At 41.6% G+C, this 144,179-nt stretch overlaps 4 protein-coding genes across 15 annotated transcripts in view; 2 read left to right on the top strand and 2 right to left on the bottom strand.

Moving 5' to 3' along the window:
* ENTPD3 (ectonucleoside triphosphate diphosphohydrolase 3) overlaps positions 1 to 8,594 on the bottom strand; it is an 18,127-nt gene extending 9,533 nt beyond the window's left edge. The window contains exons 1-5 of one of the 3 annotated variants that reach the window (XM_088055634.1): positions 8,485 to 8,594; positions 7,959 to 8,007; positions 7,397 to 7,560; positions 4,886 to 5,006; positions 1 to 52 (exon numbers count right to left, since the gene is read on the bottom strand). The exon at positions 1 to 52 is cut by the window's left edge and continues 66 nt beyond it. In XM_088055634.1, the coding sequence (XP_087911760.1) occupies positions 1 to 52; positions 4,886 to 5,005 (172 nt within the window). In that variant the 5' untranslated portion in view covers position 5,006; positions 7,397 to 7,560; positions 7,959 to 8,007; positions 8,485 to 8,594. Of the gene's footprint in view, positions 53 to 4,885; positions 5,007 to 7,396; positions 7,561 to 7,958; positions 8,106 to 8,484 lie in introns of those variants that run through there. The other 2 variants (XM_088055636.1, XM_014248449.2) reach the window with 2 other exon arrangements.
* A 26,426-nt stretch (positions 8,595 to 35,020) lies between these two features.
* On the top strand, positions 35,021 to 45,316 carry GGCT (gamma-glutamylcyclotransferase). Of its 2 annotated transcripts, XM_005518990.3 has the most exons (4): positions 35,030 to 35,271; positions 38,479 to 38,624; positions 41,747 to 41,882; positions 43,820 to 45,316. In XM_005518990.3, the coding sequence occupies exons 1-4, from the start codon at positions 35,149 to 35,151 to the stop codon at positions 43,967 to 43,969; spliced, it is 555 nt and encodes a 184-aa protein (XP_005519047.1). In that variant the 5' UTR covers positions 35,030 to 35,148; the 3' UTR covers positions 43,970 to 45,316. The 2 variants fall into 2 exon arrangements, with proteins under 2 accessions (XP_087922658.1, XP_005519047.1); XM_088066532.1 differs by lacking the exon at positions 41,747 to 41,882 and having other exon boundaries at positions 35,021 to 35,271.
* A 592-nt stretch (positions 45,317 to 45,908) lies between these two features.
* NOD1 (nucleotide binding oligomerization domain containing 1) lies at positions 45,909 to 74,369 on the top strand. 8 transcript variants are annotated; one of them, XM_014248745.2, is made up of 13 exons: positions 46,006 to 46,076; positions 48,707 to 48,820; positions 52,423 to 52,761; positions 54,600 to 54,774; positions 55,963 to 57,766; positions 59,820 to 59,903; positions 60,924 to 61,007; positions 62,533 to 62,616; positions 64,236 to 64,319; positions 66,391 to 66,474; positions 66,607 to 66,690; positions 68,784 to 68,867; positions 70,298 to 74,369. In XM_014248745.2, the coding sequence occupies exons 3-13, from the start codon at positions 52,546 to 52,548 to the stop codon at positions 70,368 to 70,370; spliced, it is 2,856 nt and encodes a 951-aa protein (XP_014104220.2). In that variant the 5' UTR covers positions 46,006 to 46,076; positions 48,707 to 48,820; positions 52,423 to 52,545; the 3' UTR covers positions 70,371 to 74,369. The 8 variants fall into 8 exon arrangements, with proteins under 8 accessions (XP_014104221.2, XP_014104220.2, XP_087917027.1 ...); XM_014248746.2 differs by lacking the exons at positions 46,006 to 46,076; positions 48,707 to 48,820 and adding an exon at positions 45,909 to 45,952; XM_088060901.1 differs by lacking the exon at positions 64,236 to 64,319.
* A 3,965-nt stretch (positions 74,370 to 78,334) lies between these two features.
* On the bottom strand, positions 78,335 to 135,898 carry ZNRF2 (zinc and ring finger 2). Of its 2 annotated transcripts, XR_015773883.1 has the most exons (6): positions 135,213 to 135,898; positions 105,658 to 105,753; positions 86,118 to 86,223; positions 85,331 to 85,408; positions 83,576 to 84,204; positions 78,335 to 79,138 (listed from the first exon to the last, which is right to left on the bottom strand). XR_015773883.1 is itself a non-coding variant. In XM_005518992.3 (5 exons), exons 1-4 carry the CDS (start codon positions 135,694 to 135,696, stop codon positions 85,351 to 85,353), a joined length of 744 nt encoding a protein of 247 aa, XP_005519049.2. In that variant the 5' UTR covers positions 135,697 to 135,898; the 3' UTR covers positions 78,335 to 84,204; positions 85,331 to 85,350. The 2 variants fall into 2 exon arrangements, 1 of the variants encoding a protein (XP_005519049.2); XM_005518992.3 differs by having other exon boundaries at positions 78,335 to 84,204.
* Between the last annotated feature and the right edge of the window lie 8,281 nt (positions 135,899 to 144,179).

The following is a 144,179-nucleotide window of genomic DNA, read 5'->3' as shown; positions in this document are numbered from 1 at the left end:
CATAGACATAGACTGTAGTCCGAGAGGATCCAGCATCAAGGACTATTCCATACTGGGGATTAAGAAAGAATACATTAGATGAAGAAACAAACAATGACAGCTTAAATGCCCATATGCAGCTGCACTTCACTGCACCACCAGACATTTAGAAAATGCATGCACAGTGTATTATTTAAAAGAGAGATTAATTTGAGTGTTAGGCGCTTAGGCATGAATCCAACAGCCAAGCACAGAATTAATCTGGCTGCAAACCAAGGAACATGCTACACATCTTCAATAATTAATTCAGTGGGGATGGAGAATGCTCATCTCCTTTCAGCATCAGGTTCAAAATCCACACTGACAAATAGATAACACTGTGTTAGGACCTGATTTTGGAGCAAGTTCATTTCCCTTTATCCCAGTCCATTCCCTGAACACTGAAGGGTTTGATATCTAAGCACAGGCTTTAGATTCAAGGATGCACAAGGGATCCATAAAGCTATAAGCAGAGAGGTAAAGTACCTAACAGTCGACAGTAAGAATGATGTAACAAGTCTGGTTCTTTCCTAATTGCCCCATAAACCTCTCCCTTTGAGTGTTTAGTCCACCTGAGAGTTTGCCTCTGAGAACAGGTTGTGCCAGAGTATGAGAAAACACAGAGGGAAAGAGAACCAATATTACCCCATGATTATTTATAAAATAAATGGGAAATATTTAAATTACTTGTCCCAGGTCCCTTGGACTCTGGGATTAAAGCACGGGTTTCTCCATCCCACCCCACTGCTCACCAGACAAGTCTTTCCCCCTTTCCCATATTTTATAGCAGAAGAAAACTGTAGTAACTGGGAAGACAATCTCATAAAGGGAAGCAAAATGCAATTTTGGTATCCTCTTTATGATCCTGAAAGTATGTTTAGCTCTTCCAAAGTCACCTAATTGATAGCAATCACACAGTGTAAGGCTCATTTTTCAGTCAGCTTTTTTCTTTTGAAACAGACAGATGCCCAGGAGCCTGAAAATACTGAAAAATGAGAGCCTCCATCTGTCTGCAAAGCAGTAAGAGCCCCTGTAGCAGGCTGATAAATTTCATCCCACTGCCTCCCTTGGGGACCAACAAGTCCGACTGGGAAGGATCACTGCTTCAGGTGGCAAATCATTCAGCTTCCACACCTGATTATTCCTGGCTTCTACTGGAACCCTAAAAACCCCTGGCCCCCAAAGAAAACCAGCAATGCCAGTCTAGTCTGTTTCATAGAGGACTGTTAGATAATGAAAATTTCATTTATATTTATACAGACAATATTTACCATCATCCACTAAAAGATTAAAGGCTCCACAGATACCATCAAACCACTACATCATCAGGTTCTGTTTCAGTAACTACTTTTAGCAAAGATAATTTGAGTGTATTTCCTCTCCTTGGAAGAGATGAGCACCCTGGAGGTACATAACATAGTAATGGTCAATCTGCTTAAGGACTACTAATGAAATATAGTCTCAGTCAGCTTAAAGTGCCAAATATAAGCTTTTAACTTGGCTACTTTTAGAGCTAACTACCAGGCCCAAGGAGAGCTGGAAGATAATGGAAGTATTTTTACCTCAGTTAACTATGGACTTTTTTGAGCTACTTCCTCCTCCCCCTGCATTTCCCAGCCTCCTTCTGTAAGTAAGAGATTTCCATCCCAAAAGAGCAGTCTTTCAGATTCTTATCTGAATCAACGCATGACTGACAAGTTGTTTTTTTTCCTTTCTCCCCCTCCTCCTCCTCTATGTTTCCTATACAGCCTCTTCCTACCTTAAAATAGATGCTCGTTTTTTGAAAAGGTCTCTTGGGCCCATTTCAGGGTGACTCATGAAGGTGCTCAGGACTTGTGTGAGTTCACTGTGTGCAAACTAGCCCATGCAGCCTCAAAAAACGGTGATCAGTGACAACTGTGTCACATGCTAGGACCAAGATTAATCTTAAAAAACTAAAAAGCCAGAAATGACACAGGATGCTGCATCTTAAGAAGGTGAAAAAATTCTACAAGCCTTGTCTTGCCAAAGACAAACTGGCTGGATTAAAATTTTTGGGGAATGTTAGATTTCTGTCCAAGTTGCATATTGGATCAACTTTGGCTGCCCTTTAAAGATAAGCAATGCCTTCCTGCTTTGAAATGCACTGTGGGAGCACAGGCAAACCCTTATCCCAGGCTAGCAGCCATTAAAGACCAGAACTACTTTTTCTCCCCTCTTTCCTTTCTACTTCAGCTGACTCACTGAGTATTTCAATCAGCTCAAAGGCCTGGTCAATCCCTAATATCCAAGAGCTGCACCACCTACTCAATGGACTAGATGATTAGTCAGACAAGACAGGGAGACAACATTGACCCAGAAAAGCTTCAGGGTTCTGTTTTCTAGTCCAGAAGGAAAAAAAAAAAAAAAAAAAAAAGAAAAGGGCGGGGGGGAAACAAAGTGACTCAAAAGAAAATGCTTATTATGGGAATATGGCTTTGTAGGCACATCCTGAAGAGTAGTAATCCCAAGAGATAAGCAAGCACAAGCCCCAGGATCAATCACCTTTTCAGCCTGAGTATCATTCCGATAGGAGGATGTAGAGATACACAAACCCTTAAAGCAGGCACATTTATGATGGGCCACCTGCCTTCCAATCACTTGGGAAACTGCCAAGAGAAGCTAACAAGCTAAACCAGTTACAGGGAAGATGGAGGTCACAAAAGTGGATCTGTGCTAGATGCAGGCTTCAATTCAGCTACATAGGTTTGAACAAGTTTTAATCAAGTACAACATCCACAAACAATGCAGAACACTTCCTAAGAGCCAAAAGAGACATGAAAAATTTAGGTATTGAAAACTGTAGCACCTCAAGGAACAAATTAAAGAAATACAATAATGAAGTGGGTTTTTTTTCTCTAGGGCTCACAAAATAGCAATAGACAAACAGTTTGTTTTTTTTTTTTGACTGCTACAAAGGCTTACTACATTCAGTGCTGTTATCATTTATAATTGCAGACTTCTCCACTGAGGATGTTTGTGTTTTCTTCATCACTCTTCTCACTTCATGGTGTGTAGAGCCAGTGAGTCATGTGTTCTTTCAGTGCCATAGCCTCATGCAATGGGCAGGTCCTTCCTTCATGAATCACTGGCTCAGTCTTCAGATAATCCAACCATCAAGGATCCAAAATACTCAACTTTGCAACAACAGTTTAAAACACCAAGGGCATAGCATATAATTTATCTCTTGTGCCACAATGGATGCTCTCAACATGCATCTTGGGAAACAGCTTTTATGCCACAGGTAACACAAACAGTAATAACAGAAGAACAAGGCCATTTGCAAAAAATAAATCTCCTTTCATCATGTTGTTGCCATAATCAATTTTAATCAACCATTGAGTTCAGGACTCTGTCATTTCCAGGCTCCATCATATCAGCCAGGTACTGGAGGTTTTCACTGGCATACCAAGGTCCTCCTTTTCTACCTGTGAATTTCTTGTGAATGTAAATTACTCACTGAGAACGACTCGGTGTCTCAGGAATCAAACTCAGGGTCCTCCATATCGCTAGCATGAGCAGGCTTACAGCCCAAATTCAAATCCAAAGCTAAAGCACACCCAGTAGAGGAAACACCAGCCATCCTAGAGAAGAAGCTGTGAAGCTGCTGTGGTTCAGTAAGCGAACCTCACAACTTAAACCAGCTCCAGATAGTCCAGGTGGTTCCAATGCTTCTTCAAAGAGTAAGGTGAACAGTTTTATCATTCTGAATGTGAAACTGAATTAATGACAGACACCAGAGGTGTGTAGGCTGTCTTTTAGATAGTGAGTTCAGCCTTCTCCTGGCTTCAGCTGGGATGCATGTCAGTCCAGGCTTGCCTTGCATGAAAACTGGTGGGATATGAGGCTGCTGAAAGCAACCATTTGGGGCTCAACAGATCACATACTTGAGGCACTGTGGCCCCATGAATGATCCCAGCACACACCCCCTACCACACCACACAAATACATAAAACACATGTATCAGAATTACAGGTTTATCCCATTGTCTGGCTCACACAACAGCAAATGATTCAGACAAAGCTGAAGGTGTTTATAATCCCATGAAGTGCAACAAGGCAATAGCCTATCGTTACCAGTATGTGAACTATCCAGTTAAACACACATGCAGATGGAAAGGTACAAGGGACTTCAAAGAAAAATCTGACAAGAGGACCATGGGAAGAAGAACAGAATTCTACATGCCAGGCTGCACAGCTTCTTAGGAGGGTATTTTCTACAGCTTTTCCTCAGTTGTGTACATCTCTCATTGAAGAACCTGCACACATGTTCCACAGCAGAAGGCAAAGCCTGATCTTCAGAGTATTTCAGTTTGTCTTTTGCAGCTTGCTCTGCCCCCCTTAATGAAGTTTGTTTGCTTCTGTTAATATCCAGCAAGTCCCAACACGTTGTAAAGGATCAAGTGCATACTTAGAGCTCAAATGCTTTTGATGCACGGGAGCAATTTGCAAACATGTCAGCATAAACTCCCCAGCTGTGCTTGGGGGTAGAATTTAAACTCTGGGTATTTCCCACTTCAAAATCATTTTAAAATTACTTCCAATCTCTGGCAAAACTAAAGGGGAATAAAAAAAAGAAAAAGGAGTGAGATATTCTCCAGCTTTGGCCTTTCAGTCCTGAAGACATTGCGCGATAGCCACCACAGAGAGGGGATCAAGAAATGTTTTTCCTGCTTTGCCACTGACTCTTGACCAATTCTCTTTTTCTCTCAGCTTCAGTGTTCCCACGATGATATGATTAAACATTAATTTATGGCTGTAAGCTCATTTGAATCACCCCATAAAAATGACTTATTATTAAACATCAGTTCAAAACACCGTTCTCCTTCCTGAGGTATCCTATGACTTACCTTAAGCCCTGGGGAGAGGACCTGTTGCTGATTTATCTGAATCACTGCAATAGCAATAACAAGAACTATGCTTAGAAGAAGGAACACTTGGGCAACAACACTCGGGGTTCTGGTGAGCATCCTGAAACGACAAAACAGGAAACACTTAGGGAATCTGAGAGGATTTGGCGATTCTGTCTTAAAGCCTGAAGCCCTGAATCAGTTGAAACTCATAAAATCTAATTTAATCAACTGGATTACTTAGTGGAAATTCCATCTTCTCCTGAAGAACTGCCTGTTGTTTTGCAACCACTAACTTTTCATTGTCTGGAAGGGCTGTGTCTGTGTTGTCACGCTAACGATGCCAGATTTCACCTTCAGCCTGCCCATTTTCCACATGCAGGTGCCTGCTCCCCACCTCCCATGCCTGAGGAAAGCGGCTGTGGGCAGGCAGGTCGGGGCTGGTGCTCACCCAGCGCTCCCCTGTGCTCCTGCAACACAGACCCAGACACCTGAGGGAGGCTGCTCCACTGAATGCAGCTGAATCTTTCTGCCAGACATGCAAGCTCGGTGTCTACAAGAGATACAGGCTTCTTCAGCAAGAAAAAAAAAATAAAAGAGGAGGTTTTAGGAATATTAAAGTAGGCGTCTTTCCACTAACTGCTGATGAAATATGTGTGTGTGTATTCCTATTATTACCACTCTGTACTGCACATAAAAATAAACACTTTAACTCAGTCATTTTGCAATGAAAAGTTACTAAATCTAAGTAAATCTAACATGGTTATATTTGACAAACCCCAAGGTGGCATGAAACACGCATACTAACAATAAGGCTACTTATATGTTCATATCCTCTAGAAAAGTTTCCTAGAATTCAAATGTGGTTTAGGTTTCCTGGAGCTTCTGCTCATCCTTTTCCATGTCCCTGACCAGACACCTCTTAACCCCAAGGGACCATTTAGTACCTCTGAATACTGACAATCCACATATCAAAAATCCTTATGCTCCCCAGCGGTTGAGGAGGAAAGAGGCAGCTGGAGGGATATGGCAAGCTTAGAAGTATCAGAGGAATGCAACAAGGACAATTTGCCTGCCTTTTATATTTCAGGAACCATTTGTTTTGGCAAAGAAAAATCAATGCAGCCTGGCGTGATCTATCCTGAGTCACATCTCCTAATTCTTCCATACTGATTGTTGAACACACCAGTGGCTGCTCAGGACTGTCCTGCTATTTCAGCAAACGCCAGTGCCAACCTCAGCTGAGGACAGGAGCTTAAAGGTGGTCTCCAGTCCATGGCCAGAGCACACTGGGTCAGCCCCACTGTACCTGCAACACTGGTCATGTCCTTAGCTCCAACCAGAGCCCGAGGGCTGAGGGAGAAAGCAGAATAAATGCTTCTCACACAACTTCCCTTTTCTACACCCCATGGGCTCTTCAGCCTGGGTACCCATGGTCCAACATCTATGTTCACATTCAAAAGAGAAGAAAAAATTTTGTTTTGTTCTGGAATTAGCTTCACACTGAGCTTTGCCTACAGCTACTACTTTCCTTCTTTGTCTTGCTATTTCTGTTGTGAAAACTATCTCAGATTGACTCTTGGAAACTCTTTTGACACATTTTCTACACTTCCAAAACATAATTTTTTCTATTCATTAACTCTCTTTTCTAAATCCATATGGGCTCCTTGCTTACTGCCTATCTACTCTTCCAATACTTACTTTATTGGTTTGGTAATAGCTTTATCATCTTAATAATCGGTCAGTTTAAAGAGAAAATTACCAGCCACTTCATCTTCTTTTCATTGCTTTACTATCCTGAGGCACTGAAACATCATGTACATAGTGCACAAATGATAAAATGAAATTTTTATTTTACTATTAAAAAATATGTTAACACCTATACTGTAGCCTGCAGATAATGTCAGGACATAGTAATTAGAAGTATTTGTACAGATCAATTCAGCAGATTCTTAACTACACATCTATGAATAACCATCTGCATAAAATACTTTAGGGGGACAAAGAGTAATTTTCTTTAGCTTTAAATTGTACATGGACATATCTATATAATGTTATAAAGTGACTGAAAGAGAACTATCTGCTCACAACCTAATATATACCAGTCACTCCTGGATCAAAGCACTGATGTTCAGTGCTGGAAAAAAAACAAGTCAACATCAAAGAAAAAACATGCAGGACAAATGACTCTGAAAAAACAAAGCATTATTAAAAAACATATTAGACTCTTAACACTTAAGGTTTGAACGGTTAAATATTTTCTGCTCCCATTTCTGGAAAATTGAAATCTTGGTTTGTTGAATTTCCTGTGTCCCTGATGCTGGGATTTGTCTTCATCAGAGGTGATTTTTGTCTTTTCAAAAGTCTTTTTGGAGAGGGAGCATGTAAAACAAGGGCAGATCTCTTAAGACATTCCTCATACAATCTTGTCCCATCAGCAATTAGGACAATTTCATCAGAGATAATCTGCAAATCCTGATTTACACAATAGCCTCTGTATCAAAGGGGTACCTTACACTCTGTGACCCCTTGAAGCCATCACACAGCTGCCACCTTTGCTGTCTTGCCACATAACTGGATCAGAAGCACAGGGCTGTGTTCACCTATGGCTACACTCAGATACACTCAGTCTCACACACCAGGCAATACAGTCACATTTGCCCATTCAGTGGAATCTGTAGAGATATCAGAGAGGAGTTCATTTATTCCACAGTTTAAACAGAGTTGTAAGGTAAGGAACTCTTGCTATCATTGTGCACTTGTTGGCAAAAAGACAAATAAAAGGTGTTAACTGAGTATCAAAACCCAGCTGCATTGCAAGAAACAGCATAAATACATATCTTTGCACACCCAGTTAATTACACTGGGCCACATGCAAGCACACTGGAAGGATTACTTTCTTCATCTTAACTGCAAGCAAAAAGAATTCTTGCCTGCAAAGGAAAACAGTCTCAACTTCTTTATGCCACCAACATTTTAACTAAGTTAAGTGCACACCAGTACAAATGACTGTGCTGAAATTCCTTTTCCCAAGAAACCTGAAACACCAAACCCACTTCTTTTAGGTACTGACCTGTTTGTTCATAGGGTGGGTAAGCATGCACCTTTCTTTACACTGTAACCTGAGAGATACAAACACCATTGCCATTTATTTCACACGAGGTCGACAGGTGAATGTTTTAAGTGCTGTGGGAAAAACAAACAAACAAAAACCCAAACAGACAAACAAACAAAAAACCCCACAAAACAAATCCCATAGCACTAAAACGCCAACATCCACAACACTTTAAACCCCATGATGAAAACCTGCAAGGAGCTTTCACACGCCTCCATCGGAGGAGAAATTAAGTAAAAACAAGCACATGCACACCAAATTGCGGGTGAAGCTTTCCCTCAGTTCACCGCCGTCCCGGATAAGAAAGCTTCACACCATGATTATGATTTGCGAGAAAACACCAAATTATCCAACCAAAATAATTCTTTTCGTCGGAGAGACAGAGCGACAGCCCCACCGCGTAGGCCGGGGCAGCAGCCTCCCACCTCCGCACCTCAGCCGGCCCCGGCCCGGGGATCCCGGCTCCCACCACATCCCAAGGTACCTCCACAGCCGGGCTTGTCCGCCCGCTCCCGGGATGAGGAGAGGCTCAGCCGGGAGCCGGCTGCACCCTCGGAGCGGCTGCGAGCGCCTCTCCCCCGGGGGGATGTGTGGAGAGTCACCGGGTTGGTGCCCGCCCTCTGCGCCTGTATTTCCGAATAGACGGAAAACAAGCGAACGAAAAAAAAAAAAATCAAAACAAAAAATAAACCCCAACGTGCAGGTCAAAAAGAAAAAAAAAATAAAATTAATAAATAAATAAATCCAGATGAACTGAATGATGTGGAGGGAAGAGATCTGCGGCGAGTGCGAGCACCCGAGGCGCCACGGCAGCGGGGGATGCTGTGCCCGGACGGGGATGCTGTGCCCGGACGGGGATGCTGTGCCCGGAGGGGGATGCTGTGCCCGGACGGGGATGCTGTGCCCGGACGGGGATGCTGTGCCTGGAGGGGGATGCTCCGGGGAGCGGGGCTGGGAGGACAGCGGGTTTCTGCCGCAGAACCCCCGCGGCACGGCCGTGCCTCCCTCCCTGCCCCTCCTCCGGCGGCTCCCCGCTTTCCGGAAACTCCGCTCGGGATTTGACAGCAGCTGGTGCGGCAGGGTGTTGCTGGCCGCCCCTAAATCACGTTCCTCTGTTCCCTCCCAAAGCGAGGGCAGGAGGGGGTTTGTCTAGAGGTGGGTGAAAGAATCCTTGCGTCTTCTAAAAGGAACAGGTGCTTTCTCAGGGAGGCATTTCTCAGACCCCAGAAATCAGCAGTCCCTCCACTCTTGGGGCTACCTTTCCATCCAGGTTTTTGCGTACAGGCACCACTTACTTTGTAATTTTACTGGAGTTATTGCCAAACATAGGCTGCGCAGTGGACCTAGCATATTCCCAGAAGCAGCGTGACAGATCCTGCCCTGTCCAACCTGTGTGATCAACTACAGCCAGGGATTATCCTACAGTCTGAAGGATGGGTTTGCCAGGGACACGAGCTCTGGAACCACAGTGAGACACTTCAGATTCTTTGCCACCATTTGCTCATTGTTCTTGGATTCAGAGTGGCATAATGTAAAAACCCAAATGCACCTCCTTGATTCTTTTTCTCACAAAGATCTTGAAGAGTTACAGCATTTTTGATTTTTGAATGAAGGAGAACAAGAAACCAGCTGCAGCCTTGTGAACCATCTGTAAGCATCTTTTCATAATCTACTCATTTTGGGAGTGGAGGCAATTTTCTCTTTTTGATGACAACACATTATTAAAATTGATTTAATGATGATCTTGGGAGATCAGTTCAGTTATTTCTAGCACATGAAGACAAAGCCTCCCATCCCTCCTGATTGCCTGTCTGTTGCATGTAATTAATTTCTTTTGTATTATTTCCATTCACATGGCACATTTTTCTTCTCCCATCCAAATGTATTTAAGGCCCTTGGTCCAAATGACTGCATTGCTCAGTCACCTGAATCTGCTCAGGTGTCCATTTAAAATGACAAGTGAGCTGCATTGCTAACCCCACAGAAAAGCTTATTATTTTTTATATAATCAAACATGAACATTTTGAAATAGAAGGTAAAATGTCAACCAGTCCTACACGAGTGACTAAAATTTAATGCTTGCAAAGACAGCAAACCCTCCCTCCTATATCATCTACTTCTGTAAAAACAGATTGCTTCTATAAAATAACTACAAGATTGTTTTCTTTCTGCACCATTGCCAAGAGCTGAGCTGTTGCACAAGCTGCTCTTCTGGTGACTATTATTGCCACGCTAAAATCATGATAGCAGCATGAGTGATATGGGCTATAAAATCACTTAGCTGGTTCAAAGTCCAGGACACTGCTCCAAAATCAAATGGACTAGAAACAAAATTCCTCTCCAGGCATGCCCAGTAGCTTTGTTCCATTGGCTCTTCTGCTTCAACCCAGGGGACCCACCTTAGATCCACCACTTTATCTTTTTGTTTTCCTAAAGCTTCTTTGGCTTTTCTTCAGTTTCTTCCTCAGCCTGGTCCACCCTTTTATAGTTCTCTTCTCCTGATCCTCCATCCCTTCCTCCCTCCCAAGGCATAGATTAAGCTGGGTGCCATTTTCCCAGCCTGCAGCACACACACCTCTCCTCTCCATCATGCTGCAGCACCTTTTCCTTCTCCCCTTCAAATATCCTTGTTCAAATGCACTTAGTGTAACTAACTGTATTGATTTGTTTTTCTTGGACAGAATCTACCCCAGGTGTCCATTTAAAAATGACAAATGAACTCTTGCATTGCCAAGAGTCTCAAGGAAAAAATTACTGCTTTTGCTGCCATTGACCATGAATATGTGGAGTAAAAATACAATGACTGATATTGGCAGATTCTTACATGAATACCAGTGTCTCTGATCAATAGCAAGTCTCTAGAAACTAAAATACTATGGATATGAATAAATATTTGTAACAGACACATTTCTGCAATGCATTTATGGTATCAAATTTACACAGGACCCACAGCAGATACTGCCCCTTTTCCCTATGCAGTGACAGGAGCAGTATCAGGAGAGGGGATGGATGATTATACATCCCAAGACACCATGGAACCACATCTGTTCCTTGTGTAGGAGGCCTCAAAATATCCTCTGACAAGACAGAAAAGGGTGAAATGGGGAGAAATCTTAATGTAAAAAAATGGAGGTAAGAAGCTACTGGTGGCTGCAGCAAGTGCTTTCTTGCATGGTACTTTGCCAGTTCATAGGAATAAGATCCATCCCTCATTACTGTGCATTCTTTGCAAGGTCCAGTAAATAGAAGGCTTCTTGTCTTCGTCCTAAGCTTTTTGCACCATTTGTGTTGCTTTTTGCACAGCCTTTTCCACCATTTGTGTTGTCAGCAGGCTGGTGTGATGCTCCTCAGCTCATCACTTCTGTGGATCTTCCTGGATACTTTCCTCCTGGGACTTTTCCTTGGTGTTGAGCCTTCATTCACAATTTCTGCTCTCAAAGACCTCCTACCTTCATGTTCACCTCTTCACCTCAGGATCAACTGTGACAAATGGCAATGCAGGCAGAGCTGTCTAAAGAATTTGGAGCCCTCTGGGCCAGCATGAGTCAGGACATTAAAATTAGGCCTTTTTTGTGACTAACATGTTATTCCAAGGCAAAAAGCACTTCTTCTATTTGTTTCAGACAAACATTCTATGTATTATGCATCCAAAGCATTGCAAGAAAGCTGGTGAAGGGTCTGGAGCACAAGTCCTGTGAGGAGCAGCTGAGGCAGCTGGGGTTGTTTAGCCTGGAGAAAAGGAGGGTGAGACCTCATCCCTCTCTAGAACTACCTGAAAGGAAGGTGTAGCCAGGCAGGGGTTGGTCTCTTCTCTCAAGGAACAAATGATAGGACAAGAGGAAATGATCTCAAGTTGTGACAGAGGAGGTTTAGACTGGATAACAGGAAAAATTTCTTAACTGAAAGGGCTGTCAAGCACTGGAACAGGCTGCACAGGGAAGTAGTTGAGTCACCACCCCTGGAGGTATTTAAAAATCATGTAGATGTGGTGCTTAGGGACATGATTTAGTGGTGGATGTGGCAGTGCTGGGTTAACAGCAGGACTCAATGATATTAAAGGCATTTCCAGCCTGAGTGATTTTGTGATTATTGCAGCGTATTGTGTGAATTGTCAAATTTGGGGAGATAGCTCTCCAGGCTTTCAAGCAAGGAAGTCACAAACCACATGTGGACTCTACATTTAGAAGAATGTTAGATGCAATTCTTTTCAGAGATCATGAATGCAGTTTTTTTGTCTTACACCATTGCAAAACTGATTTTTAATAGTCTTAAAGCATCTGCTGCCCTATAGTTTTTTATTATTACTGACAAACACCACCACCACACCCCCATAAAGACCCTATAAAGTAAATTCATAGCTATGGCATGAGAAATTCAGTTTGTGTAGTTCTCATACATTCTCAAACATTGCTCATGAGATATTGTCATTGTTTTGAGTAATGGCTGGATACAGAAATTGCCTTGTTTCTTTCAGCATTTCACTGATGGCTTCTTTGAAATACCTTATACAGCTATTTGTTGGTTTATGCTTTTATTCCCATACTGAGCACTAAAGCTAATGATGTGTCTTAGATTTAGTTTCTGAACCTTCTGCCTCATAGATATGACTGTACTGTAGTAACAGTTTTCTGGTCCACAACATCCTGGGAGGACTTGAAACAAATAAAAATTTCATTCTAAGGCTGAAGCAAAATATTTTCTCATTTATTTATTTCCCTTCCTGAGGCTTAGAGCTTTTTTATACCTTGCCTCTCTTGTAGTGAGAATCAAGAGCTGCTTCAATCAATTAAAAACCCTGAGGAAAAGCCTTCATCACATGGTTATGAGCCAGCACAAGTTGTAGGCATGTAATTAGGGCAGCAGATTGCTGGGGCAGCAGAAAAAGACAGCCCCTTTGTCTATTTTGCTATGCCCGAGTTCTAGCAAGCCAAACGAGCTGCTGCAGCAGGAGAGGGTGTGTGCCAGCCATGCTGTGCTGCTGAAAGGAGTGCTGCTTTCCAGGAGTGACAGTGGCAGCTCCCATTCCTTTCTTCCCTGCCCTTCAGCTGCAAGCCAAGCTCATGCAGCTTTTCAGCAAACTCATCCCGTTTTGGGTTTTTTTTTTTTGGCCATGCCTGTGAATTTATATGCTAAGTCCCGACTTATATACCCCATTGTCATAAAACCAGACACAGGAATCTGGCAAAGAAATACCATTCTCTTACAAGAAATTTACTTTTGGACTTGAAGACATGTACCACCTCCAGTGAACAGGGATAAATTTACAGCAACTACTCCTTAGGATTTAATCCTTTAAAAATTGCTGCGTGAAAAACTGCTCAACATGGAAGATTTCTGTGCAGTTGACAACTCTAAATGGATGTTTCACTTTCCATGGCTCAGAAGTAATTGCTGACAAATTGCTGGTTCAGGAGGTGAGATTCACCCAGTATGTTTTCAAAAAGTATGAAGCAGTCCTTGTAGCAACATTTCTGTCACGTTTTTGTGCTCTTCCAGGAATGGATCCAATCAACTGAATAATTCTAAAATTCCTACATAAAATCCTTTCCATTGCAACTCCATACAGGTCAGGATATTTCTTTGAGCAGATCTGTAGATGAAAAAAGTTCATTACAGCTCCTGCCAAGTTCACCTGCCAGTACTGTTACTCAATTCTTGCTTTGTTTCCTTACCTCTGAGCTAATACAAGAAGTTATTTTTTCACTTTCCATTCACAAACATTAAACTGCAGTTGTTTAGGTCATTTCACAGGCTCAGAAATGCAACTGTAGCCATTAAAGTCAGTTGTACAGAACAAGAAGCCTGTGGAAGAAAACAGGCAGCACACAGAAGAGTAGAATGATCCCTATAATTGTGATTCTAACAACCATCTCTAATTTGCAGTCTCGCCCTTATGTAGTTCCTGCTCGAAAATAGCCTGCACTAAACAGCTTGTTTTCTCACTAACTGAACAAATACAGAGAGACTTAATTAAATGCCTGGTTTGATTCCAACAGTTTGAAAAGCTGTTTCTTATCCAGTATGGGGGAAGAGAATTTCTTGCTAAATGGAGTACAAGGCTGGGTTTGGTGGAGGGCATGAAGTGCACATTGATTGGGCTGTTCCTACAACCTTGACTGTGTTTCATTATCTTCATTCACTTTTGCAGCCACAAGTACAGTATCATCTCTCAAGTTCATGGCAGTAATAGTAAATAGTGCACCTGATGTGACAAATGCATCCAGTTTTTGGTATATCTGCGAATTTTTCTTTTTTTTTTTTCATCCCTTTTGTCTCCATTCTGGTGCCCTGAATATTTATGACCTGCAGAAGGGCATATCACATACACCATTTTAGCATTGACTGATGGCTTTGTGAACCTTCCAGGCAGCATCTCAGGTGGGCTTTTGCCTTGACTCAGCCCTGGGTGAAAGTGAGCACCAGAAACAATCTAAGATCTAAACAGAGGTCCTGCATGCATCTCAAGTCTGTTACGATGGTCCTGAGCAGTCAGCCCTGCCAGCCACAGGATGTGTTGTGCACACACAGTAAAGCCAGACACAATAAAGGCAGCTGCTGCTGCATTGACCAGACCCTCATGAGAATCCTGTGTCTGTCAAACACTGAAGTCACTTGCTTGGCCATATCAGACCTATAAGCACAAAATAAGAAGGATGATAATTTCATATGGATGCTCTGAAGGTTGGTGTCAGTTTGTCCAGGTGTTTGTTTTTTTGCCTCCTCCAGTCAAGTTTCTTAATGGTATCCTGTCCCACCATTCTTCCTCCAAAGCCAAATCCACTGTTTGGCCCCTCAGCAAGGCAGTCATCCTGCACCATCTTACCTGTCTTGCTTCGCTCCTCACTCAGGCTTCTTTAGCTCTTCCCACTGGATTTCTGGTTTTCCTCCTCAAATGACTCACACATTTAAGACCACTCTCCAAAGTGCTCATATCTACCAGTGGTAGGAGATTCCTTTAATAAATTCAGGACCAAAAAAATTCTCTCCTTAAAAAAGCATATACATACACTGAATGATCACTGAACAATCTGTGCCAACAGACAGGGCACTCTTCTCTGATCTTCCCCCAGACATGGTCTGTCCAGAGAGCTCCCTGAGTAAGGGATTATCTCTGGAGTGGCAGAGGCATGGTGCCAAGAACAGTGGAGCCCTCATTTGGCCAGAGTACAGGCTAGAACTGTGACAAAATACATTAATCATCATAAAACTGAAACGGGGCTCCATGAAACCACACATGCTTTCAGTCCAGCTGACTTCGATTAAGATCCATGAGGACAAAAGCTGATCTCCCTGGGGTCACTTCACATCAGTGCAAACAATTATCACCCACAGGAAACCAAATCACTTCTCTGTGGTTTCCAATCTATTTTCTTTGCCAAGAACAGATTAGCTTCATTTTACACTCTATATATCCAGCTTTTTACATAAACCTGTATATGCAAGGTTTTACATGTGAGAGGCTGCCAGACAGGCATTTTCATTTTGACTTCTGTCTGCTGAGCAAGGTTAGCTGTATTTTAGGTGTGTGCCTCTGCCTACTTTAATGCTGTATTTTTCAGTTTGCTTCTCTTTCTTCAACACAGTAATTTACCCCCACTTTCCAAGACTAATACAAAAGAGCTAACAGATATACAAGATCAGACAGCAGGTGGATGTGCCTTCTTTTTAAGCATCAGTAGAAGCAGATGTCGATGAGAAGGCTGTTGGGACAGGGCTACCACATGTGGATAATTCCTCTGAAATACCCTCTCAATGCTGCCATCTCAGGCTTCAGAGACTCCTTGAGCCAGATGTTATATCTGGTCTAATAGCACCTCACGGACCTCTCTGCCCCTGAATGTATTTGATGGCTTTTTGAGCAAATGCTTGTGCAGCAGGCAAATCCACAAGGTGCCTATCTGTTTCTTAAAGGTTCAAATGGAGTTTCTATGCCAGAAGGGATCTGGATTTTAATCAGCCTGGCTCTCTCAGCAAGCTCCAGACTTGCACAGAGAAATGTCAAAAATTTTTTTTTTTTTAAATTATCTGAGACATGCTTAATTCTTTCATAAATTTATATGCTCATCCAGTTTTATAACTGTTGGGGCTTTTTTTAGGGTATATTTATGTTTGCCTACTGCTTATGAGAGGGTTATTAGTTTTAGTGTCAAGATAAAAAATGAAAGCATGCATTGCTCTAATGTCACTGTTTTAAATTCTTAAGTCTGTTTGTGAAAGCCCAAGTAAGACTGGAAAAATCTGTACATTAATAATTTGATATTGAACTTTAACCCCACCCCATGGATTATCTGAAGGAGCCTGGTCAGCGAACCCTGGACTCCCAACAGCATCACAGATGAAATCTCAGTGTGTGTACGTGGTCTGTGCTGTGTGTGAAATGTCTTTTCAGGGGGTGTATACAGCAGCAAAAAGAGCTTAATTGGAGTGTGATGGGGTACAGAGGCTTTTTGTTGGCTCCCTGCACAAGCTGGATTTCATCAGTACTAAACTGTCTCATAATCCACTTAATTACATGGATCACTTTTACAGCCATACCTGGGCAGAGCTTTCTGACCCAAATGTGAATTTCAAAGTTCACATCTTTTTAGGAGTCTGACAGACAGCACTTGCCCTGGGCCTGATCTGTGACCCACATGCCACCTCCTGTAGGTACCTCTGACCACTCCTTCATGTTTCTAGCAGACTTTAATTCACACAAGGCATAACTTTGCGAGACTTTTGGACAATAAAACATACGAGAAAACTGTGTGGATTGTGGGCTCCCAGGGTTAGAATTTAATAACCAACAAGAGATAAAGTCTATACACTCTGAGAATGATAAGATTCACTTATGCATTAAATTATATACATTTGCATGACTGTGCACAGACTTATAGAACAACCTGACCTTATGAGGAAATTGCATCCGTTCCTGAATCCAGTTACAAGAAAACCTGGCAGGAGAACTGGACTGTTAGTGCCACCTCATCCTAGTAACAAACAAAAAAAAATAGAGAAAGAAAGTTCAAACATTCAAGCAAATCCACAATGTTTCCATTCTGGTCTCCTTCAGAAAAGGGGCTTGCTGCTGCCACCTGGAAAGGGTCAAATATGAAGAAACATGACACCTACTGCTGTCATGTGTGCCCACAGCGATCATCCACATTTATGCCACTATTCACCAAAGGTGACAGACTGGAAACTAAGGGACTGCTCAAATGAGAAGTGCTCTCCTGAATCACCAGGTTCCCAGTGAAATACATGGAGTCAGACTCAGAGAGAGCTTGCAGAAATGAGGCCAGTGGCAGCTCTCCATTGCTGACACAATACGCGTGTTTATTGAAGAAGCAAGTGGGAATGGAAGTAGTATGGCATGCCCAGGGCAATGAAAAGCATGTTTGTGCTCAGCACATCAGACAGATCACCAAATAATTGTTCTGTGAAGGTATGACCCCTGTACTGCTGCCAAGGGCATGGGAACATGGTATTATGAGAAGCAGTTCTCATTAAGCACCTCATATTTCTATAAGACAAAAATGACAGGAAATGCATGGCAAATTTGTTGCTCCCAGTTATTGAAGCTGTTTTCACTCCACTTTTTACCAATACCTGTCTCATCCCTTTCACCTGGAGACATCCCAATACACTTTCCAAGTCAGTAGCAATTTTGCCCCATTTAGATCTGGGTATATGAAACAGAAAACCCAGACATGAAAGAATGTAATATTTTCTAAAGCTTCTGTTAGAGTTGTGTACAGTTATCCCTGTTTTCCAGAGCAAATGCAGTTGATTTCTAGGAACTGACAGCCCACTGACAAACTGGTCTGTTGAGACCATGGGATATTCATTCTTTTGAAGTTGAATTCTCTATTGATTCAACTCTACTGATTTTATTGAATTCTGTAGTCATAATTTTACAAAGCTAAACTTCACAGACAAAATTCTCCCATTCTTTGCAGATTTTTTTCATACACAGAAGGTAATAGTGTGAACTAATTAGTTTATGCAACAAAATCATATAACTCTTTTTCTTTACTGATAGTTAAAGTTCCTTCTGGATACATTCTCTCCCTAAGGCTGAAAATGAGACACAAAAGAAGAGTCTCATGTAGTCTTCCTTTCACTTGTAATAAAAATGACATTGAGGTCTCTTCATAAAATGAAAATTTCATTACTGACTACTGACTCTGCTTTCTGCAGAGACTTTTAAAAACCTCTTCACTTAGAAGTGTTTTTAAAAATCAGTCTGCTGCTAGGAGGTGAAAATTTGTCAATATGATTGGCATTTTTGATCAAAATTTTAATTTCAAACAAAAAATATCCTTTTCAGCAAAAATGACATTAAATCAGTCCACAGACACAATGGTGAAAATGCAAGAATGGGCTGAGTTCAACAGAACTGAAAGTGTTTCCCCAGCCCTCCTCTCACAATAGTTAATTGCCTGTTGTTCCCAACATTGCTGTGGGAAATGGAATGTGTCTATGTCAATCCTCACTGAAGGAGACAACAACTGGATCTGGGTCTCTCATGCCATGGAAGAGAGCTTTTAACAGACATTATTTTTGGCAAAAAGGATAAAACATCTGCCATCTGCTTAGCTTCAAAGGGTGATTTTCCTTTGCAAGTTCCCAAAAAAGGCCTTGATACCCATTTGGAGGAAAAGAGGACAAGCTACCCATCCTGAATGGAACAAGGCTGTTCTCTGTGACACAGTTAGGCTCTTCCTTCCAGGTGACAAACAGGAACTAAGACTCACTCCTCTGTCTTTTCCTCTCTGTTTTCTGTGGCTGTCATTTCTGAGGAGGATGTCATGGAGCTGCCTGTTTGGAGGTGCTTCTCTGTCTCCATTCACAATCTAGAGAGCCACAAGGACTAGGGGATGGCTGTGCTCTTCATCAGGAGATAAATGTGTGGGAGATACCTATTTTCTCTGCTAGGTCTGGACTGCTACCCTTAACCACTGACTAAGTAAGGATAGTAAAGGTTTCACCACAGTATCTTGTCCTTGGATACAGGTAGCAAGGAAATAGCTATGGCAAAACCTCATTTCCTTCTCAGGGTTTGTGGTCAAGGCTCTTGGGTTAGACTGGTTTTGCCAGCTAATCCCACCCTGAAAGGCAATATAACATGGTCTGAGCAAAAAGGAAAAAACACCTATTTTTAAAAAAAAAAAGTGAACAAGATTTTGTCTCTCAAAAAATACAAGCATTACTTACCAGGGTCTTCTTATGAATGCATTTGCTTTATATCTAGACCTTCAGTATGAGACTATGTGCAGCCAGGACAGAGCTGTGCCTCTGTGAATACCTGGGGGACCAGTTATTTCCTAGTCTTTGTGAATCAGAGGAAGAGTTTTAAAATGGTAGCTCCAGCTTGCTTAGAATACAGCCAAGCTATCCACAACACTGCCTGCATTGTGCCAGGCTGAGGATGGAAATGAGGGGAGAAAAAAGATTAATGCATTTAAGGAGGGAAGAACAGGTAGATGGTGAGCCAAGCTAAGAAACACAAAGATTTTGCTTCTTTCCTTGCTGTTGTGTTCCTTGCCTGTAGTTTCCTTGCTGGTTTTAGAATGTTGTTTATACTGAGATGTTGGGGTCAGTTTGAAAACAAAAATTCCTTCCTATGTTCCCAGCAGGTGAAAGATCTGCCACATCTTGCATTGAACTGGTGGGCTCTAATTCACCTGGTGAAACCTGCTCTCAGATGCACAAATACTGAGAAACTCATGAGACCATATTCAGATACAAAAAGGACCCAGAACATTTTCCCACAGCTCTTGGAAGCTTCTGTTAACTTCATTCCAGTGGCACTTTAAGATATAAAACCTACCCCTTCCAGGAAGAAAGAGATTTAAATCAGAACAGGGCCTGTTATGCAATACAACATTGCATTAGCACAAAGACAATTATTTAAGGTTTGGCTGCTTGTGATTAATAACAAGCTTAATCCACCTCCCAAGAAAGATATTTTCCAATTGGTTTCTATGGGTTGTGGCTAAGGCCCACACTGCACATGCTGTGGATTGTTCCTCTCATCCTAGGCTTTAGAAGTAGTAAACAAATAGAAATGAACTTAGAAGGGGAAGAAGGGTCCCCATTTTTCCCTAATTTTGCATGGACCCATTCTATGGGACTAGGTAATTCCCTGATGTCCTTTAATTTGATGTCTTTTTTACAGTTTTGAGAGTAGCACAGTGACACATTTGAAACATCCATTCTCTCATGCCTGACTGGCTTACTAACCATAAGTAATAACCTTGTTCCATTGAGGTGGAGTGAAAAGATACAAAAGCTGCAATTTCTCTGATTACACACCCCTACTGTTTAAATAGTGAAAAGACCAAAGTCTTCTGTAGAAAAAAAAAAAAATAATAAAGCAGCTACATTTTAAATTTTCTGTATTGCTGCTGCTCACTGAAATTTCCTTCTGACAGCAGTTCAATGGTAACAGAATTGAGCAATATGCTCCACAGGAAAAGATAACAAAGAATCGATGTCTAAACAATTTCAGGATCATCTCTGAATTTGATGTCCAGCAGATTAGTTTATATCATAATGGTTCCTCAGTCCTATTTTAAGCATCTTAGAGAAGAACACTTTGTAACCCAGTTAAAATGCTTCCTTATCAGACAGAAGTCAGTATCAAACAAGGCAGCAATGACCTCTCCCAAATTTTGTTCACTATGGGAGCACTTAAAATATTAATTCCAGGGAACCCACTGCAAAATTGAGCAAGCTTTAAATAATCCAGCATGGTAAAAGGAGTTCTAACAATTCCTTGAGAGAAAATAGGATTACCTTTTCCTGGGAAGAGCCTGGGAAAATGAGATTGCTTGTTCTTCCGTCCTCCACACAGACTGACTGGTTCTGTTTGACTTGGTCTTAAGACAAGGCAACTCTCAGCACCACTTGGAAATTTAATAGTTAATATATCTCATATATATCACATATATATCATATATATCTCATACACACACATATATATACATATATACGTGTATATATATATATTTATTTATTCTTCACAGACATACATATATACATATATTCCTGTGTGCATCAGGTATCCTCACCTGTGTTTTTGAAGGAGGACTCCTAGGACAGTGTTGTGCTTGATTCCATGCATGGCACATAAATCTTCACTGTAGTGGCTGGACACACTAACACATTGACAGTACAGCTAGAGACACCTTAAACGATGGCCAGTACTGAGAAGCAGACTCTGACAAGCTGAGTATTGCACACAGCTCTCTTGGACTGAATCGTCTGTGACTTGGTTTCATCCTTCATTATACTCATTCTTCTTAACATTTTGCTAAAGTCTACTTTGCTTCTACTTGCAGTTTTCTGATCCTTACATTAATGAACCTCATCAGCTGGTGTTTTTTTTAAATTCAGAGCAGCTCCAGCTACCTCTGTTACACTCTGCAGATCTGCATTCTAACTTGCCTGTATTCTCATGTCCCTGGGGTTCATTCAATGCACTCCTCTTGCCTAGCTATCCATAAGGGTAGCTACAACACCTTAGTGCAGTTGTGTTCCTACCTTTCAGGACCTTGTATCCAATACAGCAAAACACAATGTCTTTAGCTATTTGGAAAAATCCTCCCTCTCTTTTCCTACTGCACCTGAGTGAGGCACCAGCTGACTATCAGAGAGGTTCCCAGTCTCAACAAAAGCCAATGTAGGAAAGAAAAATGAAGGCAAACTGGACGAGAGGGATCTGGTCTGAGTCAAGCATAAAGAAGCTCACAACAGCTTGAAGAAGAATGGAAGAAATTATCTGTTTTGTTGATGTAACAGACCAAAAGCTATTCATCTTGCATGGCCTTTGCACAGCAAAGTGCTCACAAGGGGAATGCTTCTCATCCCTCTCCCTCTCTAAACCAGAATGGATGGGGCATTCTCCTGCAAATATTGCAGGAATAAAAATGGGATTCTCCTGTCCTGATCAGCCAAGTACTTCTTTATCTGTGGCAGCAATAAAAATTAAGTGCTGGAAAAAGTATTGCACAAACTGCAGCTTAGGGGGCTTCACAATCACTCTTGTTTATTATGGATTGTTTTAAATGATCCAGTGGATCACTGCAATCACTGATTTGGAATAAATGGAATGGGGAATAAAAGCGATGATTGTGTCACATGCTTGAGAGATAAAAGGTACATAGATTTACCTACTTGATGTTCCAGGACTGGCACTGAGAAATTTTGTACTGCCTAATTTAGAAAGAGACAGACTCTGGTCTTTTTTTTCTCAGTTGGAAGGGTGATTAAATTCTGAGCTAATTAAACTGCATAGTAATTACCTTGCTTATTTTAATGTGTCCTCTAAAAATTGTACCGCTGTATTTGTCATACTGATGAGTGCTTATAAAATGCATCTCTTTTTTGCTGCTGCTGTTCAGAGGGAACTCCTGGGGGTTCCAACACTCACTTCCTCTGCTGCTCAGACCCATTTCTTCTGGGAGCCAGATGATCCTGGGCAGCAGAGAAGCTGCAAGCACCAGTCAGCAATGTAGATATTCCCAGAAAACCTGAAGAAAAGGAAGTTAGTGACCAAATAAAATTCTTCTGTTCAGTTGGTGAATCCGGAAACAACAAGAGAAGAAAACTGTCTCCATGAGGAGGCAGCCATGCATGTCCTGGTGGAAGGTCAGCTTGTGGCTTCGGCTGCCTGGCCCATGCAGCTGCAGGGCTCATGTGGGATTGTTTGGATGGCTCCACTGGCTGTCATACCCTGTGTCTGGAGCAGGGTGTCTGAGCAAGGACAACCATGGCTTGTCCCTCCTTGCCATCTTTGGTCCAGCAGATGACCACAGGGCTGGGAGGGCAGAGGGGAGAACACCAGCCACTTCCAGTGTGTCACCCCACCTCTTCTCTCACAGGGAAGTGAGTAGGAGTGTTTTCACACTCTCCCCTGCTTAAATCTTTGCTTGCATTTCCTCTGCGAGTCATCCCACACAAAACCAGCTCTTCCTCGGACAACATCACCCTGCCTTCAGTGGGAGTTTGAGTGGAAATGGAGTAACAATCCACATTTGGGTTATAGCTGTGGGAAAACAATTTCATCCTCATAAGAGTTTGGTTATAACCACATTTTCATATTGGCAAGCTATTTAAAGCGTGAAAGAAAATGTCTCTCTTCTGCTCAGCTGTGGTATCTTAGGCTGTATTCCAGACAAGGAGTGCCTGATAAAGACTCTGTATTTTTCCATTAATTAAGACGCTTTAATTAATTGGGACAGCTAATTTGAGTTAGCTCTAGGAATAGGTCTAGCCCTCAAGAGAGCAAAGAACAATGGCTGCAGTTAATTCAGAATAGATGAAGGAAAGCTCTGATTTAGGAGAGGCATTCAACCCTATAGACCAAGGCATCACTGGATGCACAGCCGGTCATTTAAATGCACCAGGTTTGGGGGATTTTGTTTTGTTTTTTTACAGGCAGTGCTTGTTTGTCCTTTAGGAGTTCCACTCACTGGAGTTTTTTTTCCCCCATGATGTGATCACAGCTAGGTTTTTGCCTGGACAAAAAAGACATTTTTGACAACTCTGCATTGCCTTCATATGACACAAGAACTTGAAAGAACACCTGGGCTGTGTCTTTCCGGTGCTGGCACACTGCATTTCCCCCAGCCCTGAGGCATGAGCAGTTCTTTCCATTACTGCCTTTCTTGCACCACACTGAGGGACCCTGTGTGAAAAACCAACACTCTGATGGCACATACTGGGCTCACCCAGCTTGTTAAAGCAGGGAGCAGGGGTGGAAGATGAGATCAGAAGCCTCTGAAGGAGCAGGAGATCCAGGGCTAGTTCCATAGATGATTCCTGATTCAGAAGGGGCCAAGAGCCTTTCCAAAGAGGCAAGTTGGACTAGGCATGCAGAAAACAATCAGAGGTATTTGCTTTCTCGTTTGCATAAGCACACGTCTCAGGAACAAGATGAGAGGGGAAAACAAAGTGCAAATTTTGATCTGCCATTGTGATTATTCAAGCAATAGCTGTACATTTTAAACTCCCTGGTGTGTTTTATTGCTGCAGGAAGAACTTGTTCTGCAGAACAGGTAGATCTGTCTGCTGGTGCAGACAAATCTATAGATGATTATCCTCTACACTGAAACACACCAGTAGGCTGGCCTGTAGGAGGATTTTGATGCTAGATACTAAAAAGAAAGTGTTCACTCTAGAGTGAAATGTTCTAGGTAACCAAAAACTAACATCCAAGATAGAGTCCTTATCGCTGGCACAAGTGTGCAGATAGCAGCCTCTAAGCTGAACAAAATACCACTATTTTAGAAGTAGCAGCAACTTCTCCTCCTTGTACAAACATCTGGAATTGGACATTGTTGAAAAGGTCACAGCATACTTGCTTTTTTTCACACCCTGACATGAATCCTTCATATCAGATATGAAGCAGGATCCCAAGCCAATGACTTGGATTTCTTGAGATTATGATTCTTTTTTTTCCTTAAGAAATACCACTTTAAGCTCAAAGTCCTAACAGAAGTACAGGTTCTGCAGGACACCCATATAAAACACAAGACAGCAGATTAAAATATTTTTTAAGGTTTCTGCAGATCACCTGATCCAGTTTTCTTCAGGGAGCACATCAGAACAAGAAAATATGCCTGTAAAAGTCTCCATGGGAATAACCACCCTAGATTCAAATAAAGGCATTGCATTCCCTACTTTTCACCCTGTAAAGGAGGTATCTCACTCACTACCTGAAGGACCCCAAAGGGCTGGCCAGCATCAACATGAGGCTGACAGTTTTCAACAGATTTTTCAGTTCATCATTTTTCCAAAAAACCTGGACGTGATTGGGTGCTTCTTTGCTGATGGGGGGGGGGGGGGGTGTAGCATTTTTAGCTCTTTTGTTTAAAAATAGTAATCTATTTAAAAACCTGATTGCTACTAAATACACCAGGAAGGCTCCTTCAAGTAAACAATTAAACAATTACAATGGAAGATATTAAAATAAGGTTTCTGCGACATGATGAGATTGATTTAAGAGGGTTACAGGAAGCTGGAGCCTGCTGTTCTGTGACAAATGATTTCCCTGAGAAAACTCAGTAAAGGAAACATAATCACATAATGGAATTGATCTTGAAATATGACTAGCTCCTGGGTTTGGAAATCAGCAGTCCCCAGTGACCTTGTATTTAACATCTTTATTCATGAACTAGGAAGAGAAAAGGTAAACACATAAAGAATAAACCAGTAGACAAGAAGGGCAATGTCAGGCTTGTTTAGTCCATGGGGAACTCAAATGGAAAGAGATCTGATTAGAGAAGTGAATTGGGATGTTACAGGCTACCTCAGAAAACAAGTCTAATGAGTCATTTAAGGGCAGGACAGAATGGAGACCTGCAGAAAGATAGAAGCAAGACAAGCAGAAGGCAAAACAGAACTTATGTGAATTGAGGTTACATCAGAAGTACACTTGGTGCCCATCTGACCCTAAGAGCTCTAGAAGCCCTTTGCTTCACAAGCACTGCTGCACACAAACATCAGCCCAGATTCCAAAAACAAAAAAATCAAGAGTGGAAGTGCAAACTGTACTTTCCCACTCCCCCCTCATCTTGAAAATGTTGTTGCTTACGGCACACCATCACAGGCTGTTCCCTGGAGCCACTGGTAACACCAGTTAGCCTTTGGGACAGCTCTCATGGTGGCAAGCAGGTAGGAAAATTTGCTTCTCTCCATGAAAACCAGTGTACTTGGGGCCCAAGAGACTGGCAATGGCTGTGGCTCCAGGAGGGATTGATTTCATTCAGGAGTGAACATGAGGACCAGGAAATGCCAGGACCCTGCTCCCTAGGACACAGAAAACTGTGCTCATAAGATGAGCAAAACCAGGAAGGCTATGTGGTGGAAACCTCAGGCTTGAATTCCATGGCCAAAACAGAAGGGGCAACTCTTGCACTTAAAATGACTATAAAATCTTTGTTCAGTGCTAAATAACACCACAGGGTGTTCATCAGGATGTGGGCTGGAGGAAGCACCAACTTCTCCCATGGTAAGGCAAAATGAGGAGATAGTCAAAGAGGCTGCAGCCTTCTCAAGCAGCAGCTTTTCAGCTTTATATCTACATCCCTGCCTCCCTGTGCAAAAATGCTGCTGGCAAACAAATGTAGACGAGGGTGAGTGGTACTCACGGTTTTCCAGCATCCTGCTTACTGGAGGATAGCAAAGCTGTTGTCCCAGCTACGTACAGCTGGTAGGAAAATCCAGAGCCGGACACAACGAGTGATGGCTGCCCGATTTGGTGCCCAGCCTTACAAGCTCCTCGTATTCCCCGTGGAGCGAGAGTGGCACCTGGTGGTCACATCGCCCTCGCACTAGCCAGACGGATTTTTTTACTATTTTTTTTTTTGAATGCTAGGTAGAGTGAAAATGACGGAGGAGCACTTGGTACAAAGCAGTCTTGATTAACTAGATGAGTGACAACCGCTGGCTGCAATTAGTCCTGTAACTCATTCTTTTCCAACGCCCCTTGTCATTCAAGTAGTGCCAATTCACAACTGTTTTTGAAACACACCCACTGCCGAGCCTCCCTGCTCACTCATTATGCTCCTGTGAGTGGAAAGGAAGGAATGAAGACCTGTACTAGCTTGCTGAAAACATGTTTGATTTGTGTTTGGTTTTTGTTGGTTTTTTTTGTTGTTGTTGTTGTTTATTTGTTTGGGGTTTTTTTTTTGGGTTTTGTTTTTTGGCTTTTTTTGTGGTTTCTTAAGAAAAAAAAAAACCAACATATTCAGGGCTTTCTCTGCAGGCAGAAATAAAATAAGTCTGTTTCCAATCAGCTACCAAATGTGCATCCCTAGAGATGCTCAAGGCCACATGTGCCTTAGAAGAAAATATTGTTATTCTCCTTCTGTCTGTCATTGAGACATTCTCTGCCTCAGCAGGACACGACTTCTGTATATCCCTGCACTCTACAAACCCTGTGAATAATACATGTGCTCTGAGGCAGAACTTCTGCCAAGGCTGCTCCTGACATCGTTAACTTGTCTGGCAAGCTGAATTTTTGGTGCAGAAGGGCTCTTTCTGAGAGATGAACAGAAAAACAAGCCCATACAAAGCACTGAACCTAAGACAACCTGTTTCCATTGAATTCAGATCTTGTGGCTGAGTGAGTTTTTTATGACTTAAGGGTGAGTACTTCATTAGAAATCAGATTCTGATGGGTTGGCTGTCTCTTTACTTCTGAAAAACCAACTCCCATTGGAAGCTTTTATGTAGCTGGTCCCTTCTCTCTCTCTCCTGGGCAGTGTCTTTGCTGTCTAAGAGCACCTTACTCAAACTGCTGCCTTTCCCTGCCTGAGACTTTTTTTTCCCCAGCTGCACCTTTCCTAGAATTCACAGGAACACACAGTCTCATGGATCAGTACCTGTCTGCAGGCTTGGTGGGAGTTGCCCAATGTGGTCAGCAGTCATCAGGATGGGCAGTGAAGGATGCACACACTGGTGTGGACACACGATGTGACAGCATGAGCTGCACTTCTTTAGGAAAACAGGCTACAAGGCCTGGGACTGCACAAAGCAAAATCCATCTCTCCATTGCTGTTGTTCTGCAAAGAAATTATAACAGCAAAGAAAAGGCAATAATACAGCAACTGCCACTGAGTGGAAGCTGCCAGGGCTGGCTTTCCTATGTGCCAGGGTCATCCTCTCAAGCACCATAACTGCACTCAGATGGGGATGTCCATCTGTCTGGCACTGCTCCAGCACAGGCAGCAACTGGAGAAAAGGTGACTTTATGTGAACCTGCTAACCATTTTAATTAAGAGTGGGATCTGCAGGTACAGCCTGAGGATGGTTTTTTTAATATGAAAGACCCTCATGATAACAGGAATGGTACATGATGTATCTTGGATGTATCCCAGAAGGTTCTTCTGGTGAAGAAAACAACAAAGTGCCAGCACCCTTCCCACCAGCAAGTTTTTTCTCCAGTTCTACTCCAGAGGTTGCATCCCTAGTGCAAGGGCAGAGGTGGAAGAAAGAGCAAAATTAGGGGAGAGAGGCAGTGGGCAAAGTGCTCCATCACTGGGAACAAGTGCTAAGAATACAGTCATTAAAAGGCAACAGTGTAGAAGTGCAAGAAGAGAAGAGAAACAGCTTTGAGAGACAAAGGATTTACTCTTTCTTGCTTCTCCTTGAGATGTGCCCATAGATGGCAGAGGAGCATTAATATTCTTGCTCCAATGTCTCCAGAGATATAGAGCTTGCTGCTGTCTTCCCCACTTGGTTTTGCATCGTATCATCATCATCATCAAATCATAGAATGATTTGATGGGTTTGGGTTGGACCTAAAAGATCCTCTAGTTCCAATCCTCTGCCACGAGCAGGGACACCTTTCTCTATAACAGGTTCCTCCAAGCTGTCTCGTTATGGACTTCGTGGTTAGGTTCTTTGTCTCTTTGAACTGAAGACTGACGAGAGGGAGGAAGTTTTCTCTTATTCGGTCTTGGTTGTTTATTCTTTTCTTATCAGCATTACAAGGTACAAGGAGTTATGTGCACTATGATAGAAAGGTGTAAAATGGCTAACAAATATCCTTTTCAAGGTCTTTTATATGTCCATTTACCCAATTAACAGATGCCAACTAAATTATTTTTCTTACTGACCCAATGACCCAACACCTGTGTACTGCACTGCGGCATTCTTTATCCAATCACTTACTACTGCCCAAAAACCTCTAGGAGAAGAACATGAAGAAGAAAGAAGAAGGGGCAAGAGACAACACCCTAAATCCTCCATCTTGTCTTTTGCTCTCTCAACTACTTTTTCACCCAGTGATTTAAGAAACTTTCTAATCTACACACTTACATTTTCAGTTTTTTCTCATTTGTTCTCATGTATCACCATGAAAACATGCTCATTAATTTCATGTTATATGAAATTCAGTGTTTCTTTGGATCCTAGAACTAAGTATTAGAAACAAGGGCACACACTCTATATCTCAGACTCCAACACCATCCCCCCTGGCACTGAACAGTCCCAGGGATGGGGCATCCACAACTTCTCTAAGCAACATATTGCAGTGTCTCACGACCCAAACAGTAAAGAATTTCTTACTAATTTCCAATCTAAACCTGACTCTAACCCAAATCTCCCTTGTCTTGTCACATGGTATAAAGTTTGTCTCCATTGTTCTTGTCAGCTCTCTTCAGGTACTGGAAGAATAAGGTCACCCCAGACTATTCTCATCTCCAGGCTGAACAATCCCAATTCCTTTAGCATTTTCTCATACAAGAGGTGCTCTGTTCCTCTAATCATGTTAGTGGTCCTTCTCTGGACTTGCTCCAACAAGTGAGGAAGGGAGGAAAACGCTGCCAACCCCCTAACCCCAGTCAAGTTCTGTGCAGCTGAGCTGGACCAGGTCTTGTTACCAGTTCAATGATCTGCTTACACAGAGGAGCAGAGCAATGGCAAGCCACAGCTCAAACTGCTGTTGTCCCACCAGTGCTATGCTCAGGGTCAACCTCTTTTTCTGACACGCAGGGATTTTTCTGGTTTAGCTTATGTCATGCTAAAATAAGTTTAAAACAAATGAAAAAACAGTGCCGCCTTTATTCCACAACAAAAGCATCCACACAGGCCACCAGCCCAATGGAAGGACTGAATTGGATTTACCAGTAATTGTTACATTTCTGCCCAGAATCACTCGGTGAGGATCTGTACTGTGTTTTGTGAGGTCTGTGCAGAACTAGGAAGAACAGTACAACCAGGGCCTGTTTTGACATCCATGTCACATGCTCCTGCAACTGTTCTCGCACTGCTCTCACAAAAAGGGAAATACTACTGCCTTTCTCCATCCCAACATCTCATAGTTGCCCTCAGAGTTCAAGAAGTTCAGTGATGTTGCTTCTGGGAAAGGATGTGGCTATGAAACATATTCCTGCATTGTGGCTGGAGCCATGTGATGTCTTCTGCAGGCTGAAGGTTTGCAGCACAGAAACGTTTACAGACATGGCAGTACAAAAAGAGAAGTATCAATTTTGTGTGAAATACACTGCAAGGTTCAACTGTAAAGCCATAGGGTTAATACAGGACTAGAAAACACCATATGGAACAGACTTTATTTTTTCTGCGTTGGAAGAAAATAAAAGGAGAAATAAACAAGAGTGCCCTCAACCTACAGAAGGTAAAAGGATGGGAATAAAGCAAATGAACATTAACCTGTAAATAATACTAAGTATTAAAGATAATTTAAAAAACCAAAACCAGAAGCACATTGTAAAAATAACACAAAATAGCAAAGCTGCCAAAAGACAGCAGGATATAGCCTTTTCATCTGCTGGTCTGCATTTGATAGTCTTAACTTTCATGGGAAAAGAAGGCTCAAGTACTTGACAGACTTGAGAGAAAACCTGTTTGGTATTTGGTGAGACACAAGTCCCTGCCAGAGGCAGATGGCAATGTGAACTGCTGGAAGGAGCAATCACTTCTGTGGTGGGAGAAGATAATGCACCCTGAGACAACAGGACACAGAAACATCACACTGACAAATCCTCTTGACACAGCAAACTAAGAGATTTCATTAACAAGGCACTGAGAAAATCTCCTGTAACCATTTGTGTTGTATCAATAGAGAACTGCTATCATTCAGAAGAGCTTTACAATGAGGGAAGTTAAACACTAGGTCCAAGGAAAAAAAGACAGATTTGGAATATACTTCCACAAAAGATGATCAGGGTCAACCTCTTTTTCTGACACACAGGGGTTTTTCTTGTTCCCACTATTAATTTGTTATCACTGTACATGCACACACAAGATAAAATCACTGGGTACCAGGTACAGTCTCTGCAGTTCAGCACAGCATTTTTCCTTTGAAACAACATGAATTTGGCAAGATTTATTAACCAGTTGCTGAAGTCACACATGCAAGTACCTGTAGACCTCAGATGGCACCAGCCACACAGTGACATCTCAGAACCGTACAGAGTGTGCAGCAACCAGGGAGAGCTCAGGGCTGTTCCAGGATGGGCCCAAAACACACACTGGCATGGAGCAGAACCAAAAAAGGCAGGTGGATACATGCGCAGACCCAGCCATTTTAATAGTTCCTCTCCTAAATGACTGCACTATTTGTGGAAACATGTAAGAACAGAATTGCAAAATGAAGGATGGATATTTCTCCTGGTTGTCGGTGGGGCCAAGCCACAAAATGCTTGGGTTAGTGGCTACTCTGTCAAGCAGGGCAGGGAAAGAGGCTGAATTTCTGCAGGACAGCATGGTCCCTGTATTGTAGGGAAGGAACAAGCACAGCAACATCATGACACCTTGTAAAATCATTTGCATTCATTTGCATGAACACGAAATCTCTGCAGACCCCCAGACCTTGCACACTGTTTTAAGAAGCTACCACCAGCTGTAACCATCTTGTAGCAAAAAAGGTATAATTTCAATGAAATACTAATTGCAGAGCACATCCTACTAGGGCTCCTCAGGGAGGAGTGAAAAGCTGTGGGGAGGACTGCACATGCAGTTCATTTGCATCAGTTGTCCTTATTATTCCTCCAGGTTCTCCTTTCTTTCTTCAATATCAATTATGGCTCATGCTGTGACAGCCATGGGGTGTAAAGGGAATGATGGGGAGGCACGTTGAGTGACTGGAAGACATTACAGGAGGTTTAACTTACCCCACTGCATCTCATTTTTTCCCCTAATTCCTTATTTTTCCTTATTTTTCCTTATTTTTCCCTAATTTCCTTTTTCTCCCCGCTAAAAACCTACATAGGATATGCTCAGGAATATATTGCATCTAGGCAAAAAAAAACTGATGGAAACAAATTCATGCTTTCTTTGCATAAATAACCCTGTTGATCTCCTCCACAGACAATGTACAAATAGCTGTGGATATCCAGAGCTTTCGCCCATGTTTGGGAATGTCCCAAACGGGAGGCATACTCCTGACTGCTTACTCTGCGCAGGTTTTGTAGCAACATGCATGGGGAAACAATGCTTCCAAACTGTTTGGGGCTTCAAACAGGTTAACACAGGTCTCATGTCAGCTGCTCTGGAGATCACCTAGAACTGACTGAACTAAAAAAAGCAACAAACAGGATATCATTTAACACACTCCTCTCTCAGAGTGTTAATTTTCACCTGAAAGGTCAAGAAACAGCAGAAGTGTGAAATCTGGTAGCACCACCAAAGCCTGGCAGGTTTCTACTCAAATTCCTACAGGAAAAGTCCTACTCCCTGGTTTTGCTGCTGTAAACTTCTTTTCCAAGCAAGGTCTGCCCACAGTGCCCAAGTATTTCCCTATGCACATACAGCCATTTGGTCATTATTTGGACATACATCAACAGAAAGACCTGCAAAGTTTTCACTCCAGAGCATATTCACTTCCCTCCCATGCTGCCTTGCCATCAGACTGGCCAGCTGGGAAGAAATGGATTTCAGATGTGAAAACTGATTGAGTGAGTTTCAGAAAAATAATCACCATAGATCTAAGGTTTTACCTAGGTAGTTCAAACAGCACCTGAGTTAGCATCACATCATGTCTAGACACCATGCATACCAAAACCACGCTCCTGGAAGTATTGGCTCATGTTTCTTGATAAGAGAATAGGCTTGGTATTCAGTACAGACTGAAGAAAATGGAAACCTCAAAAGATTTGAATTTGAAAAGGTGGCCTTTTTGAAGAATGAAATACTTGGAATTTCAAGTGGCAGTGTTTTAAACTGATTCTCTTTCTATAAGTTTGATGGTAATTTTTCTAGCTGCCTTTGCTAACAGATGTTTTCCAGTGTACAAACCCAGACATGAGATCAGGGGCTCTGTCTACTCATTTGTCAATCATCTGACTTAGCTCATAACATTCTTGATTTGAACAGCATGGAAAAGAACAAAAGTTTTAGGAGAAAAGTTTCACCTTTTTCAAAATACACATGCTTTTTGGATGAAAAATCATCACAATTGTTGTTGAAACTCTGAGTGTTGATTAAAAAAATAGCTTTTTTTGAGCAAAATGTCAAAAATTTCCATAACTGAAAAAGTGTTATGAAAGGCTGGTTGGCTTTCTTTAAGAAAGTAATTTTGATCTTAAAGAGTAACAATTGTTACATGCTTCAGTGCAATTCCTATGTAAGTTTTTTTCTGTTTAGAAAGAAATATCTACCTCAGCTTACAATGGACAGCTTATATAAAGCTCAAATATGTAGTGCAGCAAGCACCTAGGCTGGAAAACCTGTTCACCAGCAGGTTTAGTCCCTTGGGCTTTACAGGCCCATCTGGAAGCTTCCCTCGTGGGATCTCTGCTGTCTCACAGCCATCCTCTTGACTCTTTCCTTGAGATCAGCAGAAACTTAGATATCTTTGAACCCCCTTGTTTTCTGGTTGAAATTAGGCAACAGTCCAGAAGCTGATGGAAGATATGAGAGAGAGACACTTCTCATGGAGTTTGCATGTCCTTAGGGAAAAGGGACTAAAAGCATATAGCAGATTTTCAAAAGACAGGCTCACCTACTGGTTATTGTAAGGCGTGAGAGTGAGGGAGTTTTTGAGGGAGTATATTCCTATGACCTATGTAATCCTTTTCACTTTACAATACTTGGTTCCTACATAAGAAAAATAATCCCTTAAAAAAGAAAGCTACTAGTCAGGAAGGATCAGAATCACTTTTATCACTTTATGTGCTTCATGATGAATCTGTCTTTCCCAATCTGTGTTGGGAAAACTAAAGCAGGGACTCAAATGGAGTACTGAACACATCATTGAAGGAAGGAGCTGATTTCCTTTCTATGTTGCAGGATGTGCCCAGAGAGGCTGGGCACTGTGCTGCCAGGGATCCTGTGCTAAATCCTGCAGCAGCTGCCTCTGCTCAGGAAGCCAGCTTGCACTGGGAGCTACTTTAACTGCATTAATGAGTGGTATCTCACCATTAACGATTATGGCTATTTTAATTACAGCCATAACATAACACATAACGTGTGTTATATTTATGTATATTCAATAAGGGCTCCTTCTGTCCCATCCCAGCATTGCTTATGTCAGGGAAGGAGAGGAAGTGCCTTTGTGCATGGATGTGCAGCTCTGCCTGCCCACACACCAGCATCTTCTCACCTTTTACCTTTGCACATTCCCATCTTACTCTGCTCTGAGCACTCCCAGCTGTGAAATGCTGCACTGCTTTGCTTCTCATGGAATGTACTTACAAATCGTCACTGTTTATCTCAGAGGTGGCCAGGGTGCTCTTTTTGGTACCAGGGACTGCAGCCCCTTCTCACTGACAGCCTATTCCTCCCCACAGAGGATGGAAGCAGCTGAGATGCTGGAAAAGGCAGGTTTTCCAGGCATCACTGTGTGCTGTGCTGCCTGGTCAGGCTTTCTCTGAGCTGCTCCTTGAGAGCTGAGGTGGAGGGGAAAATAATCTTACGTAGGGATTATAATGAAGTACATAGCAATTGCTACTCTTTTGCATCAAAATTACATTCTTCTAAAAGAAAGTCAAGTAACTTTTCATAATGCTTTTAAAATTATTGGAACTTTCGATATTCTACACACAAAAACAAACAAACAAACAAACAAAAAACAAACCAAACAAAAAACCACAAAACCCCACAAAAACCCCCAAAGCAAAACCAAACCAAAACAAAAAACCCAACAAAACACCACAAACCAAAAAGCCCTTGATTTTTCTCAACACTCAAGAGTTTTAACAATTGTGATGATTTTTCAAAAAGCATGTAGATTTTGAGGTGCAAGGTGAAAGTTTTCTCCTAAAACTTGGGTTCTTTTCCATGCTGTTCAAACCGAGACTTCAGTGTTATGAGTTAAGCCAGCTGAATGAGGAGACTGAGCCCCCGAGCTCACGGCTGGGTTTGTGCCCCGCAGCCCTGACAGCCGCGGGGGTTCGTGCCCGGCGCCGTTCCCCGCTCCCGCCTGGATGGATGGACGGATGGACGGACGGACGGACGGACGGACGGATGGATGGATGGATGGAGAGGCGGAGCGCTCCTCCCACGTCACTGCTCCACTGCCGGGAGCCCGCCTACCGCCTTCCACTGGCGCTGCTGCTGCTGCTGCTCCTGCTCCGCCTCACGGCCCCGCTCCGCGCCGGCTCCTGGGCGGCGGCGGAAGCAGCGTGGAAGGAGGAGCGGGAGGGCGGTGTTAAAGCGGCGGCGGATTCACGCCGTACCGGGCCGCGCCGGGCCGATGGAGCCGGGCGGCGAGGTTGGCTGCTGGTTCCTGTACTACGCGTACGGCAGCAACCTGCTGCGGGAGCGGCTGCTGCTGCGCAACCCCTCGGCCGCGCTCTGCGCCCTGGCGCGCCTGCAGGTGCGTGAGGGGGCGGCTGGCGGGGCCGCGGGGGGGGCTGAGGGAGCCCGACGTGCCTGCGGGGAGCCCGACACACCTGCGGGGAGCCCGAGTGTCGCCGAGGAGCCGCATGGCCCCGCGGCTGCCTGCGGGCCGGTGCTGCAGCCCGTCCGTCCCTCGCACGGCGGAGGCCCCAGCATGGATCAGGCCGGGGGTCCTCGTCAGGACGATGGTGCCAGGTTCTGTACCATGTTGCCTAGGGACAGGACAAGGAGCCATGGACGTAAACTAAAACGGAGGAAGTTTCAGCTCAGCATGAGGAGTAACTATTTTACGTTGAGGGAGGCGGAGCACTGAACAGGCTGCCTGGGGAGGTTGTGGAGTATCCCTCTCCAGAGAGATTCCAAACCCACCTGGAGGCGTTCCTGTGTCATCTGCTTGAGGTGACCCTGTCTTGGCAGGAGGGATTGGACAGGTGATCTCGGGAGGTCCCTTCCAACCCTGGCTGTCCTGTGCTTTTTGACCCAGGGCCGGGGCTGCCCACAGCAGAAGGAATGTTTGTGGTAGTCCCACTGCTGCGGGGTTATCTGACAGGGCTTAACCTTCCAGGCTGCCAGCCATGACCCATGTCCCAGTGTGTAAAGCACTACGGACTTTGAAATGTAACGTAGCGGGAAGAAATTCTTTTCAGTAAGGGCGGTGAGGCACTGGAACAGGTTGCCCAAAGAAGCTGTGGATGCCCCATCCCTGGTAATGTTCAAGACCAGCTTGGATGGGGCTTAGAGCAAACCAGTGCAGTGGGAGGTGTCCCGGGTCCAGGTGAGGAGCTCTCCCTGCACTGTGTGATCGGTAGATGGGAGCTGTCACCCAGCTCTGCACATCTGCAGCTGACACCTTCATACACCCTACAGGGCAATTCTCTCCCTGCCAGGGTTATTAAATATTGTTGTATCAGCTTGGCTTTGGTGTAGGCTTGGAAACACAAGCTTGTGGTCATTAAAGCTGTTGATGTACAGATCTGTGCAACTGGAAGGATGCTTGGAGGAGCAGAGCATCAATTGATACCACTTAATGACTTGAAGGTTCTTTTGCGGTAACTGGCAGGAAATGATCTGTTAGAGTGTATGAAGAAATTACAAAAACTTGTCATTAATGAACTCACCATAGTCAGATACTTGGCGTCTCTTAGGACTGCCAACCTGACAGCTGAGGCCTGCTTGTGTAAAGTGTGAGGAACTTATAGCTACCCCTCCACTGAACATGCTGAGAGCCCAGAACCTTGCAGGATCAGACCTTGAAGGCAGGGAGAAAGGCTCTAGTAGTGTGTGCTTATGTTTGAATAAAAGCAATCTTCTTCAGCTCTCCCAGCTCTCAGGTTGATTTCCAGGTTAGCCAGTAAGCACATCTGGACCCACTGCAGGTTGGCTGCCTTCTCTAGCTGGCCTTTGACCGATTGCTATGTTCCCTGCCGACACCGGGTGGCTTCACTCCCTTGCTTCCAGCTGGAAAATCACTGATGCTGGGGAGTGAGGGACTGCAGGAAGGTTGGAGCTGATTCCTATTAATTGCCCTGTGATAGTGCCACTTGGGCTTAAAAAAAGGAGAAACAGCCCGTAACCAGAGTGCTTTGGATCCTAAACTAAAGTAAAAACTTTAGTTTAACTTTTGCTAAACTTCCCTCTAATTTTATTTTTTAAAGCTTTGTTAGTCTTCAGCCAAAAGCTGTTAATAAATGGGATGTTAATAACAAGCACAGACAGGGTGCTACACTGGTACTTAGAAGGACCAGAGACCGATCTCTTGACCCAAAAAAGTATCTACTGTGTTTTTTCCCATCTTTGCAGCAGTGCTTGAAGCAGTTGCACACATGGTGTAACTTCGTTTCCTGCTTCCAGAACCAGAGTGAACTGCTGTTTCTGTGCGATCTCTGCTGCTGGTTTTTGGGTGGTGCCTGATGATTTTGTACAGCTCCTTGCAGCTATTCAGTGGAGGTCAGGTCCAAGAAAATATAACTGGAGGAATAAAGTAAAAATTGGTGGGGTTTTTCCCCCCCCCTTTTTTTTTTTAAGACTGCGGTGAGAGTACTTGATTCTATGAAGGTATTTCTTTGGCACTGCCCTGCAATCAGTTGTCCTCATCTGTAACTTCAGTCTGTGACTTGACTGGACTTTTGTGCAAATAACTTGGTGCATCTAAGTAAACCTTTTTTCTAGTGAAATTGGTTAAATAGGGGACATTTTATGGGGCAGGAAGATGACTGTTGATGGAATAAAAAGTGTGGCTTTGCCAGGCTGCTGTCACTTATGCACACACACAAAAATTGATTTGTGTTCTGATGTGAGCACTCTTTTTCTGTGTGTAAGCCTCCAACTGTTTCATTTGTTTTCCAACTTTTTTCCTATATCTATTAGGATATTACAAGAGAGTGATGTGTCTCAGAGGGAGTATTAATGTGTACATATGTATGTTTCAAAGCAAAATCATATCTTCAAGAGGATGTTTCTAAGAAATATGCAAATCTGTGGGGCTGCTTGGGTTTGAGTTTTATTTTATTGATGTTAAGGAGGTAGTCTTCCTTAAAGCTTGATGGTTTGGACTGGGGGGGAGGGGAGTGTTTCCTTCTGTACTTCTAGGGAAGGATCCACAAATTGGCTAATAAGTAGGAGAGGATAATGAGTGTATTGAGTCAGGTGAGAAATTACATTGATAGCATTCAATAGCCCATTATTCTCTTTTTCATATATACTAATATTTGATGTTGCTTGTAAGAAAAAGTGATACTTGTTTTCTAAAAGAATATTTCTACTTGCAAAAACCTGAATAAGCTCACTGAAGGAGATACATGCCTTGACTTAAAAATACCCAAGAATGTTCCAGATGAGTGATGAGATGGCACAAAACATTGTAAAAATGAAAAGGATGGTATTTTACAATTGGGTGGTCTTGATAGGACCCAAAGGCTATTGGCATGAAGATAGGACCCAAAGCTCACCATCTTGTAGATTTCTTTACCTTTACTATTTTCCAGGATTCTGCATAGTGGCATTTAAGTCTTATCACAAAATCCTGAAAAAGGTTTGGCACCAGGTAGCACCTGTCTGTTCTTCCTTCCGTGTCTCCAACTGGCCACATGTACTACTGTCCTTTGGCTGCTCCTTTCATGTCAAGAATAGTCAATAACCCTTATTTTAAGTGGAAATTGATTCTCTGCATTGCTTTCATTTGCAGGATTTTAAGCTTGAGTTTGGCCATCATCAAGGCAGGACAAGTTCTGTCTGGCATGGAGGTACAGCTACCATTGCTCAGAGCCCTGGAGACGAAGTGTGGGGAATAGTGTGGAAAATGAACACTTGCAATTTAAGTTCACTGGATAAGTAGGTGACTTCACTTCTGCTGTCTTCTACTACTTTAGAGAGAAATTGAGAATGAGTCGATTTTTGGTAAAGAGCTGTGTGGAAGCTATGGTGTTGAAATCAAGAAGATGCTTTTGATTTTAATGTGTGAATTCTATTTCATAGTATGTGTACTGACTTCTGACACTTCTTTCTGATTCTGACATTTTCTGATTCTGAAAGAAAGCTTTGTTTTCAAGCTAAAAAAACCCCTACTTTTAGGGTTTTTTTTAAACAATCTGTGGACCTTGATTTGAAGTTGATAAGTCATGATCTTTTTTTTTAACCTGTCTCTTACAAGATTCTAAAATCTGTATTTGTCCTATGGTGTTTTTCCCATTACTTTAGGGAGAATTTCCTTTGAGACTGACATCAATGTCTGTCCGTATACATCTGTAGACTCGAGTTGTAGCAGAAAAGGAAGGGATAAGGACAAGACTGCAGAAGAGAGATCTTTTAATACAGGCAAAGGGACCTTTTCAGGAAGTTATTTAACGTGTCTCCTCCTCTAAGGATGTAAACTTTTGTGAGCTTGAGGAACATCCAAGCAGGGAGCTGGAGTGTTACCGTTTCCACCCTTGAATGGGAGAGCCTGACTACGCTTTTACAGTGCATGGTGGAGAATGTTCTACATGTACCTGTAATTAAGAGATATTCAAGGAACCCTGAGCAAATTGCTCCCAGGCTGAAGTCAAAAAGACCAGGCTGACCAGGCTGGTTGAACAAAGCAAAGAATAGCATGACTTCTTGCAGGGTCTAAGACAGGACTTAGCATGTAATCTCCAAAACTTTGCCTGCTGTCATGTGCTTGTTGCAGCTTTTGAGATGTGCTTGCACAGCATGGTGCTTCTGGTACACAAGGATTGTTTGTTCAGAGCAAGTTCATCACTGACAATTCCAGTGGAAATCTGGGCTAGGGAGCAGGATATAGCAAACCCAGTGAAAACACTACCTCAATACTGTTCTCCTGCCTCTGGTACTTTAGCACTTTCACTGTGTAAACAGTTCCTTAAAACCCTGATGGTGAAACTTGGTTGCAATGTGCTTTTTGTTGCCTATGGTGAACCTGAAATACAACAGAAACCAGGTTCTGTTAGTACCATTATGGTAATGGCCATTCTGAGCACTCTTGTCCTGGCTGGGAGTGTTAGCCTCAAGCAAGAGGGCATGAGCATCTAGTCGGCATGCTTGTGCTTGGGGACAGCTTCACATGTCCCTGTTTTATGATCTCTTGAGTTCCTCTGCTCTTGCTTACAGTAGCACTTAAACATCCTGAGCTTTCTGCTGACCTTTACTTAAAACTCCTGATTTACCATGCTTTCCTGAAGCATAAACTTCCTAAGTATGATGATCATGTCTGACAGCATGTGCTTTTGTGTTTCCTCTCCTTGGAGACGGTATTTTGCACTTTGGTTTCTGTAAGTGTTTTCACATTGTTTACAGTTGACGTAGCGTAGGATTGCAGATCCCTGGTATTTGTTTGACTGGATAAATTTCAATGCTTGCTAAGGTACTAGAGACTTGAGTACTGTAATACCACCAAAATATGCAGCCTGGACATTAGCACTACAGATTACTTTTTTCCAGTTGTCTCGTTAATGCCATGGAGGTGAACTGGAAATGGGATGTGTTCTTGGCTTTTATAATCATAGTCAACAGAGCTCTTCTAAGAATCGTTCCTAACCTGCTCAAATGAGCTTGCAGGTGCTCCTGCTGAAGGTCTTGGGATCCTACAAATATATCAGCTGCATACAAGCTGATATATTTGTAGGTTCTCCAGCACATTATTTCCTGAAATTACTATGTATCAAAAAAAAAAATGCCCACTTTTTTTTTTTTAACCCCTCCTAATCTGGGTAAAGTAGTCTGTGCTTTGTTACCCAGAAGCAGAGGAGAGAATGCGTAATTGAAGGCTGCATGTAATTAGCTGAAATACAAAACAATGCAATATATAGAAAACAAATATGAGAGGGGAACCTTTTGCTTGGATGGCAGAACTCTTTGACTTCAAATTCATTTTTTTCCTTGTCTCACAGTCACTTCTGTGGGGTTTTTTGTCCTCTGTACTTGACAAATCTGTAAGTTACAGATTAAATCATGACTTTGCCTCAGAGTCGAGCAATGGATGTTACTGAACAGTTTTCTTGTTCTCACACAACCACACGACTTATTTTGTAGTCTGTTGGCCTTGAATCTGCAGTTAGCTTCCAGTCTGTACTTGCACTTAACCTAGTTACTCACCTAACATGGCCCACATTATGTACATTTAATAACTTGAAATGGTAGCAAGTCTTTGAAAAAAAAGATGATTTGTCAAATTTATATTGAACAAGCAGGGTTAAAACCATGTTATAACTTGTAGCTAAAGTACATCTAAAGTTAATTGTGCTATGAAGTCCCTTGTATTGCTTAAGCTTCTCATTTACTTCTTACTGTTTCCTCAGATTTTTGTTGATAGCTAAATGCCAGTGGGTTGAGGACAATAAGTAGCCGAGGTTTTGAGGTTTTGTTTTTTGAAGCATGGTTTTGCTAATTAAAAAAAACCCAAAATGTTTTTTTTGCCCCGACTTAGCTCATTACTGATGTGCATGCCTTGTGAAAGGTAAAAGGTGCCTTGGATTATTCTTTGGAAAGTGCATTGCACAAGTTGTGCAAGTTTCCCCCTTATTAAAATGCAACACAATGGGCAAGATAAAACTTTGCAATTGTTTCTTTATCTGAGTGCCAGTTAAGAAACACATATCTGGCTCATTAATTCTGGTAATCTTGCTTGTGTTTCTCTTTCAGACTACCTGTCTTCCACAGTAATTAGTTTAGGTGTATTCTCATTCTGACTTTACAGGTTAATCAGAAGTCAACATTTCTTACAGAGCTGAAATGATAAAAGTAAATGCTGCTGCTTCTCTAGAAATGTATTTTTTGTATGAAACAAGTTTGCACAAAAAACACTGAAATATGTTTTGCTTTATTTGTTTAAGTATGTTAAAGCACAGACTAGTGTCCTGCCTTGAATTCTGTTATAGTAAGTCCACATGTTTAATTGCATGGTTGGTTTGAAAGATGGATTGTTTTATTGACATGAAAGGAATATATGTCTTCTACAGGCAAGAGGGAGTTGAGGATGGCATTTATGTTCCAATAGAAGTTAATGTCCACACTCAATCAGGAAAGGTACTGACCTGTCGAAGCTACCAGATGAAGGACTATGTCTCCGGTCCCCCTTCTCCACAGTATAAAAAGGTAGGTGTTACATCACTTTGATTTTGGAAGAGTGTACAGAAGTTTATAATGCAGTACTTCTGTGGTATTTAATAAGTACTTTAATTAGAGTGGATGGAAGGCATGACTACTGTAAAGGTATAACACTTCTTGTGCAATTTACTGCTGTAATGCTGCTCACAGGAGATTGCTAGCTCTTACAGGCCTATTAAATCAGTTTGGGGTTTTTGGTTTAGTCGTACATTAAAAGAAGCTCCTATTTAACTAGTGAATTAGCTATGATTGGCACAAGGATTTCTAGAGGGTGTTGCCCACATATATGTGGCAATTCTGTTTGAAAAATTAATGTACTGCACTGAAAGGACAGAGGGAAGCTTCTGTGGGGAAAATACAACACCTGGCTTGTAGTTTCCAGAACATGGATTATCCTTACTATCTTGGGAAGTACTTGCTATCACTTAATAGAGGAGTGCACCTGTATCCTTTTAGTAGACACATCACCTGCACATCACAAGACTCCAGCAGCATTGCAGAGCACTGCAGGGTTCCCCCTTGATGGCTGGTGAGGCAGAAGTGTTTCAACACTGCTCTGCAATGCTGACTCTGTAGAGTCATCATCCACTCACACGACAGGCCTGACCTGCTTAGCCTGTGAGATCTGTGCAGGCCCAGGCTGGGGTGGTTTGGCTGTGTGTCTTGAGTGGTGCAGCTTTAGTGCATCTACACAGACATCACTGCAGGTAGGCTTTTCCTACCTGAAGTAAAGAAGCCTGGAGTGAGTCTGTGAAATCCCAGGTGTGCCACCTTCTCCAAACTGAGGAACTTACTCCTGTGAATTGACTTCCAGGAAGACAGCTAAGGCCAGCTGCTGTGGGACTGCTGAAGAGAGGGCTTGCTGAGAAAGCAGACTCTGCTTTTCCACAAACCTCTTCCCTGCCAACCCACCTCGTGGCAAGGCAGATCTTTAGGGCTTTTCAGGGAGTCAGTACATAGTCTGCTGCTGTGTGTCAGCTCTCATTGGTATGCTGTAAGTGCAGACCTCTACTACTGGCAGCTTTATCATTCCTTCCTGGTCCTGTCAGGAGCAGTTGTTAGTTCTGTTCTTCTCCTCTGCCCCCAACTTTTTTGTTGTTGTTGTTTATTTGGGTTGTTTGTTTGTTTGTTTGTCTAAGTTAACCAGGCAGGAGAGCTAAAAACTTAAAAGATGACTGCATCTGCACACAGTGATTGAACTACATCCATCTACTGTTACGTACTTTTTGTGGCAAAATTCATTCTTTCTAAACACCCCATCCTTGAAATGCATGCTGTTAAATGCATGAAAGCATATTTGGAATGTTCATTTCTATATCCAGGCTTGCTGGTGTCTCCTTCAAGCTGTGTTCCTGCAACTTCCTCTTTTCCTCTCACTCTTGCATCTTTTCTTCTGCACCAATACTTCAGTTTATTTTATATATGGAAGGAAATCTGCAGTAACAAACTAAGGAATCTGTGTTTTTTCACTGAGTTAAGTGTCTGCTTCTGTTATTCCTGTACCCTATCTATGCACTCATTGTTCTTTGGACAGCTTAGTTTTAAAAATAACTACCCTTTAAATCTTTAGCCAACTTTAGTGTCACACCTGAGTGAGAAGCTGCATACATTATTGAAGTTAGCATCCTGTCTGAAAGAAAGAACAGAATAACTGAATAACAGCTTAATTAGAGAGTCTTGTGCACTTCAGTAACACATCAGAATCTCAGGGGTAGTTAAAAGCCTTTTCAGAGTAATTTTGTTCACACTGTTCTGGTCTTCAGTGGTCTCCCAGAAGCCTTTGGCTATCCTTAGGTACAAATAGCACTATTGGAGATAATTTCTCTGGGTAGCTTAAATGGTTCTTCCTACTCAAGTGATTGTTTGGAGGAGTCTGTCCTTTCTATTACTGAAAGCTTTATTTTTTTTTTTCCTTTTAATTATAGGTTATCTGCATGGGTGCAAAACAGAATGGCTTGCCAACTGATTATCAGGAGAAATTAGAAGCTATTGAAACTAATAACTATGCAGGCCCGGTGCCAATCATGGAAGAGATTGAAGCTGCTATTAAAGCAGAGAAAATAAATTCTGCGTAGACTACCTCTGCATTTGCTTGGCCATTCACCTTGATTTAGATACCTCTCCTCACTGTGCTGATCAGCAGTTTCTTTATTTATCAAGAAAAGATGAGTTTGCTGTGCATCTACAGTAAACCATTAGACATAAGTTCCAGTCTGAAGACACACTGACATTGGTAACTTCTTTTTGTATGTATAGCTTGAGTACATGCAAGTACATGCTGCAAGTACATTGCAGATTTAGAAATTATCTTTCAGTAATTGTCACACAGTGCTGCATGCAGATTTGTGCTTTGTGTCCAGTTTACTGACTTTTTTAAAAGAAAAAGGCCATCTTCATGAGTTTTGGCACCTGTTGCCTTCTGAGAAGTAAAGGCTGCAGGATCAGGACATCTGTTTGTAAAAGTTTTATGTATACATGACTACATTTGTTAGATGCAAAGTAAACTCAAAACTCTTATGGCTAAACCTTTTTCTCTGCTACTTCCCTTAATGGTTTAAAGCCCAACCTATCTGAATGCTATGGTGTTTCTGTTTTATAGTTAACAAAAAAAGAAAAGTGGCATTTTTTTAACTCCTTCCATGTTTTAAAGCGTAAGTCCAAAAGCCTAGGCCTGAAGACAACATTCAGCAAAGCATCTCATTCAAACCATCATAGCTTCCTTCTTTCAATGTCTAGTGGTTGTTATAGGTGAACTGGTTAGCTACAACCAAGAGATTTTTAAAGAATTCATTTTAGTTTGATATTTCCAAGGGTTTTTTGTTAATTGCCTTTTTGGCTGGCTTGTTTGCCTGCCTTGGCATTGGTCCAGTGAAATCAGAGTCTCCTTTGAACCTTAGCACATTTATTCTGTAGTTTTGTTTGTCTGTTAATTAAGAGACTAAATTAAGAGACTTGGCCTCTTGTAATTTTTTTGAGTTTTTTCTTCTCACAGCTTTGACAATCCAATGCAAAACTGGAAGCTTTTATAACATACAGAGTATTTATTTTCATGGTACTTTGCAACCTCTGCAGTTAGTTTGTGGGGGATGAGAAAAGTTGACAACCTGGAAGATGTCAAATCACTGAGATTTGGCTTATTTTCTCTACAGTGTATTTTTTTTTTCTCTTGATGTACAGAGAGTTGTAAGATATAATTGATGTCACTGTGTGACAGCTTAGATAAACAAATGATAAAATAACAGACTGACCATGTCTTCTCTGTATACAATATTTTCTATAAACTTCTGCCAGGTATGTGTAGCTGCTGTGCTGATGTAATATGCCCGTTTCCAGAGCTGGGTATGGTGACTGCTGTAAAACATGGTATTTTCTGTATTAGCACTGTCTAGTTTGAGTAAATAAAATTGTGATTACCAAACCTCTGCCATGCCTGTTCAGTGTGCACCCCTCAAGAATATCACAGATTGTTAAGGTTGGAAGGGACCTCTGGAGATCATCCAGTCCAACACCCTGCCAAGGCCGGCTCACCTCGAGCCGGTGGCACAGGGAACACGTCCAGGTGGGTTTGGAATGTCTCTGGAGAGGAAGACTCCACGACTTCCCTGTGCAGACTGCGTTGCTTATGTACATGAAAACTGGTGGTGTGGGAATGCAGCTGAAGCCTCCACTAGCTGTCTGCGTTTGTTAACGTAGGGAGCGCAGAACTATGCATGAAACATTCCTCTGCATCAGCACCACTTCTTTTGCCTTACCCTTACCTTGCGCCTTTGGGCTTTTCAACCTTTAAATGGGTGAAGAAAACAGCACCAGTGTCTCGGCAGTGTCCTTGCTGGCGAGCTTGACTGAGGGAAATAGTCGCTACCGAGGGACCCCCGGCAGCTGTCGGGGGAGGAGGGGTGGGTGCGGAGGGGGATGCGATGCTGATGGAGAAGCCTTCGGCCATTCCTGCGCGGGGAGGAGCCGCTTCCCGCTGGGGAGGAGAGGCCGTGTGTGGGGCGGGAGGGGTGAGGGAAGCTCCCGGGGGCTCCTCCCCTCGCCTCCGTCCCTTCGCCGCCGCGGTGAGTGCCGGGGAAGGGCCGGGGCGCAGGCAGGCTGCCAGGGGAGAGGGCTGGCGGCTGTGAGCTCGAGTGTCTGCTTTCCGTAAAGCAAAGTTTCTGTGGTACCGCCTGAAAGGCTCGCAAGGTGGGAGGGGAAGGGCTGCGCCGCTCCTGAGCTGGAAACTTGAGGGCTCCTTCATGTTCCCTCAGGAGGCTCCCTCCCGCCCGGGGGAGGCGGCGGCTGGCGCTGTCTGACGGGGAGCGGGGACGGGCGTGGGGACAGCGCCTTCGCACGGAACGCAGCAGCGCTGCCCGGCGTAAGCGGTGTTCCAGGTGCTGGCGAGGATGTGCTGTTCCTGAGGGCTGTTGAGGAAGGGTGGCGAGCTCCCAGGGACGGAGGAGGAGGAAGGCACCGCTCCCCCGCTGCCCTGGCGCCCGCCGCGGGGTGTACAGTGAGCCATTTGCTTTCCCGAAAGCCGGAGATCCGAATCTATGCGCCGACTCAGGCGGCGCTCGCTTAGGCCCCGCTGCTTGGCTCACCGAAGGCGAAAGAAGCTGGAAGAGAAGGGGGCGGGAGCGGTTCGTAGGGCAGGATGGTGCCCCGTGACCGTGATTCCATCAGCTGCAACTTTCCGTGTAGGATTCACTGCTGGTTGAATGTGAAGATAGGAAATGACAGTAGAAAAGCAGTTCCGTGTTTATAGGCAGCAGTAAATTGCCCGCTCCTCCTCTGCCTTTAAAAAAAAAAAAAATCCCCAAGATTTCTCTGCTTGGAGAAAGTTTCATTGCTTTCTAGTAGTGGCTCCTTATTATTTCTTGATCTTTTCCCCCTGGGAAGGAGTTACAAGGAAGCCATATCAAGTCTTCCTGACAGAGGCTTCTTAATGCATTCAAGCACTATATATAAGGTTCTCTTTCTATACAAAAGAATCTGTTAAGATATGTAAGAACAAAACCTGTGAGGGATGTGAATATTTCTATCAAAGCCTGTGCCTTTTAAAGAAAAACTTGTCATTTTACCAGATGGAGGCAGAAATAATTTCTTCTGTGTTCTTTTACATCTGTTGCTCTTCAAATAACTAGGGATGCTTACAAAAGCTTATGATGGAGTCATAAGATGAGTGAGGGGGGGGGAGGGAAGAAGAACCACTGAAAGATGTTGATCTCTGTGACCCCAGAGCTATGCAAGAGCACATGAGTTGTAATGGATGTACAGGAACGTGATGTTAACATGGCTCCCTGGGCATTTATTGACATATGTAGCATCAGTTATGATAGTTAGAGATTGTGAAGTGGGGTGTGATGAGCATGCTTTGATTCACACAAACAGAATAATTTAAGAGCTGCACAGGGGCTCTGTACAAGCTCTAGCAATGCACCATTTTTGCTATAATAATAAAAGGCTGTTTTTTAATCCTTTGGGAATACATTGCATTGCTTCTCATCAAACATGCAGACTTTTTCTGTAGCATATGTGCCCATTTGCCTCTGATCTCCGCATGTTTTTACTGTTCTTAATCTAAGTAAAATAGCTGAAGTTCTTTTAAATGTGAGAGCTGTTGTGTGGAAATGGGTGTTTTATTCACTAATTATAGTCAAAGACTGACTGCTGTTGCATGCATGACATAAGATGTGGAAAATCAGTCCCTTTTCTCTCTCCCAATGACAGCAAAAAAGCTGAATTTATGCTGGCCTGACAGAGTCCAGATTACCAAGCATAGCAAAGTTTCCAGTTCTCCTCTTGCTGTAATGACTCTGTAGTGAGTAACTGGCACTGTAAAATACCTTTTCCCAGGAAACAAATCTGACTTGGAGACATAAAGGTCATAGGGCTCCATTTCATGTGAAACGGAGCATTACTTTCATACAGCCACCTCTGGAAGATTGATTGTGTTTTGAATGCTACAAGACAAAAGGCTGTACTAGTGGGGACTCCACTAGCCCTGGGTTGGCACTCAGGTTTGTGTGCTTCACTGTTTTCCTGCCAGAGCTGGATACTAGGTGCTGTGTGAATCCTGAACATATTCCAGCTACTTGCTGCAGGTAACTGGGTAAGTAGCACAGGACTTGATTTCACAGGCAATTTAAAGGAACAGTTTTTGTCAGAAGAACTTATGCAAGACTGCAGAAGAAGTAGTATTGACTGAAGTTTCAGCTCTTCAAAAATATTCTAGATTGGTCTCAAATCAGTTGCTTTGAGGGACAGCTGTTAATTAAGTTGCTCCTTATATTGCCTTTATTGTATCATCCTACACAGTCCCCTTGGGAGCAGTCAGCTCAATAAGGGACTCAACTCCCTAGCTGACCCAAAAGTTGAGATGCTTTTTTTGGCTTTTCTGTAAGATTCTTTAGCCCCTTTATATACAGCATTTACCTTTGACAAGACTTTGTTGCAATAAACCAGCACATTCTTTGCTGCCAGGGGTTTTGCAGCACTGGGAGTGGAACAGACAGTTTTGCTATAAGAAAGAGCTAGGAGATTTTAGTAAAAAGAGGATGTGAGGATGGCAAGGCCAGGAAAAGCAGAAATGTATATATGCTTGCACAATGCTGAGAGTAGAGGGAGCTCAGAGGAAACACAAGGTAAAAGTGCCAGTGCCTTCATGCAGAAGACATTGGCGCCACTGCAGCTTATTGACATGGATTGTACAAAACCTTGCTGGAAGTAGTGGTGCTTTTACTGTACCTCTTACTATGACAAATTTCATTTCCCTTTTTCATTTCCCTCCTTATTCCTGGCCTGATCCCCATCTTGCTTCCTCTTTTTATTCTCAGTTGCACAGGTTTATGATTGCCACACTTGCTGCTGCTTCTCATATCGCTTCAATCCCCATCAACATTTCATTTGGCCAAGACCCTGTCTTACCTTTCTTCTTGGTGGGTAAGTGGGTAAGTATTCTGCTCTCAGGTTCTTTTCAATTCCTTCTAGTCTGTTTCTTGCCTTCTTCACCTGATGGACTTTGCTGTCCTGAAAATGGCTAATTGCATTTCCTCTCTATCACTGGCAGCTTCTTCAGTAAGTAATTGTTTTGGGTTTTTTTTATTTTTCCTCTTAGGAACTATAAGTCCATTCTGTTCCCAGATAGAAAGCTTTTCCCCACGAGTGTTTCTCCTGTTTGTCTCCCCGTACCAGACTCCTGCTTCACTCAGGTATCATCTGTCTTGTCTGTCTCCATTCCTCCTCAGGTCAGCTACTCTGTCAAGCTTGCAGATTTTTCCCTTTTTCTTGCTCATTTCTCCAAATAGATGTGTTCACAAGCTGTTGCTGTAAGAACAGGTGATCTGTTTTGACCGTAACTTGTAAGAGCCTTAAGGCGTCCTTCAGAAAAATGATTTTATTCATTTTAGCCCTTTCAGAAATGGAAGGCAGTACACTGAGGTGTCTCACATCAGTGTATGTCTCAGTCTTTTCTAACAGCATCCTCGTGGCTGATGCAACATCAGTCACACGAATTGCACTGGAATTGAATCCAGCATCTGCAGGGCTCCAGATAAGGCAGAGAACACTGTATGCACTCTAGAAAGGAAGTGCTTTCAATGCCTGTTTATAAGATGCATAAGTATTTACCTTTAAACATACCAGATGTGTAACCTAGCATTGTAAAACTGACAGATCCGTCCACAAGAGACATAGTAACCTTGTGTTCCCTCACTGAAAAAATTATTGGAGCACTGTGGAAGCTGGGACTCTTTCCAGAAAGAGAGGTGATGGGTTTGCAGATAAGCTGGAAACCTCATGTTGTCACACACTGGCCTCATGTTTTTAAAAACATCCCCCCCCCAAAAAAAAAAAAAAAACCAACAGAAAAAAAATCCCCAACAACACAAAGAAAAGCTTGAGTGAAACAGAATCGTGTTTCAATATATGTCAAATTTCTTCATACAGCTGATACACTTTGCTATGAATACAGGTAGCAGGTAGTCTTTCTGTTCCAGCACCATTTAAAGTGTTCAGCTCTTCGTCTGGCATGGATTTTCTTAGTCTGTGGATGGTGGAAATTTACATTTTTTTCTTACTTAAAAGGACTGATGAAAAGTACTAAGTACCTCCAGTACTGGCTGGTGTGGGGTTTTGCATGAAATTTAATATTTCATTGAAAATTTCACTGAGTACATCATCATGCACAGAATTCACATTGCCAGTCCTGATTTTCCCTGCTTGGTATTTTTGTTCTTTCTCCTTTTCTCCCCGATGTTTAGCCTCACTTTATATTCCTTTTTGCTTGGTTTCTTGTTTCTCCATTCTCCTGCAGATCACCCTGTGTGAAAAAGAACGTGCTCTGTCCTGCAGCATTTGTGTGCACACCCCTTCCAGTAGCAACCATGATTTGTACTGATTTGGATGTAGTCTGCAGGGCAGACATTTTTGAAACCTCCTGGTCATTCCATATTTTTCACGTTCTGTCTTGCTGCTGTATTTCTTCTTTTTTTTCTTCTGCTCTTTGTAGATAGAACTGAAATAGTGAAGAAAATACTTCTATATGGTATGTACACTTGGCAGCATGTTGGTTCCTTCTTATGGTTTTCTGAGTATTTGTCTCAGTTCTTTTTACAAAGTACGAAGAAAGAAAATCCATTAGAAAAATGTGGTCCTAGAATAGCCAAAGCGAACAGAGAATGTTTGGTGGATGCAGTAGCTTGAAAGAATAGGGTTAATATTTTTATTGCATGTTTTAAGATTATGCTATCTATTTAACTAAAGCCTACAAAAGAGTAAGTTATATTTTCAACACACTTGGTCTTCATTTATGGAATGAGCTTTCTTGAACAAAGAGATGTGCCAGTGTGTCTTCTGGGAAGCTGAGTGACTCAGAAATCAGCCACTTCCTCGGGTGGGTCATCTGAATTGGGTAATGAAAAGTTGATTTGTCTGAGTAGATGCAGTCATTTACTGGTGTGGTAAGAAAGATCACTTGGTTACATTCCGGTTGTTTGAAACAGTTTTGCCATTTTGGGAGTTGGCAGTGACCCAGAATAGTTATGCTGGGGATTTGCCAGATCTCAGCCCTTGGAGAGCCCAACTCTTAATGCAGTTATCTGCATCCATGCAGGCCAGCAACCGTAAATTTGGACCTATTGGGAAATCCGAGGAGCTAAGCTGGTTTGCCCTGCTGGTTTGAGTGTAGATAGTTAGTATCACTAAAATGCAGTAGCATAAAACTGTCTTTCTCCAGCATCCAGCAGGAGAAGCTTCACTGATGCAGATAGCAGCTTCTGATAAAGAAAACCCATAGAAGTGTGATTGTTCCAGTAGCAGGTCACTCAGAATAATCTGTGAGCTGTCAGGGCTCAGTTATAGCTTGACAGGGGAGTGCTGGGGAGCATTTGAAAAAGTTCCCCTTCACTGCAAATGTCTTGGGAAATTGTGAGAATTTTGTAGTGGCAGAGTTGGCACATTTACAGAATTGTTGAGGGGTTTTGACTTTTGGTTTTGTTAATATGACTGTAATCAGAATCTGAGAACATTCTTCCAGATACCCCTTGATCTGCTGAAACAACAGTATGTTTTAACTGTTACTGGGGGCTGTCAGTCGTTTGTGTTGATCATGCAGGTTCTCATTGTTTGTGTGGAGGTGATTCAGTTGTGATCTTGGCAAAAAATTAGCTTCCTGCACGGGAAATCGTATGCGCAAATTTGTACCTAAATAGTACCTAAATGAACTTACCTTTGAATTGTAATTACCATATAACTTCAGGCCTACTATATGGTAGGCACATTAACTACAATTACAATAAGCCCTGCAGTAGAGAGCAGTCTGATCCTGACTCCTCTTGCTTTATGCCTTGTGGAGAAAAATAGGAATAAATGGACATCTAAAAAGAGCTCCCAAGAGGTGGTCTAGAGAACAAGGGCATACACTGTGTATATAATTTGCAGACAAGGAGAGAGCATTCATGCTAAAGAGTATGGTTTCAACATAACATACCTCCTGGTGTTGGTGAACCTTGTGTCCTGAAGCTAAACTATTTTCCTTAGTTTAGCTAAAAATGCCTGAGAGTTCGGGAGCTTTCAGGAACAGGTATTTGCAGCACTTACACAGTCTCTTGTTTTAACAATGAAACAGTAGAGTGAATTGCTACTATAAATTAATTCCCCCTACAAAATTAATTGCTGTGAGGTATAATTTTATTCCGTTTATTTTGTTGTCCAGATTATGTTTGGACAGATGCCCTGCTTTTTCTGCTGAAACATGAAAAGCTAATAAAAAATATTAAATTATGCACTAAGAATAGGCAGTTAATAAAGCAGATGCCAGTGGTGGTGTTTGAGGCAAGCTAGAGTAAAATACTGGTACAGGAGGGAGACTGTTGAATATATTTTATTTTTCAAAACCTGAACAAATAAATGGAAGTACCTGAGGAAGAAATGTTATTAAAAAGTTGGCCATGACACTACACAGAGCTTGTGAGTATTCTGTGATATCTGATTGAAGGATGTATCTGCATAGAATAAAGTTTAAACTGAGATTCTATACAATTACTTTTTGCAGGCTTGGTGATATGAAGGACAGATTTCTTGTTTGCCTGAAGTTAAATCCAAGCTGACCTGTCACTACAAATGGACAGTTTTTCAAAGATGAGGCTTGGTGGAACAGCTTCTTGGTATCTCAACTATGGAAGGCCAACTTCGTGCTAATGTGGACATTTCTGTGAAAAAACCTCCAGGAGCAAGCCCTCAGTCTTTCATTGCTTTGCTGAAGGTTCACCGAGAGCTTCTGGTCAGCAGGATCCGAAACACGCAGTGTTTGATTGATAACTTGATTAAGAATGACTACTTCTCCACTGAAGATGCAGAGATTGTTGTCCAGTTTCCCACTCAAGCAGATAAGGTATAATTTTTTTTTTCTCTGGCCAGTGAAGCTTTTGGTGACTTTCAGTTTATCACCAGATTTTAAGGGTTTATCTGACAGTTTTACATTTTCTAATACATTTTCTAATCTTTGTTATTTTGGAGTTTTCCCACCCCAGTCTTCCTGGATGAGTGTCTCCAGCACGTCCCTTTCCAGCAGGGCTGGCACTGCTGGTTATGCTCATTGGCAGCTGTGACAACTTAGCAGGGTGGTAATTGCTGTTCTGTCCCTCCCAGCTGCAGCTTTGTCCTCTGCTAAAGAGATGGCCAAATGGTTGTTAGAGGATAGCAAGGAAAATCTGCTTTAGGATGCTGTGGGACAGATCATCCTGCTTTAGGAGAGACAGAAATGAAATGTTTTAGAAGTTAATGATTGTTTGCTGTCTGTATGAACACCTTCCTTTCTCTTTAAAGACCTATGTAGGCTGTAAATGTTTCTAGGGAAAATTGATGTATCCTGGCATATTTGGGGTTTTAATTCATCTTTGGATGTCAGTAGCAAAAATTATTCCCTTTCGTTAGGAGAAAATTACTGTGTACATAGTTGATCTTTGCATCATAAGTTGAAACAGCTGAGGAGATTGGTTGATGTAGGAAACAATCAGGCATCTTCAGAACCCTGTCACAGTTAGGGGCAGGCAAACCATAAAAAATTCAAGGACCTTGGACTTCGCCAACAGTGCAGATTTTCATAAAATAATCATTCTTGCTGGCATATTGAAATGGTAACACAGTGCTCACACTGTGTGTAGGGTCAAAGCTGAATAAACGCACACTGTATGATTATCTCAATTTCTTATTGTTCAGCATAATATGCATGGTTGTACCAAAGCTGAGGGGGAGGCCATGCATCAGGAGTCTAGGCAGAGACAGACAGCAGGCCACAGTAGCCTAAGTGAAGTGGACTCTGTGGGAGCTTCTCTGGAAGGCATAAAATTGCTTTTCAGAGCATACAAATTGTCAGAAAAAGCTCCATGTGTTTGCTGTGCTGCATGTACATCACCCTGGTTTAAGCTCACAAGAGACCATAGTCTCTGGAAACCCTTTGTCTGGTTTAGAACTGCATTCTTCATTCATTTTTAGCAAGGGGATCCTGACATTCAAAACGTGCCACCAGATGACTGCTCTGTCTTGCAGAGGGTTTTGTCCTAGGACTGCCTTGTACTGGTGCACAGAGATCACCCTCTGCCTGGCCCATGGAGGTGACACTTTGTGCTGAACTGCTCCAGCCACTGCCTGGTAGCCATTAGTTTTGGTAGTAACTGCAGGCAGTGGGGCCATTGTACAGGGAGAGCCTGGAGAATTGAGTTGTAGTGTTGGAAGGAAAAGTTATAGGGTTTTGGCTCAGTGTCAAGATCCAGGGAGGGATTCAGCCTACCCTGCTCTAGACCTGGCTGGATCCTGAGGTAAATCCAAATGTGACTGGAGAGAGGGTGAATTTAGGGCACTGAGGAACCACCTCTATTTTAATTTTAAACAGCACAGGATTTAAAATACACTATCTAGCCAAGCTGAGTAAATCTTCTGGGTTCCCTCTTGAGGAGTGGTATTTATCCATTTTGTTTCTGATTAGTGTGATTGAGCTACAAGTTCAGACCTTAACTTGCAGAACCAACTGTCTCACAGCATTCAAACACAAACGGCAGTTTAGTTTTGTGGTGGTTCCAATTCAGAGCTAGATTTTGATTTCACCTTTCTGAAGCACCAGTATTGATTTTGGACCCCTGCTCCAGCCCAGAAAAGATCCTAAAGCAGTTGACAAGTATTACTGTGATAAAATGCTGTGTATCAATGATCTTTCCTGTGGTGTTTCTTCAGGTTCGCAAAATTCTAGACTTGGTTCAAAGCAAGGGAGAAGAAGTTTCGGAATATTTCGTCTTTGTCCTGCAGAAAGTCACCGATGCTTACTATGAACTTCAGCCTTGGCTGGAGGAAATAGGTTACGAGCCTTCAGAGAGTATTTGTAGTAAACCTGTGGTAAATACAGATCCAGGTAAGGTCATGCATCTCTCTCCCTTCCCTTAGAACTGCCCTGCTATGTAGGCAGCTCCAGACAGGTGACAGGACAATAAGAGTTGAGGCAGGCACAGACAGGAAAAATAACTGTGTGCTTGCTAGCAGTGGTAGCCAAATTAAAAGGCATACTGTGTAACACAAGGGTGATGTTGATAAATTACATCCTGTTCTGTTAAACTCAGGCTCTTTCTGCATTTGTGGGTATGTAACATATTGGCAGAACCACCTTGTGCCAGCTGTAGTATTTTGTAGACCTCTGCTACAATTTATTAGCAACACTGTGATGTTTTGGCCATGGACTAGCCAGGATTTCATGAGAACAGTCAAGAAGTGAGGCAGGTTGCCCAGGGAGGCTGTGCAGTCTCCATGCCTGGGGGTTTTCAGGATCCAACTAGACAAAGCCCTGAGTAACCTCATCTAATGTCAGAAAAGATCCCATTCTCAGCAGGAGGTAGGACTAGACCTTCTGAAGCCCCTTCCAACCGGAATTATTCTGTCATCCTAAATGATGATTTTTAGCAACACTAAAAATCAGAGTTTAAGTATTGCAGAAATTATTTCCTCTGGAGTGTTTTTTTCATACTACATAAATATAAAAATTACTTTGTCCCCATCTGAAATTAAGTTTCTGTTGAAAAACACAAGCCAATGTTGCACAACTGAGATTCTCTTTCTTTTTGTCATCTTAAACAAGTCTTTTCAGGTGCCTGGAATTTGCTTTCTAAAATGCATGGCTTCTATTTCAAATAATATAAACGACTAAAGAAGTTAGGAAAGAATAACCACCTACCTGATACAACTGCAGGTAGAATATAAGTACAGTGACATCAGTGACCAACAACTCCAACAAGCCTTTGCAGAGAGTTAAACAGCCTTTAACAAAGGGTCAGGAGCTTGGCTTTGAGTCTCATCTGAAGGATAGCAGCCCCTTAAACCAATGCAGCATCAGTACTGGCTTTCAGGAAGTGGTGGCTCGCTTTCTTTAGCACCTGAATTTCCCAAGTGAGTGATGATGGCAGCACAAATAGAATTAATCTGCCAAAGAACCCTTTTCACATTAGAATTACTTTTGTTTATTACCCCATGAGTTCCCAAAGAGGTGGGTCATTGTATACATAGGTTATTAAATAATAGTCTCTTTAACAATAATTCACTGTCTCTTTAGTTAGCAGGTATTGCCAGAAACTCAGACATGAGCTGGGACGGGACTCCAAGTTTGTTATGTTGTATGCTCAGAAGGAGGAGATGGTCCTTGAAGAAATCTACTCCAACAGTATTATGGAGCTGGTCAGTTTTACCAATGAGAGTCTTGGCCAGGTGGGTCAATTAGAAGCCCTTTTTGATGATGCAACTGGGCTAATTAATGAAGATGGAGAGACTATTTATGTCTATGGTGATGCAGGAATTGGAAAATCCATCTTGCTGCAAAAGATACAAAGCCTTTGGGCCAGAAAGGAATTGGACATAGGGGCCAAGTTTTTCTTCCGTTTTCGGTGTAGGATGTTTAGCTGCTTCAAGGAAGATGAAGTCATATGTTTGAAAGATCTGCTCTTCAAGTATAATTGCTACCCAGACCAGGACCCCACAGAAGTGTTCCATTACATCTTGCAGTTCCCTCATACAGTTCTTTTCACTTTTGATGGCTTTGATGAGATCTGTTCCAACTTTGATCTCAGCAGCGTACCTGAGATATGCTCACCCAATGAACCCATCCACCCCCTGGCGCTGCTTGTAAGCCTTCTCAGAGGAAAGCTTCTTAAGGGATCCAAGAAAATTCTTACTGCCAGGACAGGAACTGAGATCCAAAAAAACATCATTAGGAAGAAGGTGTTGCTCCGTGGTTTCTCCAGGAATAACCTGAAGGAATACACAGCTATGTTTTTCAAAGATGAGCGGCAACGAGCACTGGTATCAAACCAGCTGGAAGCTAACCCAAATCTCTGCAGTTTGTGTTCAGTGCCTTTATTTTGCTGGATTATCTTCAAATGCTTTGAGCACTTCCACTCCATGTTTGACAGCCACGAGCTTCCAGACAGTTCAGTTACATTAACAGATGTATTTCTGCTCATGATTGAAGTCCACCTGAACCGATCTGTGAAAACAAGTTTGCTGAAGAACAATATCAGGAGTCAAGCAGAGATGTTCAGAACAAGAAAGGAAAGTCTTCTAGCTTTGGGTAAAATGGCATACAAAGGGATGGAGAACTCTTCCTTTATCTTTGAGCAGGAGGAAGTCTCATCAGCAAACATCTCTGAAGAAGATTTGCAATTGGGCTTTCTCAGGATAGTTAAATGTTACAGTGGCTGTGACAGTCAGGCCACTTATGAGTTCTTGCACTTAACCCTTCAGTCTTTTTTCACAGCTTTGTTCTTGGTTATGGAGGAGAAGGTGGGTACCAAGGAGTTACTTGAGTTTTTCAATGAATGTTCTTCCATGGAGACTGCCCAGCCTACTTGCCTTCGTATCCCCTGGCTGAAGAAACAACTAGCAGGGGAGGATCCTTTCCAAAATAAAGAACACTTTAATTTTACCAACATGTTTCTTTGTGGCCTACTTTCTGGATCCAAGCAGAAGCTCTTCAGACATTTAGTTTCACCTGCGGTCATTAAGAGGAAGAGAAAAACACTCATCACATACCTTGGGGAGAGCATGAAATCCCATCTGAAAGGCTACACTCGGTCCAGGCTTAAAAGCTACAACCAGGTGCAGGTGCAGCCCAACTTTGTGTGGATGCTGAGGTGCCTGTATGAGACGCAGAGTGAGAAGGTGGGGAGGATGGCAGCCCGCCGCATGCACGCCAACTACATCAAGCTGGCCTACTGCAACGCCTGCTCTGCCGACTGCAGCGCCATCTCCTTTGTTGTGCACCACTTCCAAAAGCACCTGGCTCTGGATTTGGACAACAACAACATCAATGACTATGGAATAAAACAGCTGCAGCCTTGTTTCAGCAAGCTTGCAGTGATCAGGTAGGAGTCTCTGTATGGAAGCAGGTCCTTGTTCTTTGTTTTTTCCACAAACTGGTGGGTTGAAGGAATTGATCTCACAAGTGGACAAAGATGAGGATTAGTGCTGCTGGAAATTAACGTTTCAGATCTTCTGAAATCTTTGTTCATTTAGTTACAGGAGCATATATAAATGGTGAATTTGGAAACCAAAATGGAAAGGATGGTAAGAAGTCCTTAGAAGCACAGACTGTTTAAACCTGTAGGTTGAGTTAGCTCCAGCTCAAATTGTTTTGTCTCAGGAGAGGATTTTTATGAGAGAAGGTGCTTAAGGGAAAAAGGAAACGTAAGGGCATCCTCCATTATCTGAAGATTGCCTGAGGCCTTCCCTGCCCTTGGTTATAAGGGGTAAGGGAGGATCTCCTATTCACAATAACCCTTGATCAGAAGCTCTGAATTTCTTGCTTTTGCATCCTGTCAAAATATCTGGCTTTTATAGGACAAAAGCTATCATGTACATCCATGAAAGGATGTATCTGACAACTTCAGATGTGGTGTTTCCCTGAGGTGGTGTGAAGGGAGGACATGGCTTGGTGTGAACAGGGAGAACTATATCTTCGCCTCTAACATCACATGCCAGATTGTTTCACCTCCAGCCCTTTGAGCTTGTACCATGTAGCTCTATATCTTATTTGTCCAAAGATTTAGATGCAGAAAATCAGGAACTTCGTATGTGTCTTTTTTAAAGCTCCTGCAGCCTCATGAGAATTTTTTTTTTTTTAAGAACAGGATTTATTCCTCCTGTTTGGCTGTGCCTTGCCTTGTTTTCCTGTAGGAATAAATCAAAGTCAGTGACTCTTGGGTTTTTTCCCAGTTATTTGCAAATTGACTGACCTCCCAAGAGAAAGCAATAAGGAAACTCTTGGGGAAAATACATAAATATGTAAGACAAAACAAAGAAGCAAAAGGCCAACCTTTCATTCTTTGTGCCTATCGTGTGATCATGCCATACACAATGTGATCCTAACATCATCCCCAGCACCAAGATAGTCTTTTAGGTTGCCCTTTTGTCTTTATGGATCTTCAGATGTTGGAACTTTTATTTCTAATGAGCAATTTCTGCAGGTACGGAAATGTTGTTTCCAACAGCTTAACCATCCCTTTTGAAGAAGCAGACTGTTCTGATCTGTAGAAATGGGTTGATCTCTCCTGTGTGCTGGTGCATTCCAAAGGGACCAGGTTGCTAACTAGCAAAGGCTAGGGAGGCTGTTGGTGATAAGGGACTCTCAGCAGGAAAGCCTCAGCTACTAAGTGCAAGCTGAATGCAGTCAAAACATTTTCATAGGGAGAGCTTTACCCAGAAAATGTGATTCATGGAGATTGGAATGCTTCACTTGAACCTGTCCATTTAGTGAAGGTGAAAAAGCTTGAGAAATTACAAAATAAAAAAACAAACAACAAAACAACAACAACAGACACCCCACCCCAAAACAACTGTGAGAAGAAGCATTTTTATTCTGTGAATGACTGACATTGATTTGTTTCATGTCTGGCTGGGACAATAAAATTAGAAACATCTAGTACACCCATGGGAGCACAGTTCTGTTTTCTGGCCAGGGCTTTTCACAACCTTTATTTGGTGAAGCCTGAATGTGTTGTGACTTTCAAGATGCCTGGCTTTCACTACATACTCAGAAAGAAGATTGCAAGACTAGTAGTTTGGACAGCTTGCTTCTGCTAGGGTGTTAAGCAGACTTTCTTCCTGAAATCACAGTAAGCACAGAAGGAGGGTGAGATGTTTATCTGGTGGCTGACTTCCTACATTTTATTGTTCTCAGTTCTGTGGACAGCTTCCAGAGCATTACCTAGGAGATCTGGGACTTTCTGATTGTAATCAGTTTTGGAGTGAGCCACATGAAGCTGAGCTCACATTTCCCTCAACAGCTTTTAATATGTGGCATAAGGACATGTTAAAATATCAAAGGAAAATGCATAGGCCTCCAGTTATTTGTTAACTCCTGGGTTGTAAACATTTGTAAGATGTATTTATTTAGACTTTTCATTCCCTTCTTTCCAGGCTCAGTGTAAATCAGGTCACAGATCATGGCGTAAGGATCTTGTATGAAGAACTCTCCAAGTACCAAATTGTGTCTTTCTTGGGGTATGTACCCTCTTGGGAGGAAAACACTCAGCAGTGATACTAGAAAATAAAACTCTGTTGCTCTCAGTACTGACACAGCAGAGGTGGGGTGGAAACTACAGCTACCTCCTCATTTAAGCAAAGCAGCTTTTTGTGATAGAAATGATTCTTTAACAGTTCACTGGGATAAGGACCACAGCTTCCTCCCCCATCACACTCCCTCACATCCTCCTGCTGGCATTAAACCCTTCTGTGACAGTGTGGGCCACTGTCAGGTTACTGAACTGTGTGAGCATGCTAATTTTTATACCAAAAGCCTTCTGTTGTGGAAGGGATAGACTGCAAGCAAGAAAGCATGTGTAGTTATAGCCTGCTGTTTTCTCTGCTGTAAACTGATTTATTTCAACTATGCAAAGCAGATACAGCTTGGTAGAGACTGGTGTCAAGAACATGCAGTTTCAAGTGTGATGTTCATGATACAAATTTCTTCCAAGAGCTTAATTAGTTCTTAATGAAGTTGAAGCTAGAAGGCACATTAGCTCTGACTTCCTGCTCTTGGTTAAGTAGCTACATAAAAATGACTTTTTGAAAGATGAACATGAATACCAAGAATAGCTTTTTTCCTCCAGTGCCCTAATGTAAGTACAACTGCTCAGGTATCTGCTCTTCAGTAATATTTGCAAGGGGATTTTATGACTTTTAAAAGACCAAAAGTACATCATGGTGTTTTCTCTTTTGACTTATCTTCTGGCAATATTATTTCTGTACTAGCACAGGGATAAAGGGAAGCTTTGTTTGCTTGTGGAGACCATTTATTTTAAAATTATATAAATATTTATGATTTGCAGTCTGGTCTCCTTATATTTTATATCTAGCCCATCACAATATGAATTATATATCAAAATAGAAATGCAAGCAACTGTGAACATGTACAAAGCCGTACAGAAAAGATAGATGCTATGTGTGTATCATAAAACATTCAGGTTGTAAATATTTAACAGCAGTAATAACCTATTTTTATCAATGTGATTTTTCTTTAAGCTTATACAACAACCAAATCACTGATGTTGGAGCCAAATATGTTGCAAAACTAATTGAAGAGTGTTCAAGCCTTGAATATGTAAAGTATGTTGGATTTTTTTCCTTTCTACAGTATCCCAATTAAGGTTAAGCAACTTGAAAGAGGAGGAAGAGTAGACAAAAATTGTATTTGAAATAAAATATAATTTAGGTTTCTATTTTTTATTTGTTTTGCAGTAGTCTAGCAGTGGATGGCAGCAGATGAAACTCTTGAATCCGTAGTCTTTTCTGGAATATGGTAGTGAGTTAAAGGAGTGCATGAGACCTGTTCTTTACCTAAATCCAATCTGAGCACCTGAGCAAGGCTTAAACTGTGCATGGACCTTGCTGCTGCTTCCAGCAGGCAAATTCCCTTGGATTTAATACCACTTTTTAGTGTCTGATCTTTAAAGGGCCACGGGGGTCAGGCTGCGCTGGTGTCATACCTCAACTCTGGAATTCCCCAGATTCACTTAGTGAGCTGTTCCCTTTATTTCCTGGAACTTCCCCAGATAAGAGTGTCTGGCCATGCACATTGGTTGGACATAAGGGTAGATCATTAACCAGTGGTTTAATTGTGACCATAGAAGAAACCAGAGGTAACTGCAGCAATGCCAGCTTTTGGTGGGAATGTGAGAGCCAGGGACTCTTGGGTTCTAGTTCTTGATCCACCACTGACTTGGTCTGAAACCCCACTCTAGCCACATCCTTCCCACTTGAAATATTTGCAGAATTTTGAAACCCCGGAGCACTTTGGTTCTTTCATTGCTTTGACAGTGCTTTGCTTATTTAATGTAGCTTTCACAAAAAAAGACTGTTGGAAGATGGTTACTTCCAGGCTGCATAGTAACCCTAGAGATTATTTTGAGATAGAGTGCACATTCATGTGCCCAAAGTCAGCCAAACAAGACAGTTTTATGTAAATGTAGTGGCTTGGAGGGGTTGGGGTTTGGTCTGTTCTTTAAATCAATCTATATGCAATTATCTGTCCCTTGAACTCCAGCCATTTGATATCCACATACGCCAAAAATAGAAAAGGCTTTGTGTAAAATGCCAGCCAAAGACTGCTGCACTGACCTATGCTGCTGCCTAGAGCCTGTGCTTACAAGGGAAAGAGTTGAAATTATTGCAGTCTGTGCTTATCATCTGCAGTCTCTTCTGGAAACACACAGTCAGGAAATATTCCGTTCCCTGTGGCATCATGAAACATGCTGCATGTAATTCATGAACTCTGTTGCAATTGCTGATACTATGAATTACATTAAAAACAAGGCTGGGGTCCTTGCCCTGAGGATCAGTTCCTAAATCTCATTTCTAACATACTGAGCACCAAACCCAAGACTCTACTGCAATACTTCTGATTTGGAGGGCTGACATGAAAAATACGCAAAAGACAACATAAAATTATATCTTTTAGTCAAAGGTCAAGTGCCTGCAGTATTTTTTCACTCTGGGTTAATCTTTGATAACTGCAGGTAGCCTCCAGAGTTAATTAGCCTTAAATACTTGTGTGGCTTTCTGAACTGGTTGGTGCTCTGATAACTGCACAGTTGTAAGTGATGCACCTCATCAATTTATGTATTTTGTACAGAATAGGAGCAAACAAAATAACGAGTGAAGGAGGGAAGTGCCTTGCCCAGGCCATCCAGAAGAGCAAGACAATGTTTGAAATTGGGTAAGTTCAGTGCTAAGGAGCAGAACTTAGGGCTTGATCTGGGCCAGGCACCTGTAAATCTCTTAGGATTCCTTTTTTTCATGCTTCTGTCCTCCTTCTATTCCTTCCTTCCTCTACAGCAGCATTAGAACAAATGAATGTAGAGGCACAGCCACGTTTTCCATGGAAAAGGAGAGCTGCTTTGTTGTTCTTCAGTTCACACAATGTTTGGTTTGGGTTTTGGCATCTGCTTCTTTTCTTTTTCACTGTTCTGACAGAACCTTAAAGGAGAAACAAGCATACAAGAGGACAGTATGTAGAGCTAGCCACTTTCTTTATGGCAGCACAACTCCTCTAGAGATACTTGGTTATTTTTAAGTCTGTGTAGTTTTATGACAATTGGCACTGCACCTAGTTATTGAGTGTCATTGTTACAATTGTCAAACCTTCTGCATCACATCCTGATAAAGTTGTGAGCTGGAAGAATAAAAGGGAATAAAAGGGAATGTTCTCTTAGGCTGTCCCTAGCTGCAATGTGCTATTATTGGAGAGAGGTCTAAATGTACTCCAAACCTTTAGTTCCTGCCCTGTTTCTCAGGAAAGGTGCTAGGTCCGATTTATTTTATTTATTTTCCCCCCATTCTAGTGAATCCCAGTTTCTTTTTTCACTCTACAGGAGAACACATTTCTTAAAATTTAGTGCTTGAATACATGGAATTAAAATCTCTGGCCATTGTGAAAATCACAGTAACTGTGAAACATGAAAATCAGATTTGTACAATCCAATTTTTGGCCTTTAATTTTGTTGTTCTACAACATTTCACAAATACAGTGAGCAGCCTGCACACTTCCATATAGCTGGGTCTGCTGTGCTGTACTTGCTGTAATTTCAGTGAAGGACTCCTATTTTCTCCTGTGGATGAAGTGATCATTCCAAATGGACTTAGGATAGCTTGGACAGAAATGTTTAAATAGCAAACTGCACTGGGCCTGAAGGACAAGGAAATTCTGGGGAACTTACTGGAAGTCCATGTGTTTAGATACCACAGAGCTCAATTGATTTTAGAACAGCTGCCAACTAATTACCCATAAGCTGAGTGTGGCTCTGAGTCATCAAGCGGGGATCCCAGTAAAAAACCCAACAACATAGACCTCAGCAGAGGTGTTTTCAAACCTCGTAATAAAGGATGAATTTTCAAAGTTGTTAGTCTGCATAGAAAGGATTTGACCAGGTACTCCTAGTTTCTGATCACATCTCTCCAGCTTGTACCAAGTTACCTTCTCTCACACATAATAAGCCTTTGTGTAATCACGGATTGTTTTGCCATTGGAAATACTATTTCTTACCAGTGTGCAGCAGGGTGATCCCAAAAGCACTCCTGCTGCAGCGGGCTGTCTCCTAGAGCTGCCTCTGTGCTGTGGCCTGAGGGTGCTGGTGAGTCAGCAGAGGTTACTGGTGCGATGTGCAGGGAGTGGAACATACCTGCCTCAGTAGGGAGGGTACCTGCCAGGTTTCTCACAAGCCTGAAAGACTGTGAAGTAATCAGGAAAGAGGGGAGGGGAGAGAAACAGGGAAGAATGCATTGCCAAGAGTCAGTAGGGCAGCACAACTGATATCTCCTGATATATCTCTTCACTAGGATGTGGGGTAATCAAGTTGGAGACGAAGGAGCAAAGGCATTTGCAGAGGCCCTGAGGAACCACCCCAAGTTAACAAACGTGAGGTAAAACACCAGCAGAGCCAGGCAGCTCAGTGCAGTGCTGGCTTTTCCATCCTGCTGTGAAGCAATGACTCTTCCCACCAAGTGCTGGCTTGGGATGCCATCTGGTATTGCAGCCTTTGCTGTGCAACCAAGAGGTCCCTGGTGCAAGCCAGAGGCCAGACTCTGTCAAAGAGCCTTGTGCAGCCTTCAGGCAAGTTAAAAATACCACAGGACTGGCATCCTTTCTCCTATCTGCACCTCCTCTCCCATGCTGCACAGAGTTCTGGCATTTCTGAAGGCACGTGGTCAGTGGGTGCCATTTTGATCTGGGAGCATTAGCAGAAGAAGGCACCAGCTGTCACAGAATGGGGTTCCCAGTGATATCAGCATTAAGAGTTTCTATTGAGAAAGTGCAGCAGCTCCTACCAAAGTACTTTTTAGGCCATAATATGTTTGGGTAGGGGCTGGGACATTCTTACATTTGGGCTCATCCTGTGCTCCAGTGGAGCTACACCACCACACATACAGTGCTAGTGAGATGTCCTCCTCACTGGAGTTCAGGGAGGAATCTCAAACAGGCCTGTGGCTGGAGCCATGACACGGGTGAGGTTGGAAGCACAGCAGGGGCAGAAGTCAGCAGTGTTAAACAGCCCATTCCCTGTTAGACTTTCAAATGCTGGTTGGGGATTTAAAGATTTAAAGATGTTTTGGAGTCCCTGCACACAACTGGAGCACATGGTGACCCTTTCCATTTGTCTCCCAATTTCACCGGCCTCCATGGTGAGGGAGCAGGCAAGGCTCCTTAGTTTCCCCACAAGGTGGCACATGGCACTAGTTTCTTCAGAAATACTCTGGAGTTTGGGGATCTCTGGAGTTTATTGCTGCCACTTCAGATCCAGGGATTTCAGAGCTGGTGCCTTGTCCTCTTTTCTGCCACCGGGTAGTCAAGCTTAAAACTTAAAAGCTGAACAGGTGCAGTGACCTAGATATATTTAAACTTAAAAAGCCATCTGAAATAGCCATCTTCCCATAATTGCACAATCCATCCAGATGCATCAGACTTGATAGAAAACATTTTGAACTTGAATCAGAGCTCAGGGATTCTCAGACGAGAGCAAATATGCTGATGAATGTGTTTGCAGAAATAAAGAGGAGTAACTGTGCTGTCTCAAGCTCGGCTTTGCTGGCACTCATGCAAGGTGAATCCTTTGCTCTGCAGTGTACTTACTTGCTCTTGGCTTCATTTCTTATCTCCCACTGGCTAATCTTGCTCCATGATTCTAATTCATAGTAAGCACCTGTGGTAGCTTTATGTGAAGACCAAGAGAAGATAATCCTTACTACTTCAGTTTACTTTATTTGCCCTTTTTAGGCCCAGTCATGATGGACTGAGAATATCCAGTTTAAGCTGAAGCTAGGAGGGACTCATGCCAATACATACTTGTGCCATTGCTCTGCTTGGTTCCCCTTTCTACCTTTTTTGAGGCCTTCCATTATTTTGAGGGGGGAAGATGCTTTTTTGGACTCCAAAAGGCCAGAGCATAACTTTAACTGGACAATTTTGCCAACGTCTATTCAAATAATGAAGGGCAGACTAAGAAATGTTTGTGGTTTGTAATGGAAAGCATTTACAAGCTCATCTCTCCATACACAACAGAAAGTGTTGTATTTGGAAGAAGAATGAAGTATTCGGATGCCTGACGGACTTAAAGGACGAAGTGCCCAGTTCTGCAGGGATGACAAATGCATGTAAAAACCTGAGTACTGCTAGGCACAACTCTTTGTCCTTGTTAAAAGCCTCAACTCTCAAAACTACTGGGCACAACTCTGCTGTCAGCCCCAAGAGCACAACTCACTGACAGCAAACCTTGTGGACTGTATGACAGACCTGCTCTCAGGCTGCAGCCTGTGAACTGCTCTCACTTGTAAAAGTTGAAAGGGCTCAGTGGATTGTGAAGTATGTGAGCCTTTGAAACACACAAATTCTGAGCTGTACGATTGGGAAGCAGATCATCCAGGATATTCCCTTGTATTTGGCAGTGGGAGAGCCATGTGGTGCTGCTTCTTAGACATTTGTATCTTTACTTCACAGTCTCGCATTCAATGGCATCACGACAGAGGGAGGCAAAAGAATTGCTGAAGCCATGCAACACAACAACTCTGTGAGGATATTCTGGTAATTGACCAGAGTGTGGTCTCTTCTCTGCTTCCTTTTCCAGAGCAAAATGCTGTTTTTATTTCCTCCAATCCCATTGCCCTTCCTACTCCCCCCTCCTCCTTCCGTCCCAACATTTTCTCTCCCACTTAGGTTGACTAAAAACGAGCTGGATGATGAGGCAGCAATGAGTTTTGCAGAGATGCTGAAGGTCAACAAGAAACTGGTGCATTTATGGTGAGTTACATTCCACAGTGGCACAGGCTCTTTGGCAGTCACTACATTAAAGCTTCACCTTCCAAGTCTATGTAGGTCACAGTAACAGTTTCTGTGCATGGTCTGGATGCAGCTGACTGCTTGTAGACAGTTCTAACGGGAAGTTAATAAAGCTGCTGTCTAGCATTTGGAACCTGCTTTCATACAGGGAAAAGTTCAAGCTGTTTCTGGTAACTTTCAAACTAATGATTGATTTCATCTCTCGTTAGGGAAACGGTACCAGCCTCAAAATCAAAAAAAAAAAAAAAAAAAAAAAAAAAAAAAAAAAAATCAAACAGAACAACCAAACTCCCAAGCAGACAGCTAGACCAGAAAAATGTTATTACAATTCTTTGTTTATCATCATGCCATGAAAGTAACTCTTCAGCCAAGAACCTACATGACAGATAATTAAATACATGTTGCATTTACCGATGCTTTCTTTTCAGGCTAGCAGTACACTAACGCAACACACTCATCTCCAAAGCATCAATCCCCAGGAAACCAGGGGTTATTTCTAGCAATCACAGTGAGACTTTTTACACCTCTAAGAGAAAGCAGCTTTGGCTTTTCTAATCCAAAGGTTGCAAATGGATGGGTTGGGCAGATGTGAACTGTAGAAAAAATAGCCATCCATTAATTTTAAGTGAACAAGGGAACATCAGTCATGGAGTCCCTTTACATGCTTTACAAAGACTTGGCTGACCACACTCTAGCACACTCCCTGTATTAATCCTAGTTCCAGCCCCTTAGGAAGCATGCTGGCTGTCATGGGTGCCAAGTACTTATAGCCTGTTTTGGAAGCAGCAGAAACTGTGGTGCCCATCACCCTGAAAATGAAAAGGCGGTGGGGGAAGTGCTTGATTTCTTTGTGCACAGCTGTAGATATAATTCACTGAGCAGTTTGGGTTGAATTCATAATAAAACTTAGCCCAGCCAAAGCAGGCATAGTAATCGAGATAAATGGCTTTGTCATGGCTCAGTATTGTCCAAGGGTGTCTGCCAGTGCACAAATTTATATCCTGCTTTGTTGATTACACCAGTGGATACCAAAAGGTGGTTACCTATATAGATAGTTGAACTTGAGGCTGAGTTAAAGTCTTTTTCCAGTAGCTGAAAGGTTCTACTGGATCCCTTTGCATTTTGATTCATATACCAAGTGCAGAATCTCCTTTAATGGGAAGGCCTCCTTCCCTCCCTCCCTAAGAGATTGCTCAATACACTCCAATTTTCAGCCTCATCCTGAATCCCGAGGGATTCATGCAACCAGTCACACGGAATAGTAAAGCTAGGGGGCTCACCCTGGCAGACTGAAAGGTGAGTATTGAATTAAGCTAGGCTGGTGAGTATCTTTATACTCATGCAGATGAGTGGCCTTTGTTCATCTTTAGCTAGTGGGATGGTCTACAGTGGTTAAAAAGAGTTACCTACTCTTCATTAATTTCACTGCTTGAGGATATTGTGTATGTTTTTTTTTCCTTCCCTAAGCTCAGATGAGACATCATTTATAGCTGGTAAGTTGTCTTCACTGGGACTTGCACCTGCTTATACCAGAGTCGAAAATCAGTGCTTTATTTTTCAAAGGTCCTGCTGGTCTGATGAGCAAGACTGCAGGACTTGACAGCTTCTAGATCATAACTGCTAAAACACTAGGCCTACACAGGGTCTGTACTCAGAATTTTATGTACATCACTTAAAAATGTGTCACAGTCTTCTTAGTAAGAAAGGAGAGCTGAGAGGTTTGTCTGTCTCAGTCCAAATACCACAGTCCCATACCACTAGTGAACAGTTCATAGCAGAAATTTGTCAGCTGTGTAATTAAAATTGCTCAGTATCTCCAGAATGCACCCACATGCAAGATTAAAAGGAAAAGATTAATACTCTGAGGTCTGTTTCTGAAAGTGCATGTGGGACATTTGACCAATACTGTATACCGTTCTCACAGATAAAATCACAGTCATTTTCTTGTGGCAGACAGCTTTGCTCCTTGATGTCAAGCTGAGTGTAGGTTGTGCATGTGCTGCAAATTAATTTGCATGTTAGATTGACTTGAAATGCTTTTTTTTTTTTTTTAGGCTTATCCAGAATCAAATTACAGCCAAAGGGGTGAAGTGCCTCAGCGAAGCTCTCAAGGAGAACACAACTATTCAAGAAATCTGGTAAAGGTCCCTTTCTCAAAGGCTCACTTTGTACACTTTCTTTCCATTTAAAATCCTACTGGCCTTACTACATCCCAGCCTAAAAAATCCAGAGCAAGTTTATGTGAGGCAGGGGTTGTAGTTGCAGCTGTGGATTTCAAACAGGTAAAAAGCCACTGCCATTAAAGCATTTCCTTGTGTGTTATGAATGTCAGGCGGTTTTCTTGGTTCACATCTGTCTGTACCACTGATTGGCAGAATGTGTGTGTTTGCAGAATCAGGGCCTGAATTTATAGACCAAGTTTTGCATGTTGTTTTTATTTTTAAACTTCTGAATGTGTTCATGGTTTTCAGGACCTAAATGCCAAACAAGCAGGAGATAGCTACCTTTAATCAGCATTACTAGTCTGGTTTGCAGAATTTGTGCTTGGATTTTTTGGGCAGTGCTCCAAACATACTGAAAGTGCTAAGTTACAAGGAGATTAACTTTTTGTAAGACTTGTTTGTTTTAGATTAGGTGGGCATCATATAGTCACACATGTACATTTAAGGCAGAAAGCCAAATACCACGTTCCTTCCTTCACCTCAGGGAGCTCAGGAGTCAATAGAACTGAGCTGGTTTTAGCACTGCTGCTTTATTTTTGAACATGAAATTTATTTTTAAATATATGTATTTGTTTTAGTGAAAGGACACGGAATTCTTGCTTAGAAAGACAATGACTCACTGTCTGACTAGTGTGTTCCCTGGAGATGTGGAAGAGGTACTTTTTTCAAAAGCCACTGTCAGCTTTCGTCTACAGAAGAAGCATCAATTTCCTCTCAGATCATTCTGAATCTTCAGACTGAAATCTGTCTTTTGATTCTGGCCTGAATGTTCAGAGGCATTCATTAACCCAAGTCATTTCATAAATCTGAATGGTTTAATGGATTTCAACATTTCTGAGAGCAGCACTTAACCTGGCTGCTCATTTTCAGGGGTGTCAGTATCAATGTAGATTATCTTTACATAGCCACAATTGAAAATTTTGCTATCAGTCATTTCACATTAATAATGCCTGAGTACTTCACAGAATTTTTTTTCTCCATGTTGTCATGGAAGACAAAAAATGCTTTGGAGATTTTAAATGTCTTTAAACCAGCCCACTGTACAGTAAGAACCTTTGTCAACTATGTGCTGCTTGCTGAAATGCAAACAGCTGAGTTTCCAATACCGAGTTCAGTTACTGGAGCTTAGCTGTGTGTTCAGGTTTTATTTCTGAGGGAGAAGCCTTGTTCCTTGGATGTGCAGTGGGAACAGCAGTGCTGTATCCGGCCTAACACCCATTCCCAGTTGAGGAGCGTGCAGCCCATGTGGCATTGCAAACCTCTGCACCAAAGCGTTGGTAAAACAGAAGATGGGCAACAGTCACTACCTTACTTTCACTCACATCCCTTTTGTTGTACTCCTCCAGCTTGAACGGGAACCTGATAAGCCAAGAAGAGGCCAAAGTTTTTGAAAATGAAGAGCGGATCATTTGCTTTTGAATGAGGACTTTCCCATTTTGCCAAGCTGGTGTTAACAAAGGTTACTCCTACATTTGGACTGCAGAGTTTATAAAGGCATAAATCTACAGTGCTTGTGGCAGGAGAGAGATACACAGTGAGCTGCCTTTTTATGAACACACTGCATTCCCTCAGCTCCATCCCTTACCCTGCCCATTATTCTTAATCCTTTTGGTGAGTGGGAAGTTGCCTGGGTAAATAATTAATGTTTGTTTGGTGCTTTGAAGATGAAATGCAAAGTGTTAATAGACTAAATCCACTGGCAGGTGTATGCATTTTGATAACTGAGTTTAGATCTATTCTGTACAGTGATGTAAATAATCTCTTATTTATATATGTAAATAAAGACACACAAGTGTCTTTATCAATATAAAAAAAAAAACCAAAAAAAAACCCCATATGTAAGAAAGGGTGCAAGATGCACAAACTCCACCAGCTCTGAGCTCTGCCTCAGAACTGAAAATTAATATATACACAGCTTTACCAGAAATGGTATCTATAGTAGTTGCTTGGTGTCAGTGTTTTGAACATTAATGCCTTCATCCTGCCTAGAAATCAGATCCCTATTTCTCTACTGACTACAGGCAGCATTGTAGACACTGCTTTTTTGTTGTTGTTTTTTTTTTTTTAGATGGGTAGAAATGGATGCATCAGGCTCAGATTACTTTCAGTAATTTTTTTCCCATATCGAAGCCAATCCATTTTCTTTCATGCAACCAGAAGTCCTTCCTGCCACCACTGTAAAACCATAACACAGGCAGTAAACCACTTCTGCTTCAAATTTCCAGAGGGCTGCATAGAAACAGCTGCCTCCTGTTTCCACCGTGTTTGTTCTGGGGAGGGGGTCTGGAGAGAAATGTGAACAATTAATTAGCAGGCTGTTCATTGTCTTGGCTCCTGGCCTGGGCACCGTGCTGGTGGCACTACCCAGCATCAGTGGGGAGAAAGGACGATTGAAAATCAGCTGCATCAAGTAGAAATCCCTTCTCCCAGCAACAGGCAAGCACACAGGAGGATTGAGATTGGCTTGGAAAGCTTTTATGCTCGAATCAGTGGACAGAGCAAGGCAAGGGGCAGCAGTAATAATAAGGACCAGCAAGAAAACATGATCTTCCCCTAAATTATTATTGTTTAGGAAGTGTAACTTTAGAGGCTTTAAAAGAAACCAGTTAGCAAAGGAGTGGGGTATTTGATTATTTTTTGTGGGAGCTTTATAAACTCAAACTCTACCCCGCAGTGTAGGAGGTAGTTTGAGTTTATAAACCTAAAATAGAAGTGTGAGCCATTTTCCTTCCTTCTCCCATGCTACCATCCCCCCCCACTCAAACTCTGAGAAACAATTCTCCAGTTGCTGACTAACCCACAAAACCTTGGTAGGTTGGAAGAAGAATCTTCAGTTTAAGTGCCAAAGTAGTGAACCCTTACCTTCCCATCTCCCAAATCTGCCCCATGAAGCAAAGAAAATGCTTGCTTTGCAGGTCTGAGCTTCTCCATTTCCCATGTGGTAGCAAACCTTTCCCAGCCCTCAATTCTGTCTACTCCCTTCAGCTCCCCAACACATTTTAAAATGCTCACAAGGGTTTCTCACAAAACCTGCAGTTATAAAGGAAAAAATGAGAAAAAAACCCAACTTAGTTATTTTTCAATGGCTTTTCCTCTGTGCCTGTGGTATCAACACTGATTTTTCACAGGGAGACAGATGAGGTTTTTCAACCATGCCAGAGGGAACTCAGCTAACGTGAATGATTTCTGCACCTGAGCCATTTGTTTACTGAAGCAAAAGGGCACACAGTTACAGATGAACTGGATTTCAATTGCCAAAACATCTGCCAAAGCAAAGCCTTTTAAAGACTTCTCAGTGACTTTAACAAATCAGAGACTCATGCACCTTGTCAAAGTGTGTTTTCCCAGCCTACTCTGATGGAAGGGAGAAGATACTGGTGTAAGGAAGGGCCTTCACCAGAGGTATCATTTGCCTGTGTTTGAGGAAGTGTGCTCCTACTTTGCTCTAATCACAGAATTACTTACCAGGTAGAAAACATGTTTAAAACTACAGTTCCTGTCTTCATTTCACTAACTGACTAAAAGAGCTTCCCCCAAGCTTTCCAGTGTGGTCACATCTGCCCCTTTTTTGGGCTAGAGCAGCCTTTGGCATTGTTCATAGTGACAAGCTCAGCCCTGTTGCAAATCTTGTTCCATACCTGGCTGTTACAAGCTGGGCATCCAGGGGATGTTTTCAGGGACAGTAGCATTTACAGGGCTACAGCAGCATTTACAGGTCTGCAGCAGCTAAATGCAGCCTCAGGGTAAGTGGTGGCAGGATCAAGCCCAGCTGCATGTAGGACAGAGCTAGGCACTGATTACAGTGCCAGAGACAGAGCCAGTCACAGCCACTTCTTCCAGAGGTGATTCTGGGCAGCAGACGGTTGTTTGGACTGGGCTGAAGGTCTGAGCACAGCTCACTCTGGGTTTGACAGAACCAAGGGGTTTCATAGCATCCTGCTCCCAGCTCAGCCAGAGCAGGGTGTCTGCTTCTCAGAGCACATCGCAGCTCTGGGAGTCATGCTGGACAAACTGGTTGCTGCTCTGGGAGCAGCCAGACATCCCTTGTTTATCTGCACAGCGTTTCTGGCCTCTTCGTAAGGGGCATTGGAGCCCTCACTTCTGCAGCTTGCAGTGAGAGCCTTGTTTACTCAGAGACAACTGTAACTTTTTTAAGACTTGTTTGTAATTTGCTGAAGCCTTCTGTGTACACAGCGTCATGTTTTTCCACTCGTCCACTGTGATAATAAACAGCTTTTTAAAGAACAAGCTGCCTGCAAGTGCTTGGGCTGCCCTGTCAAGCAGATGCTTGGCTGAATCAAGATGGGACAGTGACACCCCATCTAATTCTGGGTACAGACAAGAGAGAGGAGCAGCCACAGCTGGAGAAGGCCTTTCACAGCTGCCACTGCCCATGAGGGGCCCTTCCAGAGGCAGGTGCCAATTCAGTTAAGGGCAGCGAGGGAAAGCACAGTGGTGCCTCAGGGATGTGCTGCAGCTATGCTGTGCCCCTGTAATCCTCCTGCCACACTGACTACAGGAGCTCTTTGCATTTCCACCTGCTGCTGCTGGGGGCAAAGACTTGCTGGCTTGAGGTGTTACTACTTGTATTTGGCTGGTGCAAGCTGTGCGTGTTTATTGGTGCCAGGTGACCCTGCAGCCCTCAAGGAAGCCCTGCCACGATGCAGTGCGGCTCCAGTCATGCACTTGCCTTCAGGTCTTCAGGAAAGGGTGTTGGTCTGAGCCTGGTGTGGCTCACTTGGTGCCACACATGTCTCCAGGTGCCAGACCACAGTTTATGATTTGCAGGGTGGTGCAAGGCCATGCAGCCTGTGCTCTTCAACCACAGCCAGCGGAGGATCCCAATCTCATCATCCCATGCCGAGGGAGCAGTACTGATGCCGAAATACAGCAAGATACCCATGCCTGCTTTTCTGTAGCTTCATTCTGCTCCCTTACCTTGTCTCAGCAGACAAACAGGAGCCCACTGCGAAGCTGTACAAATGGCTGCAGTCAGGCTGCATCAGAGCCAGGTGAACAGCAGTGAGGGATGGGTTTGCCATGAGGAAGGAGAGGTCACTGCAGAAACCACTTGGTTTTCAGCAGATGGAATCTTGGCACAAAAAAGCTGCAGCTGTACACAAAGGCCTTAACTGCTGCTTTAGTAGGTAGAAACAAAACAGCAGGATCGTGCTAGATGAAAACGGAGGCCAGGCTGGGAGCTGCCAGCTTCACTCAGGGACTCCAAATTTACTCACAGGAGGAGGTTTCTTCTTGCTTGCTGGAGGCTCTTAGCTGCTCTGTGGGATAGGTCAGTCTTCTGAAAACACAGCAGAGCAACTGGGGCAAGTCCTTCTTCACTTGCTGGAGTGGGAACAAAAGGTGGGAGGATGCAGGGAGTACCACAGGTGCTAGGGGAGCTCCTCTTTCATCCTGGGAAATTGCTGATTGAATCCCCTGTGAGTCTCGACAGGGCTGAGGTCAGCCCATATTCATTCTCCACTCCCAGAGGTAAATGAGAGCTGATGGCACGAGCTGCAGACGTTTGAAATAGCTGCCCTTAGAGGGACCTGAAAACAGGGATGATGTTTCAGAGAAAACAGCAGTTTCAGCTGCAGGAGCACCAAGGCATGAGAGGTCACAGCAGGTGGGTTAAGGAATAAAAACTGTTCTTACTCAGCCAGGGGCAAAAACTACAGTCATTGCTTTATACTGGGAAAGCAGGAAATGTCCTGTGCCTTTTGCAGACAGGGGGTCCCTGGGTGATGCACTGGAAAACAGCAGGTTTTGGGCAGTGCTGATGCCACTTCACCCACTCGAGGTCAGCACTTGCCGGGCTCAAGCAGCCCTTTAGGGTGGCGATACAGAAATTCCTGCCACACACAGGGCCTGCAGCTGCTGCTGGCACCAGGGCTGCTGGCAGGGGGCTCCCAACAGCCCCAGGAGGCTGCCCAGTGTGCAGTGCTGGTCTGAGAAAGGTGACACGCTTGCCCATCCCACCCCACACAGGCAGCTGGCTCAGGAGGTGACTGAAGGGCCACTTCTGTCACTGCAGCGAGCGGTGACAACAAACCAGCCCCGGTGCAGAAGTGTCCCCGTTGCTCCCGTGGGGCAGGGAGCCAGAGCTCCAGCAAACCCCTTGCAAAGAACTAAATTATGCCCAGCCTCTCCCGTCTGGGGATCCCCTTTTATACACTGAAGGCAGCAACTTAATTAGCTGAAGCTGGCAGACTTGGACCTCACAGGCTGGAGCAAATGAAGCTGTCAAGCTTTCATGCTCCCATTACCTGCCAGACACTTTAATCCCGAGTTTAGCAGATGTTAATCCTGGCCCGGGTGACTTGTGAGGAGGAAACCTGCTGCCTTGAGAAGTCACCCGGTCCGCAGGGGGAGGGAGAGGGTGAGAAGCCGCCAGTGCCAGGCGGGGTGGGAACAGCCCCACCGTGGTGGCTCCTCGGTGACAAAGCCCGATGGGGCTCGGGGAGAGGCCTGGCAGCTTCCTCTTCCTTCTGTTTGAAGCCGGCTCAAAGAAACAGCCAGGAGGGAAGGGAGGGGAGGCGGGGGGAGGTTTTGTTAAAATGTAAACGCGTGTTCAAACGAAGCCATCTGTAAACAGGAAGAAACGAAAGCAGGGCAGAAGCTCGGCGCAAAAGCTGCCTCGGAAGATAAGGGGCCAAGGGCGGAGAGGCACCGAGCACCTGCCGCTTCCAGCGGGCTCGGCCCGGGCCGTGTCCCTGCGCCTCAGATCTGCCTCCGCCACGCTCCTGCCTTTGCGAGGAGTGACTCATCTTGCGTCAACTGAGGATGGGCTACATGCAGTTATTTATTTATGTCACACCCTCCTCCTTGCCACTATGCATCCCTGATCTCATCCCCCTCAGAAAACAGATGATTTATTACATGAGGGCTGGAAAACTCCGTCTCACTTGGCTTTTGCTGAGGCTCCTTGTTTCCCAGTGGCTGGCTGGCAAGGAGACGGCAGGAGTGAGCTGCACGGCACCTCACAGGCAGTGTGCTCTACGGCCTTGTTTTGCTTTTTGGACACCAGCACCCCTCTCCCTGCATGGTGGGATGGAGCTGGGAGCCTCCTCTACGGAGCAAACATGCCAGGGGATGTTTGCAGACAGCAGCAGGCTCCAGCCTGCACCCCCCGGCACAGACATTGCTCAGGTGCTGTAGCCTCAGAGACCGAGACCTTACAGAACAGGGCACCCAAAAGCCAGGGGAGGAGCTTCCCTGTTTAGCTCCTGCTGCCGCAGGGGACTCTTCCCACCTTCTTGCTGTCTTTGCTGCAGGCTGTGTGTTGTTTTCCTCTTTCTGCTAAAAAACAACACAGCATCCAGAAGTGGACGTGGGCCATTGGCTGTACCAAACAACAGCGTGTGGTAGCAGGGCCAGACACACACACACGTGTACAACATCACCATCGATTGCTGACAGTTCCCAGGAACACCCTGGGGCCAGCACAGTATCCCAGTTCACCCTACAGGACAAGCAACTTGGGACAGAGATGGCATGTCCCATGTCCTAGCCATAGGGAGGAAGGTAGGATGTAATACCAACAGATGCCACTAATTTAAATTTCACACATGAAATCCTGTACCTACTGAACTGGAACGATTTCCAGCAGATTTTTCTGATGCTAAGCCAAACTCGGCTCTAACTAGTTATCGATTGCTTCCATAACACAGCTCAAGACTGAGGAGGAAAACACAGAAATAACCGGCAGTTAAGGAATTCAGGCTTTCCAGAAGGCGACCGGGAGGAGCGGCTGGGGAAGTGGGGAGGGGTGGTGGAAAAAAAGTTACTCTAACAAATGATAGGAACATATTCCTCAGTTACTACATCCAACTGTTTCTGGCATCCAACTGTTTCTGGCTGCAGACTTGAATAATTCATGCATTAGAATTACCATCTCCCACAGAGAGAATTGTGATGGTCCAATTGTTGCTGTGCTTTTAGCAATGGGTTCAGCTACCCCCAGCCACACCAAGGGGCTTATCTCAAAAGTGGAGCAAGCAAGGACAGAGCACAGCTGGAACCTGTGCCATAAATCGGTGTATCACGTTCCATCAGCAGGTATTACCAGCCTGCACAACTCCCCCCGGCTGGGAACAGCACCCAAGAAGCATCTCCTGCCTGGAGAGTGAACTCCTTTCGTTTTCCTCCACATCCTCCACATGACCTTGGTGAAATGCACTTGGTTTTACTCGGAGCACCCACAGCTCCACTCCCAACTGGTGTGGGGGGAGAGGTGTAAAATCACACCTTCCCCGCAGCAGACTTACCCTGTACACTACCCAAAACCACACGGCTCATCCGTTTTCCTGTCCTCATCTCACTTTACATTCAGCAGAAGGGCTACAGCTCCCCAGCTGCTGCCAGGCCAGGCAGGAAGATTTGGAGCGGTAACACAGCCAGCCAGGTCTCTCACACGCACAGCTACCTGCTGGAGGTGACCTGCCTTGCAGAGCTGCAGCCACTGCCCCAGGAGAAAGTTTCCAGGCAGTCAGCATCACAGTGTTCTGCCCATAGCAGGATGCTCCACTGGAGAACAGTTTAACACCCTCAGTGACTCTGGGCAGAAATTCCCTCCTCCATCAACATGTCTCTGCAGGAGCCTGCTATAGTAGCCTCCTTCCAGCTGCTCAGGGACAGACGAGAGTGCTGGTAACCATCAGGGTACAAAGAAATCCACATGCTGCCCAGCCACAGGTATGCTGTCAGGGAATCTGTTTTCAAGAGGCAACCATGAAGGGTTTTGGGAAGAAGCTAAAGTGGCATTTGGGTTTGAGGAACCTGAAGGAAAAAGCAGCTATTAAGTTACCTTGATCCTCTGACGGAGGTTCCCAGACTCCAGGTGATGTGAAGGGACTGTTTGCTACCATCTTTGCCCCATATTCCTTTTTTTTTCTTTCTTTTGAAACCACCCATGAGTTTCCCTACCTCCTGACCTAGCAGCTCTAACTTTTGCTGACCTTGAAGGCCATTCATGTCTGCTCAAGATCTACAGAGGATGCATTAACCAGAGACATCTCACCTCCATCCACCCCCACAAAACAGCAGCTACATCAGCTCTCACCTGCTGCAACCTTCCCTGGCCTGACAGATGCAAACCTGTCACATCACTGCTTGTGGGACAGGTGAAGAGTGAGAGGGACTCCGAGGGGCCAGAGGCTGGCTCAGAGGGGTGCACTCCCACCTCTGCAGGACTGCAGACAGGTGAGATGCCAAGCTGCTTTTTCTGGCTGTGACTCTAAACCCCATGCACTGCTTTTCCTTCCTCTGCTCCAGCTCAAATTGCAGCACAGACATAGAGAGGTTCTGTCCCACAGTAATGCCTCTTTAATCAATACTTTAAAAAAAATAATTTAAAAAAATCACCTGGGAGTGTGAGGGAAAACTGTGCTTCAAAAGATTTATTACATATATTTGTACATATTTTACATGAATGGAATGTTAAACATACAACCTAAAAATCAATAAAAAAATATTTTCATTCATGATTATGTACTGGCAAACCACTGAAAAGAGTACCTTAGAACAACTTAACTCAACTTGCAATCATACTGCTCAATTAAAAAACAAAACAAAACAGCAAAACAAACAAATATGTTTTACATCTACATTAGACATTGCAAATTACATTCTGGTATCTGCTCTGGGTAATGAAGGAAGGTATCTTGTCCATTACCACTGCACATACAGGTGGCATTTCAGACGCTAGCATGGACTTCCCTCCAACTCACTGTGGGCAAGGTTAGCTCTGTAGGAAGAGGCATATAAAAAAAAGGGAGTACACACCCTGCTCCCTACCAGCAGGTATCTGCCAAAGGGTAGGAAGAGTCAGAATGAGATTTGTAATCACGGGATAAAGGTTAATGCTGGATCACCACTCATTCAGTGCCATACCACAGCTCTTAAAATTTGTTACAGTAAGTTTTTACGTAGTTCATTAAAGCATCCCCTCTACAGCTAAGCCACCTCCCTTCTTCCTTGAAAGTTACAGTGCTTTGGCAATATCAGCTAGGGGAGAATTCTTCACTGTATGGTAACAAATATTCAAGCCTCATTTTCATATATACAAGAGCAGAATGAAGCTTTGATGTCTCTTCCTCTTCAAATTTCACACCTTGAGAGCTTGTGACCAGTCATGTTGAGAAGTGTTTACTATGAAATATCATATATCAGCATTAAAAGGGACAGATCTGAGGGAAAACAAGAGGAACAGGATTCAGCAACAGATTATGTTCTTGCAATGTCAGGTTACTTACACTTGAAACTCTGCCAAAATCGAGCAAATCCTATTTATCGTTGCAAAATCTTTGCCAAAGCACACCCAAGGGCAAAAGTCTCTCAAACAAACACACATAGATTAAAAGCTGCCAGAAAGATCAGTGAGTGGGCTGGCTGCCTTTTACTTCTTGTACACTGCCAACTTACTAGATCCAAGACAGAACCAAGTCCAGCCTTTTTCAGGTGCCGGATATTCCTATGGTGGTTTACCTGAGCAACTCTTCAACAACTAATAATGCCCCACAGTGAGGTCATTTTACAGCTTATCCCATCATCAGCTCTGATGTCCTAATTGAGACATGACTTTACAGAGCACAATCAGCTTGGGAAGCCAGCCTACAATTGTGGAGTAAGATAACCAAATGTAATTTGAGAGTATGGACTGGGTTGGTTTTCTTAACCCCCAACAGGCTAAAACATCTCCAACTTGACTTTAGGAGCAGGGTAACTTATGTGGAGAAGCAGAAACATCACACATTTTCCATTCAGGAAACAAATCCTGGACATAGTTCTGTTGTGAATTTCTCTCGCAGAGTGTTTTGAATGACAAGAAGTTAAGTGGTAGGAGCTGCATGAAAAAAAACACATTTGGCTGGATTGTAGGAAACCTGTAACAAGCCTTCTCTTACAGTTACAACCTCTCACATCACTTTTGCTCATGCCAATGAAAAGCCTATTCATGTGGGAATATGGCCTAACATACATCTTTGTCTTCAGCTAGGCGGAGAAGAAATTGATACCAAAATGGCTTTTAAGCTTGGAAGGGTGGAAAGTGAATCATCAAAAAAAGAGAATCTTCCACTGGCAAAGGTGAGCTGGAAGATCCCACAGTAGCACTTGTACACTCCCAGTCATTCTCTCAGCAGGAAACTCCCAACTGCAGAGCAGAATTAATACCACATTTGCACACAAATACTCTTTCAATACAGGAAAGCAGCTAAAAGCCACAGAAACTCAGAGAGATCACTGCCTGTATCAAAACCAGCATGTTTTGCTACCATTTACAAAGAGAGAATAGTAACATTCAAGTTCCTTGCTTTTGGTAGAACATGGAAGAAATGGAGCAAGTTTCTAAAGCCCTCACATAGAAAAGGCAGCGCACTACAAGTATTCTTAAGCACACCTTGTGTATTAGACATATCCCTCCAGAAACACCAAAGATCCATGTTTCTGAAAAAAATTTTCTTTCCCATATTTGCTGAGATTTCAATCTCCTGGGAGTCTGTTTTAGCAGCTCTCCAGCCTTTCAGAAAAGCTTAATTAAAAGCCCAGTGCTCCTAAAATTAAGAAGCTGGATAAGATAAACTTGAGATTCAGTCAAAAAGCCCCTTTACATCATAAGGGGGGAAGCAGGGAAAAAAAAACAAGGTCACAACTATCCACCCACATTTCTGTACATTGCCTACATGTTTTCCATTCCAAAATACCCCAGTACACTTACCCTTGATTATGACAGCTAACTTGACTACAAATAAGACCATCTGGTTTTGGCTTTATCCCTTCCAAAAATAAAATACCAATCATTTGTGGTGTGCTTTGTATTTTTGCTTTTACATCCCACTCAACTCATTGCTGAATGTATACACTGAAAGAAAATGAGCTACCTCCTTCCAAAGGGAAGCATTATTATAGATTTATTGACTTATAAGAGCCAGGACAAAGGGTGCCCTGGGCTGCCAGCAGTCTTGACTCCCTTGTTATTGTATGGGGTATGGTTACATACAATCCAACTCACAGCCACCTCCACTATGAACTTCAAAACACAAGTTGCTACTGAAGAGACACGGGTATGCTACAAGTTCAGAAAAATCACACATTTCAAGACAGTGTCAAATCTACTCTTCCCCTGCTGGCAAGCAGCATGTTTATGGCAGACCTGAGTATGGGAATTATTTCACACCCTTACACACTTAGGGAAGATATAGGCCAGATGACAGAAAATACTCTGAAACAGCACAGAATTGGCAATCTCAAGATATTTACAGGCAAAGAAGCATATCGCACCGAAATGGAAGTTATTGCTTCTTGTGGACAAGTGTGGTGTTCCTTGTTTGAGACACAGGACTTGTTTGGTGTTTATTTTTCCCTTCTGAAGCACAATGAGTCGACACCCCTGTGAGGACATTTTCAAAATGAAGGTGTTGTCTGTGACTAGAGCTGTGCCTACAGTACAGTTATCACCAGCTGATGGTGACAGAAAGCTTACCTAGGTGAGTTTCCACAGGTGTTTTCAAACCCAAGCATCGCCCTCATGCTTCCAGGGTCATTCCAGGCTTGGTCTATGTTACAGGTTTCGATACAAGAAAACCTCCCGTAGTCTTTCAGAGGAGATTTATGGATACCAAGAACGTCAAACTAAGGCTGACCTTGCATCAGTTCCTTAAACAATCCAAGGAATTGCTGCTCTACTGTGCTGATGGAAGCAGTGATGAACTCTTGCCTGCAAAAGCATCACCAGTGCAATGGCTAGTGACCTGCTTTTCCAACACTGTTCCTAAACATGGAACAATAGTCCTAACTGCTGGGTCTTTAAATCTACTTCCATCTGAATACAGAAAATGAAGGTTTTCAAGGAAACAGTAAGTGAACTAGAAGTACAAACTACTAAAACTGAGCTCAAGTTGTAAACAGACTTATGTTTGTTGTATTTACCTACTTAACCCTCAAGCCAAAGACTATCTATGACCTCAGAGCACAGGACATCAAAACACCGACCTACCCCCTTTACATGACTATAGGTGAGTTTCTGTAGGCATGAAGCCAACAGCAAACATTAAATCAATGCAAGTGGAAAAGTTTTACTTTCAGTAGGTATCAGGAGTTTAAAAAATTGGGAAAATGGGCCTGCAGGCAACACCACTATTTGAGTATTACATGTGCTGTAACTCCTCATCCCCTCCCTCCCTCCCTCCCCCAAGATAATACAAGGCAACACAAATATTCTCATTGAAAAAGGACTCTGTACAGGGAATGACTGTACATTTGATGTGACTACAGAATCAAAGGTGTGACAAAATGATTCTGCTCCCACTGAAAAAGAGAACTCAACAGGGCCCCCCATAGCTTACAGGTTCAGCTAAAACCAGTGATACAAGCCCAAAAGTGTAGAAACTGCACTGGCAATTATGACAATTATCTAGTTTGGACTCCTTTAGATTTGCAGCGTAACAAAGGCATTTTACAGAGCAACATTCAGGAGAAAATGTAATCCAGGGAAGAACTGCTCTTCAAGCAAGATGGGAGAGTTTAGGAACATGCACTGCACTTGTTCTCCATATAGCAGCAGTTGCTCCTGTTCTTTGCCCTTTTTGATATAAATAACAGCAGCAACAGAGAGAAGTGTGTAAAAAAAAAAACAACCAAAACAAAACCCCCAAACCAAAAAAAACCAAAACAAAACCCCCCCAAAAAATCCAACCAGAATTATTTATGTACAAGGAAAATGTCTGAAGTATTGTGCAACTTATTTTAACTACTGAAACCTCACTAAGAATACTGTTGCTAATAAATATTCATAAACTCTTCCCTGTGTTGTGAAATTCAAAACTACTACAATTAATTCTTGATATAAAAAGTATGCTTCTAAACCCTGATATCTGTTCCAGTTTATCGTATTTTTTTTAAAAAAAAAAACTATTTTAACTGTGATACTTTGTGGGAACTAATACATATCCACAGTTTTACTCGGTGTACCCACCCAGAGACATCCTGTGTTTTGTGGAGCTCTGGTATACCAATACAATACAGTAAAATAATAATAAATTAAACAAATGCAGATGCATTTAAAAAAAAAAAAAAAAAAAAAAAAAAAAGGGAGAAAGAGAGAGAAAGAACCCAAACTAAATGAAAACCTACACTGTCAAACGCTGGTCTCCACATGAAGACACCAAGGGTTTAGATGCAAAGTACTACAGATCCTGCCACCAAAAAAACATTCAAACAAGGAAACATGAACTTGTGCACATCTGAAAAATAAACACAAATCCCACCTCGCTGGTATCTCACCCATTGCCTATAAAAACCTCTCACTGTGCCCACATTTGCAGTTATTCATTTACACCTCAGGAGGCAGCCGGGAGATGAGAGTAGTACAATAAAATAATTACCTGAAACGTTTTTAAAAAAATACCCGTTAAACAAATTACCTTAACTGGCAGCACTTAAAATTGGTAATTCTTTTCTTTTTCCTATTTTAAAAAAAGTTGCATAGCTGTAAGATTTTGCTTTGCTGCATTTCTTTCTGTCATTTTGACTCACAAGCAGTAAAAGAGATGTTTTAGTTACTTAAATAGCAATACAATGTGCAGATCTCAACAATCTCCATAGCTTGATCAATATAAATTAGTTACCTGTCTTGATTTTACTCTTTGGACTGCATTGTGACAAAGATTTAGTTACAAAACTCTGAAATACACTATTCCTATGCAGAGCGGTTTATGTTTTCTGTTCTTGAAAAACGTGAAGAACGTAAAACAGGATGTGAATTCAGTAAATTAAGGTCACACTGTTAGATTTTATTTAGTTTGCCATTTACTGTTCTTCAGCCAACGAGAAGGTGAAAACGTTCCCACTCAAATCTGGGGCCTTTCCCCTGCAAGGGTCTCAGATAGCATGTATCGAACGTCTTCGCTTCCACTGGAGGCAGTAGGAAACATGTCCAATAACTCGCTTCTTCACAGAACCAGAAGTTAGGCTGAAATGAGGAACTTTGGCCTTCAATACAAAATAGTGTCAATAATGTCTCTGGGGAGTCGATTGTTACAGGATGTGCAGCATTTTCAAAATCCCTGTGTGTCCTTTGCATGAGTGTTTGGTATACCGAGCACTACTGGCAAGTATAACGGTGTCTGCAATGCTTTCTCTGTGTCACTGTCCATCTTTGCCTTTTTCAGCCACAAAGAAATAAGTCTCAAGCCAGGCACGCTGTGTTCAGCGAGGGAACCTCACATCTCCTATGTTTTCTGATCAGTGGAAGCAGCTGATGGAAAAGCAGAAGACAAAACACCATTATTTCAGTACAGAAACCGCTCAAACAGCACGAGCACAACCACCGAGTTTTCCTTCCCCTTTTCTTCCTAAGTCCCCAGTTATCACCATCCCTGCTGTGGAAAAAGCAAACAGAATTTAACGTGAGGCTGGACAGCCATGAGCATGTACAGAGACAGAGGTGTTCACCAACAGCATGAAGCCTTCTGCCACAACCAGAGAGAGATTAGGGGCAATACAGGAAACATGTTTATTTATTTATTTTGGCTAACATTGCCCTGAGGTTAAAACAATTATCTCCCTAGCAGGATATCTTCCTTGAGTTTTTATTTGCTACCCCTACAACACAGACACATGAAGCAACATGAAACAAATGTGCAAATAAATGCTAGTCATTAATACTTCATATTTTTTTTAAAAAATTTCCCTCAGAACAATGAAATCAAACTCTCAGCTACCAGACAGAATTTCAGCTATCTGTACTTCTCTAAGAATTATGATGATTGTTGGTGTGCTTTGCAATGCTTAGAGGCAATTGTTTAATGTAAGATAAAGTTTCTGAGTTAGTCAACTGAAGAATAAAACTATCCTTTAAACTTTTAACACAGATTGCAGATCTGCAATCATTAACACAAAACATAAGCTGGAAAAATGTGAACTTCTGTGAGATGGGATGGAGAGAAACACATCAACATTTCTTTATTTATTTATATGCTTTAAACATTCTGGAACGCAGTAACATTAGAGTAGTTTTGAAAATACCTAGCTTCAACCTTTTCACATGATTCCAAAATCCTTCTGTCAGAAACACATGCCAGTACTCACGGAACAATCCAAAATTACACAATCGTATTGTTTTAATTTTGTTCCATTTCTATGGTTAGAAAGTTATTGCTAAAGGTTTCTTGACACTGACTTGCCATTTTCCAGTACTAGAACTGGAAAGACCACACCATGTACGGATGTAGAAACCTTTTGCCTATATTGCAATATACATCAATCCTCACTGATTAATATTGTAGTTCTAAGACACAGTAGTAAATTCACAGTTAAAAAGAAATAGTACAGTTATTTCAGATAATCAAGTTATTTATTGTTGAAGCATAAATAAACATTACCTAAAAGTATGAATCTTGTCTTAATCTGATGGATGCTCAGGGCAAGATCTATTTACTTCAAACCATTCATCTATGCAGCTGTTGGATACAAGACAAAAAATGAGATCAATTGACATGAATGCCAGTAACATTTAGCAGTAATATAGGAATATAAATTGGTTTCTCGATTTCAATGACTAGTAGAATTTTATATTACACAAAGAAGTATATGCATATACACACATCACTGGAAAAATTCATAATCCCAAACCACAGTAATATTTGGGTATTAAACACTGTTGAAAACCTGAATTTCTCAAGTGTTAAAATTTTCTAAGGGATCATTTTACAAACTACAGATTTCATACACAGGTTAATTCACTACTAGCATTATCATCTTGCTTATATAATTCATTGACATTTTATTTTCTGTGAAGTATAGACACTTATGAAAAGAAAAAAAACCCCAAAACATTCCCCCCTCTCCCTGCCCAATTCTATTTGCATTTGACAAAACGTAAGCCCACATGACCTAAGCTCCTCAGCCATGATACACATTCCTTCCCCATCCAGGTGATTTTCCAAGAAGAGGCTTGTAACAGGAAAAATTAACTTCAGATACATTTGGTAGTGATACAGAAAGATGTCATTTAAAAAACATTTTTAAGGTTGCTACTGCTGTTTATTTGTCGTTTTTAAGTGCAAAAAAAGCATCTACGTTTATGCACTTCTTTAAGTACCCCTTAAGAAGAATTACCCCATAAATGCAACCTTCTGAAATTTTATATCCATCCTAAGGAATACTTGCCCTTTATGGTATATGCAGAGGCAAGGCAGCCGTGCTATAGTATCTCCTTGCTGTAGCTCTTCCAGGCATATTGCACACTCCCCAGCATCTTTGCTCAGCACATCCTCTGAGGAAAAAGCACAAAGTGAAATGGTTGAGAATCAGACTACTACATGCAAAACGTTCTTTATTCAGAACATCAAGGACAGCTACAGAAGAATGTATTTCTTGTCCTGCAGAAAGGTAAAGACTGGTGACACACCAATTGCCTGAAGATTCATGATGAGAACCCATGCTCAGTCTTCAACATGGAGGTTAAGTTCAAGCCTGAACATAACATTTCTCTGACAAGGCACTGTAGATTAAGTATCTAGGTAAAGTTCCCATCCACCTTTTTCTCGGTTTAAAGTACGAAACTGTTAACGGTAGGAATGTGAGATTTCCATGAAGGGAAGATCATTGCTATATGGCTCCAGTGAGTCCTGAAGACACTGAATTTTTTGCAGCATTACCAATCCCTGAACAAAGGAGGGAAATGTAAATTACTAGGAATGCAAAAGAGTTGGCTTTCACTAAGCAGTTTCTGGGAAAACATATTTTTAATAAAAACCTTTTCTCTTGGACACTTCTCTTAGCCAGAATGTGGGATACAGAATTCAGTCTTAGCACGAAGCAAAACAGAAGATCACACAAGGCCCTGTTTGCCAGACACAGATTAGAAGTCCCAGTTAGACACAACCTCACATAGTCCACAGGGCACTCCCAACAAGAGACCATGTAGCAACCAAACCAGCAGATCAGAGACGGGCTTGGCAAAGCAAAGTCCACATGTTCAGGTTTCCATGGTTTCATAGGAAAAGCTTCCTGTTTGCCAAAAGGCACCTCAAGTAACTGCTTATGGAGAGTACCTTTTGCAGCTATGACTGAGAAACCAGCAGCTCTATGCTGTTCTCTCCTGTGGCTCCATCACCACTGGTAATCCAAACACAGAGAATTTGACATACAATTAGACAGACAACTAGAAAGCTACCACGGCAGCAAGAACGTAAAAGGAAATTAGTTCTACATTGTTTCTATTAAATGACAGCTAGCTGTCTTGCAGGTGGTGCTTGGGCTTCTACAGCAGTGCTTATTTCAGTCTCCACTTTATTCACTAATTATGCTAAAAATACTATATAATGCCACCTGTGTAGCACCTTCATGGAGATGTGAAAAATATCTAGCACAAAGTGTACTATTATAAAGAAAAATATTCAAAACAAACACTATACATCCAACCACAACGAAGAAAATTTTAGAATGTATTTTACACACAGTAAATTACAATCAGAGTTTATCAACTCAGCAAACTTCAGTCAGAAGCTGTAAGCTTCTCAGAACATTAGAGATACTAAGGAGACAAGGTAATTTAAAACAATACAAAAGATTTTAAGAACTCTTACCTGTCAACTTGCCCAGAAGAGGGTGCTAAGGATAAACACTTCCTTGACGTTGGATTTGGGTATTTGGTTCTTCAGGGGGGGGTTTTAATACAAAGGTATTCTAAAATCTGTCATCAGGAAGCAAATGCTCTCCAGACATTGTCTGGCTACAGAGATATCAATCTTCTTCTGATGCTGTCAGCCTCCATCCTCCTAGACCACCTCTTTGCACAACTTTACAAGAACTCCTATGAGCAGTTCTCATCTCACAGTTCAACTGTAGGAAGCAGCACCTACTTAATAATTCAAGCATGTATCATACATACAGAGAATATATAATAAAAGTAACTTTTTCCACAGAGTCCCTTTATCAGACCAGCAGCTGCTACCCAAACCAAAACAGGACTAAGATATCTCTAGTGAATTAAATCCCAGTCTCACTCCCTCAAGCGCTCTCAAGAGGGAAGTATTTAGTCAAGCTTTGATAACAGAAATTAAAAAGCTGTCTGATAAAAATACAGTTTATAACAGAAAGCATTCCTGTGAACAGCTTACCCATCATTCTCTGTTGCACATGTCTGGCTTATCCTGCACTCCCCAGACCACACAATGCTTGGGTCTGAACTCCCACTGCACAATTTAACAAGATTCTGCACCTTTTGGCTGACATTAGGGCGCGATGCCAATTTAAACATTTGTATCTCCCACCAGCCGTGGTGTTAAGTGTCTGACACTCCTTTTATTTTCCCTCCAGTATCCCTGTCCTCTCCCTCTTGCCAGTACTGGCCCTACTGCACTAACAGCTTGCCGCCCTCCCTGGCTTCACCCCAGGCTTTCCAAGTGGGATGAGCCACCAGGCACACACTGGGCTTTGCCCAGTCATGCCAGGGAGCTGCTGTGAATGACAGCTGGCACAGCCTGGACCTCTGGAAACACGGTGCAGTTCTGCCGCCCCTGCAGAAGAGGTTAACAGGTCTCAGTGCTCCTCCTCCTCTGGAATAATGAGGAATCAGCATTCCCTACTTGCGTAAACCTCACAAATCCTACCTAAGGCTCTTGTGCATAAATACTGAAGGTATGAGTAAAAAAAAAAACAGCTGCTGTAAATGCCTGTGTGTAACTTGCACGTTAACATACTCCAAACCCGTATAATTAAGCCCATAATGAATTACACACATAGAGTGAGGACAGCAAAACCAATCCTTCATGGACTTACGACACCTTGGAACTGACTACCTTTGGCCATTTTAGGTGATTCAGATCATCGATCTCAGACAAAGAAAAAGGAGTGAACAATCCTGTTAGACCTGGACCCGGTCAGAATTTGTTCTGCACTTGTTTTATACAGCACTGTCCTACATCAACACTGGCTTGTAGCAGATGGAAGTCAGTTTAAGGGCCATTTAACAATGACTTTTAAACATAACTGTTACAGAAAAATCTGTATACAATTTTTCAGAGAACCACTGCAGTCTGAAGAGTTTTTTTGTTTTCATCTTTTCCTGCAGCAGAGTGATTCAGCAGATACATTTTATTTTATAATTTTTTCCTTAAAAAAATCAAACAAACAATAAAACACACAAACCAAAAGAAAGAGTAAAGTGGCATAAAACTTCATCAATTTTATGATTATAACATTTATATCATGGAAGTGGGGAGTGGAAATAAGCCACATTTTTCCATTTCACCCACATGTGGGTACATACACAAATACCACACCCCCACATCCACGTGCACTGTACCTAATAGGAGGTAAACACTCCTCCACCTTCCCAGCTACCTGAACAAGTACTCACTAACCAAAGACTGGTGTAAAAGATGAAATCTTGCAAAAGAATATAGCATTTCCCTCCTGAGTCTGCTCAAGTACTTCTTCCTCTTCTCCTCTATCCCTGGTTACTATTGTTAAAACTTTGGGTTGTCAGTAATTTTTCCTCCTAAACTTCTGCTTTTATCTTTACTGGAAAATAAATTCTACTCCATTTCTGCATTTATAGCAAAACAGGTAGTAGACTGAAAACAGGCATTCTGGCAATTTTGCACATGCTTTACCGATTAAAAACTATTCCTAGAACTTTTGAAAATACATCCAATAATTATGCAAGCTACTAACTCAGCCATGATTAGGATTATAGGCAATATCTGCGATTAAAGTGTCTTTAAACTGGGGACAGCAAAAGCATATGCACTGCATACTTCATGGATAAGGTAATTAAAATCTGTCTGATGCTTTTTGTCTTTCCTTTCAAAACACAGGCAGATAAAGCCCTAGGCTCAAGAAACCTGGAGTTACAAATCATGGAGCTGTCAATATATTTTGGGAACTATCACTTTATAGCTGTGGTATTTTACTTCTCCCTGGGCATTGACTGGAAACAGAACATCAGATTACAAACACCTTGACCCAATTCAGTATGGCAACTTTTCAAAATGTCTATATATTTTCTAAAATTTAAAACCTTAAATGTCCATGGAAGCTGCCATCACAACTAGCTTACTAGTGAAGGACACAACAAAGGTCAACCCTTTTGGGAACACAACTGAAACTTAATTGAAACATACCTTTTGAACAGTACTGGCACTAAAATTGGTAAAACAACAACCACTAAAAGAAACAGATGAAACTTTATTAAATAGCATGTATTACCATGTATCTGTTACACATTCATTCAATTTTGAAGCTGATGACTAAAAACTGTCTTAGTAAAGTTCTAGAGACTGTCTCTGATTGTTTTTAAATTGAGTATGTAGAGCTCTAGACTTCTAGAAACCAATATATTTGTTCACATGTAGAGCATGAATTCATCCATATTGCAGAATTTATTCTGTATTTTTACTGCTATCACCTTTGCTGATACCACAAGGAGTCAAGGAGAACCTATACGTTTCCACAGGTACCTTACTATTCAGCAGCCAGGAAGCATGTGTGTATGTGATTACACACTTATTAAATGTCACTGACTGGATTTACTAAATCTTTATGGCTTCTGTCACATCTTTTTTTCTCCCTCTCTGTTTCTTTATGGTTGTTTCTTGCTATGTTTTCCTCCTCCTCACTCATTTTCCGTAAAATGTGTTCTCTCTAGACTTGTATTTTCTACCATTCCTCCTGCCTTCCATCATCTAATTTTCTGTTGCAAAGCAGGCACTGGAGAAAGGAAGAAGAGAGAAATTTTTTTTAACTATCTGATACAAATAACACGGACAGCCTTCTTATATGGGGTTAATAGGGAGAAGTAGACTAGAATGGAAGGAAAAGGAATGGAAGGAAAACCATTATGCACAAGATGTGCTTCTCTCACGCAGCTCAGTGATTGTCTTTGCAAACTGGTACTGACTGCAAACAAAATCTGTCTTTCCCAGTCCATCCTAAGCACTAGGAGAGCCAGCAGTTTCTTTGACATTACAGCCGGTTTTCAATATTCTGGCTGCCACAAGAGGAACACTCTTGATTCTCTAGGGTCTTGGATGACCAGGTCAGCCATCCAGTGCTACTCAAAAGTTGAGGCAGAAGGACATTCTGAAGGAGAGATAATTCTTAAATGCTCAGAGCTCTCAACAGAAGGAAGAACATCATTCAGTTGTCACTGCAGAAGCTTATTTTGCCACAGCTTTCACAGCTACAGGGTCAGTCAGCAGACTGAGCAAGGCAGAGCTGAAGCCATTAGCTTAGTTCACCTATGAAGACTGTGCCTTCACATCCAGAAGTGGAACTTCACTACCCTCAGAATGAAACATGCCTTCTGAGGAAGCAGTGGATTCCTAATTAGAAACATTTCATTCTGCTCTATGATAAGCCACCTCCTCTGGATCAGATATAAAAGGAAAGATATTTAACATCCAATGTTTTAACCTGTACCACAGCTAAGCAGTTTTTAGGATTCACAACACCACAAAGTTGAGCAGATGTGAATTCAGTATCCAGCTCCCCTGAATAACTTAAATCCAAATTTCCTTTTACGCTGCTGAAAAAACCCAACACACATTTGTGCTAATCAAACAAGTAACTTTTTGTGCATACAATAACCCCAAACACCACTGCACGACTCATGCGGTAATACCTAGAACTTAAGCAATCCACAAATACCTTCCCAGCCACAATATACAAAAACTAAACCTCTCCAAAGCAAGCTAACAAGCTACAACAAATGTGACACTTCATCAAACATGGACAAAGTGCTTGATGAATTGCTGGGTTGGGGGGTGTGGTGATGTTGTTCAGCATCTCACATCATACTGCTCATTGTTGGTCCACAATAGATAAAATGTACAGTATGTACAATATATAATATGTACAAACAGATAGCCATCATGAAAGACTTCCTGCACACACACTGTCTACAGTCTTTGGTGCTCCCTCTTCTTGAAACACCAAAGTAAAGGGGAGGGAGCACAAAAAACAAAGGGAAAGTCACACAAGAAAAATATTTGCAGAATTAGGCCTAAGTGGCAATACTTGTGTAGCAACTCCAGGCTGAGATGGAAGGAGATGGCTGCAGAAGTCTCATTGTTTCTTAGCTAACCCACATTTGAAGAACTGGATTTAAATTTTTGTGGGACATTCTGAGCTTAGTAAATTCTGAGAAATAGCTAGATGCTTCCTGTTCAGACAGATAACAATCGGGTCTATGGTAGAGAAAAAAACCTTCTGGCTAGATAAAGATAAAAACCGAAATAGTAGTGATAGAAATACATTTTAGGGAGCAGAAGCAAAAAAGGCTATGTTGTGTAGTTGTAGTTGTGTTGTGTTTTACCAAAACAGAACTGTATCCAGGTAGCTAATTAATATAGAAGGCAGAAGCATCCACACACTGAGGAAAACTGAGTTCTTTTGTAGAGAGATTTAGCTTCAGCGATCACATGGGAAACCATCATATAGCTGGAGCTATTTTATACAGGGTGCCAATACAAGTTATGGTTCTGAAAAAAAATAAAAATTAAACCCAAAGTATAAATAACACAGGTTTGATATAATTGCTCTTGCTCAAAGAAAAAGTCAAGTTTGCACCTCAGGGCTCCCAGTGAAAAGCTAGGCTTTGCAAAAAAGCCCAAGTAGTCAGAGAAATAAAGCTTTTCACTTCCAAGCATCAACATCCACAGCCATTCCTGTGCTGCTGTTATCAGAAAGTGTACCAGCTTTCTCAGGCCATATTTACACTTCTGGCAGAAAGTGTTAGGGTGAAATAGGTATTCATACTAGGTAAATTTTATTAGCCCAACTGACCATGAAATGTCTTGTCCTCCCATCTTGAGATTTATTTGCCAGTGACTATGCCTTTCCACAGTAATTCAAGATTTGCTCTCAATACAATTATCTGATTGACCCTAAAACTTCTGTTTAAGTCTTCCAAACATCTGTTTAATCAGTCTGCTTGCAGTTTAAGGTGCCTTTGGACACTAAATCTCAAGATAGCTGAGTAACTTTCTTCTCTTGCACTGACTTCTAAAGATAAGTTCCATTCACCACATTTGTAAGTACCCTGTCTTTAAATTGTCAAATTCTGGTGTAGGTATAGGCCAAAGAGCTGCATCTGCTCATAAACGAACCACAGATAAACAGTCTTGTCCTCCAGAACATGATGTAAAAAGACTTTTTGCCTGCCTTACCCATCTTGTACTAAGTCCCCACTTCAAGTGAGCTGACATACATTTCTTTTTTGAATGACCCAAGGGGTACCTTGTTCTTCAAGAGTCTTCCTTGGATGTTGTATTTTGTCCCAAGGCTTCCCCCACTCCTGTCAGAAACATTGCTTCTGGGAGACAATACTTTTAAATATTGTCTTCTCAGGAGGAGATTGGGTGAAAAAGTCTTGAATGCAGCCATAGCAAACTTGTGTCCCACGTGAAATCCCACCATGAGTGGGGTACCCTAGCATATGTTGCCTGAAACAAAGCTGCTCATGGCAGCACATGGAATAAGGAAGCTGCCTTCAGGCTGTTTTCTTGGTTTTTCTTCAGTATTACATGACCTCTCTGGTTATCTCATATTAATCTTGAATGTCAGGAGTTAAAAGCAGCATGTAAAGGGGCAAACCCACAAGAAACAAAACAGCAGCAAAACAAGATACCTTAGGAAACAGCATAAAGAAAGGATCACTTGGGGAATACATCCTCCTTGGCTCCATCAGGTAAGAACGATTTACATTTCTCAAGGCTGAGTTTACCATCAAAAAGGATCTTACACCACAAGTACGCTACAAAAGGAGGAGTGGTTGATTAAATGGCCAGAGGCAACCAGAATGTATTGCTGACAGAGTCTGCTGCATCTAGAGAGTATCCTTTCTTATAGGGAGCTGGAGATAGAGCTGGGATGAAGGAAACTTACAGAAGCACGCAAGAAAGAACAGAAGCGTGGGATCCACACATGCAGATCTTTTATCATTTTTATTTGTTCAGCACTAAAACAAAGCAAAATAATTAAGTGCTGCTTATGTGTACTCACTAATCCATACCAGTACTTAAGAAACTGCTGTGATAGACGAAGAATCAGCTTAGGTCTATAGAAAACTTGGATTGCAATCCAAAAATCTTATTCAAAGGCAGGTTAACCACACCATTTCCACTTTAGCAATGGGCAGGGTTACCAAACAGGGTACACTCAAGAAAAATGAGAGACCCAAATTCCAGCTTGTCTTGCAAGATAGCAAGATAATTTCTTTACCAAAGGTAAAAAACAAAACACAAAACCAAACATAAGCCCAAACCCACCAAAAAAATAACCACTCAACCAACTAACCAAACCACCAAAAATCCCCAGCCCCACCACAACCAGCCAGGCATACAGCCCCAATAATATTTATCTATAAAAGCTTCTTCTGGTAGTAAATCACTTGGGAATCTGAGTTAATGATTTCATGGAGGAAAGCCACCACTGTGGTCAGGAGAAGGGTGAAGAATTCCTTCCAAATACAATGCAGAGACAGATTGCTTCCCTTAACTTTACAGTCAGAATGAAGACTTTGCTCAAATGCTGTAAGTCTGTTAAAATGAGCAACTTTTTCAAATCAAGACTGGATGCTATCACCAACAATATTCTTAAAAATTTGGCAGGTAAGGCAGAGCACTGATGTGGCAGAGGAAACAACAGAAGATGACTGTCTGATCAAGCTGAAGGAAAGATCTAAGTTAGATTAAGATCTCACAAGTGCAGGATGTTGATGTGGCTGTTCAAAAAGATCCCCACTGAGTTTAGGAAATCCCTTTTGCTTTGTCAGTTCTTTTAAATAACTGAATTTATTTTCTCCCCAACACAAAAGAAGACCTAAAGATTGCAGAGAACAGATTTCTCCAAATGGCAAGTCTCCAGCCAGTCACCATCACTGAAACTGCAGCCAGAAGCCAGAGAAATTGCTTTGCAAAGGTTTTCAAATAAGATGTTTCATTCTTCATGCTCTGCAATGAACTAGGAGTGTGATGGGGACACACTGGCCTAATGAAGTGTGTGAGCTCTCTCACCTGACAGAAGGCAGCTGAAACAAGCATCTTAGAGAATGCCACAGAAGGAAGGGGTAGGGCAGTAAGTGTCCCTGAACAACAGAGGCTGAGAAACAGAATGAAGAGAAGCAGCTCAGATGAAGTTATCTATCCTATTAGTCTGGGCAATATGGGTGTTACTTTAATGGTGATTTGTTTTGAAGTTGGATGAAGGATTTGATTCCACGTTTTGTTCACTTTGTCCTTTTTCAGGTTCCTATTCCAGGCTTCCTACAGGTGCCCTGAGCACAATGAGTTTTGCCAAGTCTTTTTTTTCAGTCTTTTAACATCAGCCAAGTAACTGACTCATTTCAAGAAGAGGAGCTTGGTTTGATCTGATGCAAAATGAATGCGCAGGGAGATGGCATGAAAGATGAAACTATGAGCCTAAGGTAAAATGGGGGGGCTGGGGGGAGGAAGCAGGTGTGTGTGACTAAGACGTTATTCTTAGGGAAGATAGGATACTAACCAACACACAATGAAAACACTGGTGCCAAAACTAAGTGTGCATAAAGTCTGGCTTATTGACCCCAGTGCCAGGTGCTAGGCCTAGAAGGTACTTTTCCCAGCAGGCTCCAGATCAGCCTTCTCCAGATTAACACAATGTCTGGTGTTAACATGCATACACGGGACAAGGATATAAATCACTGCATAATTTTTACTTGTCTGTCTTTTCTGTTCGTAGCAGACAGACTGCTTTTTACAAGCTATTCCTATTTTAAGTGTAATTATCCTTGTGATACAGATGGAATGCAAAACATGTCTGAATGCAAAAGGTTCTGATAACATCAGATATTGAGTCAGAGTTTTCAAAGTTATCTCAATTTTTCTACTCTACACTAACCCATTATCCAGTATTATAATTTACTGCAGCAAGCATAGAGATACAGTATTTCTGGTGCTAACAGGTACCTACAGGTTATTACTCTCCCAGTGAGATACTGAGTAGGTAGGTATTGAATTGCAAGAGAATGAAAAAAAAACCCAAACAAAAAAAAAAGTAACCTCCCTTTAAATTTTAAAGCAACTAAGTGAAATAAAAAATAAGCACAACAGTACTCAGCAATCATGATCATTCAAAATTGGTAACATAAAAAGATTATGTTTAAAAAAACCCAAAGTTCTCAAAGACACTTCTCCAAGTATTTGCTCCAAGTTACATGCCCATAACCTGGCAGTATATTTCTACAGCCATATTAAAGCAGGTTTTTTTTCTCATTTTTTTCAATTTAGATGCTATCAAAACTGTTGAACACCATTTTGACATCATTTCAGCTAATAAAGCCATAGATTAAAGTAGACTTCCTTGGAACTGGGAGAAAAAAAAAAGGTCGAGTGTTAACCAAACTGTTCCTTCCTCCACCTCTTTGTTCCAAACAAATAAACATTACATATGAGCTAAAATTTAAGAGTGAATACTACATTCTTGCTTCACTACACAGGGGTTATCAAATACCTAACACTACACATGAGTAGTACCTAATGAAACTTCACACAAGGAAGGAGGGCATGAGGAACATGGTCAAAATGACAAAAATCTGATACGGCTTCAAATTACAGATAGCTGTTAGTGCAGGGTTAAAATGGAAGTTGAGGTTTTTATGAGGAAATTTTAACAAGGTTTCAGGAGGGTTAATATAATTTAGCACTAAACACCAACCAAGTTTCTCGTGTTTCAGCTGTGCGTTAGAATTTGGGGTTATTTCTAAAGCTAAGCAAATCTATAGCCACGTGAGACAAAGTTACACAAATGTTGGGGAGCAAGGAGACTCCCCCAGGGAGGATAGAACAGGCAAGTCTAGTATTTAGTACCTGTGTCAGTAGGTGTTTTACATCCTGTTCTAGAATCACTGGTAGAAACTGGTATCTTTTCCCTGTGTAAGCAGCAGTAATAATCCCCAGTTCAGAGGTGAGAGTACTCTATCACACTAGCAGCGTTCTCACCTGGCTTGTTTCTGTAGAGTTTGGATTGTTTTATCACTGAAATCCCCTACAAAAAGACTTCTTTTGTATATTGAAGGCGTTGACTCTGCAGCTCAGAAGCACAGGACTATTTAAGTGATCAAAAGGTAGCAGGTTTTAAAGCAAGATTTTAATCTGAAGAAAAAAAATAAATTACAAATGACATTTCAGGCAGTACTTTCAAATTGATCTGCCCTTGGGGCAGTTTCTGAGCCAGAAGGAGTGCCTCTTATTCTTTTATACTTCTTTAGGAAAAAAAAAAAAAAAAAAATTGGAGAAAAGGAGAAAGTCCTGATCTGCAAATTATCTGTATTAGTAGTAGTTCCTGCAAAACAGTGAGAAATTTAGGGAAGGAAATACCATTGAATTCCTACAAAGATCACTCAGTCTCAGTGAGATGTATTCTGGCATTTATTTTTTAAAACCTAGTGATTCCAAGTAGTTTTATTTCAAAATCCAGCGAATGAAATCCATTTTCTATGATTAGAAAAGAGGTATTTTCAATTTGCCCTTTCCACAGGGCAAGGAAGGGAAAAAAAAAGGGGGGGGGGGCAGACTGCTGCTAGCAAATGAGTAAAATCTTAAGGTTTTAGTGGTATCAGCTTTAAAGACTGCAGAATTACCATACAAAACAAGCAAAACTAGGACCATTATTTCCCCTGGAGCTAAGATCCCAGCAGTCACAAGACTGCAGCAGTTGCAGACGAGATTTATGACATCCTCTGAATGACCTCTCCGAGCTCAAGACTGATTAAGAGCAAGGCACGGAAGGTAGCTCCTGTCTGCCCGCATCACATGATGCGGAGTCACAGCACGGCGAGCGGACAGAGCTGTCCCTGGGCTCTCTGCTGCAGGCAGCACTGCACTGCCATTATGTAAGAGAGGCACGATGACACACACACACAGCACAGGTACCGTGTCCCCTCCTCGCCCCAGCTGCATCCCTCCTCCTGTCACCCGCAGGTGCTCCCTGCGGCACTGCCTCGCAGGGCTAGCTGTCGTTTTCTCGGGCAAGAATTGCCATTTGACTTCAGCAGCGGTATCTGAGGTCAGGGAGCAGCATATAAGCAAAAGAAATAACTTGAGCTATTCAGCACATGAATGATCCTATTTTCTCTATTTCTTTCAGAAACAAGCTGGCTTGTTCTACAGCTGTCAAAAGCTTTACTGTATTTATCCAGTGCTGCATATAAAATATTCCCGTGGCACAGGTATGTATTTAAATAAAGGCAATTCCAGTGTACTGAGAAAAAAAAATGCTGTCCCGCTCTCAAGAATTGAATTAAGTATGAGGTGACATTGAAGCTATTTTGCCATGGCTTTGTCAAAGGAAGTTCAGTCTAGGAGATTTAGGCCTGGCTGAAGGGAAAGTATGCAGAAAACACTTCTCCCCAAAGATTTGTTAAAAGAGTAAGTCACATGCACAACAAACCAGAGAAAAGGTTATGGTATTAATAGGAGTGATCTCTGTAGTGTGTCCTTCTCAACAGGATCCAAGCACGTCCACTTTACTTCATTATATCATCTATTGAGCATTTCCGACCTGAACCATGAAAGTGAGCTGTCATAGCTTCTTTACAAATCTGTATCCCACCTTTCTCTCACATGAAAAGTAAAATAATAAGCAATATTGATACTTCAACCACCACCACCACCACTGCACTTCCATGAGCATATCTTGCAGAGATAAATGGGGCAGTCTGCAGTTCTGGGAATTGCTGCTCCAGACATTCAAAGTACTTCCCTGTCAGTTACACTGTGTTCCCATTTGATGAGACTTCTTCACAGCCACACCATTACAAACACACAGCTTACTTTTCTGGCTCCATAGCAAAGGGTTGGCAGTTTGTGGGTGTGGAGGAAAGATAAGACTGCAGCTTCTAAGAGTGCTGCAACTCCACACTGTAAGAGACTGACCCAGTTCATACAGTGACTGAGGCTGGAATGGGGTCACTGAAGCAGGTCCTAACTCCTCCCTTTAGGAAGCAGGCACAGGTGGCACAAGTTGAACTAGAGTGTGGTTTTATTTAGTGACATTTATCAGCATTACTCTTCAAGATGAACAAGCTCCCTTCCCAACAAACTTGAAATGTAACAGGCTGCTTTTGCAGTGATGCTCTTCTGTGACTTACCAAAAACTGCTGAAGGAGAGATTTGGGATGGTGGGAAGGAAATACAGCTTTACTGAACAAAAGGAGAAAATGAAGTTTGCCACTGCTCCTCTTGGTAGTCTGGTTTGGACAAGTAGTTATCCTTGGCCTAGGCTGGTGAGCATCAGTAAAAGTTTGCTCTTGATCAAACATTATCAACAATTCTTAAAGGAAGAAAGTACAAACCAGTCAATGTACTTTAATCAAACATTACTTTAAACACAATTTCTCTTCTTGAAATAACAATTCCCTCCTCAAATTTAACAATGATTTGCAAGACAAGTTATGAAAAGTCTGGGCCAATATTATATTAATTCACAGAAGAATAACTGTGCAAATGTCTGAGGTGAAAATTTTATTTACTATAATAATGTTCTACTGTCACCACATTAAACAAAATCTCAAAGTTCAACAGTTCTTTATATTTTCAAGAACTACTGAAGAAAACAGTTTCAAAGCATAAGGGAAACTGAACGAACCTCCTACATACTCTGGAGGATGTTCATGAGTACACAAGATCAAAAGAAAGAATAAATACCACTATTTTAACTGCAAGCAGGAGATAAGTGTCTTTTTACATTTTCTGTTAAACTACCTTTTAAAATATGCTCTTCTGCCTCCCCAGCATCCCTGAGGACAGAGCACAGAGGCACCAGAGAAAGAAGCTAGAAACTTTTAGCCAAGAATGTTGTTAAACTTTTAAAATGAAAGAATCAAGAAATTCTATGGAGAATTTTACACCTTGGATAAAGTGGAATGAAATAACTGATCTGCCTTAGCATTATTTTGTACTGCTCTGCTAAAAGTCTAGTCCTATTAAAGGATGAAGACAAGGAGGAAGGCTTAAGCTTTTCCAGGCAGACTGGCAAGATGCCCTTTTGCAAGGTTTTTCAGGGTATGATCTCAGGAACCCTGGCAGAGAAATTAACTTGAAGTTAGTAATTCTTTTCATTCCTGAGGTTTTGAGTGCCTCAGTCAAAACAGTTGAGAGCATCAGCCGCTGCTGAATAAAATACTCTCCCTTGATGCACAGAAGTAACCAAGCAAATCAAGTCACTGCAGTGGGCAGGACTACCAGAATCATGAATTTTGATGCTTCTAATATTAGGTTAAGGTGTACTGTTTTTCTTTCCTTCTACTGAGCAACATGAACTCAAGTTCTGGCATAAGTATCTTGCCCCAAAGATGCTAAAACAGGCAGCAATCAACAAAGGTTATAACTTGTGTTATTAAAAATTAGGTCAGCTCCATTCACAAAGAATGTTTCCAAAGTATTTTTGCTTAGTCCTTTAGGTGACTCATGCTAGTATTTAAGTCTCTGCTCTTGATCAAAATGCACGTTAAGGCCATAATTTCAATGCTGAAAACTCCTCTAGAAGGATTATTGCTTACACAGATTCCAGCTCAAGATTCTGACACTTGCTCACATGCAGGCCTCAGCACACAGCAGTCCCAGCAAGAAATGCTTTCCTCACAAGACAAAACTTGATGCAACACCTGAAGCTGATTTAAATTGGCGTGTTTAAATCATGACAAAACCCTGCTTTGCATTCTTGCTCATCTGAATCAATTGCACTGTTGTGGGCCAAGTCAATTTGAGATCGGCTCAGGTGGTCAGAGAATGGTGCTAAGAACACTGAGGTTATGGGTTCAATCCCCGTGTGGTTCACGCACTTAAGAGTTGGACTCAAGATCCTTGTGTGTCCCTGCCAACTCAGAATATCCCCTGATTCTGTGAATTTGGTTAGACAGCGTGAGAACATTCCACTATTTGTGCCTGGTGATGGACCAAACATCCCAGAAAACAAAGTACATTGCCAGATAGAATAGCACACTGAGTTCCACTCCTGTTTTTCCTTCTGGTACACATACCTTAAATTTTAATATTCTGTCTATAACAGTTTTCCACGTAGTAATTCTCAAAAAAATTAAAAAAAATGGATAAACTCCATTTCAATATAAAATCGTATCTGTAATCCCTGCTATCTGTGATGTCTGATCTCCTGCTGTTTTTTAATATGATAGATCTAAAAAATTCATTTATTGTAATTTAAACAGAAAAATTACAAAGTCCTTACTTCAAGTAAGGAAAAAACCTTCAGCAGTTAATGTACTGGATGTCTCAATATTCTTCCTCTCTGAATTACACTAGTGAAAGCTTTTCTCCTTAAAATGAACCTGAGTAAATATATTGGCCAACAGTCAGACCCACTGCCATGGGTGAATTAAATGCAGAGTGGTCTGAGCGAGAGCAGCACTGATGTCAAAGCAGTACCACCCTTGAGCAAGCGGCTTTGAGGAGATCGGCTTAGAAAGTTTCCAGTAGAACACCATTCCAACAGAAAGTGCTGACTTGATGAAACCCAAAATATTCCACAGGAATGTGCTCATTCAATCAAAACTTTTCAAAGAGGACAGGCTGGCTCACCAAGCCAGCCAACCAGTCTAGTGAGCTGACTCGCTCTCCCCAGCTCTCCAGGGTCACTGGCTTCCCCATCTGGCCAGGTGCCAGGCTGCTATCCCTGCCCTCTGAGGGGCCCTCCAATAATAATAAAAATAATGGAGTCTTACAAAGTGTGCTGAGAAACAAACAAAGTAATTTAAAAATGAAAGCCAGAATTATTTCAGAACCAACTGCAGGGTTTCATCAGAAGGAACTGGGTACATTTGTTGCAAAAAATCTAAAGCTGCAGTCCTCAGTGTTTTATAAAACATCTTTCAGGGGAAAAAAAAGCTGTATCAATATTTCAACAACACAAAATAAGCAAGAATTATATTCAAAATCCAAACTTCACCAGGCACCTGTAATCATCAGCAAGGAGTTTATTGTAAGTTGCTTCCGAAGCACTGAGGAAATTCACATAAATGCCCATACCTGACCAAAACACAGGTGCAAGGGGCCTCATTTAGCACCCTGGAGAAGCTCAAAGTAATAGAGGTATGGATAGACAATATTTGAGCAGTCTTTTTTAAAAAAAACCCTGTCAACTAGCAAGTAACCCACTTTCTTCAAAAACTGGCTTTTGGCAACCTGTGATTAACCAGTGTATGGGACCTACTCTGGCTCCTCAGCAACTCAGCAAGTAACAGTATTTGCTAATTGCTAGGAAAGGTTTTTAAAGGCAACGTCACCAAACACCATGATGGTTTTTGCACAATACCATTCATTTAACTATCTTTTGTATAAAAATGCCTAGATATTGGTTCATGTGTGATCACCACAAGTAGTTTAAGAAATGTGGAACAAAGTTCCACACAAAAAAAGAAAGAGCTCTTTTTAAATGCCTAATTGAGTCAGCAACGAGATCTCTGTTGCAGGCAAGTCACATGATTTTGAAAGACTAAGGCTAATAAAATGTACTGATATATTTATATGAAAATCAGCATAACTTCCAGCATAGAACTGAGACAATTTTGTGACCACTCTTTCAGAAAACACATGTAAATCAGACAGCTGCCAGAGTTTGCAGTTCACTGACCCTTTCAACTGCCAAATGCAATGCACAAAGGTAGCTCAGAAAGCAATTAGAGATTGGCTGGGAGGACTCATTAATTTATTTAAACTTCAAATCACAGCTAAGCAGTCTTGTAACGCTATTCTGGGGGAGACTGTATGCCTCAGACCCGTATTTAAAAAGAAATGTTTGTCTTCTCAGAATGACAAAATACAGACCATTTGCTCCCTGGTGTTTCTTAGAAAGAACAGCTAATACATTTACAGTACCATGAGAAAACACATCTAGAACAGAACTAGATATAAGCACAGTTCAATCCAACTGCTCAATCTCTAAATATTTCTGCACCTGCTGTGTCTAAGGCTCCCTTCAACTACTTGCAACACAAAACTCAGAGACAAAAGAAGGTGAGGAGAAAAAAAAAGGAAGGAAAAAAAAGATATTTTTCCTTCTAGTGATAATAGGATTGGGTAATATCAGCAGCCAACACAAGCAATTGATGCCTGGTTGGCTCTATTCTAGTATATATGGCTTGAGGCCAAGAGAACAATGAGGAAGTAAAGCATAAAGAGATGCCTTCCATTTTGGAAGCAGGTATCAAAAGAAGCATCTTTTCTTCTCCCAAACAAAACTTGAGATGACCTTGGCCTATGGCAAAAAGGCAGATTCACCACCAATCTCATGATGACAAACAGCAAAACAGACAAGAAAAAAATGCAAGCGTATAGACATTCACATGCAAGTTTGGGCCTGAAATCATGGCAGCATTAAGCTATCAATCTGCTAGTTAATTTTCTTTCATTACTCTCATTAAAGGGACTACAAATATAACACAAAGTAACAACTGAGCACTGCACAACTCAGAAGCCATATCCTCAATTTCTTCATGCTGCAGTAATTTAAATAGCCAGTGATAGATTATAATTTAAGCTTTAGTCTGTGACTCCAGGAGCTAACCAACTGGAGCCACAAGGATCAATGCACACTTCTCTGAAGTGTTTATGAAAATGAGACCATACTTCTAAATATCTCTCTCTCAAACCAGCCTACCTAACTTGATAGTTTCCTTATTTCACACTTACATAACCATTTCCTAGAACCAGTTTCTGAGGCTCACTCCACAGCAAAAACACTCCTAAACCGAGAGACAACGTGCCACTGTTAACTCATACTGCATTGCCCACAACCGCTTTTGTCATGCTGCAGGTTATCCTGAGTGGCTTCAGCTGCCACTCACAGGTTTTACTTCTGTTCATTTGTTACACTTAAAAAACTGCAAAGGTAACAAGACGGCCCAGAGGAGCTCCAACCAGCAGTATGTAAGCTGAAACAATGCAAGACGGAAAAAGGAGTCTGAATATGGCACCACTGTAATTCAAACAATCAATCATGAATGATACTGAGAGGTTACATTATCTAATCACCGTATCTTCCAACAAAAGTTAGTCACCTGAGTGCATTCATATGTACGTGCAGGAAGCAGCAGGGGAAAAGGACTTCAGTCAGTCAAATTTCTGCACACCCCATCAGATGAATTAGTAGTGCCAGAGCTTGTTCTTCGCCAGTCTGCCTCCTCCTGCTCCACCCTAACTGATCCCAAGTGCATTTTCCTGCCCTGGCTGGGGCAACTAGCACGGTTCTCTCCAATGTCCAACATCTCTTAGTACACAACTAATCTTGGAAAATACTCAGACCTGAATTTAAAAAGGAAAAATAGAGAAAAAAAAGCCCCTTCTGCTAGATGAAGTCAACCTTCTCAAATATATTTGTGGTAACACCAGGGGAAAAAAAGAAATATTTACTTTTCCTAAGTACTGTGCTTTCAAATGGATTTCACAACTCTAAGCATATGATTTCAAATTATTTTTGCAATTAAGGGCCAGTAGTATTGGATAGCATTATGCTATCCAAAGAATAAGATATGGCCCAACCATTCTTCAAGACTTGTTTCAATACAATGATCCAGTGTAGAATACCCTAACAGAAAGGTGCCTGGAGGGTCAAAGAGCCCATGATACTGCAGGTTATTTATGTGGGAAATAACTTATGTTGGAAGGGACCTCTGGTGGTCTTCTGGTTCAGCCCCTCACTCAAAGCATGACCAAGTTAGACTAAATTGCTCAAGGATGGAGGTTGCACAACCTCTTCAAGTGCCTCCTCATTATGTGACATTTTTACTTAACACTGAATCAAGATTTTTTTCTGATATAACTTATGAGCACCAACTTTCAGCTTCTTGCTGTTCACCTCCAAAAAAAGTCCAGCTCCCTCTCCTCTCTACAATTTCTAACTGCATTCTGTTCTGACATCTGATGACTGGTGGGAAATAACCTCATTGAAGATGTACTGTAAGATTTTCTGCCAAAGCAGGCACTAAAATTTCAATAAGATTTTCTAATTCCTGGTTTCCTCAAGTCTTTTTGTGTGCTCACCTTAGAACCAAGTGTCAGCCTAAGCCACGGTGATAGAAAGGTTTGATGTCAGTGGCAAAAGTCCTGTTTGCCTTGCATGAAAGCTTGCCTAGAAGAGAGCTTAGTAGGAGGGGAAAAAACAGTGGTACTACAGGTGATTCACTTACTATTGACCAATTTGATTAAAATAACCAGTCTTTATGAAGTATCACATATGGAACCAACTGAAGAAGTAGTTTTTTGGTTCCTTCCAGAAAGTGTAGTTTTCTTGAATAAGGTGCAAATGCACAGCATGTCAAGTAACAGTCCTTAATAAAGTCCCCAGGAGACTCAATCGATCCACCTCACTACTTGATGTCATTAGATGAAAGGATGTGTAAGCTACACATATCTCAACTGGACAACAAACACACACTGACCAGTGGTCGAAAAATGGAATAAACACATTCAAATAAGAATAATTTTATATTTGCAAGACACAGCGCAAATTATATTGGTATGCAGTACATAAAGACCAAGTTCTTAGACATTAATTTGAAAAAAAATAAACTACAAGCAAAAAACTCCAAAACCATAATTTCTGAGGCCACCAAACTAGCTACCAGAATTTACTATTACAATTACTAAAGGATTACTATCACACCAATGCTTAAAATGAATAAATAATTATCAGCTTACTTCTTTCTTACCATTGTAGGTTATCCTTGGTTTTGTCAAACACATCACAAGATGTAAATCCATTTCGTCAGAAGATACAAATTTTGAACATACAGGGCACTTGAATCCTATGGAAAATAAAAATATGTAAGTGTGAGCATACTCAACCATGTAGCAAATATATATAGTCATATATATAAGCCATCATATAAGCCAAAAAGCTATTCTGCACACATAAAAAGAAGGAAAAAAGAAATCCTGGAGGTTTTCAATTTTTGACCTGACATTTCTTACATAGATCCCCTTGATTTCAAAAGATCTCAAAATGGAACCACTGTTTCTGGAAATCATCCTGCTGGCAACTGCAAACATTGTCAGCGCCTCTGGGACACAAACTTTCTCAACAACTTAAGAACAGTTTAGGGCAGGGACAAGAGGATCATATGACTCTACTAAACCAGCAATTACACATGTACAGAGGACATAGCCCTTAATATTTGAACTTGGGCAAGAATCCTGAATTAATGTGTTCATTTTTACTGGGAATTGCACTGAAACTTTAACCAAGGATCTTGGTTTTACATCTTGTCATACAAGCTGCAGCATCTTTTACCAGTCTGGGACACTGGGAAAATATTAACTCAGGGGTGTTGCCTCACCTACTGAATCACTAATACTTCCTGTAGCACTGAATTTGTTGGACTGCTCTCATCCTAGCCAAGCATGACCTTGTTTAGCTTTTGAGGTCATTGCCTCAGGCAACATGGGGTAAAGAATAATTAAGACAGTCTGGATTGTGATGCAACTGCATAACAGTCTATGGCAAAAGTGCCTTAATACCTTAGTTTATGTCTGCCAAAGGCAGCAGTCTTCCAGTTAAAGGACAAGATCAGCTGGACAATTTTTACAGTCCACAGAAAGCCTGATTGATTTTGATCTGCTGAATAATTAACACACAAGTGAGAGACAAAAAAACCACCAACAGGGATCTTGATGCATAATTGTTGATAAGGAGTACATCTACAGGCAGATTGTCCAGTAGGACAACATTCAGCAAAAATATCTGATCTACATCTACTCTCAGCACAAAGACACTTTTTCTCTGATGGCGTGAAGAGAAATGATGCAGGCCTGTATAAAAGATCACTGCACCTTCCACCAGCATGCCCATCTGAGCCTGCTCCCACATGTTTTAGTTTGATGCCTCTTGCTTTTGTACTTCTAACCTTGGGAGTCCACAACAAACCGAGTCAGCCAAGGATGACAAGCAACTCGATGCTCTACTTTCAAATAACTGATGCCTGAGAATTTTCATCTTTACTGTTAATTATTATCCAGATGTAGACAAAGCAACTAACCTGAAGCATTAGCACTTGATACAAGTACTGCACTTCCTTTATCAAGAAAATGATTTATTTCTTACGGGCAGCTCGTAGGAAGCAAGCCAAAGAGGACAGCCAGTAACAACCATAAGGAACTTGGGGCAGCAGCTGAACATGTGCTAGAAACCACTTCCTGAGATAAAGCACAGTTCTACTTCTTCAAGTTTTTTAGTCATATCTATTTCTTCCTTGTGTCAATCTTGCGCTTCAGTTTAAATATTGCTCTTCTCTCCTTAATATTATTCCTCCTCCCCCAAACCCACATTTTTACAAACAACAGATCAATAAGCATAGCACAACCAAACATGTCTTTTGGAAAAAACTAGTTGAAAGCATTCATTTACTTGTTGAAAGCTTTCATCAGTGACCTTTCAGCCACTGTGTAGCCTCCTTCATGCAGGCTACACCTCAGCATGACTAAAATCAAAAGGAGTATCTCAGTCCTCCAAACACCCAAACCCACCCATTACTGTTCTGAGTTTCTTCAAAAATTGACCCAGGGTAAATTTTCTCTCAATCTTTAACATCCTACTGCTGCTGATTACTAGGTTTTGACTAAACTTAAGACCCATGCATTATTCTCATTTACATGCTTCTATAGGGCATAATTGACAACAGAGTTTGATGTGAAAAAGCCTCTAACTTCCTCGTATGCTTCAGACTGAGTCCTTCTGTGAAAGAAAGGGGTGTTTACATTACAGCAAGTTAACTTTTATGTTCATGGCTGGTTGAGCACTGAGACAGTCATTAACAAGTTCCCTCTGCTTTCTGGACAGAACTCTTCTAGCTTATTCCCTATAGTCATGAGCACATGTAATTGGGAATGACAGGGACAACCACCACCAGGTCCTTAGAACCACTGTTAAAGTTAACAGTTTTAAGAAGGTACGTATCCCAGGAATTCTTGGAGGAAATATTTTAATCCAAATAAAATATTGGTGAAAGCTGGAATGAAAAATCATGATAATTTAATAATAATAATACTGTTTTTACTTAAAACCATGCTTGAAGATAGCTGTGAAAAATCTTTTGGGTTATCCACTTAGAGTATTCAGATGAATATGCTTTTACTGCAATGCACCTGCCCTTAAACCTAGTAAATAATCTGTGTTCCAGCAATATAGTAAGTACTTTAACAATACATTTTTCTGTGGCTTATCTTGTGTTGGGGGGATGTGAAGGTAATGGTTAAACAACTACAAACATCCTCCTGACACAGCAAGTCTGGGATACCTGACTACTGTAGCTCTACTCAGTGTGCAGAATGGAAGAATCCAAAGAACAGAGAGAGAATAACGCACTTAACTAAGTTTTAAGGAACAACTTAGCTGACAGAAGTAAAAGGTGTATTTGTGGAAAATCTATTTTTCCAGTGACAACAATCAGCTGTGATTGTTGATTGTTTCTGCTGATAATAGCAGAAAAAGAGCCTTGCTGAAACATTCTTTAAACACAAGTGAAATCCATTTCTCATTCCTTCACAATGTGCTGCTGCAATCTAGCTCCTGGATTTAGCCATCCTCCCCAAGAGATGCATAGTGTGAGTTTTTTGTGAAGGAAATTACCATTTCCAACTCCTTTTAGTAACCCCAAAAAACAATTATTTTGACTATAGACAAAATATTTACTTTATTCTAACTGTATTTGAAAAATATAAATAAGCAAACAATCTACACTGTCCACAAGCCAGTTGAATGTCCTTAAAAAAGCTCATTATTTTCCTACCTTTCCTCAAATCAGACAGCAATAGTTTCATGACCCAGTTTACAATTAAGTACTGGGTAAGAACAAAGACTCTATTGTACCCCTGCCCAGCAGGCTAACAACATTTATAGCCTATGTTTGTTTTTACCATCTTCTCAAGGAACAATTTCAATAACTTGAAAGTTTCACATGGCTTTAACAATCAGCAACAGGTCAGAAATAACTTGCTCTGTGTGATTTGTTTTACTGAGTTCTGTAGCTAATTCACAGACATTTGGACAAAAAAGTGGAAGCAGTTATCAGATGAGGTAGCATCCCATGAAGTGTCTTCCAAAAACCTATGAAACTCAATCAACTACTTTCTCACTCTCTTTACAAGGAGAGCACAACAGACAATATGCAGTTCTAGGTAAAAATCCAGCTTTTAGGAAGGTGTTGATTTCACAGCACCCCTTATTTTTGTCCCAGATGACAACTATCACCTTTGTATTAGCCTTGTCACTGTCTGCACATCACTGCAAAGTTGTCCCTCCTTCTCCCATAGCAGAGAACTCAGCCTGTGACACACCCCAAATCAGCAGAAGGACCACCTCACCCCACTCCCTACATACAGAAGTACAGCACTAGAGCTGAGCACCAAAATTGAGCAAACACACACCTCTAGCTGACTTTTACAACTGCATCCTTAGGAGGGCAGGAAGCCAAATTCATACAAGCTCCCACCATCTAGTTTCACAACCCTAACTACAATACTGAAAGTAACACATTACTTAAAACCAAAATCCTGGGGAAAAAAATTACAATTACAAGAAATGGAGACAGAACAGAAAGTTGCAGTACAGCTACTACAAAATCCCAAGGTGACAAAGAAAATTTGAAATAACAGAACCTGCTTAAGTGTCAGGACTTATATCAGAGGTGAGTTCTGTCTCTCACTCTCTCTTGAAGAGAATTTCACTTTCTTTAAGCTCTGTCATCTTTTGCAAATGAGCCTCCAGTTAGCTGAGGAATCCCATCTTCTCTCACATCCATCTACCAGACTCACAATTTTCATCTCTGGCAGACTTGGGAACTACCCACAGGGACAGGTTGATGGGTGGCCACTCATTCCATCAGCAGCAATTTCAACCTCTTAGTGATACCTTACTGTGTTTGCCTTGTTTTGCAAACATCAGACTGCATAACTTGCACTTCAGTGCACAGCAAACATAAAACTCAATGAAAAACAAACTCCTGGACTGCTAAGATTTTTACAAAATCATGCTGGCACTTATTCTGGAGTATCTACTTTGGTGTGCAAAAAACAAGAACTGCCAAGAACTTCCAGACACAACAGTGCAGAGTGTCACGTAAAGAAACATGTCAGACTTGCATAGAACAGTGGATGATCCTTTCAGTCAATATTAAACAGTTGTAGCAATAAGTAAGCACAAATAAAACCTGCACCAACACAGAAGACTGAATCAGCCTGATCAGAGTAACTTTTCAGCAGAAAACATCAACTGGAATACTGCCAAAGCTAAACTAAAAGTAGAATGGGAGCAGCTGCTCTTTTAAAGCATGCAGCAAATTACTATTTTAAGTCTTTGTATCCTTGTGTTTTCAAACAAGATAGATAAATCCACCTTGTTTTGCATTTAAAGAAGTCATAAGAGCAATCCTTGCATCACACACTTTTTCTAAGGTGTATTTGAGAATAAGAAGCCTGACAAATGTTACTTACATATTCACACATGTTCTGTGGTACTTAGAAAAAGAAGCACAGAGAACCTGGAAACACACCATCCAGTAAATCTGATGGTATGAGGGTGGTATGCAAAATGACTATCACACTATCACCTGCATAATGATGCTAAAAAAGGAAACAATACAAGACAAAAAAAGAGTGGGTTACTTCTTATGTGCTCAGTAGACATGGAAAACAGTCAGTAACTCTGCTCAGTATAAAACACATGTAGACACCAGGAAGTGCATCCTTTATCTTTTTCCCCAGTCTGAAACAAAACCAGGTTACTCTAATCTTTCCTCACATGCCCTGATGCCTAAACCTTTCCCTGCTCTTGTTGTCCTCTGGCGTCTCTCCAATCTTAACCAGGGTGCATTGCCAAGAACTGGGCAGAGCTTTCAGCCTAAGCCTTCACAAGTCCTAAACAGAAATTAATACTTACCTATTACATTGTTCCACTACACTAGGTGTTAGTGTATATATAGATCTATCTATACACAGCGGTATCTCTCTTATAGGTGTATATATAGGCAGGTACTTTTTAAACAAACCAACAGGTGACTGGCTCATTCCTCCCACGTCTCACAACAATCCCTAAATCTTCAGAAGAACTGTTGCTAGCCAAGTCCATTTTTAGTGTTATATTTCTGCTCACATTTATTAATTCTTATCTGTCTTTTTTTAATCCATTATTAGCACTCTTAACTTGTTAAAAAAATTATGAATGCAAATTTTGCCCTCCATATAAGTTTTGCCCTCCATGCTTACAAGTTCAGCATTTTATTTTTCTTCAAGTGCCCAGCCTCCCAAAAAGAAGTCAACTGAAAACAGACCTAAAGCAGACTTCTGTGATATTTGACTTTAATAGTTTTCCTAAAGCAGCTGTAGGATTTTTTTCCCCAACTACTTCAGCATCCACCTACTTTTTCACCTAGACCAAATTCTCTAAGTTGGCTCATAAGAGTATACATCAAAATAGCATAAATATTTTAAATTCAAAGCATAATGCCTCTGTTTCTTCTACTTCTTCCTTTTCTGTTCAACTGTGTGGAAGACTATGAAGTGTAACTTTAAGAACAGCACAAAAATAAATGGAAATAATTCAGCTTCTCGGTGAAGTAACAGTCCTGGTCAAGATAAAATTCAATTACTCCCTTCCTCTGTAAACTAATTGGTAAAACTTCAAGTCTTTTTTTTTAAAAAAAAAAGAAAGAAGAAACTGTCCAGTAAAGACCACATGGTCCATCAGAATTATATGGTCACAGAATTCTCTCTTCTCCTCAGACAGCTGAAATGGAAAAATAGAACGAGTAATTCTGTAAGCTCAAAACCACGAAGCTTTGTACATGAAAGCATATTGCTTTAACACAGCTAACATCTTGCCTGGCAAGTTTACCCTAACCATCAAAGAGAATATGAAAATTATTTCACACTAAATTCAAGAACAAAGAACTAACATTTTTAAAAGTCTTTTAAGTTAGAAAGCAGAAGAAAAAAGAGCATTACCAATTCCCAGGGAACCTTCTACAGGATAATTTCTAGGTCCTGTAGCGGGCAATACAAATGGCTACTCAAGAGAAAGTCTGCCATTATGGACATATGTTTTTTGTTAAGGAAAAAAATATCTCAGTGAAAAATCACATCTAGTTCTCTACCTTTCATCCTTCCTTCTGCTGACAATTGTCTAAGCCAGGTGAACATAGCAGCACCTGGAAAGACTTCTGGAGATGAAAAGAAATAAAGAAAGACTCCCCTTGCTTTGGGAAAGAATATGAAACCAAACAGAAATAAGGAACACAATACAAACATTCTAAGCTCTGTCTTTTCTAGGAAATTGATCCAGAGTAAGAACAAATAAGCACTTACTGATTTCAGGTTCATAATCTAGTGGGGTTTTCTTCCCCACTTCTGTGCCTTAACACAAACCTGTGAATTCCTTGAGGGAAACAAGGGATTTTCTCTTGTATTTCCTGATTTAAATGTCCCACAGAACTCAGTGGGAAAGGGGGATATATAAAGTGGGGGATAAAAACAAGCCTGAACTATTTTAGTAAGGAGTCTACCAAACAATCAGAAAAGAGATGTTTGGATAATATGTCATCTCCTAAGCAAACAGTTACGAAAGACAGAATCTTAATACATAACTTCTTCAGCTCCCTTCATCTTGGCAAGTGGGAAAGTTAGCTCTTCAGTAGCAACCACTGAAAAATAATGCAGTACAGAATGAAGAAGAGATATTGAACAAAACATTTTCTGACTCATAAACAAAGCCTCTATCAACTACAAAACTTCAGGTATCTAATATCAATGTAAAAGTATCATGCGATGAGGACTATAATGGACAGCTGCACAGTTTTAGAAACTGAATGAACACAACCATTAAGAGTGAGGAAAAAAAGCCCTATTTTAATGTATCTTGCAAACTAGAGAATGAAAATACAGGCAGGAAAGACCTGTGGAAAGATTGTTATTAACTATAAACAGAAAAGTAAGAACAGCTGTTATTAGAGCAACAGCCTTTTAAGAGTGACATTTCAGATCAATGCAAGCACCCAACAAAGGGAGAAGGAAAGACCTTTTTAGCTCCCTGTTTTGCCTGTCAGTGTTACCCCCCCAATCCCATCATCCACAGGGGTCTGTAGTCAAGCTAAAAGAGAGATTGCTCAAGTCTCTGTCATCCTAGACAGAAAGTCCTAGAGTACATGCACTTTCAAACTGACAAACACATAAACAAGAACAGTTTTTTCAAGTGACTTGTTAGCCATTAATTCACTCTTTAACCTACTACTTCATTACCTGCATTTCAGACACATAACTGAAGACTGACAAGTGTGAATATAAACTTTGGTTGGGAACAAACTTGGTTTTCATATAAAAAAGGCTCCACCCACACCCTAAACCCAGATTTTAGCTTTTGGCTTACGATGCTTGAGAAGCACACATTTTCAACTAGCAACCAAAAACTCCACTTAACAATGAGACTTTTCCCAGAAGACTATCTTGCACTTCCATTGTATTTTCCCAAGAGGGAACAGTAGAGAACCCATGAAAACACACTTCTCTTTTTCGTGTAGGTGTGATGACTCCCTTCCAAAATCTGACTCAATGACAAGAAAGGAAAGACACTTCTCTCTCATGTCTCTCCATCATCAGATCTTTGGCAAGCAGAGATAAGAGCAAAGTTCCCCTCCAGCCTCACCAGCAGGGTAACATAAGGAATATGACAAGAAACTAACCCTATCACCATTTCAGAGGCTTCTGTACACAAGTGGGGCCACTTGCCACTCGGGTGAAACCTTCTGGAGCTGAGCTGTTGTCTGAATATGAAGTTCAGCCAGGGTGGACACATTTTTGAGCTCAACTGACTACCTGCTTCAGAAAGCAGGTAGCCAGAAAGCAGTCAATAGTTCAGGACACAAACATATTTTATTTGCACTCGTCAGGCAAGATCAACTTGTCTGACTAGCTCAGTTATGATGACAAATAACTCACTGCAGGCCAGCTTGGAACTCTGAAAACTTTTAAGCAAATGAAATGCCTGAAAACTCTTCCTTCAGAGATACCACATTTTTCCATTGCTTTTTTCTTCTTAACTCACCTACCACAATACAAAGAGGAAGAATTTTCTCTCATTCCCAGTCTCTCCTGAACCTATACATTTGTTTTATTCTTTCTTCTTGAATTTTGCTATTCCCTCAATTTTCTCTTAGTGCCTGGAGCAACATTTTTCTCAAGCACTTGAAAAAGGTCTTTCCACTCATCATTTCACAATACAAGTGGAGGAAGACAGACAGTACAACTGTATTCTGTTGTCAGAAGAAGGCACTTCTTGAGCAATTGAGTAATTTGGCAAGACAACTACAAATTTTTAAGTGCAGGGAACCAGTTTCTCTACACGCCCCTGCCCTACTTCACACTGTCAATAAAGTCACTACTTTCAAAAACATGCCAGGATTAAAGAAAATTTTCCATTAGAAATCACATAATTGAAAAGAAAGCGTAGGAAGAGCTGCTCCAAGATCAGAAGAACCAAGTCCTACTTTTTCAAAATGCACAGGCTTAAGTATCTTGAAAACTTGTACTGTACAGCACAACAAATCTGATCAAAATTACATGAAGCACGATAACAAGAGAGGAGAGGGTAGCTATACCATGCTGAGAATATATTCAATGATAGCTAAAAGGGAAGAGGTATGATGTGAAAATGGCTGAATAATGGTTGACAAAGATGGCTAAACGGAACATTAGAAACAGAGCATCTTGTTGGACGCAGAGAATTCTTCTGAGCAAACTGGCCAAAATGCATACAAGGTCTTACGGAAAAAAAGAAATGGGAGAGACAAAGTAAACACTGCACTTGAAACGCAGCAGACAGGAACAAAGGAGCAAGCCCCAGGAGAAGGCAGCATCTTAGAAGACAGCACAGATAATGATGCTGCTTGAAAGCATGCAGAAGACAAAGTCTCTTGGAGAATCTGAGAACTATTACTCTACTACACAAACAAGGCGATAATGGAGACCTCAGAAAGCACGGCATTTACAGACAATTAGTCTGTTGTCTACAAAGTTTTTACCAAAGCAAGTGAGGATAAAAAAAAAAAAAAAAAAAAAAAAAGAGGTCCTCACTAAGGCAAAACTTTGTAAAGTCTGATTTAGTTGAAATACTTACCAATAACCTACTTGTTCCTGCAGAAATAGAGGTAGCAGTGACAAAAAAAAAAAAGGGGAAAACCAATCAATGACAAAAAAGTCAGAGTACAAAATAAAAAGATTACATCTGGGAAGAATGTATGTAAGTAAAATGTTAAATTATTATGTGGGATGTTCCCAGGAGTTTACATATTCATTCTAAACAGAATAATGATTCATTTTTTGACAGCAACATTAAATTACATACCAAAAGTACTTATTATTACACTTATTACTCAGTATAACAGGAAAATCTTACCTATTACAGTTTCAAGAAAGTTAAGAACAAAAGTTTCAAAGCATACTTGTTTACTTGTGCTTTTCATCTCTTTTTTCATCACACATACAATAAGTCTTATTACTTAAGCACAACAGCAGATATTCCGGTATTATTATAGTCTGTATTTTCCCCCTTTATCCCTCCAAAAAAGCAGTCCTCCACAGATGACAATTTATCAGTTTGCCAGGGAAGTATCTAACCAATGCACTCATTTACTTTCATTCACTTGAAACTGGTGAGAGTTGAGTAAGTAAGGCTGGTTGGTTGGTTATTAGAATTTTCTGGGGGGAGGCTGTTCGGGGGTTTTGGGATGGCTTTTTGTGGGTTTTGTTTGTTTGGCTTTATTTTTTTCCAGAAGAGGATGAGTATGGGTTATGAATAAGAAAAGAACTTATTAGAAAAGTCTGGATTAAAAGTATCACTCATTGTCAGAACAAAGGAATTTTCTATAAGGATTAATTCTTTATTTTAAAGTACGGACATTCTCTATGTGCTTATCACAAAGCAGCCTTTTGTTTTTAAATGGAAAATTCAGCTAAGAGAATGGCTATTCTATTCTTCCAACTTGGAGAATATTTACCTTAATGCATGAACTATTGGCCAAACTAGGGTGTTGGATCATAATAAGCCAGACATTTAAGATAATTAAAGAGAATATTACAAAATATAGAGACATCCAAGGGCTGGTTACAAGATGTGTTAATTTCAAAAGTGTACACTGGATTGAGACCATTAAATTCCTCAGTATTAACATAATTTAAGTGTTTAACATGAGTAACATACAATTTTTGGGAAAATGTGTTGCTGAAGTTTCAATAACACACATCTATGTAATGCAAACACTAGTTTTGCAAAAGTTCCATGTCTAAGACAGAACCTTTTAAGAGCATTTGGGAATGTACCACTTTGAAAAAAGCATCAAAAATGTCTAATAAGAGGAACAGTAAAGAAGATGCTTAATTAGTTCAGAAAAAGACAGAACTAAGGCAAAAAAGATATAACCCCCCAAATATTTATTGGCAGTAAAAAGTGAAGAAAAGCTATTGAGTTACATGCTTTAAACATATCAATGAGAGATCTGTCCATATTCAATCTTTCACCTCTATTAAGAGAGTACACAGCACACATAACATATTCTGCAAAAAATCTTTAAGAGCATCCATAAATCCCAAACCAACCAAACTTTCAAATGTTATGTTACACCACTGCTACCACAGCAACTAAGGCAGAAATGTAATTCTTGCTTTTCACAGCTAAGACATCACCATTTTAATGAACTGTTCTTATTTTCTGTATCACTCATATTTTAAATATCCCTTGTAAGAAGTGCTCCTGAGTATTTCCTAATTTCTATGCTGCTTACAACTGCTGCATTGGTCTATCAGTCAAACTGTTGAGAAATGTGATTAGTTAGCCATTTTAAACATCTGTGTGTAGAAGAGAAACATCTTATTTACATTAACAGATCATGCTAATAAGATGCACATATGCATGCATACACACAGAGAGCATAGACTCTAAATAAATTTCAACAGGGACCTGCAACTGGAAAAAAATAGATTGAATGATAGTTTGACTTTTCAGCATTTTGGAAAAATGACAGGGTAACTAAAATGGTTTTACTTATCTAACTACACCTTTCACATCGGGGGTAATATGCTTTCACTGCTTTATTCATCCATAAGGCTACTGAAGGTAAGAGAACCTACACCTACTTAAGAGGTATGGTTTTTTTCTTCACTGTTCAAAGAAAATCATGACCTGTCCTTCGATATATATATAATCAATACTCATCAAAAAAAAGGAGTCTGGAGTTTTCAAACTGTCTTAGTTTGAAAACTGAGATAGTGTGAAACTGCAACATGCTAATGAATTATACTTTAATAAGAAAGGTTGTTGAGATTTGTGGGTTTTGTTTTGTTGTGTTTTTTACAAGCAACTAAAGAGAAATCACAGTTAGTATGCCTGTTTCAGGAGTGCCCTTATTAGATCAAAATCACAGCATGCCAAGTGGTAAAAATGTTTGTTCACATCTATGTATTAGTCCCTCCTCCAAAGAGCTTACACTCTAAAATAGACAAGAACAAGCAATGGTTACAATGGGAGCAATGTCTCCATTATATACTTGAGAAAGGCAGTAAGAAACTAGGCCTACCTTACACAGAAAATCAAGCAAGTCTCCTAAGTCTCTGGCTGTACCTCATATAAAAATGCCTATTTGCCCACAATGACACTGAGACAAGGGTCACAGAAAAAGTAAATCAGTGACACAAACTTGCTCTGCCTTTCTATGTAGCACTGCCTTCTTAACCAGCACTTCACCTAATGAGTTAGCAAGGCTCTACCACAGGTCCCTAAATCCAGTGACTGTGTAGTTTAAACATAAATAATAAAATGCTCATTGAAAAAAAAAATTCATGTTTTAAAATAATTAAAAGGCTCTTTAGAACAGCTCTTGATGGCAGCATAAAAAATGCCAGAGTTTGAGCCTGCACTCCTCCCAAATTATTTACATGTTCATCTCTTCAACTTCCTTCTCTGCTGTATTAGTCAATTTGGAGACTGACAATATCAAAACAGCAGCTAAAGGGAAAAGACCAATAAGGTGCATCCAAATAAATGACATGACATAAAAAAATCCAAGCAAACAGTTAAAAAAAAACCATGCTAAAAGACTGTGGACTTGCAGAACAAGAAACAAGCTAATGAAAGATGTGTCCTAAGTGTGTACTATATACATACTTCACCAGCAAACAACTTATTTATAGAAAAAAAACTTCCATGATACACATTAAATAACCCAACACCTGGGATTTCATTCTCTTCAGAGAGGCACTCATAAATTACTTTTTAATGCCCCTCACACATCTAAAGCCCTGAGGCAGACAGACTACTTTGGACAACTACTATTACCCCAATATCAAAATAATTAGAGCCACAGATGTTTTCCCATAGCAGCCTTTCATTCTAGGTTGAAATTTGTAGTGTTCTGAAATAGACTGTGAAGGAAACAGTAGTTCTCAGAAGGCACTTTTACTTAAGTTAACCATCGCCCAAGCAGGAAGGATTTCATACTGCTAAGTGTTCAGGCACTGAATTGTCACATTGTTAATTCTAACACTTAACATAATTTATAGGCATTTTTCTTTTTCAAATTAAATCTTCTCCTTTATCTAAGAGGAACATTAGTACCTCAAAAATACTCCTGTTTCAGTCGACAGGAGATGTACTTTCAACGTCTTATGAAATAAAAATCCCCATGATAGTCTTGAAGCATAAATTTCTCACACTTCAACTTTTACAGGTTTTCTAAAAGGCTTTCTTATTCTGGATTTTAGGAGAGGTCAAAGGAGCTGTTTCCCACATGGACACAAGTTTAAACCCACTCCTTTCATTGTGGAAGAAGCCCTCAGAAGGCACGTAAATCCATTGCACACAGGTGAGCGTAAGAGCAACTGTGATAAACTTCACAGTACAGTCACATACAGAATAGTGAGATTAAGACAGGTGTTAAGTCATGTGCTCTGGGGAAAAGACAGACTTGTTTCAGTTCTTCCAAAGCAAATTCTATCTGTATTTAAGACTTCTGAGAAGTAAGTCATAGGCATGTACAGGACAGCCTCTGTCTCCTGGCTTTGTGCATTTATCACGTAACTTTTTTAAAAACTTGCCTTTAAGTACCATTTTTGGGAACACTTAGTGAAAACTCCTAAGGGAAGCCTGGCATTCCTGCCAGTCACCACAAAAGTATACACTTCTCTCTAGAGGTCTTTCCATACCTGTCCTTTACAGCATTTGTGTCAAATCAGAAATCAGTAAACCAAGAGATGTGCCACTAAGAGAGATCTATTTTTATTGGGTTTTTCCCTTGAAATAAAGCAATATTCAATACAATTCCTGGCTTTGAACAGTGCAAAAGCCATTTAAACCACTAAATTTGTCTCTTCTTTCCAGAACTGTGCAGACTTTGTACCATTTATTCTATTAATCCTGTAACCTACAACAGCAGTTTCCATCTGGAAGATACCTCTGCAGGGCATTGGGCACGCCACAGAAAATCTCTCTAATCCTTCAGGGAGTTCCTCCAGCTCCAGGCTGCAAAATGAGTGAATGCTGAACTTATTCTGTGAACAGAAGACTTCAGCCTGGTACACTCTCTGTCAAGTACTCTGCCCAGAAAATGGTAGGACAGACTGAAATTCTGCTCCTGGTTTAAAACTGGTGCTTAGCTAAAACTGCATCAGAACTGTCCAGAAGCTGGCCTAAGAGGAAAAAAATAGATGCAGTTATAAGGGTTATGTCATATATATATATGGGAATAGAATTCTTTCATACATGAGAATACATTTTTGGGTAGAAGTCAAAACCAAGAAAATTGTCCTTCACTACTGTCTAAACAGGACAAATTTTACTGAGATCAGAGATATTCAAAACAACATTGGAAATTAAACTCTTAATTAAGGAAGGACATTCACAGCACTTAACATATATATAATAACTTCCAGAAGAAAAATAAAACCTCATTTACTGGGCGTCTACCTGCAATAAAACTAATATGGGCTGCACTAAATCGAGACGGACTGATCCTGTTACACTGTCCAGTTACTCTACAGCCATACAGTGACAGCTTCAAGGGGAAACAGGTGATCTAGGCTCAGAAAAACAAATCAAATGTGTGTCAATTCACTGTGTTACCTACAACACAGGAGGGATTATAACTCCTGCAGTACCTTATTGTTGTTCTTGGCCTGGCCTGGTTTGTCATGAAATTGAGGGCAGTGCTGACCACAAAATAAAACAGCAAGCCCTCTGGAATCAATTCCAAATATTAAAAGAATAACACAGTATTCTAATCTATTAGTATTCTGGCAAGAACACACACACACACACAAATCAGAGTCTTTAAACTTGATTTAGACAAAAATTCTGATCTCAAATGCATCAATATGGACAGGTACAAAGCTGCCTTATTTTTCATAGACAAATGGCTCATACACAAGAAATTTACAAAAGATACAGGAACATCTTCTAAAGTGCCAGTTATGACAACTTGTATTATCAATTCCTATTCCCTTAGGGACAGTTTTACAGAAACGAAACTGAAAATTAAGCAAGGGGAAAAAAACCCTTATAAAACAACTAGCTTAAAGTAGGTTTTATATTTATTTAATGTAAATGTACATGGTGGGTTCCACCCCCAACCAGCAAATATAAATAGCATTTCATTTACTGTCCAATCTCTGTATATTTCTGTAACTATTCAGGAAGAAAAACTGTTCTTATATCAAACTTAAGGAATCAGAATACCTAGAATGTCACTTCAATAAAAACCCTTGACTTATAAATAAAATCATGTTAAATGTCATCTCCCAAATGAAGCAGGATTAAGGGGAGGAAAATAAATAATACTGAAAGGTAGAATGCAGCCCTGGAAATCACCCAACAGCTTGCCACAGTTCCCAGATATATGGCAGAGGTCCAACCTAAACAAAGCAAACTTACCCATAACTTAGGGACAAGTGATTTGCAAATACATCTTTTCCAGTAGGAACAGTATGAAAACTCTTATATTAATTTTGTTTAATGATGGATTTCCATTTTTCACTTAGAAAATACACTCCAGTAATTGAAATAGCAAGACCAGTTTATTTTGTTTTCTTTTCTTCCTGAAATTCACCTTATTTCTTCCAGTAGGGAGGGAGTGCACAAAATGCACATGGGTTCCTTTTTTATTTGTTTAGTAGCAAACTGAATAAAGCTACCAATGCTCTTACAGAACCTGATATAATGATATAGTAGTATACCCGAAAGGTCTTCAGCATAAAAAGGAATTCATATCTACTTAGGATTCCCACCCTTAAGCCAATCCTGCAAGACATTGCTAAAACGATGACAGTAAGTAGGAAAAAAAAGCACATACTGTCTTGAATAAACTGCACTTAACAGTATTAAAAAATATATTCAAACCACATACCTCTCTGCAGCAGGGTTGTAAAAATAAAGGAAAAGGTCACTTAAGTATTTACAAAACTTGTTTTCACACAGGAATTGAACTATTACTGTGTTTTCCATCTTGGCTTTGAAAGCCATTATGTGAAATTAATTATTCACATTTTGTTCTTTTTCCTCCAAACACAAGATACATCTTGTCTCATTACCTCAGCATTACTGGATGCAAAGCTATCCCTTTTCAAAAGTAAATATTTCAGAATACCACCTTGTAGATGTTATCCTCTTGTCAAGAAAAACTAGTATTATTTCTAAAGGTTATTATTTCAGTGAGCCACCTACTGCTCAAGGCATCTTTCTAATACTAACTCAAAACATATCAGAGGTTTCTCCAGTTTTTTAAATATTTAAGGTCAAATACTTTAATCCTCTCCTTTTCAAAACAGTGGTGTCACAGAGCGTAAAAGAGACAGTGAGAACAGCAAGGATCTGCATAGTCTGCTTTTTCATTTCTACTTCCACTTACTGTAAGCAGGGAAGTCCAGTTGAAACCACAAGCCTATCAAAACTTTCAGCAGAAAATGAGAACTAGCTCCAGAAAGTCCTTAAAACATGTGAAAAACAAACAACAGAGATGAAACTAAGAAGGAGGAAGCTGGTGGTTTAGCAATGTTTTGGAAATCTGTGACAAGAAAACCTATTTTCTAAGACGAAAGTGAACAAGTAGATAAACTTCTGATTAAAAAAAAAAAAAGAAAAAAAGGAAAATAACTGCAGGCCTGCGAGTGAGACTTGGAAAGAACGACAAAGAGCCTTCCAGTGAAGTGTACCTGGCTCTATGCTCAAGGCTGTCAAAGCCGCTTTCTGTACCACAGGGCACTGGGGCAAATGAGAGTCAATCCCCAACTCTTGGTCTTTTAAAGAGGAATAAGCAGCCCAGCCAGAAGGCTTTGGGCCCGAGCGGCAGGTACAGCTCCAGATCTGTGTTTCGCTTCACCCGCGGGTGACGGCAGCCCCATGTCCCGGGCGGCCCGAGCACCTGGACGGGAGCGGCCGCCGGGACGCGGCTCCGCCTGAGCTGTCCAGGCCGCGGGTGCTGAACAGGCCTGGGGCGCTGGCTTCTGCTCGCCTTGGCTTCCACAGAGAGGGTATTAACCCCAAACAATCTATCCTTGATTACCAGTCTTTTCTTAATCGTGTTAGTAAGTGCAGTTAGCCGAATACCACAAGAATGACACAAACATATTAATATTTGAGGTCTTGTCTTCTGCAGCCAGGCCGGGATCAAGCCCTTTAGGTTTCTATTCTCAGCCTTGGGCCAAGATTCATGGCTTAAAAGCACAAAGATAAAAATTTCAGTCTGTGTAGCAGGATGATAAGTTATATCTTCAAGTAAGGATGCAACTTATATATGAGTGTAAGAAAAACCCTGAAATTCTCCTCTGTTTATACAGCACGAGTGCCAGTTTGTATAAACAGTCACAGTGGTACTTTTGTCTGTGTTATGGAAATGGTTTTTTACAGCCCAAACAGCTGCTTTTAGTTTTAAAGAATAATTGCTGCTGGCTTTCTTGTTTATACAAGAAGCAGCAGCTTCAAGTTTACTAGCTAACACAAACAGTAACACTAGAGAACTCGAATACACAAGCCTATTTTCAATGAATTCTCTTATCAATCTATCCTCCCGAATATCTCAACTAGGCAGGCAGCCACTGACAGAACAACCAACCTACGTTTTTAAAGACAGTTACTTTATTGCTAAATGTTGTCTTCTTCGTTACCAGGCTGGTCCTTTTTTGTCAGACACACCAAGCAAATCAGAGCTTTCTACAAGCCTGATTCAAAGTAAGAGGCTATAAAAATTGAGAGATACTAAGTGCAATAAATGTCCTTTCAGTTACATTTCAAGGCTATATGCATCATTGAAATTGTAGCTAATAGCTAGCAAGAGTCAAGTACAATTAGAAAGGGAAGAAAGAGCCCTTCATGATTGTAAGGAGAAATGAACTATCTGTTAAAAAAATGCATCAATTGCGAATTTCTGCATTCAAAATTGGAAATCAGTTGCAAAACAGTAAGAGTAATTTGCTTATTAGGAAATTTTCCAGTGGTAAAATTAGTCATCAAAATAAAATATCAGTGAAATTAGATTATTTTCCACTAAGAATTAAGAAAGAATAAACATCATCTGCTTGGAATGGGCTAAATCCAGCTGATCCCATATTCCAGTAGGAACCCCAAGGTGTCTTCACGTGCTACGAATGTCAGAGAGACTTTTGCCCACACATCACTCATTAGAATTAAATTTGTCCTTACAAGCCCTTTTGCATAAAGTTTTTGAAGAAAAATCATTGTATGCACAATAACCTAAATATGATAATGACTTTTTTTGTTTAAATGATGAATTATTTTCCAAAGCATCCTGTGAGAAAGGAAAAAGAAATGTTTAAGTATTGCTTACAACAACTGACAGAAATAGCTGGCAAAGTATCTTTCCTCTATATTTACCTCTCTGTGTAAAAGTACTTGTGGTGATACTTGTAAACCTCAGTTAGAGGGTTCAATTGCCATAGTATTCACTGACTTCCAAAGTTAGGAAAGCACCATTAAAATTTGTTTACAATTTATGAGTTTCTGCAGAGTGTTACAAATCTAACAATTTAAGACCACAAATACCGAGACTGCAGGAAGAACTCCTTCTCCTTCAGCAGAGGGAGAAATCCCTGTCAGTTATAGGTGACAATTCCTGACAAATGGGATTATGCCCTTCAAGGTAGATTTGTGAGCAAACAAAAAGTTCTGCATGAGCAAGACTCAGTGACTGGAGTAAAGCTGTCCTCATAGTGTTTTAGCTGCACCAATAGCTCAAAAACATTGTACCTAGTGCATTTATCATCATTGCCTGAAGGAGCATGAGGCTTAGCGTGTCAGAGAGAAACTACAGGAGGGAAAATAAAAATAAGGTCCTATCTTGAGGCTTTTCTTCCTTTCCTATTTCTATCTGAAATTTCACATGTCTGAAATCAAATTACAAGTGTGTAATTTTGTAAATTTACAAATCCTTAAGGCATAAACAGAAAACCAATAGGATTAGAATTTAATATGTTGACATTTAAATCCCAGGCTATAGTGCCTTGTGCTAGATGTACAGCCTATTTACATGGTTAGCTCTTTGAGGAAGCAAGTTTAATCAGTTTTAACCCATATGTGCCTCAAAACACTACTAACAAAAAGCAAAATTTACATCACAATTTTCAAGTTTGGGAAAATGAAAGTTAGAAAAATTGGAATTCAAGAAAATACCTATGAATAGATATCATAAAATAAATAACTTAATCAAAATGGCCTCATCTTTGATACAAAACTAATTAGCTATTTCAGTAGGTTTCTCTTCAGTGTTATTCCTCCATTAATGATATACAATTGCTATAAAAAACTAGGATATTAAAGTCAAAATCCAATTTTATAATCCATATTATTATTAATCACCTAAAGTATGTCTTTTAAGAAAAACAAAGAAACAAACCCTCAATTCTACCACTGATCTTTTAAAATGTGAGTATTTTTAAGATCCAGCTAAGTCAGTATTTCTGAGTATTTATTTTTGTTTTCAATAGCACTACAGTTACTAATAAAGGTGTTGCATGTAAGATGACTCAACCACACAGAAAACAGCAAAAGGGCAGGGAAAAGGAATAAAAAAAAGAGAGGCTCTCACTAAGTTACACAGAGCTTTAGTGTCACAGGACCATAGTTTAAGAGCTTAGAAAACAACTGTATCAGTACTCATATCCCTGAATCCCAATTCCCTCTAAGAAAGAATGCAACAAATACCACCATTCCATACAGACCTTTCCTTTTCTCTTACTTACAAATTTGGCATCCTTGCCAAATTATTTCTTTTGAGGTTAACATTTCCTGAGGTGCTTATATTTTTCACTCATTTTAATTCTGCATCTTTATTAATAATGCTGGGCCAGCAACACGTTGAATTCAAACATTTGTTTTAAACATATTTCAAAGAATGCTTGCACACTACGGCTAATAAAGTTTTAGGCTGCCATGGGACACACCTATTTAATGGCCCAGAGATAGCGCAAATCCATGATAGAACAATGATGAAAATGAGGAGTCCCTAGAGGTGCATCTTATAACCAGTATTTTGCAACACTGGAAAATACAGGGATATTAGCACACTGCAGTTTTGACCACTAGCTAAATAATCTAAAAAACTTGTCAAATATTTGCCCGTTTAATTTGGTTGTTTAAGCATCAGAGCAAAAGATTTCAAGGACTTTTGTTGTGGTCCTTGCTTTTAGAGTAATAAAAACTAATTTCTGCTATTTCTTTCAACTTCTGGCAAAAATTATACTCTGAATAGTTTTATCAATGCTAAGTATGCTTTGCCTTATATTTGCTGTAGCATGGCACCTTTCTCTGCAACTTGCTTATTGGCTAGCCAATCCCTAAGAGAATCAACAATGGCCAGAATTTAAAATTAGGATGCTTTTGACAACCACTCCATGACTTCAGATTCCGTAACAACATAAATCTATGTGGGTAGGAACAATCTCAACACTGCTGTCAGTCTAAGCTCTCTTCAGAGGTTAATTCCAGCTCACTTTTCACAAATTAATGGATTTCCTCAACATATTAAATGATTTAATGTCAATAATTTACATCAGCCAAGCTTACAATGCCTTAAAACATTTCTTCTAAACAAAGCTTTAAAGCAAAATGTAAAAATCATCATTGTATCATTAAATACACGAAAAAGTTTGATTGCCTGCACACTTCTGGAGAAGTCACATATTCCAGCCCAGCCCACTAGGAGCACTTTTGCCATCCAGCTCCAAATGTGTTCATCATTTCCTCTGACTTCATCAGCTGCACACAACTGTGTGCTTTACGACTGGAGAGGCCAAGTGGAGACACAAAGAGAACAACCTGGGCTGAACACGTCATCCATTCCCCCCCTTGTACAATGTAAAACACATTATTTGCATTAGCTTTCTTATCCCTTTGTTTGCAGCAAAACTAGACCCACATTTCCAAGGAACATTTCCTCCACTCCCTAGTTCTATGCTGTCACTGGGTCTTGATCTTATCAAGCGCATGAAAGCCAGTTTATTTTGGTACACAGTTTATTATTCTAGCAATGGCATCTGTATTTCCTCCAAACCAGAAGCTATTTCACTAGCCTATTTTATTTCAATAGTATTTTCAACTCTTCATTTTTTCACAGCCATGGTTATGAAGAAGCTCAGTATCATGTGTCTTTGAAAATGTTATCACTTACAAAACACACAAATTCACAGATATGGCATACTGGGATATAAACTAATCCAACAGCAGAGCTATAGCAAACATGCACTACCCTTCAATTAATTTTAATTGTATTTCAGTCCTTAAAAAGTGAGGAAATGCCTCTACACTTGTCATCTGGTATCTCAGTATTAGATATCTAGTATGGAAATGTTAGGACAGCTGAAGTAGAGATTCAAAGGGTGTTTCTTTGATAGTATGCAGCTCTTTTCCATATGTGAATTTCATGCTGTTTTCATTCATGTGCTGTTTTACTAGATCATTTCTCTTCAGCCAGCAACAGCATTATGGCACTACTGCATGGATGGACCAGGTATTTTACTTCTTTACACAGCACTTTAAAAATATATAAATAGTTTTACAATTATGTTTCATTCTTTTGCAACTGTAATTTGTTAATAGATTGCTAGAGGTTTAACAGAAAATCATGTCTGCTTTGTACTCAGGCAATCAATCAATCAAAGTGTCTTTCATTGAGTAATACTCCCAATATAAAAATTAAACAAGTATCCATCCAAACTGATCTGACTGCCTCTAAAAACTATACCCACATGGCTAAGAGAGTGAAAAAACTCTAAAACTTGAACACTCAAACAAGCTCTAATTTGCAAATGAGTTTGGAAAAAAATCACAGCATCGAAAAATCAGAAGGAGAGTTGCATAGCTAACCCTGTATTTGGGCACTTCACACCTGGACTCAGCTATACCACCTTTTATAAAACTTCATCACAATCAGCTCTGAAGATGAATCATGATTATCCAATATACCATAGGAGCCCTGAGTCACTCATACATGTGCAAACTATGCCTTCCAATATTCAGAACACAGGTGTGTGATTTTAAACTCATTGTTCCCAAAGGACAACGACACACACAAGAAATTGGACAGCAAATTCTCGAGTCTGGCATCTTAGGTCCAGTCCACTTTGCTGATGCAGCGAAGACAGTAAGAAAGAGAACTGCCTCATAGCAAAAGCAAAGCAGTTAAATGACCACAGGGAACTACATTTTACTATTGTCACTGTTCTTTATGTTCTGGAGATTGTCCGCCTGACAATCTCTCTGACATTTGCTTAATTGACTATGCTTTGATCTATTTGGTAGGGACACAGCATTTTCTTAAGAGAAGTAAGATTCTTTTTCCCCAAACTGGAACTTTTATCCATATTCACACTGAAGAATAAAGGAACAGTGATGTTCTTCATTCTACAATAAGTAAAACTTCTGACAGCTGCAGGAAATCAGGATTCAAAGTAACATGATTTTCAGGGAACTATCTAAGATTCTTGACAGGATGACAATCTAGTTTGTAAGTTTTGTGAAAGACTACCACCAGATTGGTCCAGATTTCATCACAAAAAAATTAAGATACTCAAAATACTGCTTATGTGTTCAGGCAATTTGCAGAAAGCACCTCTGAGCAGTCTTTTCTTTCGCTGTACATGGAAAACTTCACGTCTGCTAGTATATGCTATGACAGTTTTTATTTTAGCAGTACAGAACAACTCCATCTAGGTTACACTCAGTACAATTCAGCAAAACTCCATCCTTCCATTTTCTGTCAAATTCAACACTGAAAGATAAATGCATCTGTATTTTAATAAGACATGGGATCCTCCCCTTTCTGCATTGAGTCCTCCAAGTGCCTTAACTATATTTCAATTCAATAAATTGCATATACACCTACATCTCAGAAAAAAAAAAATTCCAGGAAAATCATAACTAAGCTTCATTTTTTATCAGAGAATAACCTTTATGGAATATGCTAGCATTGGCATAAAAAATACTGTAATTTACTGGTACTGACAGTATTCCAGATGCTCAAGTAGCCTCCCATATCTAAAAAAATCCATGTTCAACTTTTAAAACCATAATGAAAATGCAGTATAAATCAATCTGACAAAAGGACTAATTATGGGAGCCCAACTAGGAAGTGTTTTGGAATACCACTAGTTTTAAAAGCCATTTACAGTTAAAATGTTACTAAATAATTGCTTTACATAAATGCCACTTTGTATGGAAAGCCAAACAAATCGTAACAGCTTGCTTCGCCTTGCCATTATTCTTAGGTGTATTTATTATAAGTTACTAGAAGACATGCAAAGTGCATGCCAGATGAGAACTCTGTATTTATAGCACACTAAGTCAGTCAGCAAACACAATCTACTAAAAATAGCCCCGATGGTATGCAGCACACCCACCTTTCGGGGACTGTGCACAGGCTGTGGTGGTCTGATTCTGAGACAGAGCAGACTAGCAAGAAAATACCCAGCTAGGTCACTTCCCGAGGAAGACAACTGAGAGTGATAAGAGTCAAATCCCACACAACACTTGGTATTCTGCTTGGCAGGCAGTCAGACACCTCGAGCCCTGCGAAATTTTCCTGCGTGCCTCCTGATCTCTCCAGGTCAATACTATTCCATTTCCATGAAGAAAATAGAAGCACGTCCTGAGTGAAAGGGAGAACCAGCCACATTTGTTCTATGGCTTACCCTCCCATTTTTGTAAGCATCAGGAATTTGAAGCCTACCAAACAAGAGGTCAAAGACCTCTGGATGCACACTAAGACATCCTCATGAAAGTCATGATGATCATTTACAAAGGAAAGGTGGTCCTGGGAGCACAAGCACTTGTTTATAGGGAATATCCATCCAGATAGTAAACAACAAAAACCACTCTCCTAGATGCTTAAGATATGTGGTTCTGGTTTTACTCAGGTAGTTGTGGTTTTATACAAGTTGTTTTCTTTCGACTGGAAAGATGCACATCTTTAAAGATGATCCAAAATAGAAACTCCAAGAACTCAAGGATTTCTCACTTTCTTTTCACATGTTAAACATCTGCAAGACCAACATGCTCCATTACCACAGTAAATGAACTCAATCTGTCCAAATGACCATACACCTCTCCTGAAACTAATTAATGGGTATTAATTAACTAAGGTATTAATGGGCACTGCAGAAAAATCTTGAAAATAATATAAAATTGGTTGCATGCAAATAGCAAGGAAAACCTACCCACAAATTTTCACAACGTTATTCAAAACTTTAAAGTTTCCTGCAAGGCTAAGAGAGCAATTCAAGAACATCTGCATGATGAAGTTTTCCATAAGCAGCTGGCAAGAACAGGGGAGGAGAAGTTACCCAAACAAATGCATAGGCAACATGTTTTAAAAATAGTTTTGAGTTTCTACCAGCGACAAAAGGCTTTCTTTATGAGACAAAGAAATTACTTGGGAGGTTGTTGGAGACTAGTATGCAATTATATGACAGAACATGAGGAGAGACACTTTATCAGAATATCAGGGTTGCATAGGTATTCAGAAGACATTAAATAAGAGGAAGGCCTTTGTTTGAACTGGCACAGCAAAGGTTCAATAAGGTATTATCACTACCTTGATAGCCAAAAGAAATATTTATATATGCCATTACAATTAGGCTGTTTCCTTTTCCTCAGACAGTTACCTATTTACATTTCTCCTGCAAATGCAGTGCTGCCATTTCTTATTATTTGGCTTCTCCTAAACCTTTTTGTTCACCAAGCAGGAAGAGGGGGGGGGAAAAAAAAAAAGCCTTTCAAAGATCCCCTATCACTCACCTCAGTCTTTACTTCACTGCCCCAAGCAACTCATCATCACAGAGACTGGTCTCCAACTGAAGGAAATGAAAGATGACTCCCAGGGACTTCATGAGTGCCACCAGAAGTCTCAAACAGTCCTTCTTTTAGCTCGATTTGTCCAAACACTTAACGTATGAGACTAAAAGCACTCTCTTGACTGAGTTGGAGGAGGTGACTGGTGGTGTTGGATTTTTTGCTGCTTTTTCTTGTCCCTGACTCAGGAGGGTTTGCACCTCTGCTGCCAAACCGCAAACTGTATATTGCCCACTTAATGTACACAGGCAAAGAGAAGCCAAACTAAACACTGGAACAGTGAGACTCTACAAAGGGACTGGATTCCTCAAATGCATCAGTCAGAACAGACCTTCTGAAGCTCATTATCAATAGGCTTATCTTTGGACTGCTCTCCTAGAACAATGGATTTTTCAATCTGTGTTTTGGTGAAGGGGATCATAATGTATTTACAAAATCCTCCATATCTTCAGAGAGTGCAAAAGTGACTCTTTCACTCTGGAGTAAATTCACTGATATAACTGAACATATCTATTCCCCTGCTCCCACCATCCCAACAGTCCTGCTGCAAGGCACACTTCCCAACCTTTCTCCAATTCAGGGGACAAAGACCTCTTGAGTGTCTCTTTGGCTGGCAAAAGGGGAGCAGCATTAAGTCTGAAGTGTTTCAGAGTTCCGTAATTTCTCAAAGCAATAGTACTTGTGTCATACTGAAAGAGAAGGGCAACAAAGTGACCAAAAGACAGTTGAACTTCAAAAATATATCCAAAATGTATCATATAACTAAACAGTTCTGATGGGAAACAAAACAAGATGTGGCCTTCTAGGCATTGTGAAATACGTCTAAAAAACTCCTCTTAGAATTCACATAATTCTTGTATTTTTATCTGCTTCCCACAATCCAACTAGGAATTCAGATTCCTGAATTCATGAATCTGAGGCATTCATAAACTTTCTTTTATAGAATGAAGAATTCATTAATTACTTCTACTAATTATTATTACAAACAGATGCTACTATAATATACCTACAAGGTTCTACCCATACTCTGTTATGTACATTCCGTAGCTGGTGATAAATCCTGCACTGTAAAGTACTTAATAAAAAAAGTCTGATCATTATTTGGCTTACAGAGAACGTAACAAACTTCCTTCTCCTAATAAAGCTGAACAGATGCAACTTAATCTCCAAATCATTACTCCCAATCTTGACATGAAGGCTGCTAACAGCAGTATCTGACAACACTATATATTTAAAAATCCATCTATAAAAACATCATATAAAATTGTATATGGCCACATACAACACAAACAGATTTTATGTAATACCTGTACAGTCTCTGCTCAATCATCTTGAAAGAAGAACTCATGTGAACATTTAAAAAACTCAATATATTTGAGTTTCAGCTATCTTCAGCTGAATTTTAATATATTATTCCCTAAGAGACTCTTAATGACAAAACAGAGTTTAAAGGCATTACTGTCTTATAACAACATTCCCAAATTTGAACATCAGAAGGATACTTATTATACTAGGTGTTTTCGCCAATAATTCTCCCAGTTGTGACCTCCCAGAAACAGGAACATAAACACGAAGAAGGTTCTGAGGAGCTGTCAACACTGTAAGTGGTGGAAGTAACATATCACCAGCTCCCCAAAGCAAAGACCATCCCAAAAGTCCATTTTTAGCTGAACCAATTGCATCACTGACACCAACAAGCTATATTGTAACTACAGTGGTAGCTTTGCTGCAGTGCTGATGGGTATGAAATCTCTAAAAACGCAGTGGAAAAACTGATGTGAATCTGGCCCCATGATCCTCAGGGCCAACTCTTCTACACATAACAGAAGGTAAGAATATTTACTTTGGGGCTGGAGGAGAGGGGAAGTCCCATTCACTGAGGAACGGAGCAGGGAAACTACTGGTCAAAATTCCCGATAAGTGTTATCACCTGAAAGGAAGCTGGAACTTGGCACTGTGTTGCAATAAAACTCTTGAATGTCACACACAGGTTTGGCCTCTCTGGGAGTGCCGTAAGATCTTACGGAATTTGGGTCTCACTCTACTTAATGCCCTAAGCCTACTTCGGGCATGCTCTCAGCACAAAGTTAAACACACACACACATACATATATATATTTTTTGTGAGACCAAGGCCCTGATTATTGAGTGAACTGAACTCTTCCCGAGATGAGACAAAGCTACACAGCAGTATTTACTCCACTGTATGAGGTTCATAAAAGTGCCTTAGCCTGAGGTCAGATGGGAACACGAGACTTTCACTGTCAGGAAAGGCTGTTAGTACAACAGGTCCTCCTAAAGGAGCATAGGCAATAACTGAACATACTTCCCAATACTTTAACATAATTTTTATATTCTCATTCAAATGGTGTACTAACAAGCTTAGTATAGATTAAAGCACGTTTCATCAGAGGGTTAATATTTATACATTACTTCAGCATGCAAAACAGCTCAGTAAAAGTGACAATAGAGTGTAATTCACTAATGGCAAATTAATTACAGTAATTTAACAAATGCAACACCCACGTGTCACTGACTGACGAAGCCAAGCAGTATGCCTAAAAACATAAATAGCTGGAGATTTGGTTCAACTTACAGAAGGTATTCTTGTTCTTCTATTTTATTTTAATTTTCACAGAATTGCTATGCTAATCCTCACAATTAATTTTAGCAGCTTTCAGGATAAAAATAAATAATTCAGCTAATTTGCAAGTTACAAAACAAGGGAGGGGACTTCAAGCATGCTCAAGATACGTAAGATAAATGCCAGATACCACACCTAGACAAGCTTGAGCTAGTTACCATCAGGACAAAAACAATCCTTCAAGTTATTTTTCAGAATGCTGATGCTATTAATGGATGTTCTCCAGTTGGACTACTTTTTCCAAGCATGTAGTTATTACAAGGAATCAAGAAAACACAAAGTATGCAACTAGAAAAGGATGGCAATACTGAGTGTGATGTGGAATAATGTATCATCAACATCACAAAATATTGAATTGGAAGAAAGATGCTTCAAGTGAGGCCTTCTTCACAGGTGTTGCAGTATTATGATTAAGCAGTTATTCATCCCACTAAGATACACTGCCTTTATGTGGTCACAAGATAGTCATGGATCTATTTGCTTCTTCACTAAAAATCTTACTTTAAACTTGCCATTTATACTCCTAACATATGGCAGCCCTTATTTATTAGTGAGCAGATGAAGACAGTGTACCCCTCCTGGCACTTCTCCCGCACCGGTAAACGCAACAAGCTTTGCATCACTCCAAGGACAAAGTACGGTGTGGTACAGCAATTAAAAAATTATTACATGCCATGGAAAAGTAAGATCAAATTCAGAGTTATTCTGAAGAGAATGTCCTGCATCTGAATACAGCTGCCTAGGTTATTAATCCTCATCACTTCATTTACATTTAATCCACTCCCTCCTGACACCAAGGCAAGTTGCAGTACAGCATTTAAGCAAGGAGGGGGTAGGAAAAAGTTTCGCCTTTGAGCAACCATTGGATACACATTCTAATGATTCCCTTGTGCTTAGCACGAGCTGTACAATACTCCGTGATGGTGCACCATTTCATCACTGGACGAAACATGTGCACCTTCCTCCCTCTCAAGGTACTTTGATGCTGTAACGAGTATCCTTGCAACAAAGCCTGTCGAGCAGTTTGGTACCATGAGAATAGTTATGTTTTCTATCTTAGAGGAAAATATTATTTTATTACAATAGGGTTTGACAGCTTTCTGTTAATGTTCAACCGCTGGGACGAGGCAGTTTGAGATATAGGAAGCAACAGCTACGCTGTCTTAAGGTCGCCAGAGGCGGCAGGCCATGTGCCAGAAACCTCGTGTACCCTGCGAGGGTCAGGCTGCAGACAAAGCTTTGGGGTATTACGTTTATATAGATATATATATTTATAGCTATATATATTTATGTATGTATTAAAAATACCAGTTGAAAACTACATCCATTACAAAATAAAACTTGCATATTGTTTGACCTATATGAACAGCCTTTAGAATGAGCAGTACTTAAAGGAGGCAGCAACTTTGAACGCAGCTGACAACTAACAAGTTGATTTTCAGCTTCACGGTAAAAAATACAGGCAGTAAAATGCTCGTCCTATACAGCCAAATTAACCTCGGTAGCGCAAGTCAGACAAAAAAAAAATTATAACGTGCTCCACGTTTAATGTGCTTCTCAAAGGGCCTCATCTCCCTGACTATTTGAGAGTTTAGCCGAGTGTTGCTCCTGCCTCAAGAGCACATGTGCCCATCCTCAAGGCTACCGGTGCTGCAAGCCTGTACTCCAGCGGCAGGGACAGCTATCCGGCTCTGCCAACCTCTTAGAGGGTGCATTAACAAAGAAACTTACTTTAACTTCTGTTTTTCTGTACGACTTTCTGAACAGAATACTCGAGAACTCAGAAAGAGGAACAATCATCAGCCACACATTAATCAGTGCCTAAAGAGGGGTTTGGTCCGATTTTAGAATAAACGGCGGAGACACATGATCCAATTAAATTCTAATTATGTAAGTAGTAGGCAAGAGTATTTACACAGGCACTGATTACAGCTATTAGAGTCTAAAGTCGCCGGCCGGAGAGGCTCTGCTTCCTCCCCGCCGCCGGGCTCGTTTCATTTTTAACCTCCCTTTTCACAGCTCTCCGTACAGACAATAGGAGACGCCGGCTCGAGAGCCCGGTCTCCAAACCCAGACGCCAGCCTGGAGGAGCCGCAGCTCTCCCTGGAGTGATGATTCATTACCCGTCCCACCTCAGAGCCGGGGAAAGACACCCCCCCTCCCACACCCCATCCCACCGCCCACAACCCCGGCCCCGCAGCCCCGCAGCAACCCTCCCGCCCCGCCGGTGTCCCTTACCTCCGAACAGGTGCGGCGAGAGGTGCGCGGGCAGCGAGCCGATCACTAGCCGGGGCGCGCCGGAGGAGCCGCCGCCGCCGCCCCCCGCGGGCCGCTCCCGGCCGCCTTCCTCCGGGGTGCTGCTGACCGAGTCCTGCGAGCCGTAGGGGCCGCTGCTGTGGGGGATGTTGAAGGCGGACTGCGCCGCCCGGGCCCCGGAGGCCGTGCCCCCGCCCAGGGACCTGCTCCGGGGTGCCGACCCCGCGGCACTCGCCGCCGCCGCCGCCGCTCCTCCGGCCGGCGCGGCCGCCGCGCCGCCGGGGGCAGCGTGGGGCGCCGCCGCCAGGGGCGCGGAGCGCCCGCCGCCGCCTGCCGAGCGCCCGCCGGTCCCGTTAGCGCCGCCGCCGCCGCCGCTGCTGCTGCTGCTCGAGGAAGGCAAATCCCCGCCCGAGTACGCCCGGGTGCGGCCATTGGCGGCGGTGGGGCTGCTCTGCTTCGCGCCCATGGTCCCGCCGCCGCCTGGCGCTGCCCGGTGCCCTTCGCCGCCGCCTTCCCCGCGGCGCCCAGGGGTGGTGGTGGCAGTCCGGCCCCGGCGGGGGCGATCCGAGGAGCGGGTCGCGTCGGGGAGGGGGGAGAGGGAGCGCCGGGGGAGGGGGACGGGTCGCTCGGTGGGTCGGTGTGGAGAGGGGAGAGCCGTCCACCGGGGACCGGCTCAGCTGCCGGCCCCGCCCCGGCCGCTGCTGGGGGGACAGGGGCGCCACCATGGGCTGCCCGGGACGGAGCAGGCTTCCGCCGCGCTGCCGTTCGGCCCCGCCGCCGCCGCTGCTGCTGCTGCTGTGCCCGCCGCCGCCGAGACCGCCACCGCCATCCTCCTCCCCGTTCGCCGCCGCTGAGCCCTGTGCGGGGCACCGGCGGCCGCAGCGCCGCCGAGGCCGCTCGCTCGCCCGCGGCGCGCCGTGCCTGTGCCGAGGAGGCGGGAGGGGGCGGGCACCCCGCCCCAGGCGCTCCTCTAACGCGTCGCCATGCTGGGGGCGGCACCAGCGGGCGGGATGGGGAGCGGTTACGGCGGGCGGGGGCCGCCGCCTCGCCTCCCCTCCCGCGCCCAGCGGGAGACCGGCCCCCGGCGGCGGCGCAACGGGCCGGGCCCGCCGGCTCGCCCCGCCTCCCGCGCCGCTCCTCCCGCAAGGTGCGGGACAGCGCCAGGTGAGGCCCGCGTGGGCTCCGGCCGCGCTCGCCTCGGCAGGAGGGAGAGATCCCGCGACCGGGCCGCCGCCGGGACGCGCGCACGCACTCGCACACGAGGGCAGCTCGCTGTCCCCCGCCCGCAGGCGCGTCCCGCGGGGCAGCAGCGAAGCGGCAGACGGCCGCTGGTGGAAGGCGAGCGGTCCCTGTGTCTGCGTTCCGCTAGAACCCCGGCAGGTGAAGGAGAGGAGCGGCTGCAGCGGGGCAGGGCCGCGGTGGCGGAGCCCTCCTTTCCCCTCCTGCCGCGCCGCCGCTCGGTTCTCCGCCACTGCGGCCCCAGCAAACGCCCGGATGCCCGGGCTCGGCGCCTGGGGCGGCTCCCGGCTGCCCGCCTGGGCCGCGGCTCGGCGGGGCAGAGCGGGTAAGGGCCGCTTGCCCCGTTTGGGGGCTCTCCCGGGTCGGCGACTCCCAACCCTGACTGTTTGCTGCGAGCCTCTGAGCTCCGAGAACCTGGACGTAGCAGGAGACATATCGGGAAGCGTGACAAGCAGGACGAAAATCTCTGACATCTTTGGTTCACAGGTGGTACAGGAAAATCCTGTGTACCTCAGTCTCTCACTCAAATTCACATTTTTCTACACGAGGATTAACTAAGCCGAAAATTTTCTCCTAGTGAATAATACCCATGTGGATAGCAGGCTCAGTTTGCTCATGACAAAACATTCAGAGACATAAAACTGTTTTGTGCCTTGTTTGATACTGAGTGTCACATACATCGAATTAATATAAACATGATTCCTACAGTTGGTCATCTGAGGAAAACTGCTTGTTTTTATGGATTATTGTTTGTTCTAAATTAGACTATGTCACCATGAAGCAGTGCTTCAGGACTTTCTATCATACTGTCTCAGTAGGGGTTCCAGCTACATTCATGACTGTATCACAATGGCCCAGTATGTTATAATTAATACCTTAAAACTGATCCAAACCATAATTAAAATACAAAGTATTATGAAGCATTACATTTACGCTTGTGGCATCTTTGATGCTCCTTCTCAGATGTGAAAGGCCTCCTGTTCCCCCTCCTTTTGCCATGTCTCTTACAACTGCACGTGGCATCACATTCTGGCATCAATGAAGCTCACAGCTGGGTCTGCAAGAAGAGGTTCCATCCTTGGGGGTGGCACGGGAGCTTACTAGCCCTAACTCTTCATTCCAACACCCCTTTTCTGGATAGCTGAGGCACTCTGTGAATACTCTGAACCCCATTTAGAGAATGCTGGTGTAAACTGTTTGCCCGTTTCAGCAAGAGGCAGTGATTCCACAGCTGTCTCATGAAGAGTCTTTTGTGTGCTGGGTGTTGGGCAGACAGCTGGGGTCGATAATCTGCCGTCCCAAGCTATGTCATCCCCACTTGTGAATTATAAGCTTCAGTCCCTGCTAGCAGTGGTAGATACTCCAGAGTAGATCAATCATGAGCACTTTCTAGTTCAATTCCTTGCAGAAGGAAAATCGGTGTGGATATGCTGTCTGCTCTGCCACTGGTTACTTTTTAAATCCTTGTCCAGCTTCAGCCAAATCTCTCAGAGACATTAACAGTATAGAAGTTGTTATGTAGAAGATGGAGATTCTAATGTTCCCACAGAAAGGAAAGCTACTATAGGAATTCCTATCCTGCTAGATTCCAGGAATCTGCTTGGGCAAAGGATGTTGCAAACATGACTCATAATTTCTGCTGCTCGCAGAATGCCTGTGGCATGTTGAGCCCTTTTGGAGCAGGGTTAGAGGGAGCATGCTCAGAGTTTTATGGAGTTTTTAAAATTTCCACTACTGAGTGTTAGTAGAGCTGTTCAGCTGCTAGAATAAACAGCATTTTGAAAATAGTACATTGCTACACAGTATCATAGCACTTTCTGTATTTTTTTTACAGTGGATTTAAGAGTTGAGCAGGTATTAAATACAGATCATATTTGACTGTGAATAATATTTTATTCAATTTAGGATTAAATTATGAAGCCTATGGTGGAAAAAAGCCCTACAAAAAAGGCATCTGGTTACGCAGTCTTACAGTCAGAAGGTTACATTTAACAGCATAGGATATTTCACAGAAAAGAAATCACAACAACAGGACAGCCTGTGTTCCCTTCTCAGAGAGCATGACTGCTCCCAGTGCAATGTGATTTTCTTTTTTTTTTTTTTTTTTGGTAGGCTTCAGTTTTTGTTTTACATCTAGGACATATTTGCAGTTCTCTCACTATCAAGTGTGAGTCTAAACAAGACACATCTCTCAAATAACACCTACATCTTCAGAAAAAAACCAAAAATGTGCCACTCCTCTGAGCCAGCTTTCTCCCCTCAAATCTTCTTGGTCTCTCTGAAAAATTAATAGAATTTTTTCTCTATATGAAAATTTGCTTTATATAAGCAACAGTACAGTTAGGTTTTCAAGCTAACATTTCTTTTAACAAATGTCTATTAGCTGTCTAGTCTTGTAGAGGCAAGTACCTGGTGCTGTAACCTGCACCCATTTGTTCATTACTACACTCCAGAAGTAGCTTGCATAAAAACTTCATAATTTACAAAAGAAAGTCAGTAGTGATGAGAGGAAGCATTGCAGAGAGAAAGCAGAATATCTTGCTGCTGACCATACATTAACAGATTTCAATAACTTACTGGAAAAGCAGATAGTTATATAAAAATTAACTTCTATAAGTCTATATGAGTGAATGCTGCTATTATTCCTGTAGAAACATATCTAGGGAATCATCATACTTAAATAAGCACTACTTGTTCCTTGTCCAGGATAGTGGGAAAAAACTGGTTTAGACAGGCAAATATACTCACTGTTCTTTGTTATAAGCTGCATACCTTCAGTTCTGGTTACACCACTTTGTCTATCAGCAAGTGAAAGTAATGAACTTGATTCTTGACCAGTTTACTTGAACATACTGGGTAACAGGTGTGCCCTGAGCATGCAAAATTAGGTGTAAATTCATAATATTGCACATTTTGGAAAATGTGTGCTGATAAATGGAACAGGGGCCTGCATTTTGCTTGACAGTGAGCTATGCAGTGGGATAATTTCCCCTCTCCCTTCCTGCCCCCTCCTTTTATGGCTTTTAAAGGGATACTGAAACAAGGATTTAAGCAAGGTTTCATTATTGACAGAAGCTTCTGACCCTGAACTAATAAAGACAGAATTTCATTCTGTTCAGAACCCATCAGATGGTTTCTCTAAATGAGAAAGATTTTAAAAGTAATGGCATATCCTCATAATGACTAGTGTGGGCTTCTAAAACCTTCTAGAAAGGTTTAGCCAATTAGATTTTCTGAGCAGGTACCAGGCTAGAAGTGCACATTGCGATTGGAAGAGGTCAGTGCAGTTTTTACATTACTGTGTATTTCATCTGTTTGAAAGAAATAGCTCTGCACACCACTTCTGTACAGATAACTGAAAATAGAGACTTCTGATGTGTTCAGCTGCTCATAGGGAAAGCAAAACAGAACTGTTTTATCCCCCTGAAATAAGATGTGTAAAGTGCACATGCCTTGCATCTGCAGCTAGAGTAAGCCATCCATCAGACGAGGCTGTTTTATGATCACATCTGTACACTGAGGGAAATAGGTCCCATATAATCCCTCTCAGTGTGACTACAAACAATACATAAACCTATTGTAGGAATCCTTTTAGATAGATATTGGTGTCAGTGATGCTCCAGCTGGTGTCTGGTGTTTTTATAGATGCAGGGGACCCCATTATCCAGATTTAGATTTTTATTTACATTGAATAACTCTTTACACAGTTTGATGTTAATCATATGAAGATTTAGGCACTGACATATGAAAAACAATTCTGCAACATGTTGAGATCAGTCTTCATGGAATAGAAAACCAAGCTGCTTGTCAAACTCAAGGTTTGGTTTCTAAAATTGTTTTGGAAATGTGTGATGATGCTCACAAGGGTAAGGAAGTTCACCCTTGCTTTATAAAAATTCTGTTTAAAGCCTTCTATCTTTTGTTTTAAGTTTATGCTTTTCTGAGGTTTCTATCACACTGCAGATAATACACTGTATTTTGTACTCTAGAGTTGCCCATAGAGAAAACTGACATTCACAAAGAAGATAACTTAATCTTGAAAATAAACTGGCATTTTGACTGGACTTATTGATTTACCACTTTGTATAGGAAGAAATACTTGGAAATAACATACTTGATGAAATGGCAATTTGTGCTGTGCACTTCATTACCAAATGCTATAAAGTACTGCCTTAAGAAATACACTTCAGTCCAAGATTTCTTATAGGAAAGGGTATTCACCCTGACAATTTCTATGCTGTCCTACTCACAGTTGTATTATCATAGCCACTGAGTACTTAGGTAGGTAACCAGAGCCAATACCAAATGCTATTCATATGAATTTGCTTTTTTGGTACACGATCAGGCCAGCACTTTTACTGGTTCTCCCATAAACTGTAATAGTTTTGTTGGTGTGTTTTGGGTTTTTTTTTGTTATCAGCTTTGCATTAATCACCTCTCTGTAATTTCCTGATCTTTCTTGCAACCCTCATTTTTATTACATACTTAAGAAACAAGAGAAGACGAATAGCTGCTCGGGCTATGCCCATTTCTACACTGGAGGCATCTGCACCATTCCTTTAATGAAGTGACATCAATGCATGTTTATCTGGGCAAGGCATGATACACACATCTGTGGGTATGAGAGCCTGGGGCACACAGGCTGGCATATAAAGGTTCCATCCAGCTCATTTTTCTGTTTCTGTGGCTTCCAAGAGGGGGTGGAGGACAAACTAGCAGATGAGAAGCATGTTTACTCTCTCTTGTTTTCAGATCTCATGTGTCAGTACCCAGCAATGCCAGCTGAGTGTGGATTTGGAAGCTGGGGGAGGGCGATTGATCACCTTAAAATCCCTTCACTTGGGCAGGGGGAAATAATGGTAGTCTTTCAAGGTATATCCCTGAGTTACACTAATTTGTTTTTCAATGCAGGGTGGGACCACAAAACCCTTCTGAACTTAAAGAGGCAGCTGGCTTAACAGAGAGGTTTATCTAGAGCAGCTCATGGTAATAATAAGGCAGACACTTCAAGTCATGACAACAGTGAAAATTGCACAGGTAAATCAGTCTTCAGAAGTTGATTGCAGGCAAAGCTCTTTTACAGGATACATCTTTCATTATTGATACTAATTCTTTGAATGCCAGACATCTATAGAAAGAGGTAAGTAAATGGAAAACAGTATTACAGAAAAATAACAGTGAAAAATCTAGGAATGGGAGCAGGTGGTAGAGCCATGTGACATTAGACTTGCCAAGCACAATCTGTATTCTCTCAGGTTCTCTATTATCTACCAAACATTACCTTAACTTCTCAGAGCCCAGAAGAAAAAATGACTTTGTTCTTATTTTTGCCCGATATTTCCTAATATTTTATATGAATTATTAATTAATATTCTACAACCCCCTTCTTGCAGTCTGCTACTGATAAGCCTAATAATGAGAAACAAAAACACATAGGAGTGTTAAGCACAGCTGCTTGGGCAGTCACATGTGTGACAGTGACTTTGTGCAGCAGGAGTCAAAAGGACAGTAACAATCATAAAGTATAATAAAAGTGGGGTATACTAATATATGTATCAGGATAATACTTTAGTGGCTAATGCATAGTGGAGAATACAAAGGCATGTAAATGGATTTTTCTGAAGGCCTAGATCACAGCTACAATGGTACCGAGTTAGGAGGATGTCAGAGAGCTCCGTGCTCTGCCAGAAACGTTTTCTGCCTCGGCTTCTGTGCATCACGCCTGGTGTAAACCAAGCATGAGGGTGGTGTAAAAGGCTCCATCTGTCGTGTTGGCTCAGATCCACTTGACAGAAGCCAAAACCCATGAACGTAAGAGATGAGAAATCAGAATTGTGAACCCACTTCCTCCTCTCTTTGCTTTGCCTTTCCCCAGTTTGTACTTCTCCAGGAGCAAGAGGAGCTGTGTCTTGTTCTAGATTGCTGCTTGCAAAATGAGGGGAGTTGGGGTTCATCCATTTTCCTCAGCCTTCCCATAACAACATAGGGAAGGAGGGACTTAAAGAAGCAAAATGTTTTCCGAAGAAGTAATTTCTTCACTTCAGAAAGCCAACATACACTTCCTGGTTGGTTGCTCTGCCCCAAACTGGTTTCACTTCAATATTCAGAAAATGCCAGGCAAATGCTAAATCAAGTGCAAGTTAGAATAGTCCTTGTAACTGCCTGGTGTAGCAAAACGCTTCAAGATGATGCAGTATCTTTCTAGGCAGTAGGAGTGCTAAGACTCAGTCTTTTCAGTAGGTTCTTGTTGAGATGAGTACTCTTAGTTGCAGGATTAACCATCCCCATGGACCCCCTGCACAATGCTTTCTTAGCAGGGTCAGAAATTATCAAGATCATTGAGAACCATTTCTTTTTCTTTATTATTTTCTAAACAAAGCTTTTTCTCTGGACTCGTGGTAACTCCTCTTTAACTCAGTCATTATATGATCACAATTTAGATAGGGTCCTTTTACAGCCATATTAATCCCAATCAAGGACAGAAAGCAGTTCTACACTTTCCACGTGGAGTTTAAACAGCAAAAAAAGGACCTGTTTTGTAGAAAGCATTTCATGAGGCTTCGATTCATTCTGAATAGCAATTCTTTCTCTGTTGTTAAAGAAAATTTACAGAGCAATCTGGTATTCCAAGTCCACACTGACATCTAGTGCTGAAAAAATTGCACTAGCCAGTGAGGAAACAAAGAAGGAAGAAGGTGTTGGATTAGGAATGAAAAATCTAAAAATACAGCTAAGCATCCCTCCTGCTTTATTAAAATGCCTGGTGGTTTGTGGGTCTGCCCTGTGGGCAGGAGGTGCTTTGTCTCCGTGAACTTGGGTGCTGAGGGAGCATCCCTTGGAGAAATGCATGGGATGCTGGGTCTGACAGACAACATAGCAAGCCCTGCCTGCTCCTGAAAACTGCTCATGAGGTCATGAGCAATTTTGAGTTGTCACTTACTTTAAGTTTGTTTTGTAGCCACTGCTACTGTAGGACTGGGTCCAGATCAGCATAATTAATAGAGAACTGCTGCCAGTGGCCCAGTAATCTTGATGTTTTAAACAAAGACTTCACAAGATTGAAATGTTCTCACCTTCCAATCTGAGAACAGAATTTCCTGGTACTCTGGAAAGATTCCCTCTCTAAGCTGTTTCTAGGGAAAAGAGGCTTTTTTTTTTCCCCTGGTGGCTTTTAGTTCTTGATGTTCTCTTACCTCCCATTTCAATACAAAACATTCTCATCATTTTTACTCACACACAAAAATTTGCACTTTACAATATTTGACTGTGCCTTTAAGGGCAGGCAAAGATTGTGAAACAAAATATTTGTGATTTTTTTTATTGTAATTTCTACCTTCCGTGGGGAAGTAAAAAGTAATAATAATATACAGAATAATGAATGTTTTTCAATGTCTTAGCTGCCAACACAGTTCCTTCCCTGTCACCAGGGAAAGGGTGAGATTAAAACCATGTGCTCTGTGTGCCTCAGAAGTGAAATACGCATGTCGGTGTTGTATAAATCATCAAAGGAGACGAGCAAAAGGACAGATCCAAAGCCACCAAGATCAATGGACTTTTTTTCCCCGCATTAAATCCCATGAGCTTTGGATCAGGTCCCGGCGGATGTCAGAGCTCTGCCAGCCCCTCTGAGAAACTGTAGTCCAAATGCTGGTGTGCTGTTTGGCAAGCCACAGCTGTGAGGTTGGCAGATGTATCCTTCATGGAGAGAAT

Source organism: Pseudopodoces humilis, chromosome 1 (assembly GCF_049639895.1).
Source record: "Pseudopodoces humilis isolate 2021_Gansu_Grassland_sample_001 chromosome 1, ASM4963989v1, whole genome shotgun sequence".
In the NCBI taxonomy this organism is placed as follows: domain Eukaryota; kingdom Metazoa; phylum Chordata; class Aves; order Passeriformes; family Paridae; genus Pseudopodoces; species Pseudopodoces humilis.
This window is presented reverse-complemented; position numbering and strand designations above follow the sequence as displayed.

What these genes read in the sequence shown, in the direction of transcription:
- GGCT (XM_005518990.3), top strand. Translation starts at nt 35,149, where the DNA reads ATGGAGCCGGGCGGCGAGGTTGGCTGCTGGTTCCTGTACTACGCGTAC. An exon ending in AATTTAAGTTCACTGGATAA is followed by an intron (nt 38,625 to 41,746) that starts GTAGGTGACTTC and finishes TGTCTTCTACAG; the next exon opens with GCAAGAGGGAGTTGAGGATG. An exon ending in CTTCTCCACAGTATAAAAAG is followed by an intron (nt 41,883 to 43,819) that starts GTAGGTGTTACA and finishes TTTTAATTATAG; the next exon opens with GTTATCTGCATGGGTGCAAA.
- NOD1 (XM_014248746.2), top strand. Translation starts at nt 52,546, where the DNA reads ATGGAAGGCCAACTTCGTGCTAATGTGGACATTTCTGTGAAAAAACCT. An exon ending in TTCCCACTCAAGCAGATAAG is followed by an intron (nt 52,762 to 54,599) that starts GTATAATTTTTT and finishes GTGTTTCTTCAG; the next exon opens with GTTCGCAAAATTCTAGACTT. An exon ending in AAGACAATGTTTGAAATTGG is followed by an intron (nt 62,617 to 64,235) that starts GTAAGTTCAGTG and finishes TCTCTTCACTAG; the next exon opens with GATGTGGGGTAATCAAGTTG.
- ZNRF2 (XM_005518992.3), bottom strand. Translation starts at nt 135,696, where the DNA reads ATGGGCGCGAAGCAGAGCAGCCCCACCGCCGCCAATGGCCGCACCCGG. An exon ending in CTCGCCGCACCTGTTCGGAG is followed by an intron (nt 105,754 to 135,212) that starts GTAAGGGACACC and finishes TATTTTCCATAG; the next exon opens with GATTCAAGTGCCCTGTATGT. An exon ending in ACCAAGGATAACCTACAATG is followed by an intron (nt 86,224 to 105,657) that starts GTAAGAAAGAAG and finishes CTTTTTCCTCAG; the next exon opens with AGGATGTGCTGAGCAAAGAT.